Consider the following 144,179-nt stretch of genomic DNA (forward strand, 5'->3'; position numbering starts at 1 on the left):
CCTAAAAGTGCCACAGCTAATAAGAAAAACCCCGCCACCTCGACCATCACCAGGCCTGTACCGTCCCTGTCTGCATCTACAGCAGCCCTTAAGACTGCAGGACGCTCTTTACGACCCATATCACCTGCCATTCTGGTGACCCCTGTGATAGCTGGTCCCTCTACATCAGTCCTTCCCATCACCTGTGCTATCACCAGCCCTTTGCCCTGCCCTTCTGTATCAGCAGCTCCCTCTGCGATTGCAGGCCCCTCCACACAGACCACAATGGCTGCCCGTCAGGTGATCCCTAAGCCGGCCGATACGCCTGCAACAGCTCCTCCAACTGCGTCCACACCGCCTGATACACACACCACCGGCACGTTGCCCAGCACTGGCGGTCATTTAGCCTGGGCGAGAGCTACGCACTACAAGTGCAAACACCAGGGGCATCCATTAGAAGTTGGAACCAAATTGTCAAGGGTGCAAAATATTCCAGTCTGTACACTCTGTGCCCAACCAACACAGGGACACAGAAGATACAAGAGAAAGACATTCTGCCCCGTAAAGATGATGTCCTCATCAAAAGGTCTGAACAACAGAGTTTATGCTAGCTATGAAGACTTCACCTCTGCTGTAGACAAGTTGGAGGACTTAGATGTAAATATGCCTTAACAATCTGTAAATATTCTGTAATAACTCACTGTACATATAGAAATGATATGTACATAGTAATTGTAAATAGTTTTATATTTTTATAAACGTGATTTTTTCATGTTCAAAGCAACTTTACTGCTGTGTAAAATATCCTATTTGACTTACTGCTGTGTTGTCGTTCACTTCAGTTGATTGAAATTGTTTTTAAATTTTATACAAAGATTTGAATCAAGTTTTAAATTGTAGTGCTTTGATGTCAGCAGCTTAGTATAATAAAACGTTTGAACAAACTACGTGCTTTTCTAATCATTCATACACACATTCATACCCCCAATGATACACTGGGGTTCAGTGTCTTGCCCAAGGACGCTTCGACATGTAGCCCGGGGAAGCCAGAGTCGAACCACCGACCTTCCGATTGGTGGGTGACTGCTCTTCCTCCTGAGCTACAGCCTTGGCAAAGATTAGCACAAAGATTAGAACCAAACACAATTTTTTTAAAATATCTCTGTAGCAAGAACATGAGAAAACGCATGAGAAATGTTGACATCTAACCTTTAATAAAATGCAGAACAATGAAATACAAACAAGTGTAAAGCTAGACTTTACATCAAACTGAAATGATATATTGCTTCTAAAGATGTATGTTTACAAACATACCCACAGCTGGTGCACAGCTACTTTGTGAATTTTAACTTTAAACAAAACATATATGTTCAGTATAATACAATAAAACGTGTATCTACTTTCAAAAAGATTGCATTTTCAATTCAATTCAGTTTTATTCATATAGCGCCAAATTAAAACAATGTCATCTCAAGGCACTGATATTGTTCTGTATATCAACTCAGAACTGATGCCATATTTATCTTGAACGGTGGGAGATCCGTCCATAGTTCCCAACTATCCCAACAAATTATAAAGCACTTTCAATGATTCTTCAAACATGTGCTACCCACAGAACATTCAGAACAAAAGTCCTGACAAGAGAAGGTGGTAATCCAAAAAGAAGATTTTCAATCTGAACAAGGGAAATTCTTCTGATTGGTAGTTCCTGTTGCTGCTCCCAGGTGAATGTTTTCTTATCTGCCGTAAAATATATTGTTGATTTAAACCAATAATTTATCCGCAGTGTGAATACGTTGGTGAGTCTTTAGGTGAGATAATTGAGTGAAAGCTGTTCCACACTGACCACAGCTATAGGGTTTCTCTCCTGTGTGAATACGTTGATGTGTCTTAAGATGGGAAGATGTAGGGAAAGCTGCCCCACACTGACCACAGCTGTAAGGTTTCTCTCCTGTGTGAATACGTTGGTGTTTCTTAAGATTAGATGATTCAGTGAATGCTGCTCCACACTGACTACAGTTGTAAGGTTTCTCTCCTGTGTGAATACATAGGTGTCTTTTTAGACTGGATAATCGAGCAAAACCTGCTCCACACTGACCACAGCTGTAAGGTTTCTCTCCTGTGTGAATACGTTGGTGTATCTTAAGATAGGAAGATGCAGTGAATGTTGCTCCACACTGACTACAGCTGTAAGGTTTCTGTCCTGTGTGAATACGTTGGTGTATCTTAAGATAGGAAGATGTAGTGAAAGCTGCTCCACACTGACCACAGTTGTATGGTTTCTGTCCTGTGTGAATACGTTGGTGTATCTTAAGATAGGAAGATGCAGTGAATGTTGCTCCACACTGACTACAGCTGTAAGGTTTCTGTCCTGTGTGAATACGTTGGTGTATCTTAAGATAGGAAGATGTTGTGAATGCTGCTCCACACTGACTACAGCTGTATGGTTTCTCTCCCGTGTGAATACGTTGGTGTGTCTTTAGACCAGATAATTTAGTGAAAGCTGCTCCACACTGACCACAGCTGTATGGTTTCTCTCCATTGTGAATACGTTGGTGTGTCTTAAGATCGGAAGAAGTAGTGAAAGCTGCTCCACACTGACCACAGCTGTAAGGTTTCTCTCCTGTGTGAATACGTTGGTGTTTCTTAAGATTGGAAGATGTAGTGAATGCTGCGCCACACTGACCACAGTTGTAAGGTTTCTCTCCTGTGTGAATATGTTGGTGTGTCTTTAGACTGGATAATCGAGCAAAACCTGCCCCACACTGACCACAGCTATATGGTTTCTTTCCAGTGTGAAGCCTCCGATGACACCTCAGATGTGATGAGCTTTTGAAAACTTTCCCACGGTGTTTACAAGAGTGACATCTGTAGCTCTCTTGGGCTATATGTTTCTGCAATGACAGAGAGGAAGAAGGATTAGATCCTTTTGAAGTTCACACAAAAGATTTCTCTAAGCTAACCAACATATTCTAACTGGACGTGTATAGACCGAGCCACAGGTCTCAATATCTCAGATCAAACATGAATGCTGAGAGTGTGTTTATAAGTGCCCTCAGCTGTCAGCACTGTGCTCTGGTGTGTTCTACACACGTTCAGGTTTTTAAGCAGTAAACTCTTGCTTTTTGCTCTTTCACTAATTATTTTTTGTCATGATGAAATTCTGAAAAGGAACTTGTGCTACAATATTTCTAAATGATAGAATGAAGCACAGTCTTGTCCAAGTTGTTCAGTTAAACACCATGTAGAGGTTGGACTGAAAAAGGTTGATGATCACTGGTTTAAACGAATAAAAGTAACAGTGGTGGTAATACATGACATTCATTACACTATCCCTTTGTTCCAGCTTACAACCCAGAGGTCTGCAGCCATTGAGCTCAACAGCTATCAGGGAAACAGTTTTAACTCAACCTTTGTTTCTTTCTAAAACAACTCTTTACCCTGAGGTAGAGAGATCTACAAACCTGTCATCTAACCATTAAAGACCCAGAAGTATTACCACCACCAGGTTTAATTCATGTAATCCAGAGACTTTAAACACAAACAATGAATATAAGCTCCTGAACCTCTCAAATCTGAAGACTGAGAGCCAGAAAATGTCCCACCACAACAATCTGGCCACTGATTTTCTTCCAGCAGATCATTCAGCCTGCAGCATATTTTCAGTCTAAGCACATCTGTATCAGAGAGGGTAGATGAAACCAGGAAATACTTTGCTGACACTTTTTCCACATTTGAAGTAAAAGCAGAACAAGCGGACGATACACGGAGCCTCGACACTCGTCCTCGTGTCTTTAATGTCCTCCACACTGACCTGTAGCCCGGTGGAACCAGAGGATGAACCGGCTCTGTTCTTAGTGGAGGTGTTTGGATCCTGGTTCTGCTGCTCCATTCTGGTCCTGGTCCTCCGACTGATGGACTCTGTCTGAAACTGTCAGTACATACAATAAGATCCAGCTGTGGCGTGCAGCATGTTAAAGCACACCCACTTTTCTTCTTCTCTTGAAAACCTTTGTGGACAATTTTTAACCATCTAGTCACATTTAATTAAACTTATTACCGTGGTTTTAATTTAAATTCCTGTGAACTTTAAACTGGTTCTTTAAAGACCCACTGAGGTCACAGTTCAAAATATTTGGAGCTTTTTGATCAAATTCAGAAATTTTTTTATAATAAATGTATAATATAATATACTCTGTAGAATGACACCCATTGTGTGCAATAGCCCATAAATCTCATCTGAGTCAGTGTAACATGATCAACTTAAATCATTTTACCACATTAAGACAATGATACTGTTTGAGGAAAGGGTCCCAATATCATCCCAAAGCCTGAAGTTCAGATTTTCTCCGTTTCTAAATTTGTTCTCATTTCCAGAAGCTGTCATGGATCCAGAAAAGTAACAGAGTAATCTCAGATTTGTCACAGGTTAAACTCTGAAGCCTATAGTTCAGCACTCAGGGAGCTTCAGTCTGGACTGAGGCTTGAAACTGAGAAGATGTGATGTTTCAGTGGGGGAATGATCTAGTTCTGTGTGGCTAACAACACGTCAGCAGGAGCTGTCTGACTGATCTGAGACACTCTGAAGAACATGAAGTGGACCATTTTGAGGCCATCATTTAAATATAAAGGAGTGTTTTAATAACCTACAATCTCCTTTATTTTGATTCTGAAATTATCTTACCTGGTAAACTTACATGTCCAGTTGAAGAGTAAAAAGTGATCTTGTGTTGTGGTCAGATCAGAGTATCAGCTCCTAAAAGTTGCACAGATCCTCCTAATAAAGATCATTTTAGCTCCATTTTAACTCCAGATGTTGGCAGGTGGACTTTATGAGTAAAGACATGTACAACCTTTTTATCATGCGGTCAGTCCTTTTTGATATGTGGATAAAAGAAAATATTGGATATGTAAAGGAAACTGAAAACTGAAAACTGAAACTGAAAAACATGAGACACTTCTGAAGAGGACAGTCACTGTCTTTTAATGGGCTTCTGAGTGTAAATCTGAGAAATCAGACACTGATACTGAACTGTATATTTCTACTGCTCCTGTGATACTTTCCTGGATCACTGACAAATCTATATTATAATGCTATGACTCCTCTTCAAACAACATAAACTCTTAATGTAATTGAAGCATTTATATAGACCATAATTAAATCCCATTTTAAGATTTTAAACCCTAAAACACATTAAACACATCATATCACATGTTTTCACTTCACAGTTTTATCAAAAAGCCAAATGATACCCAGATAAGCCCGGAAAGAACAATTCTAAATTTTACATTGATCATCAATTTTTTAAAATTTTTTAAAACTACAGAAAAAAGTTTAGAAAACTGCAGCTTTAGTGGAAAATGTGTTTAACACACAGCTAAAAGGATAAAGCTCCATTTTATTTGTCCATCTGACCGGCTTATTGAAATCTATAGTTGAGGTTGTGTTTCTGGTTTCTGCTTTGGGTACAACGGTTAGCAGAGCATTAGCATTAGCATTAGCAGGACATGCTAACTGTGAATAGCAGCCAAGTCATTTGAACTTTTTTACTCTTTAGTACATGTTCTGACTGCCCGTGTCCAGGTGCAGGAATCAAACCAATGACACAAAGCACTTTGAAGACATTTCTGCAAATGTTTGACCGCTACATGTATTCTTTTCTGGACTCACCTGCATGCAGCTTCCTGTAGTGATGTTCTGAAATGTGCTGAGGCTTCGAAGCGTGTTTGGAGTAATGGAGGAGACGGCTTACTTCATTTAGGGGAGGAGCCGAAAATGATGACGTCCACAACCTCACCACCCGTCCCAACCACGTGACTGCTTCCGTAAATGCTTCAGATTTTGTCAGATTTATATGCCCGAGTATTAAGCAGAGAAACCCCTCAATCTCCATTTAAGATGTGTTTTTTTTATGGAGAGTTGCAGTCAGTTCACTTTTTGAGTTTTGATAGTTTGGATACTCGAGTTTGGATAGCGTTAATGTAATTTGGAGATAGTTTGGGGAGTTAAGTGAGAGAGAGATAGTTTTGAGATTAGGGAGAGTGAGGAGAGAAGGATAGGTAAGAGGATGGAGCCAGCTAGGAAGAGGAAGATTTCCCCCGTGTGAGAATATTTTGATTTGATATGTCCTGTTAAGGTAAAGCTTAATCTAACATATTTCAGATGCATTAGGTTTGCTGATCAAGAACTGTATTTTCACTGTTTCTTAATGTATTCATAGGTGAGGTGTTTACTGTGTTCCAAGGAGTTGGGGTAAAGCAGCAGGGGGTCTCTCAAACCTGGTGTAGAAGGTGTTGAGATCGTCAGCTAGTCCGGGGGAGGGGGCGACCACAGGGCTTCTACCTTTGTAGTGTCTGATGGTTCTGAGGGGACTCCACACAACTGCAGGGTCGTTGGTGCCTGAATCACTCTCCAGTCTGGCTCTATAGTCCTCTTTAGCATTTTTGATGGCCTTCTTGAGGCCCTGTCTGGCCAGTCTGAATGTGTCCATGTCACCCTCTCTGTACGCCTGCTCTTTCCGGCGCCTGAGCTCTCTGAGCTGCTTGGAGAACCAGGGCTTTTGGTTATTGTGCCTTGTGATGGTTTTGGTTGGGAGGCAGACCTGCTCACAGAAGCTGATGCAGGAACATACAGTGTCAGAAAAGCTGCCGTCGTCATCCTCAGGGCCCCTCAGTGACTCCCAGTCAGTAGACTCCATGCAGTCCTGAAGCCTGTCCCTTGCCTCTGGAGTCCACCTCCTTACTGTAGTCCTGGATGGTTTGGCCCTTCTCAGTTGCTGCCTGTATGTGGGGACCATCTGTATGATGCAGTGGTCGGAGTGTCCAAGGGCAGCGTGGGGGATGGAGCGGTATGAGGGTTTTATGGTGGAGTAGAAGTGGTCCAGTGTGTCGCTGTCCTGCATGGCGCATGTCACCAGCTGTTTGGAGCTCGTCAGTTCCTGGGAGAGGTTACATGAGTTGAAATCTCTCATCACAAGAACTATCGAGTTTGGCCGAGAGGTGGAGAAAGGAGCTGCTGAATCGTTGTTGAACGTGTTCACAGATGTACTTAGTTCACTTTTCTGATCATGTTAAGACCAGATGTGAACAGCTCCAGGGCACCGTTGGAACCACTGTGTGTCATTCATTACTGTAAAAACTGTGCATCATCCTTTCCTCTTTCTTTATTCCAAGATCTTCTTCTCCACTTCAGCTTTTGGCTAAATCTAAACACAGCTCACATGTCTTTGGACATTAATAACATAGATCACAGTGACATATGCAACACTTCAGATAAGCAGCTGCCCCAGTATAATTACAGATGGTTAAAATCATTGTTATTTTATAATATTCTTTCATGAACTGTGAGAAGCATTACACAGAGGGTTCATCTCCAAAGCAGGAGTTTTGGTCTGTCTGCAGCCTTTTTATTCTAATGTCAATGACCAGTTCAGCAGGTGTGTCCCTCAGAGGAGCTGGAGGCAGCTGTTCAGGGCTACTTTTTTAGAAGAAGGTTTACTGATTGGAAAGGGGGCTCCTCACGGTGACACTTTGTGGGTAAGAGCCTGAATAAGGGCAACTTCTTCTTCTTCTTGGTTCTTGAAGACGTTTCATCTCTCATCTGAAAGGATTATTCAGTTTTAAACTAGTTGGTGCGAGTATGGACTTCTAAGCATCAGAGTGGTCTTTTACACCAACACGTTGTGCTACATTCAGTTCTTCACTGGCGAGGTTTCAATCTGAAGTTCCCTTAGATCAAATATGTCCACAACCACACAGATGCATATTCAGCATATATGCGTATTCAGACAGAAATATTAACCACTGTAATGAGGTGTAGACTCATTTATTGACCTCCTTGCTTTGTTCACAGAAAGTTTCAAGAGTTTTTTTCTCTCTCATGATCTAACTTTTCTCCGTCTGTGATATTGGCTTTTTTAGCGTGAGGTAAAAAGGATCCACAGGAGTCTGGAGGATGGACACAAATACAGGGAAATGAGAGGTATGCCTGACTGCACTGGGATGTTGTTTCCTCACCTGTGAGTCACTTTGGATCAAAGCATCTGCTAAATGACTAAATGGAAATGACATGAATGTCCATGATGACTGTACAGAAACATTCCACAGAACTGTGTATATGAGCTATCTTTGTAGAAACTGGATGTTTCAGGCTGTTAGTCTCAGTTGTTTCCCAGATATTTGCCACATAGCTCGCTGTGAAAGCTGCCTTATACTTAACATGTAGAGATATAAAACTGTGGAGCTGATGGATGTAAAAGTGACATGAAATCACTTAAAGATGATCGTTATTTCAGTGTCAGGGGAAGGAAATCATATCACTGTAAGCACATAATGGATGTCCTTGTGTAAATGCTTTGAGAAACGTGTTGAGCATCATGCCCTCACTGTGCATGTGTTCTGTTTCTGAGCTGTAATGTGGTACAAAGACTTCACATGAATTTAGGAAGTTTTCCTGCTCCTGTCTCAGTCTCAGTGCACTCTGGATTCATCCTCTGGGAAGCAGAAACATCCACAGGAAACTGATGAATATCTGTCCAACAAAATCAGCGTCCTGATAAGCTGCTGCTAGAAGGACAAAATCCTGACCTGAGATCAGTCCAAGATCTGTCTTTTAAAATGGAATAAAGTGAAATGATGAGGTGAAATCTGCTGAAAGCTGTGAAACAACAAGTGCTGCTGGAAGTGTTGTCATGAAGAGCTCATTAAACTTTTTAAAGGAGGAATGGACTTTATTCCAGCAGCAGCTCAAAGCAGGAGATTCATATTTATCTGGACATTTGAATGAAAACATTCAGTATTAAATAAATGTCTTTAAAATGTCTTGCTTTTATTTATGGTGAATTGAAGTTTCATTTGGATCATTTTCCAGAACAAATCTTTGAAATGTTCACAGTTTTTATCTTTGAACCCTCAGAAAACTTCTCTTAATAAGAAGAAAAAGTTGAATAAAAGTTGAAATAAATAAAGACAGCAGAGAGGAAGAAACTCCCTCAGCTCAGTATGTTTGTGACTCTGTCTGAGATGGAGGTGAAATATGTGAACCTGGGCTGTGGTTTACTGCTCTCTCACAGCCGTTCTGTTTATTCACAGCTGAGAAATCATCTTTCTGAGGATGACCATAACCTTTATAAACATCACCACTATCTTTATTAATATCCAGAATCACTGTGAATGTTTCTGCTTCTTTCTTCTGGTACCAGTATATCCAGTTTTCATCACACTGGTCAGCTCCACAGCTGAAGGAGACACTTTGACCAACTCTCCTGGTCAGTGTTAACTGGTCCTGAATCAGCTGTGCTGCCATGGCAACCAGTGCTGTAGAGACACAGACAGACAGATGAAGGTCAGTGTGACAGTGTGTGTTCCAGGTGGAGTTTGCTGGCTCCTGATTGGCTGGAAACACTCACCTGAACACAGACAGCACAGAGCAGCAGCTGGGAGGAAAAGCATTTTGTGCAGTGGTGTTTCCTCTGGTGAACCTGGGGAGAAGTGGCGCTCTGATGCAGCTGAGGCCAAACAAGGACGAGCTGTGAGATCAGACCAGGGCCACGTGCTTTCTAACAGCTCCTCAGAGCTCCCATCAGCCCCTGCGGCCCACAGATAAGACCGCTGCTGCTGACTGACAGCTCAGCTGAAGCTGCTGTGTGGTTTCATGGTCTTGATTTGAATCTGACAGCAGATGAAAAAAATCGGGGTCACATGATGCAGAAAGACTAAAAAACATTCATGTTCCCACAAACACATTCAGCTCGGTGGTGAATTTAGTAACACACACTGTTATCTGTTGTTTAACAGCTGGGATGAAAATGCACAACTACAAATCCACACAGCTCCTCAACTCTGATCCAACTCTTCAATGTGTTTGACTTCATTCAATAATGGAGCTGAATTTCTGCTGACTTTCATTCTTTTCCCACTCTGTCTTCTGACATGATGGATTTAGTTTGTCATGTTGTTCTTCATCATGTTTCCATCATGCAAACAAAGTCCTGTCAGTGTTCAGCTCTCAAACAGTTCACCTTCAGTTCCACTGACACACTGATGCCTGTGAATTCATCTCAAACTGACATTTTTATCAGTGCTGCAGTCTGTCCTTCACTCACATGGGTTGTTCTGGATCACATGGCTGGAACATGAGATTTCCTCTGACCCACAAACACAACTACACTGCTGTCACTGTGCTGCTTATTGGGCTGTGAATGTTGTCAGAACAGCTTTTCAACAACAAGCTGAAGATGTGGCTGTTGTGCTGCTTTTGATTCACAGTCAGTGTAGACAATATGGAAAGTAGAGCTCAGGAGGTGCAGCTGAAGCTTTTGCTTCTTTCATCATTACTTATAGAGATGACACTGAAATGCTTTTGTATTCAGAGCTTTTATTGATTGTTTAAGGGTGACAGCTTCATGACACTTTCTCCAGTCTGACCCTCACTTGGAACACAATCAAACATACTGGGACATGTGGGAAAGGATCACAGTGTTCATACTGTACATATCTGAGAACATCCACAGGAAGACACTTTATCATTTACATGCTGATTCTGTCATTTTAACATCTTTCAAAGTCAGATTTTCACTAGAAATGATGTTATACACTGTATGTTGACACGTAGAAATAGTCCAATTCTGCTTGTAAGCAGCTCTGAATAGAAACAACCATAACTACACTGTTATTACTGTATTATGTTGATGCATGAAAACAGCTGAATGATTGTGCTGGAAACACTGAGAACAGCCTGAAGATGTGGCTGTTGTGTTACTTTTGCTTCACAGTCAGTGTAGACAACATACAAAGCAGCTTCAAAGATACTTCCAGGTGAGGCATGAAGAAAGCAGCTGTGAGCACCGTAACATACAATAAATACATTATTACTGACCTGGACACTGATACATTCAGATTCAGTTATCACATATATATAAAGGATCTGCAGGTCACTGCTTCTGTTTTCATTTACATTTCACACAGCATTCATACAATCCATGTTTCCCACCATTGCCTGGGCTCTATGAACATGTGCTGCATATTATTTACAGTTAAGATCATAAAGCTGAAAAAGAGAGCAGAACAGCACACGTGATGACTGGTGACTGAGAACAGAGCACCATCGCTGCTGACATCACAAGAAGTGATGTCAGCACTGATTATGACCTCACAGTTCTGCATGACATCACAATGGAAACATGTCATCAAAGGACATGACATCACTGTAGTTTATAAAAGCCTGAAAGACAAACCGCCTGAAAAACAACACTTACTTAAAAAGTCCTTTTTGAGTCAAACCAAAATATCCTCTCCTGCACTTCTGTGGGGTGACAGAGTAGATGAAGAGATTCTGGAGAATGAGTCTGAGGGTTTCTACATATTTCCATTTGAAAGTGGCAAAGAGGAAAGTTCTGAGGAAGCCGCCAACAGGCCAGAAGATGCAGAATCATCCCCAGGCCTCTGCAGCTCAACACAGCAAGAGGAAGTTTACAGACTCCTCTCCCTCAACTCTCTGCTGGTCGCCTCACAGCCGGTCTGCTTCTGTTGCTCTGTGACCGCCGCCTCATAGCCGGTCTGCTGCTGTTGCTCTGTGACCGCCGCCTCACAGCCGGTCTGCTTCTGTTGCTCTGTGACCGCCGCCTCACAGCCGGTCTGCTTCTGTTGCTCTGTGACCGCTGCTGTTTTTGCTGCTGCTTGGCTGGCTTGGTTCGGGATCCTTTCAGCTGTCTCTGGTCGACTCTATCGCTACTGCTGACCCTGTTGTCCACTGCTGGTGTGTGTGCTGATTCCTGGCATCACAAACAAGGAGGGAGCCAGAGCAGGTGTGTAAGGTGGAGCCGTACCAACTAGATATAGTTGGACTCCAGACTCTTATAATCTGGAAGTGTCTAGAGAGGAAGATGGGTGGCCAGGTGAGGGTATACTCACAAACCCCTGGATGAAGAGCAAGCGTGTGATTTAGTTTTCAACTGTGTCGCTGCAGGAAAGGCTCAGGCTGATCTGTGAGAGTGGTGTTTTGATTTTGGACTTCTGTGCAATTCACAGATTTGCCACATTAAACACTATGTTCAAGCATAAGGACCTTATGCTTGTGATTAAACTACCTGTAAATAGATGTAGGATTGATCGTTGAAAATATTTCGTATATATTCAATTCAATAAAACTTGAGAAATATCTATACTTTCAGATTTGAAACTTCCCCATAAGTTAAAGACAAACCCTAGGTAAAGGGTTAAAAACTAAGCTCATTAAGTGTACAAAAATACTGAGTGCATTAAAATTTGTGTTTGAAATGGTTTAAAACAAACAAAAAGAAAACAAGAAACCCCTATAAATATGCTTTTTGTTACATGTTATGGTATCAGAAAATGGGATTTCAGTGCACATTTCATTGTACTGTTGTTGTTTTTGGTAGTAGCGCGATACTCTTTCATGTCAATAGGGGGCGCCTTACGCCTGAGAAACCCAAAACCCTTACGCAGATTCTGCAGAATAAATCCTGCAGTCCTGCTTTCTAAAGGACGATATCACTCTGCCTTTTTGTACTCACATACAGGTGGGGTTAACTTATCCAAATGTACATGTCTGTGTTTTAAAACAAGTTTCAAGAGTATCGATGTTATGAGTGGAAAGTATAGAGAGTTACAACTGAGTAATTTTGAGTTTTAACTGTTTTAATGTCATGCGTTGAGGTGACGGTTGCTAACTGCTAACGTAGCTAACAGGGTACAATGTAAAATGTAAGCAAGAAAGGGGTTTGTTTTGTGTTGTTTGTTTTGTTGTGGTGACGGACAGAAGCGTCACATTTATGCATGGTTTGTAATAATTACTAATGTGCATTGTTGGGTTTATGAGAATAAATCCTGCAGTCCTGCTGTATAAAGGCCGATATCACTCTGCCTTTTTGTACTCGCATACAGCCTACAGACGTGGTGGCAAAGGCCTTCGAGACCCTCCCTGACACCCCTAGGTCAGGAGGGTAATACTGTCATTTTCAACATCTACATGAATATTAAAGTCACCCACTACAATGACTTTATCTGTACTCAGCACTAACTGTGATAAAAACTCTGACAATTCAGACAGAAACTCAGAATAAGGGCCAGGTGGACGATACACAACAACAAACACAAGAGGTTTTTGTGATTTCCACTTTGGGTGGGAAAAACTGAGAATCAGAGATTCAAAAGAGCTAAAACTAATCTTGGGTCTAGGACTGATTAGTAACCCTGATCTGAAGATAGCTGCCACTCCTCCTCCTCTGCCTGTGGTTCGAGGAACATGAACATTTAAATAGTCAGAGGGAGTTGATTCATTAATGCTAACATGATCCTCCTGCTGCAGCCAGGTTTCTGTAAGACAAAATATATCAATATGATGATCACAAATCAAATCATTCACTAACAGAGACTTCAAAAGGAGAGATCTAATATTCAGCAAACCACATTTAATAGTTTGATGGTTTTGTTCAGTTAAAGTTTTTGTTTTAAAATGCAGAGAAGTGTGTAAGACTACAACTCTGCATCCTGGTCTCAACCCTGGGATGTCATGTTTTTGGATGACTAATAAATTCGTCCATATTGCTAGAAATGAGAGCCGCTCCTTCCAAAGTGGGATGGATGCCGTCTCTCCTCATCAGACCAGGTTTTCTCCAGAAAGATTTTCTCCAGATTGAATGAGGACAGACAGATGTCATCACTGGTCAGATTTACCACTACAACCACTTCTAGTGTGGTTGTAGTGGTTTCTTTTGTTTGTAGTGTTGCATCCCAGGTTAAGGAGGGACATACGCGCCCAGTAGTATGCTTCCCACTGAGGCGCCAGCCCACTGATTTTAGTTTTCTGTTATTTGGATTTTAGCATTGTTATAGTCGACCTTTTAGCTTCTTTTTGTGAATAACAATAGGCTAGTTCAGGGACATGAGTTACCATGGTTACTCAGTGGGCATTCAAATAAGCCATAGACAGGAGTCAACTTCCAGCAGGATCATGACTTACTTTCCACTGTCAGCATTTGGTGGGACGTTCAGTTGCAGATAAACAGTGTGGACAGAGATCACAAGATGAAAATGTTTATTTTCCCTTCTTTGTTGTTTAGTGATGTGTTTTATTGCTGCATTAGTAGCAGCACAATCCTCTGACATCTCTGCAGCCTGCAACATTACAATGTCAATGTCAACCATGAGAAGGATAAACACCCCATCACCTTTTTACTGGTGTTCCCTACCACTAGGACCCTTCTGTTCTGTTTGAAGGTGGCTAAAGTAGAATCACCACGGTAACAGGACTACTTTTCACTGGCTCCTTCATTAACTGAGCTGTGGAGTGTAGTGGTAAGATTTCCACCTTTCATGTGCCTGTCTAGGGTTCAAATCCCCTGCATGAAAGGTACTACCTCTAGTAGGGGTCCTCAGTCAAGACCCCCTTACCCTGACTGCCTAGCAATGTAAATCGATTTGGATAAAAGCATATGCTAAATGCATAAGCAAACAAACATAAACCTTCCACACACTGTTTGCTCTTCTTCTCCTACCTCTTCTAAACATGCCACCTAGCGGTGGACACAGCACCTTCTCTTTGCTGACCACTCACGACTTTGCAGATAATAACCAATTGCACCTTTCGTTCTCACCAGATGACCACATGGTTTCAGCACGACTTTCAGCCAGCCTCTTAAAGATGTCCACATAGGTGAAGGAGCAACACTTTCTACTAAACCTCTCCTAGACTCATCTATTGATCATCCCAACCAAACAGTCTGTTTAAAAATCAACATAAAAATAGCTCTGTCAACTTTATCCTGGTTCCTAATTGGAAACACTGTCAATACCTAACCCTGGGACAGACCATGGTTATAATCTCTCACCTCAACTACATCAATGATCTTCAACCTCCTACAGATTCTCCATAATGTCATGACATTGGATATTCCATATACCTAAAAAGATGAGATGTGTCCCCACTACTCATTGATCCATGGCTGCCTGAATGATGTTTAAGTCACTAATGCTGCCTATAGAGAGATTTCTGGGTCTGAACAGCTGTTTAGAAACCGTCATACAAGCCTAAACTCCGTGGATCACTACATTCCTCTCAGAGAACAAAGATGAGATTAATCCCACAAATTCCAGGGCATAGAAAAACAAATGTCTACTACACTTACTTTTCACTTGTGCCCATTTACTTGCACTGTCTCATCTACATAGATATCACAGGTAAGGCGTGATATCTATATCTAAACATGAAAACTGTGGTGTGGTGTTTAGCACCGTCGCCTCACAGCAAGAGGGTTCCAGGTTCAATCCCCACCTGGGGCCTTTCTGTGTGGAGTTTGCATGTTCTCTCCGTGTTTGCGTGGGTTCTCTCCAGATTCTCTGGCTTCCTCCCACCGTCCAAAAACATGCATGTTAGGTTAATCGGTGACTCTAAATTGTCGTTAGGAGTGAGTGTGCATGGTTGTTTGTCTCTATGTGTGGTCCTGTGATGGACTGGCGACCTGTCCAGGGTGTACCCCGCTGCTGGGATAGGCTCCAGCCCACCCGCTACCGTATTGACGGTATAGAAAATGGATGGATGGATAATTTCTTCACTCTGGGTGGAGGAATTGACTAATCAGCTAAAGGGAATATTTCAGATATGTGTTTTAAACACGAGAAGAGAGCTACAATAGTAGTGGAGAGGTCAGTTTTTATGATGCTGGGAGGTAAATACTGATATTTGACTGTGAGCTGTCATCATCAGCAATCAGTAATAACTATATTACTGGGTTTTAATTTCACCTGAGTCATGTATCAAAGCCCAGTACAACATCTGACTCAGGATCTCATATCAGGACTCGAGTTTTAGAGTTTCATTCTCTTCAGAGCACGGTGATCAACCGAGTGTGACTGAGCATATTACATTCAGAGTTCCTATGTAAGAAGAGAAAACAGCATTAAATGTTAAAATTAGAATTAATCAAAGTGTCACTTACTCAGCTTCTTCCCTCTGCAGCTCTCTGCTGTCTGGACCAGGTCTATGTAGATGAAGAGGAAATCCTCTGCTTCTTCTCCGACATCAGTCCTCTGTGTCTGCAGGCTGCCGTCACTCTGAAACTCTGCAAACCATAAAAGAGTCTTAAAGTGATCAGAGGTCAGCTGCTGCAGCCTTATATGACTTCATTATAATCAATTATTAACGTGCAGCAGCTTTCTGGGTACACTCTGAGTGAACCTGAATCTGTACCTTTTATTTGAATGAAGTGTTTAGGAATCAGTTTGTCTTCTTTCTGGCCTTCTATATCAGATCTGATGTCTTGGCCAAGGCTGCTTCAACAAGTGAACCGGGGGAAGCCTGGTCGAACCATGACCTTCCGAATGGTGGACGACTGCTCTACATCCGCCCCAAGGGAGTGTTTTTTAAATTCCTTGAATACTTTAGTAAAGTTCTTACAATTGTAATAAGATCGGCTGGAAACTCTAAGAGCTTGAATTAGAGTGTCATGATCTCCGAACAATTTAAGTTTTGAAATCCGTTGTCTCGTCACTTCCTGTTTTATTTTGAAATGTTAACTTCTCCTCTCGTTTCAGATAACTTGCTCTTCCTCCCGTGTCCAGTGTCTGATTGTCTTCCCCGATTCCCAAGTGTTTCCACCTGTTCCCCTTGGTTCCTCATGTGTTTAAATAGTCTTCATCTTCCCTTGTCAGGGGCCAGTGTGTTGTACCTTCAGTCGTCATCCTAGCCGCCGAACCTCTAGCCTTTGAATCCTGTGTCCTCAGTATTTGATCCCCATTGTACTCAGTATCTTTGATCTCTGTTTGATCACTGAAGTCGAGCGTACCTCCAGAGTTTTGTTTTGGTTAAAGTTTGATTAGAATTCCAGTTTAGCTTTTGATAACTTTTGTAGCCCGATTTGGTTTCCTCCATTTAGGAGTGACTTTGATTTGTAAGTTTATTAGCACCTCCGTTATAGGAGTGGTTGCATGACCTCGTTCCTTTTTGAATTTTCTAGATCCTCCATTAGACGGAGAGCTTTTCTTTGTGAGAGAGCAGCTAAATTTAAATAATAATCTTTTATAGTTTTTTGTTTTCCTCCTGGAGTGGAGTGAATGTTTTATTTGATTAAGTTTTATACTGGCATTTATCTCTGCCTTAGTTATTGAGACCAGTGTCATAGATTTTTCATAACTCTTGTTTCTCTGTTGGGAACACCTGTTAAGAAGTTTATAAATAAACTTTCTTATTCTGAAAAGATCCTGCATGTGTGTCCTGTGTCCTGCCGGTTTCTGACATAAAGAAACTGGACATTTTTTACAGAAAGATGACAAAGTCATTGAAAAGTTGATCCTTTATTTAGATGATTGCATTTATCCTTCACTTTCACAAATTCTGTATTACAGGTTCTTAAAGCCTAAATTATCCTCCAATTCTGGAACAATCCAACTACTGTACAACTCTCCAGAGTCTCCAGTACAACATAAAAGAATAGTAAAATGGATAATATCAAAGCTAATATCAAATTTACTTCTTAATTTATTTCACTTTATTTATCATAATTTCCAACATCCTGGAAGAATGGCAGCTTCCATCTTTAAAGGACTGCAAGAGGAAGAAGTTTCCAAGGAATCATTTAGAAGAGTTACAAACAGAAACTGATTGAATCTATGAATCTGAAAAGGTGTTTCTGAGTGAAAGAGACAGACATGTACAGACTGAACTATCTGTTCAACAGTGATTCTCTGACAGGAGGAAACTCTTTATACTCAACACAGAGACACTGAGGAAACAGACTTGTACCAGACAACAAATCCAGGATGCAGAGGTTCTTCAGTGAATGTGGTGTTGAAGGTGTGGAGGTGGATCAGTGTGTCAGAGGAGACTCTGTAGAAGGACAGAGTGCCAGCAGGACGGTCCACATACACTGCTGCTCTGTGAGAGACAGAGGAGGAGGAGGAGGGGGAGGAAGAGGAGGAGGAGGAGGAGGAGGAGATGGGTGTTTCTCTCTTATTGTGACAGACAGAGTAACCTCCATCAGAGCAGCTCAGACTCCAGGACTGATCATTCCATCCAAACACACAGTCATCACTTTCTCTTCTCCTTCTGATTCCTCTGTAACTCACTGATATATAAGCTTCTCCTCTCCACTCAACCTCCCAGTAACAGCGATCAGTCAGAACATTTCTACACAGCAGCTGAGGCCACCAGTCAAATCTGTCTGGATGATCAGGATATGACTGAACCTCCTCCACATGTGTCACCTTCCTGCTGTTGTCAGACAGTTTCAGGTTTCTGTTCACTGTGTTTGTGTCGATTGTGAGTTGACAGGAATCTGATGGAGAGAACAAACACAATCCAGCTGCAGTTATTGATCTATCATCTGTTCACTTTGATCAATGAGTGATGTGACAGTGTGAAGATGGTTGGATGTCATGAATCAGATGAAGAACACACTTACACTTCCTCAGACCTGGTGTCAACCATCGTTCTCCACTAGGCTCCACCCTGAAAGGAGGAGGGGGTCAGAGCAGCACAGTCTCTTTCAGCATGCAAACATGGACATTATATGGCTCTCACACACACATTGTTCTGCACTGAGAAAGGACCAGGAAAACATCTGGATACATCCACTGGAATGGAGCACAGTTGAAAATTTTAATAAATTTTCATTTAATCTTGACTGACTGTAACAAAGTGTGTGAGATCTCATCTACTCACCACTTTTCCCTGACACATCTTATCCATTAACATTTCTTTTACATGTGCTCATGTTGTTTTAGTTTAGCACTGCCACCGTAACGTTGCTGCATTTACTATCCCAGGTTTGCTTGTGTTGGCATTTTATTACAGTCTTTATCTTAGCATTTAAGTGGGATTGAACAAACACAAAGTCATTAATTAATGATGTCTCTGATGTCTCTCAACAGATCCAAATTTTTGAATTAGTCATCAATGCACACAAATGTCACATCGCCAAGACTGAGGTGTACCTTGGTTATGTAATTGGACACATCCACCCTCAAGTAAGTAGTATAAATACTTTAAGAATCATACAACTTCTCAACAAAAGGCACCTGAGGGCAATTAACCGGGGAAATTAATGTTAACAGTGTCTTAGTAGTCAAAAAACAATTCAGTGTTTTCAATATAAATGTTCCTACTTTCAAGATATTTTCAAGTGGTAGAAAAGTTTGGTTCTGTATCTGTTCAAGACACATTACCAATATGCTGCAGCAGGCCTCTCCATACCTGAGTTTGTGTGGATCCTTCAGTGCAGCCGTCAGCAGCTTCACTCCTGAGTCTCCTGGATGGTTGTAGCTCAGGTCCAGCTCTCTCAGATGGGAGGGGTTGGAGGTCACAGCTTCAGCCAGAGAAGCACAGCCTTCCTCTGTGATCAGACAGCCTGACAGGCTGCAGACACACAAAACAACATACATGGCTGAAACTCTTACACTGTTTTCACATGAGATACCCAACATTAATAGCTTCATCAATCTGTTAAAGTGACAGTGTTAAAACATTCACACATGGGTCACTTCTATATTCATGTTCCTCATGAATCTTTCAGATAAGGCTGTTAAAGTGACAGAAAAAGCCTTGGTGCAATATATATTTGATATTTGCACAAAATGAAACAGTACACCCTCTTCGTAGAATCACCACCTTAACATGGTGGAGGGGTTTGAGTAAATCGGCCTCAGGGGAGGAATCAGACACAGGGCGATTCAAAGACCTTAATGAAACGGTAACAGTTAAAGTTACTTTGAAGGTTTGAGACATGAAATCTGAATGGTACATGTTCAGGACCTACATTGCAGATGCAGCTTCCAAAAGATATAGCCTGAAGGTTGTTAGTGCCTGTCGTGGCTGTAACTGGAGGACCTGTGGATGCGAGTGTTGAGGGAACCCATCAAGCTCAAGAAGGGGACCTTTCGGGCTTGGTTGTCCTGGGGGACACTGAGTAGCTAAAAGGGCTGCAGCATCGGTGGTTGCTGAAGCTAAAACTCGGATGTGGAAATACGGAGAAGGACTATTGAGTAGGATTTCATCACATCTTAAAGATCTAGTTGGAAATTTTCCCAACAGAATACTTTGCTCTCAGAGTTTCTAAAAGTAGAATCAGAAAATCAATTATCAGGCCCCTCTCAGTAGAACCAGCACAGGACACCAATTTATTCAGTTGTCACTAGATTCATGGAACAAGATTAATTGAAAGGGGTTTGGAGTTACTGAAGAGTTACTGTTTGTGATGGACAATCCATAGCTCGCACATAAATGAGACACAACTGGGGTTCAGATCAGGGAGGCCGTTCTTCCCAATCACATCTCTCCAGGTCATGCCATGTCATTATCAACATGGGCATTGAAGATCCTCAGAAGAACATAGGAATCCCCAGGTGACACCCTCTGTGGGATGCCACTCAGAGAGATAAACAACAGCCAGAACACAACAGCCAGTTTGGTGCATACTCACAAACAAAAGCCAAATCCTTCCCTTCTGCGACCTACAGCTGCAGTAAAGTGACCCGCCTGAGGCAAGGGCTCATCCTAAACCCGGAGAGAAAATTCCAGCACAGAAGTCCAAAAACTAGACACCACTCGAATTTAGTTCAGGAAGCCAGCCATCCCAATCACATCTATCCTGATCACTCCATAATTCCCAACAAGGGCATTGAAGTCCCACAGAAGAACAATGGAATCCAAGAAGGATGGGTAATCTGAACGGCAGATTGGTGCATATGCACAACAACAGTCAGAACCTTCCTTTCTGCGACTTGCAGCCGCAGTGCACCCTCTCGCTCACCGGGGGGAACTCCAGTGTAGAAGCGTTCAGCCAGGGGTGTGTGAGTATCCCCACACCCGCCTCCCTCCATGGGGAACTCTAGAGTATTAGAGAGTACAGCCCTTCTCCAGGGGTTTGGTTCCAGAGCCAAAGCTCTGTGTGGAGGTGAGCCCAACTATATCTAGTTGGTACCGCTCCATCTCACACACCAGCTCAGGCTCTTTTGCTACAAACGAGGTGACATTCCATATCCCTAGAGCCAAGTTGCAACACTGGGGATTGGCACACCCAGTTCCCCCTCCTCTGTCTATGTGCTAACAGACCAATAGTATGCGTTCGTTCATTCATTCAGCTTAAAGTATTGGTGAAATAAAGACACAATGCCTTATTTAGAGGCTGTATTGTCTATGCTCTGCTCTCTCCCGTTATATGGATATATGCGGATCTAAATATCTTCCGAAGGACGCCGACTTTCGCCAAACTGTTCTCGGTGAATAGATAAACGTATTTCATGTCAGAAATAAGGTCTAGGTTTAAAAATACCGGAGTTCCCCTTTAAGATGTTCAACAGAGAAGATGGGAAATTTTGCTCAATAAAAAGTTAGATGGATTACCAAGAGCCCTGTTTTCACCCTGAGGACCAGACACAAAACCCATCAAAAATCATTGAATGACTCCAGAGAAACTTAAATTATTGTTTCAAAAGTGAGAAAATAATTACAATATATATTCAAAAACATTTCCAAAGTAGAAAACAATTGCTACCGTTTTGGGGAGGGAAATTACTTGGTTCAGCTATATTAAACAGCAAGACATCTAATTATTTACTTATGTAAACCAGAATTACAATATTCATAAGCTGTACTATTGGATGATGAATCCTGACCTGAGAGATTCCAGTCTACAATGTAGACTACTTAGTCCAACAGACAGCTGCTTCAGTCCTGAATCCTGCAGGTCGTTGTTACTCAGGTCCAGTTCTGTCAAAGGACTGGAAGGACTGGAGGACTGGAAGCTGAGAACTGAGGACAGAGCTTCACAGCTTATCTCTGGAAGATTACAGCTCCTCAGTCTGCAGAAACAGTCATAATCAGAGAATGGTAAACAAATGATCCAAACATTTATTCAGCAAGTTTGATCAGTCACCTGCCCCTTCTCCAGTAGGATCAACCATACTGCAGCTCCTGTCATCTAACCCACCCCACCTCCAACTCCACAATCATCTCAACAACAGTCACCTCTACACCCCCTCTGCTACCCATTAAATCCAGCTGACACACACACAGAGTGAAGAAATGGTCAGAAGACGCTGAGGGGGATTTGAAGGATGAATGCTAGCCAAGCTATGATCACGCCTGGACAATGTTTCTCATCCCATAAATGACACCAAGACTGCACTGAAAAGCTCAATTACTGACAGGCTACTGAAAGGTAAATGTTTCTATTCTATTCTACAATATTCTATTCAGTCTGGATATTTTCATCTTTTATAACACCATCAGTTGGTATAATGTAAAATCAGACAGTATCAAAGCATTCGAACCTGAGAGATTGCAGTTCACAGTGTGGACTCTTTAATCCAACGCACAGCTGCTTCACCCCTGAATCTCTCAAGTTGTTCTTACTCAGGTCCAGCTCTTTCAGATTGGAAGACGGGGAGTTGAGCATTGCGGACAAAAGTTTAAAGCTTCTCTCTGACAGCTTACAGCCATTCAGCCTGAACAGATAATAACAAAGTGACAAGTAATACATTATTTATTTCTCCTGTTGGAAAGACAGCTGTGTTTTTGAATGATGATAGCTTACAGAGCTTTGTTGGAGGCTTTGACCACTGGCAGCAGCCTCAGAAGAGCCTCCTCTGAAGCAGAGTATTTCTTCAGGTCAAACACATCCAGATCTTTTCCTGATGACAGTAAGATGAAGACCAGAGCTGACCACTGAGCAGGAGACAGTTTATCTGTGGAGAGACTTCCTGAACTCAGGTAACGTTGGATCTCTTCCACTAGAGAACGATCATTCAGTTCATTCAGACAGTGGAACAGATTGATGCTTCTCTCTGCAGACAGATTCTCACTGAACTTCTTCTTGATATAATCAACTGTTTCCTGATTGGTCTGTGAGCTACTTCCTGTCTGTGTCAGCAGGCCTCGTAGGAGACTCTGATTGGTCTGCAGGGAAAGACCCAGGAGGAAGCGGAGGAACAGGTCCAGGTGTCCATTTGGACTCTGTAAGGCCTTGTTCACAGCACTCTGGAAGAAGAGAGTCTCTTTTAGTGTATCAGACTTCTGAGACCTTGATTGTTCTTCCATCAGGTTGACTCCAGAGTTGATGAAGGTCAGATGGACATGAAGAGCAGCCAGAAACTCCTGAACACTCAGATGGATGAAGCAGAACACCTTTTCCTGGTACAGCCCTCTCTCCTCTATAAAGATCTGTGTGAACACTCCTGAGTAGACTGAGGCTGCTGAGATATCGATGCCACATTCTGTCAGGTCTGATTCATAGAAGATCAGGTTTCCTTTCTGCAGCTGCTCAAAAGCCAGTTTTCCCAGAGACTCAATCATCTTCCTGCTCTCTGGACTCCAGTGTGGATCTGTCTCAGCTCCTCCATCATACTTGACCTTCTTCACTTTGGCCTGAACCACCAGGAAGTGGATGTACATCTTAGTCAGGGTCTTGGGCAGCTCTCCTCCCTCTCTGGTTTTCAACACATCCTCCAGAACTGTAGCAGTGATCCAGCAGAAGACTGGGATGTGGCACATGATGTGGAGGCTTCGTGATGTCTGGATGTGGGAGAGGATCCTGCGGGCCTGCTTCTTATCTCTGAATCTCTTCCTGAAGTACTCCTCCTTCTGTGGGCCAATGAACCCTCTGACCTCTGTCACCATGTCAACACAGTCAGGAGGGATCTGATTGGCTGCTGCAGGTCGTGTGGTTATCCAGAGGCGAGCAGAGGGAAGCAGTTTCCCCCTGATGAGGTTTGTCAGCAGCACATCCACTGAGGTGGACTCTGTAACATCAGTCAGGGGCTCCTTGTTGTGGAAGTCCAGAGGAAGTCGACACTCATCCAGACCGTCAAAGATGAACACAACCTGGAACTCTTCAAAGCTGCAGATTCCTGCTTCTTTGGTTTCAGTAAAGAAGTGATGAACAAGTTCCACCAAGCTGAACTTTTTCTCTTTCAGCACATTCAGCTCTCTGAAAGTGAATGGAAACATGAACTGGATGTCCTGGTTGGCTTTGCCTTCAGCCCAGTCCAGAGTGAACTTCTGTGTTAAGACTGTTTTCCCAATGCCAGCCACTCCCTTTGTCATCACTGTTCTGATTGGTTCATCTCTTCCAGGTGGGAGTTTAAAGATGTCTTCTTGTCTGATGGTTGTTTCTGCTCTGCCTGCTTTCCTGGATGCTGTTTCAATCTGTCTGATCTCATGTTCATCATTGACCTCTCCAGTCCCTCCCTCTGTGATGTAGAGCTCTGTATAGATCTGATTCAGAGGGGTTGGGTTTCCTGCTTTAGAAATCCCCTCAAACACACACTGGAACTTCTTCTTCAGAGCAGATTTAAGTTTACGTCCACAAAATTCTGAATGGACACAAAGAGTAACAATAGTAAATAAATATTTCAACCCTGTAAAGAATGAGTATTTGGACATGTGTTGTTCTGTGTGTTGAGACATCAGTAAATGTGTCATTTATCCAGCAGGTTAAATCTTTAGAGAAATCCTCTTACTGCTCTGCAGACGGTCAGCCAGCTCCTCCTGCTTCATTCTCCTCAGGAAGTGAACTGTGATCTTCACTAAAGCCTCTCTGCTGCTCCTCTGCTCTTCATCCTCATCCTCCCTCTGACCCTCTAAGCATTCTGGGTAATCTGGATTCAGAACCCTCTGGATCTTCTTCAGCTCCTCCTTCACAAAAGTGACCATGTTGTCCTCCAGCAGCTGGAACAGAATACTATATGAATGAGCCAATCAGACTGAAATCATGGAGCCAAACATCAGATCCATGTTGGACACACTGACAATCCACTGGTCTACAAAGTGCAGCATGGAGATGACTGTGAACAGAATAGATGGAAAAGTAGTTGTTGTACATGTACAGACCATAAATATGGAGTCCAGCTGTGTTTGATGCTGCTGGGCAGACTGACCACTGGGAACCTCTGAGCTCTGCTGGTCCACTCTGTGGAGGAATCATGAAGAATGAGCTCACATTCTGTCTGTCCACACAGAGACAAACACAAGGTAAAGGTCCTATTAGTTAGATTGTTGATTACAACTCTGTCAAAGATTGCTCTCACTACTATTAACAGTGAAATATAATTTCTGTCTGTATTTCAGTGGAGCTTCAGCTTTTATTGACCTTTTTAATGATGTGGACCACCAAGATATTCTCACAAGTTGTTTTCAGTCATTCAACATGTGCCTATGTGCCTGTTTTTCTTGTTTTGCTTTAAACAGAACTTGAAGATGTCACTAGCTTTAGACAATTCCACAGGACCATTGTTAATATAACCATCTATTTATGCATTAGACAACATTCTGCTGTGGTAGAAGAACACAGCCGCTGTGGGAACATCCTCTATGCTGTCATCTCTTACATGTGATGGACACAACAGGTCCATCAGTAAAACCCATTCATCCCTCTCTCCAACGACTCTCTCCAGCTCCTCCTGGGGGATCCTGGAGGTGACCCCAGGCCAAATGGGATATATGATCCCTCCAGTTTGTTCTGAGTCCCCCTTCGGGGTCTGCTAACAACAACAGTATCTTCTTTTAAATCATCAACTTGTATTTTAGACCTAATCCCAACCAGATTGTTCAAGAAGATCTCTATATTGGATTTGATCAGTCTGTCTTTGTTGCCAGGATATGTACCTCAGACTTTTAACAACATGCTGAAGGATGCACATCTTTTGTCCAGAATTAAATTTTTGTGAATCTCAACTCCTCCTTCCAGTTGAAGAACACATGAACAAAGGCCCTGGAGTGGAGCTGGTCAGTGTTTGATTGTATAAGACTAATTTTAGTGAGCACAGGTAAACATGTAAACAGCTTTTTGTGAAACATTCTCAAAATTAATCTGATGCAGCACTTTGTTATGATTTTAATGGGGCTGTCAAACGATCCATTACTTTAATCGCAATTAATCACATTTTTCCAAAGTTAACTCACGATTAAACTCTATATTACGGTGTACATTTTAGGACATCCTCAGGATCAGGCAATTCGGCGTCATTCCTCAGATGAAAAGGTGTCAGACTGGCACCAAAAGGCTTCATAAAAAAAACTTTTCACAATGAACGGCCTCAAAAAAACAAATGTCACACTCAACGGCATCAGCTCAAACGTTGTCATTTAAAACGGCTTCAGCTCAAAAGTTCTCATTTAAAAAGGCTTCGGCTCAAAAGTTCTCACATAAAACGGCTTCAGCTCAAAAGTTGTCACACTGAACGGCATCAGGAAAAAAAAACGTCAGACTGAAAGGCATCAGCTAAAAGGTTGTAAAACGGCACCGGGAAAAAATGTCACGGGTGCAAAGTCTAGGCAATGATAGTCTTTGGTCTGGGTTTGACCCATGGATGTAATATAATCCATGGTTTGATCGCGGAAATAAATGATGTCGACCAGAGACAACTTCGCCATCGACTTGCGACCGAATCTGCAATGGCAACCGCTCCAAACAGAAAGATCCTAGACATATTTGGAACAGGACACGAACGTAAGTTTTATTTTATTTTGTTTTTCTTTCTTTCACAACGCAAATCTGTCTCTAAAATTTGCTATTTGATGTGAACCAAAGGGGAACTATGAAAGTCCAGTCACTTTTGCGCAGTTTTGCTAAACCACCTCCTGGCCATGTGCATTTGTTTACAACAGAGCCGGCGAGTAATCAACTAAAAGAGCGGCAGATGACATTAGGCTATGTTGTTTTATATGTGACTTGTGGTACTATCTGTGAGCTACAACAGTAGACCTTGCATGGAAGTGCACCGTTTTAGCTGTGGGGAGTAGATAGTAACAAAGTAATTAATATCTCTAGGGTAAGTTGAGACGCCTGCCCCATACACTAAATAATTTAAATAAGCAGACGCAATTTAATTAAAATATAATATAACTGTGTGGATTTAGTGATCTTGACAATGAAAAGTCAATCTTACCCACTCTCTCCTAAATGGCATGCACCCAACTTTATTTAAAAATGTCGCACTGTGGTTGAGCAATAACATTTTGCTTGTTGTACATCTTTTTCAGATATTCTTTGAAGATGTCAGCCCCGACACAAAGAAGTATACACAATGCTGAAATGTGTAAACTTACTGTTTCTGAATAAGACTTATGTACAAATATTTGTTTTATTGATTTTCCAGTGTGTTGTCAGTCCATTATCATTGGTTTGCTTTATTTCTCATTTTGCAGTTAGGAGTCAATTATTATTATTTTTCCCCTTTTTTTTCTTTCACCTTGCCTTGCATGCAATTAGTGGCATTGCACACAGTGCACCTCCTCATATTGGCTATATGAGCATGCATGACTTGACAATGGCCTTGTTGCTGTCTGAAACGTCAAATAAAAAAATTGGAGTTGAGTGTGCGGCGTCCTCCCTTTATCCATGTTTGCTCCTTCACCAGCACCTCCATAAACTGTGGTGTGCGTTACTTTCACTAAAAAAAAAAACCAGACAGACTAACACAAGTTATCGATACCTCAATAAATTGCACAGACAGTTACAATTTCAGTACACTAAATTACTTGTCAAAACACTTAAAGGATTTTGACAACTTTTGAGCTGATGCTGTTTTAAATGACAACGTTTGAGCTGATGCCGTTGAGTGTGACATTTGTTTTTCTGAGGCCGTTCATTGTGAAAAGTTTTTTTATGAAGCCTTTTGGTGCGAGGGTGACACCTTTTCATCTGAGGAATGACGCTGAATTGCCTGATCCTGAGGATGTCCTAAAATGTACACCGTACTATATTAAGAGTTATAATCAAATAAACACAAAGAAAATGTCTTTTAATAAAAACGTGCATTGTAGACCCACTTGAAATGTCTATTTAAAAAGTACAGTACATAAAAAGGGTGGAATGCTCTCTCCGGGTCGGAAATAAGATCCTTCCACAAGTGGAGGAGTTCAAGTATCTCGGGGTCTTGTTCACGAGTGAAGGACGGATGGAACGGGAGTTTGACGGACGGATCAGTGCGGGTCCACAGTGTTGCGGGCTCTGCACCGACCCGTCGTTGTGAAGAAGCAGCTGAGCCAGATGGCGAAGATCCCCGATTTACTGGTCAATCTATGTTCCCATCCTCACCTATGGTCACGAGTTGTGGGTAGTGACCGAAAGAACGAGATCGCGAATACAAGCGGCCGAAATGGGTTTCCTCCGCAGGGTGTCTGGGCTCTCCCTTAGAGATAGGGTGAGAAGCTCAGTCATCCAGGAGGGGCTCGGAGTAGAACCGCTGCTCCTCCGCATTGAGAGGAGTCAGATGAGGTGGCTCGGGCATCTGGTTAGGATGCCTCCTGGACGCCTCCCTGGGGAGGTGTTCCGGGCACGTCCCACTGGGAGGAGACCCCGGGGGAGACCCAGGACACGTTGGAGAGACTATGGCTCTCGGGGTCTCCCCGGAAGAGCTGGAGGAGGTGGCCGGGGACAGGGATATTTGGGTTTCTTTGCTCAAGCTGCTGCCCCCGCGACCCGACCTCCAGAGAAGCGGCAGATAATGGATGGATGGACAGTACATAAAATGTCACAAAAATGTGATCTTAAACCTGACGAGGTAGTAGACAACAAACGAAAACAGAACAGGGCCTAATGACAGTTAAATGAATGAAAAACTGCAGTTATTAGACACATCAGATTCAGAACTCTGAACTCTTAGTGACTTTTATTCAATTCAAATCTTTAATTCAGCGAATAATCGTGATCAAAAAAGATTGTTTTTAATTAATCGCATCGCGATCAACGCGTCAACTATGACAGCCCAAGATTTTGATAATCTTTCTTACCTCTGTGCTACCTGTTGGTATCCATATCTGTCAGATATGGAAGTATTCTTCATGGATAACCAGCTGGGTTCAGCACTCTCCAGCTTCCTCCTGATTAAAAAACATAGATTATAATCTTCTCTGCACCCAGAACACAGTCAAAACTCAGAAGGTGATCAACTCAAAATGTCACATGTTGAATTTAATCTAAACCATTTAAAGTAAATATCTTGAAATAAAACTAAATAATAAACCTAAAATACACTGAGAACAGTAAATGATAAATAATAAGCAAAGATCATAAACCCTCCGTTTTGCTTTTGTAAAGTAACAGAATAAGAGATAATTTCTATGGAAACAAACTAAGTCTTCCATCACACACAGATGTTCACATCCATGAAACTAGAGTCAGGGTTCCAGATGTGGTGCCAAGTATTACAAGCTTTATATCTACAGACAGGTGAAGCTGTTTGATTCAAACCTCTGATGCAGAATGTCTGCTGTTCTCTTTGCTGTTGAAGTGTGTGTTGTCATAAAATAAAACAATCAGAAGAAAAGGTTGTGGATGTCCACAATTTTGTTATGAACTCATACATGTGTTTGTTTAGTTAGAGGTGTATCAGTTTATTAGCAAATGTGAATAAATGATCACAGCATCTACTGCTACAGACTGTACAACAGTTCATTTCCAGCACAAAGTGGACTCAATACTTAGATTTCCTATGTGTGACAGACAGAAATATATTGCATTATTATTATGATGAGCAAAGTTTAAATGTGGCGGTAGGTGATGGAGGCTGTGTTTGTGGAAAACATCCAACACGCACCGCTTCACATATGAACATAGAAATGGATGTGAAACAGAGCTGAGCTCACATTAAACACATGTTGGAATAAAAACTGATCAAACTGACTCTGCTACATTTTACTCTGTTACAACATTTACACTCAGCTCACCTCTTAAAGGATGGATGTTGGTCTGATTTGAAGTAAAGAGGTAGATCCATTGACTCATTGCTCTTAAAGGACACACAGCTGGGTCCAGGTTCTGGTTCAGGTTCAATGTGAAATTCAGTTGGAAAATTTGGAGAGATCCTGAAAGAAAAAGATTTGTTTTAATAAAGTCAAGATTTTCCATAAAATTCTACCAGAAACAAAGTTGTTTTGATCAATTCTGTGAGACAAAAATATAATTACAAACTTGGTGGATCCATTTATTAGCAATTGTGAATAAAAGATCACAACATGTACTGCCACAGACTGAAGAAATGTTCATTTCCAATACAATGGAGAAATGGATGTGAAACAGAGCTGAGCTCACATTAAACACATGTTGGAATAAAAACTGTTCAAACTGACTCTGCTACATTTTACTCTGTTACAACATTTACACTCAGCTCACCTCTTAAAGGATGGATGTTGGTCTGATTTGAAGTCAAGAGGACGATCCATTGACTCATTGCTCTTAAAGGACACACAGCTGGGTTCAGGTTCTGGTTCTGGTTCTGGTTCAGGTTGGTTCCTATGAATAAAGGTGCTTTGGTGATGTGAGTGCTGAGCTCTGACATGGAGCAGAGTCATGGACAGTTAGAGATGGTCATCTCACCTCTGAGCTTTGCTCTGGCTCTCATGTTCCCCACACAGAGTGGTTTTAGTGTCCTCACACTGATCCATGCTGCTGAATTCACATCAGCTCACACACACTTTCTACCTTCATCTGCAGAGGAAACACAAATCATTCATCTGCACATCAACTCAAATCCTCCTCTCCATCATTTGGGCTGTAAAATGATCAGCTGCTGTACCTCCATCAGTCCACTGGAGAGAGGCATGGAGCAGCACAGACATCATGATCCTGATGATGATGAAGCATTTCCATTTACTGACACACACTGATTATCTAAACCTGCAGCATGAACAGCTCCACTGTAGATAAGTAGCAGCAGGACTCCAGAAATCCATCCTGCAGGATCACTGCAGTCTGACAGGAACCACCAGGGAGCGGTCACTCCTCTCTGTTAAATATCATTCACCCACTGATGAGTCCACATGATCACACACAGAGGCTCCAGACACACCTGAATTATGATCCTTCATAAAACAGGTTGAGTATCAGAGTCCAACAGGATCAGAGTCCAGGATTAATCTGGATCTCATGTCAGGACTCAGAGTTTTATTGTGAGTGTGTTCAGAGAGCAGTGATGAACAGAGTGTCAGTGAACAGCACATTCCAGCCAGAGTTCCTCTGTTGGAGGAGAAAACAGCAGCAGACTGAGTGGGAAACATTTCATGTTGGTAACAAGCTGCAGCTCCTCATCAACACACACTGATTGTTGCTGTTTACTCTCAGCTCACATGACTTGTGTCTCATCAGCAGAGGAAATCTCTCTCTGCTCGGAGACTTTGTTAAATGAATGTGAAGTGTCACTTACTCAGCTTCTTCCATGAACTTCTTCCCTCTGCAGCTCTCTGCTGTCTGGACCAGGTCTGTGTGGAAGAAGAGGAAATCCTCTGCTGCTTCTCCGACATCAGTCCTCTGTGTCTGCAGGCTGCCGTCACTCTGAAACTCTGCAAAGCATAAAAGAGTCTTAAAGTGATCAGAGGTCAGCTTTATATGACACACTCAGGTGTGTTCAGGTGTGACTGATGATTTCTGACTCTCCTTCAGGGGCTGCTAAAGTACACAGAACCTCTTTTTAAGTAGAGGCACATATACTTTTGTAAAAAATTAACTAAAATACTTTGTCAAAAATAAAAGTTCTGCTTCAACTTAAAAAGTACGGGTTCTGAAATGTACCTTTTTGGTCTAAAAGTACAAAGTAACCTGTTTTAAGGGAAATTTCAACAGCTCTGTGAATGCAAAGCTAACTGAACCTCACATCATCACCTTTATTCAACCAGGAAGTCTCACTGAGATCAGAGAGCTAATGCAAGAATGTCCAGATCATCATCTGATCTGAGGAATCTTAAATCTCTGTGATTTTAAACTGGATGAAGAAGGAATTACTGAAGATAATCTACACTGTCAACACATTTGCCAAGAATCCTTCTTCCAGCCGACAGCTTCAAACAGTTAAACACAGTGATGGGTGAGGACTATCTTCCTGCTCTGAATCTGCTGTGAGCAGAGTTCACTTTTATCCATGTCATTAGTTTCTGACTCTTCTTGTCACAGACGCCACGCTCAGTCTCTTCTTCTCTGTCTCGTTATTTTGTTGTTATGTCTGTCACCGGCGGAAACACCACCCATTACTGTCCCATCCATGTAGGCTGAAAGCAGTCCTAATGTTGGGAAGACTCACAGTGATGGAACAGAATAAGTCGCTGATAATCACCAGAAAATATATCAAAACCACGGTTTAAACTGGGATTTGTTCTGTGCAGGAGCTCTGTAGTTTTAGTGCTGCGACAGATGCACCAGATGTGTGCACGGAGACTGAAAACATCTGTCATCATGTGACAAACTGTGAACACATCAAGGTGACATCTCTCAGGTCTGCACAGCAATCAGAGTCATCCTGGATCCAGCTGTCTGTGTAAAACTGATACTGATAAAATGTTAGAAGTCTCCTGTGTGTCTGTATCAGCTCCAGCAGCGGTGCTGTCATGGTGATGATGGGATGAGACATGAATACCACAGTTTTTCATATTTACAGTTAACTGGAGTTGATTTATCTATTGTCAGGAACCAAAATAAAACTAAATTGTAAAAAGCTCAGGCTGAAATTATGACTTCTGTGTTGTTCGGGTCGGTTTCGTCCCAGTTACAAAAATAAGATTATAAAGCAATAATTAGAGCCACAGATGACATCATCAGTGCACTGTCAGCCAACACACTGACAGCCAGCTCCTCTCCTCATCATGTGAGCTTTAGGGGATTCTCAGTTTGCCTTGTTATCCAGTTTACCTGCACAGAAACAGAACAAGCAAAGACGGGCATGTCCACACATGTGAGCTCAGTTCAGTGTGGAGTTGGTGACCTGCAGAGTGCACATCTCCAATGTGCAGCATGCCAAAATGAAAAGAAGATTCTCAGTGAGAGACGTTCTGCATCATATTTCTGGTGAAAATGAGGGAGAGGACACAGAGCAGCATGGAGATACGGATGAGCAGGTTTCTGAGGAGGAAGACAAAGTGGAATATCATCCAGAAGACACTCATCTGATGAGGAGGTCACCGGTGCTGAAGCTGCTCCTGCTGAAAGACTCAAGTCCAAAAATGGTAAGATGTGTTGGAGCTCAGTACCTCATGATGTACATGATGGCAGGGCAGCTGCTGCAGATGTCATCAAAATGACTCCTGGAATCACAGGGTTTGCTGTGACCAGAATCAGTGACATCAACACATGTTTTGAGCCATTTATGCCATTAAAAAGAGTCAAACCTTGAAGGAACAAAAGTCCATGGCAACATGTGGAAAGACACTGATGAGGAACACCTGGATGCTTCTTCTTTTTGCTGGAGTGCACAGATCCTGCAATGAGGCCACTAATCGTCTCTGGGACGCATCGACAGGAAGAAATATTTTCGAGCAACAATGTCACTTCAGTACTTTCAAATGATATCAAGAGAACAACAGAGACACCAGAGAAAGATCTGACCAGCCTGCTCCCATCAGGGCTGCCTGGGACAGATGGGTGCAGCTCCTTCCACTGTCTAATGTCTTATTTAATGTCCAATTGTTTTCTCCTCATACATTTTTTTGTATATGTTTATGCATTTAGCAGACGCTTTTATCCAAAGCAACTTACAGGTAGGCAGATAGGGTAAGGGGGCCTTGCCTAAGTACCCCTACTGGAGGTAGCAGTACCTCTCATGCAGGGGATTTGAACCCAGGTCACCCACATGAAATGTGGCAATCTTAACACTACACTATCCAGTCCAGTGTTTGAACAGGAAAACATCTGAAAAACCTTTTAAATCATTATGTTGAGAATCCCAAAGTTTGACTCCTGCAGCTGAGATACACATTTGTTTTAAATTGGTTAAATTGGTAGTCCCAGTAGAGGGCCTGTGTAGAAATCCCTCCGTTAGCTCTCCTATAGCCGCAAGTAGCTACATAACAGCACCTATGAACTAACAGAGCTATAGTACACGTTCGTTCATTCATTTTTCTTAAAGTATTGGTGAAATTAAGACAGATAATGTCTTATTTAGAGGCTGCATCATCCATTAACTCCATTATATGGACATACGCTGATTGCGAGTTTTCTAAATAGCTCCCGAAGGACGCCGACTTTCGCCAAACTGTTCTGTGAGTAGATGAAACGTATTTCATGCCAGAAATAAGGTCCAGGTTTTAAAATACAGGAGTTCCCCTTTAAAGCAACTCCTCTCACACCAAAGCTATTTAACTCTGAAAGTTATATTGAATGATCAATAGTGTGAAAAGCTTTCTTCAGCTCAATGAATACCCTTATGGTAAACTTCTTTCTGTCCGTTGCAGTTGGGATTTCTTCTGTCACCTTCATTATTGCTGCAGCTGTAGACCTATTTGAACCAAACCCATATTGACTCTCATTCAATAAGCTGTTGTTTTCAATAAAACTATCTAGTTTCTGAACAAACTGTGAAAGTATTGATATTGGTCTGCAGCTGTTAAAGCTATGTCTATCTGATGTCTTTAGTTGAAACATGTGATCACCTCATGACACATCAGGAAGTTGATCAGCTTCAGCTGCTGCTGATTTGTTGGCAGACGCCTCAGTTTCTCTTTGGCTCTCAGTTTGCTGGTTCCTGGATTTCCTGGATCTGTTGACATGTCCCAGGTACTTGTTGTGTTTGATCCTCATACATTTAACTTTGTCCTTAGAAAGGATGAGTTCCAAAAAGGGAAACAGGGACTGCTTTTGCAGTTGACACAGCCTATATCATGCCAATGTTCATTTGGGGCTGCAGTTTTTGCTTTAGTTTCAGACTTGTTATTAGGCTGGAATGTTGAAGAGTTTCTGTGACAGATAGGCTCCAGTCCCCCTGAAACCATGAATTAAAGAAAGTGGAAGGATGGAAAGTTTTGGGGACATTTATTCATTCATTCCACTTCAGCATTTCTGTTTCAGGGAAGATTCCAACTTTAATGACATTTTTTTTTGTTTATCAGATTTAATATGAAGTTATCCTGAAGAAAATTAATATGACCACTTACAAAACAAAACTGGACTTTTAAATCAGTTTTTCAAAGAGGTAAGTTATGGTTGAAATTTCTTATGGGTTTGATTTAGATTCAGTTTGACGGTCAGTTCACCCCCAGATGGTGCAACTTACCCCCTGACCCGGATCAGCTTAACCCTAACCTGGGGCAAACAGGAAGCCTTTAGCTTATAATTCACTTATAAAAGCTGATTATGAACTTCTTTCAATTTGATTAGATCTGTTAACAGTCTGCAGACTAATGTGAGACAATAATATTTGTGTGTTTTTGTTATCCAGAAGAATTCAGACTGATGAAGTCACTGTGAGCTGAGCAGTGCTGGAAGATGATATGACAGAGTGACCTAAATGAGGTTTGTGTGTGCGCTCATTTCCAGTCTTTGACAAAGATTGAAAAGTGAATTTATTTGACTGATTTCCTTCCTGCTGGTTCATTTTGGAGGATTTAACCTGAAGGAGAAACTATTTATAATTGTGTCTGGCTGCCTAAAGCCACTGTACAGGTCTGTGAGTGTGCTTCACAGCTATAAAAACACTAGAAGCTCTAACCATGTCCCTGTAACCATGTAAAGCAAGTGGAAGGATGGATAGTTTGTTCCATTTAATAGAAGTTATCCTGAAGAAAATAAATATGACCACAGACCATCAGCACCGGCCTCCCCCAGGGGCGTGTTCTCTCCCAGGTGCTCCTCTCCACATACACAACTGCATAAGCCTCGAGAAGCTTAAAAGCTTACAGCTCCTGGTATTCCCAGGCGGTCTCCCATCCAAGTACTAACCAGGCCCAACCTGTGGTTGTTGTGGTGGCTGTATGAGGATATGAAACTGAGGGCCATCTTCTCGTCTAACTGGCAGGGCAGCTGCACAATAACCCAACTACTGAGGCCTTTCCATCTGTTCCCTAAGGGGAACTTTAAGGCCTTGGGTGACAAACTCTCTCCAGAGAAGCTGCGACGTCTCAAGTGTTACTGTGCCTGGGGGTTCATTTGACAACAGAGTGTACCTGGATAGCATAGGGGTTCTGAGGAGTCCCAGATTTCATTAAAGCTAGAAATCAAGTTGCTTCAGGTTTTGAATCTTTTCTTCTCTGGTGGGCAACAATAAAAAAGAATGTTGATTGGATAAATTAGATCTACAAGGCATTGCTGAACAATTAGGTCCCATGCTTGAGAGGACTGTTCCAAAGACTTGTTAGACAGGTAGAGAGGGATGATAACGACGAGCTACATGAGGATGATGGATACGAGGATGCAGATGACGTTTAAAGCGCAAAGTAGTGCCTTGCGTGAACCCGAGTAAATTCTCAATGATCTGTTTAAGGGAAATCTCCCTGAAGTGTTAAAACAATGAAGTAGAAAATATAAAAGGTGATGCAAAGTTTGAAAAAAAAAGAAACTGCATGTGTATGTATGAATCTATACTGAATTTACACCCTCTTTTCCTCTAGTATAAACAGGAGGGAAATATTAGAAAAATATCATGAAGTTATACTATGAGAAAAAGAAAGTATAGAAGATCTTGCAGGGTCAAGGGACACTGCAATGGAGAAGGCCTCCTATCTATCGTATTTCAGCTTCTGTCTAAGCCTTGTTTTACTGAATGTCTCATAACCTTGTGTGGCTAGTGATCTCGTAGTAGGAAACATAAATAGCGATAGTATCATTTTTTTAACTCAGACAACTGTCAGCTGTCAGTGTCAGCTTCCTGATATGTTGTACAGACTCCTTTGAAACAGTTTCACAGCTTGAAGTTGAGTTTTGTGCCCTTTCAGTGTTGGAACAGCCTTAACTTTCAGCTTCAGTCATGACAATCGAACAGCTGTCTGGAAAGTACAGGGAACAAATCCAAGCCTTTTTCAGATTGCGTTAAAGATTTCTGGGTCTTTGGGAAAGATGATAAGGGTCAACTTTCCTTCGTAACCAAACACACATTTTCTTCAAAAGTATCTATGTAGCAAGAACATGAAAAGCATGAGAAATGTTGACATCTGACCTTTAATAAAATGCAGAAGAATGAAATACAGACAAGTGCAAAGCTATACTTCACATCAAACTAAAATTATATATTGCTTCTACAGATGTTGTATGTTTACATAAATACGCACAGTTGGTGCAAAGCTACTTTGTGAATCTTGACTAAAGAAAACATATGTTCAGTATAACAGAAGAAAACATGTTCCTACTAACAAACAGATTGCATATTGATCTGTTCATCAACTCACAAATGATGCCATGTTTGTCTTGAACGGTGGGAGATCTGTCCAGTTAAAACAATCACAATAAATTATTGTAATAATGAAGCACATTCAATCTTTCTTCAAACATCTGCTACTCAAAGAACATTCAGACCAAAAGTCCTGACAAAAGAAGGTGGTAATCCACAAAGAAGATATTTAATCTGAACAAAGGAAAGGCTTGTGATTGGTAGTTCCTGTTGCTGCTCCCAGGTGAATGTTTTCTTATATGCCGTAAAATATGTTGTTGATTTCAACCTATCATTTATCTGCAGTGCGAGTACAATGGTGTCTCTTAAGACTATATAATGCAGTGAAAGCTGCTCCACACTGACCACAGCTGTAAGGTTTCTCCCCTGTATGAATACGTTGGTGCAACTTCAGATTAGATAATTGAGTGAAAGCTGCTCCACACTGACCACAGCTGTAAGGTTTCTCTCCTGTGTGAATACGTTGGTGCCTCTTCAGATTACTTAGTGCAGTGAAAGCTGCCCCACATTGACCACAGCTGTAAGGTTTCTCTCCTGTGTGAATACGTTGGTGCAACTTTAGATTAGATAATTGAGTGAAAGCTGCTCCACACTGACCACAGCTGTAAGGTTTCTCTCCTGTGTGAATATGTTGGTGCATCTTTAGATTAGATAATTGAGTGAAAGCTGCCCCACACTGACCACAGCTGTATGGTTTCTCTCCTGTGTGAATATGTTGGTGTGTCTTTAGACTAGATAATGCAGTGAAAGCTGCTCCACACTGACCACAGCTGTAAGGTTTCTCTCCTGTGTGAATACGTTGGTGCATCTTTAGATTAGATAATGCAGTGAAAGCTGCTCCACACTGACCACAGCTGTAAGGTTTCTCTCCTGTGTGAATACGTTGGTGCCTCTTCAGATTACCTAGTGCAGTGAAAGCTGCCCCACACTGACCACAGCTGTAAGGTTTCTCTCCTGTGTGAATACGTTGATGCACCTTTAGATTAGATAATTGAGTGAAAGCTGCCCCACACTGACCACAGCTGTAAGGTTTCTCTCCTGTGTGAATACGTTGGTGCCTATTCAGATTACTTAGTGCAGTGAAAGCTGCCCCACATTGACTACAGCTGTAAGGTTTCTCTCCAGTATGAAGCATCTGATGATACTTCAGATGAGATGATCTTTTGAAAACTTCCCCACAGTCCTTACAGCAGTATAATGTGGATCCCTCTTTGGCTTGTTTCTGCAATGACAGAGAGGAAGAAGACTTAGATCCATTTGAAGTTCACACAAAATATTTCTCTAACCTCACCTACGCCAACCAACATATTCTAACTGGACCTGGACAGACCGAGCTACAGAGGTCTCAATATCTCAAATCAAACGTGAACGCTGAGAGTGCGTTTATAAGTGCCCCCGGCTATCAGCACAATGCTCTGACGGCTCTGCACACGTTCAGGTTTTTAAACACTAAACTCTTGCTTTTTTTTCTCTTTTACCAATTATTTTTTGTCATGATGAAATTCTGATAAGGAACTGCTACAATATTTCTAATTGATATAAGGAAGCACAGTCTTGCCCAAGTTGTTCAATTAAACACCATGTAGAGGCTGGCCTGAAAAAGGTTGATGACCACTGGTTTAAATGAATAAAAGTAACTGTGGTGGTAATACATGACATTCTTTACACTAACCCTTTGTTCCAGCTTACAGCCCATAGGTCTGCAGCCATTGAGCTCAACAGCTATCAGGGAAACAGTTTTAACTCAACCTTTGTTTCTCTTTAAAATGACTCTTTACACTGAGGTAGAGAGATCTACAAAACTTGTAATTTAACAATTAAAGACCCAGAAGTATTACTACCACCAGGTTTAATTCATGTAATCCAGAGACTTTAAACACAAATAATGAAGATTAGCTCCTGAACCTCTCAAATCTGAAGACTGAGAGCCAGAAAAATGTTCTTCCAGCAGATCATTCAGCTTGCAGCACATGTTCAGTCTAAGCACATCTGTATCAGAGAGAGGAGATGAAACCAGGAAACACTTTGCTGACACTTTTCACATTTGATTCAAAAGCAGAACAAGCGGACGATACACGGAGCCTCGACACTCGTCCTCGTATCTTTAATATCCTCCACACTGACCTGTAGCCCAGGTGAACCAGAGGATGAACCGGCTCTGTTCCTGGTGGAAGGGTTCAAATCCTGGTTCTGCTGCTCCATTCTGGTCCGGGTCCTCCGACTGATGAACTCTGTCTGAAACTGTCAGTACATACAATAAGATCCAGCTGTGGCGTGCAGCATGTCAAACCACACCCACTTTTCTTCTTCTCTTGATAACCTTTCTGGACAGTTTTTAACCATCTAGTCACATTTCATTAAACTTGTTGCTGTGGTTTTTATTTAAATCCCTGAGAACTTTAAAATGGTTCTTTAAAGACCCATAGTTCAAAATATTTGGAGCTTTTTGATCAAATTCAGAAAAAAATTTAATAATATACTCTGTAGAACGACACCCAATGTGTGAAATATCCCATAAATCTCATCTGAGTCAGTGTAACATGATCAACTTAAATCATTTTACTACATTAAGACAATGATACTGTTTGAGGACAGGGTCCCAATATCATCCCAAAGACTGAAGTTCAGATTTTCTCTGTTTCTAAATTTTTTCTCATTTCCAGAAGCTCTCAGGGATCCAGGAAAGTAATCTCAGATTTGTCACATTTACACTCTGAAGCCCATTTTTGAACAGTTCAGTTATCAGGGAGCTTCGGTCTGGCCTGAGGCTTGAAACTGAGAAGATGTGATGTTTCAGTGGGGGAATGATCTAGTTCTGTGTGGCTAACAGCACGTCAGCAGGAGCTGTGTTTTTCTGGCATCAGAAGTGCTCGACCAGTGATTCATTCCAGAAAGCTGCTTTAGTGAAACCTAAAGTTTGAGATGAAGGAAACTCTGACACTTAAAAATGTTTTTCAACCCAAATAATCTGCAATCTCCTTTATTTTGATTCTGAAATTATCTGAATTGGGAAACTTATGTATCCAGTTAAAGAGTAAAAAGTGATCTTGTGTTGTGGTCAGATCAGAGTATCAGCTCCTAAAAGTTGCACAGATCCTCCTAATAAAGATAATTTTAGCTCCATTTTAACTAAAGATGTGGGCGGGATGGAGTCACATGGATGATCACAAGATGGTCAAGATGGACAGAAAACTGTCCAAAAAGGTAAGAAAAGAGGAAGAAAAGGGCCCAGAAGTATGTTTCACACACAGCTAAAAAAAAAAACGGTTTTGCATTAGCATTAGCATGTCATGCTAACTGTGAATAGCAGACAGATTATTTGAACTTTTTTACTCTTTAGTGCATGTTCTGACTGCCCGTGTCCAGGTGCAGGAATCAAACCAATGACACAAAGTACTTTGAAGACATTTCTGCAAATATTTGACCGCTACATGTATTCTTTTCTGGACTCACCTGCATGCAGCTTCCTGTAGTGATGTTCCAAGATGTGCTGAGGCTTCGAAGCGTGTGTCCAGTAATGGAGGGGGCGGATTGATTAATTTCGTCGAATGATGACCTCAGAAGTCTCGCTGCTCGAAAGTACCACGTGACTGCTTCAGGAAGCGGTTCAGATTTTGCCGAGAGTATTGACAGACATATAAACCCCTCAGTCTCCATTTAAAATGTGGGTTTTTGATGGAGAGCTGCGGTCAGTTCAGGTTTTGAATTTTGATTGTTTGGATACTAGAATTTCGATAGCGTTAGTATAGTTTGGAGATAGTTTGGGGAGTTAAGTGAGACAGAGATAGTTTTTAGATTGAGGAGAGTGAGGAGAGAACGACATGTAAGAGGATGGAGCCAGCTTGGAGGAGGAGGATTTCCCCCGTGTGGGAACATTTTCATTTGATATCTCCTAATAAGATAAGCTAAATGTAACATATTTCAGATGCATTAGGTTTGCTTATAGAACTGTATTTTTCACTGTTTCTTAATGTATTCATAGGTGAGGTGTTTATTGTGTTCCAAGGAGTTGGGGTACAATAAGAACACCTCATCAATGCTGAGGCATTACCGTGCCTTGCATGAGAATAAAGAGGAAACTGGAGCTGCACCCAGCCAAGGTAAGTCATTACAATGTTACAGATGTGCTATCACAATTTTTACATGTTGACTTTTGTTCTTGATGACTTCAGCACTTTGTGTTTTCAAATGCTGGATAAGTGGTGTCAAAGAAAAGGAATCGATTAAAACCAAAAACTATTGATTACCTGGACCTGTCCAGGGTGTACCCCACCTCTCGCCCAATGACCGCTGGGATAGGCTCTCTGTACGCCTACTCTTTCCGGGGCTAAGACTCCATGCAGTCCTGAAGCATGTCCCTTGCCTCTGGAGTCCACCTCATTACTGTAGTCCTGGATGGTTTGGCCCTTCTCAGTTGCTGCCTGTATGTGGGGACCATCTGTATGATGCAGTGGTCGGAGTGTCCAAGGGCAGCGTGGGGGATGGAGCGGTATGAGGGTTTTATGGTGGAGTAGAAGTGGTCCAGTGTGTTGCTGTCCTGCATGGCGCATGTCACCAGCTGTTTGGAGCTCGTCAGTTCCTGGGAGAGGTTACACGAGTTGAAATCTCTCATCACAAGAACTATCGAGTTTGGCCGAGAGGTTTCCACAGTGGAGAAAAGAGCAGCTGAATCTTTGTTGAACGTGTTCACAGATGTACTTAGTTCACTCTTCTGATCACGTTAAGACCAGATGTGAACAGCTCCAGGGCGCCGTTAGAACCACTGTGTGTCATTCATTACTGTAAAAACTGTGCATCATCCTTTCCTCTTTCTTTATTCCAAGATCTTCTTCTCCACTTCAGCTTTTGGCTAAATCTAAACACAGCTCACATGTCTTTGGACATTAATAACATAGATCACAGTGACATATGCAACACTTCAGATAAGCAGCTGCTCCAGTATAATTACAGATGGTTAAAATCATTGTTATTTTATAATATTCTTTCATGAACTGTGAGAAGCATTACACAGAGGGTTCATCTCCAATGCAGGAGTTTTGGTCTTTCTGCAGCCTATTTATTCTAATATCAATGACCAGTTCAGCAGGTGTGTCCCTCAGAGGAGCTGGAGGCAGCTGTTCAGGGCTACTTTTTTAGAAGAAGGTTTACTGATTGGAAAGGGGGCTCCTCACGGTGACACTTTGTGGGTAAGAGCCTGAATAAGGGCAACTTCTTCTTCTTCTTGGTTCTTGAAGACGTTTCATCTCTCATCTGAAAGGATGATTCAGCTTTAAACTAGTTGGTGGGAGTATGGACTTCTAAGCATCAGAGTGGTCTTTTACACCAACACGTTGTGCTACATTCAGTTCTTCACTGGCGAGGTTTCAATCTGAAGTTCCCTTAGATCAAATATGTCCACAACCACACAGATGCAAACAAAAACGTATTCAGACAGAAATATTAACCACTGTAATGAGGTGTAGACTTATTTATTGACCTCCTTGCTTTGTTCACAGAAAGTTTCAGAAGTTTTTTTCTCTCTCATGATAACTTTTCTCCGTCTGTGATATTGGCTTTTTTAGCGTGAGGTAAAAAGGATCCACAGGAGTCTGGAGGATGGACACAAATACAGGGAAATGAGAGGTATGCCTGACTGCACTGGGATGTTGTTTCCTCACCTGTGAGTCACTTTGGATCAAAGCATCTGCTAAATGACTAAATGGAAATGACATGAATGTCCATGATGACTGTACAGAAACATTCCAACAGAACTGTGTATATGAGCTATCTTTGTAGAAACTGGATGTTTCAGGCTGTTAGTCTCAGTTGTTTCCAGATATTTGCCACATAGCTCGCTGTGAAAGCTGCCTTATACTTAACATGTAGAGATATAAAACTGTGGAGCTGATGGATGTAAAAGTGACATGAAATCACTTAAAGATGATTGTTATTTCAGTGTCAGGGGAAGGAAATCATATCACTACCAGCACATAATGAATGTCCTTGTGTAAATGCTTTGAGAAACGTGTTGAGCATCATGCCCTCACTGTGCATGTGTTCTGTTTCTGAGCTGTAATGTGGTACAAAGACTTCACGTGAATTTAGGAAGTTTTCCTGCTCCTGCCTCAGTCTCAGTGCACTCTGGATTCATCCTCTGGGAAGCAGAAACATCCACAGGAAACTGATGAATATCTGTCCAACAAAATCAGCGTCCTGATAAGCTGCTGCTAGAAGGACAAAATCCTGACCTGAGATCAGTCCAAGATCTGTCTTTTAAAATGGAATAAAGTGAAATGATGTGGTGAAATCTGCTGAAAGCTGTGAAACAACAAGTGCTGCTGGAAGTGTTTTCATGAAGAGCTCATTAAACTTTTTAAAGGAGGAATGGACTTTATTCCAGCAGCAGCTCAAAGCAGCAGATTCATATTTATCTGGACATTTGAATGAAAACATTCAGTATTAAATTAATGTCTTTAAAATGTCTTGCTTTTATTTATGGTGAATTGAAGTTTCATTTGGATCATTTTCCAGAACAAATCTTTGAAATGTTCACAGTTTTTATCTTTGAACCTTCAGAAAACTTCTCTTAATAAGAAGAAAAAGTTGAATAAAAGTTGAAATAAATAAAGACAGCAGAGAGGAAGAAACTCCCTCAGCTCAGTATGTTTGTGACTCTGTCTGAGATGGAGGGGAAATATGTGAACCTGGGCTGTGGTTTATTGCTCTCTCACAGCCGTTCTGTTTATTCACAGCTGAGAAATCATCTTTCTGAGGATGACCATAACCTTTATAATCATCACCACTATCTTTATTAATATCCAGAATCACTGTGAATGTTTCTGCTTCTTTCTTCTGGTACCAGTATATCCAGTTTTCATCACACTGGTCAGTTCCACAGCTGAAGGAGACACTTTGACCAACTCTCCTGGTCAGTGTTAACTGGTCCTGAATCAGCTGTGCTGCCATGGCAACCAGCGCTGTAGTGACTCAGACAGACAGATGAAGGTCAGTGTGACAGTGTGTGTTCCAGGTGGAGTTTGCTGGCTCCTGATTGGCTGGAAACACTCACCTGAACACAGACAGCACAGAGCAGCAGCTGGGAGGAAAAGCATTTTGTGCAGTGGTGTTTCCTCTGGTCAACCTGGGGAGAAGTGGCGCTCTGATGCAGCTGAGGCCAAACAAGGACGAGCTGTGAGATCAGACCAGGGCCACGTGCTTTCTAACAGCTCCTCAGAGCTCCCATCAGCCCCTGCGGCCCACAGATAAGACCGCTGCTGCTGACTGACAGCTCAGCTGAAGCTGCTGTGTGGTTTCATGGTCTTGATTTGAATCTGACAGCAGATGATTAAAATCGGGGTCACATGATGCAGAAAGACTAAAAAACATTCATGTTCCCACAAACACATTCAGCTTGGTGGTGAATTTAGTAACACACACTGTTATCTGTTGTTTAACAGCTGGGATGAAAATGCACAACTACAAATCCACACAGCTCCTCAACACTGATCCAACTCTTCAATGTGTTTGACTTCATTCAATAATGGAGCTGAATTTCTGCTGACTTTCATTCTTTTCCCACTCTGTCTTCTGACATGATGGATTTAGTTTGTCATGTTGTTCTTCATCATGTTTCCATCATGCAAACAAAGTCCTGTCAGTGTTCAGCTCTCAAACAGTTCACCTTCAGTTCAGCTGACACACTGATGCCTGTGAATTCATCTCAAACTGACATTTTTATCAGTGCTGCAGTCTGTCCTTCACTCACATGGGTTGTTCTGGATCACATGGCTGGAACATGAGATTTCCTCTGACCCACAAACACAACTACACTGCTGTCACTGTGCTGCTTATTGGGCTGTGAATGTTGTCAGAACAGCTTTTCAACAACAAGCTGAAGATGTGGCTGTTGTGCTGCTTTTGATTCACAGTCAGTGTAGACAATATGGAAAGTAGAGCTCAGGAGGTGCAGCTGAAGCTTTTGCTTCTTTCATCATTACTTATGGAGATGACACTGAAATGCTTTTGTATTCAGAGCTTTTATTGATTGTTTAAGGGTGACAGCTTCATGACACTTTCTCCAGTCTGACCCTCACTTGGAACACAATCAAACATACTGGGACATGTGGGAAAGGATCACAGTGTTCATACTGTACATATCTGACATATATAACATCCACAGGAAGACACTTTATCATTTACATGCTGATTCTGTCATTTTAACATCTTTCAAAGTCAGATTTGTACTAGAAATGATGTGATACACTGTATGTTGACACGTAGAAATAATCCCATTCTGCTTGTAAGCAGCTCTGAATAGAAACAACCATAACTACACTGTTATTACTGTATTATGTTGATGCATGAAAACATCTGAATGATTGTGCTGGAAACACTGAGAACAGCCTGAAGATGTGGCTGTTGTGTTACTTTTGCTTCACAGTCAGTGTAGACAACATACAAAGCAGCTTCAAAGATACTTCCAGGTGAGGCGTGAAGAAAGCAGCTGTGAGCACCGTAACATACAATAAATACATTATTACTGACCTGGACACTGATACATTCAGATTCAGTTATCACATATATATGAAGGATCTGCAGGTCACTGCTTCTGTTTTCATTTACATTTCACACAGCATTCATACAATCCATGTTTCCCACCATTGCCTGGGCTCTATGAACATGTGCTGCATATTATTTACAGTTAAGATCATAAAGCTGAAAAAGAGAGCAGAACAGCACACGTGATGACTGGTGACTGAGAACAGAGCACCATCGCTGCTGACATCACAAGAAGTGATGTCATCACTGATTATGACCTCACAGTTCTGCATGACATCACAATGGAAACATGTCATCAAAGGACATGACATCACTGTAGTTTATAAAAGCCTGAAAGACAAACCGCCTGAAAAACAACACTTACTTAAAAAGTCCTTTTTGAGTCAAACCAAAATATCCTCTCCTGCACTTCTGTGGGGTGACAGAGTAGATGAAGAGATTCTGGAGAATGAGTCTGAGGGTTTCTACATAATTCCCTTTGAAAGTGGCAAAGAGGAAAGTTCTGAGGAAGCCGCCAACAGGCCAGAAGATGCAGAATCATCCCCAGGCCTCTGCAGCTCAACACAGCAAGAGGAAGTTTACAGACTCAGGAACCTCTCCCACTCCCTCTGTGGGCTGCACTCAGAGGCAATGGACTCCCTCCAAGGCCTCTGCTGCCACCAATTATGGCTCAGAGAAGTTTAAGGGGAATTTCTGGTTCCAGAGTAAAAGGAAAGTTTCAAGTAAAGGTTTAATTCCAGCAACCTTAAAACCTTAAAACAAATCCAATGTGGAGGTGTGGATTTAGGGGAAAACCTCCTTGAACAGTTTGGTGTAATTGGGTCTAAAATATAAGTTGATGGTTCAGAAGAGTCTATTTTTGTTGTCAGCTCAGAGAGCTCGACTGGGTAATAATAATAATAATGTGGCTCAAGCAGAGCTTGGATGATAAGAATGGTTTTATGAACTTCTGAGGAATAAGTTGTATTTAAATGAGCTATAACTGTCTGATCTAAAATGCACTCAGATAAAAATCAAGTCCATGCATTCATTCATTCAAGCTGTGTTTATAACACATTAAAAAGGATCATGAACTAAATGTTTCCAATCAGCTGAGCCGTCATTTCACCTTTGTCAGTTCAAAACTGACAGAAAATACAAACTCCATGCACAAACACTGCTTTAGATTGATTTCAGAGGTGAAACTGCTGCAGCTGCTGGTCAGAAAGAAGCAACCTGAACCTGAGTCCGCTTCAAAGTAGGTTTCACTCTCCACTTTAAACTTCTAGAAAGATATAGCAGTGTAGAAGTTTGCATTTTGGGGATTTTATGTTACTTTTGCCTTGTTTTTTTAACCTGTTAGTATTAATGTATCTGTATGTGTGATACTGTTTTTTTAAAGTGAGTTAAATTTCTCTATTTGGTGCAGCTAACATGAACACATGACAGATCGGCAGTAAAACTCCTTTTACAACATTAAATAAGAGGCGTCTGTGAGGTGAATATGGAGCTCCTGGTTGCATCAGGCAGGTCTTTGTCTCCTAAACTCTGTTTAGAGTTTTTCTGTGTGAAAGCAGCTGAAACTCTAAATGATGAAGATGTTTGATGTGTCTCACCTGCAGGAATCCTGAGCAGCGTGAAGACGTTCAGCAGGACAAAGACGGTCAGAGTACGCTTCGTCATGGTTCACCTGGAGACAAACAGACAGATGTTAACATGTGGCATCAGAGCAGCAGCTAAATCAGCATGATGATCAGCTGTCATTTCACATCTTTATGGTCCCACCAGAGGACAACAAAGCGTGAACCGTCTGTACTTAAACTGTAATCTGATCTTAAAGACTCTTTGTAGTTGTTAGTTCCACATTTGACCCTAATCAGTGTAAAATTAAAACATTTTAACAGCTTTAAAACATATTTAAAGTGGCTAATTGTTAGTTCTGCCAAAGCTATGGTACCTGGTTCTGGTTGTGGGTCCTGGTCCTGGCTGTGGCTCTGTGGTTGGGTGCTTTCAGCTCTCAGTCTGGTGTGCTTGAAGGTTTCTGCCCAGTTTTCCCTCCTCATGCCTGATCTGAGCTCTCAGCTGCTGTTTTTCACAGCAGGACGACACTCGACTTCATGAGGTTGCTAAAACAGCAGCTTCATTGTTTTAGTGACGTTTCCAGTCCAGTTGGTCGACCTTCCAGCTGTTTTTCAGCTTCCAGGAAGTCTAGTCTGTGATGGATCCTGATAGAAAAGCATGACTCAGTTATTTCAGAATAAAACTCTCTGCAGAAACAAGTTTTGTTTTAACAGAGAGGTGGAAGATTTACACATTTAATGGGGTAAATAACTCCAGTCAGATATCAATATATGATCCAAATATTCAACAATCAAACCAACAACAGTGTAGTAACATCTCTGTGAAACATCAGCATCAGATTCATTGAATCATTTACGCTTTAAGGAAGCACGGCTGCATTTAGGTTGAAGTTCAGCTTTATTATTGTGAATAATTAGCAGAGAAGACAGAACAGATAATGAAAACAATATTTAGAATAGATAACACCATATTAACACAAACACTCAGTGCTGTTGCTGTCTTTATATGATCCATGTTTTTTTTAAAGCTTTTGCAACACAAACTAAAACACATTTGAATAGAAAGACACATCTGACTTTTTCTTCCCTAACAATTTGACCCAATTTTCTGAGGTCTTAGTAAGATGTATGAGACAGGCTTTGGTCAAACGCTCTGCTGGTGTCATCACAGAGTCATCACGCCTATGACATGTTAACCAGGAAGAAAGTTTTCTAAAAGAACTCGACTGTCTCTGACAGAACTGAGTAATTCTATCAGTTTAAACCAGAGTCCCTAAACATTGGAGCAGAATCAGTGAAGATCTGTCAGCAGGTTGGAAATTCATCTTGGCTGATTGCAGCTCAGTGATTCCTCTCTGATATCACAGTTTGTCACATGTGCAGCAAACTAACTGCAGCTGACATCAACTGAATGGTCTCAGTTGAAGTGAGCTGCAGAGAAACACAACATACTGATATTCAGTGTGAAGCTTTGACTGGAAACACACAGAAAAACAACATCCTGGAAGAATGGCAGCTTCCATCTTTAAAGGACTGGAAGAGGAAGAAGTTTCCAAGGAATCATTCAGAAGAGTTTCAAACAGAAACTGACTGATTCCATGAATCTGAAAAGGTGTTTCTGAGTGAAAGAGACAGACATGTACAGACTGAACTATCTGTTCAACAGTGATTCTCTGACAGGAGGAAACTCTTTATACTCAACACAGAGACAACCAGGAAACAGGTGACCAGACTGTAAATCCAGGATGCAGAGGTTCCTCAGTGAATGTGGTGTTGAAGGTGTGGAGGTGGATCAGTGTGTCAGAGGAGACTTTGTAGAAGGACAGAGTGCCAGCAGGACGGTCCACATACACTGCTGCTCTGTTAGAGACAGAGGAGGAGGAGGAGGTGTTGATGATGAGTGTTACTCTGTTATTGTGCCAGACACAGTAAACTTCATCAGAGCACCTCAGACTCCAGGACTGATCATTACTTCCAAACACAAACTCTCTGTCTCCTCTCCTTCTGATTCCTCTGTAACTCACTGATACATCAACTTTTCCTCTCCACTCGACCTCCCAGTAACAGCGACCAGTCAGAACATTTCTACACAGCAGCACAGGACATTCATCAAATCTGTCTGGATGATCAGGATATGACTGAACCTCCTCCACACATGTCACCTTCCTGTTGTTGTCAGACAGTTTCAGTTTTCTGTTCACTGTGTTTGTGTCGATTGTGAGTTGACAGGAATCTGATGGAGAGAACAAACACAATCCAGCTGCAGTTATTGATCTATCATCTGTTCACTTTGATCAATGAGTGATGTGACAGTGTGAAGATGGTTGGATGTCATGAATCAGATGAAGAACACACTTACACTTCCTCAGACCTGGTGTCAACCATCGTTCTCCAGCAGGCTCCACCCTGAAAGGAGGGGGGGGGTCAGAGCAGCACAGTCTCTTTCAGCATGCAAACATGGACATTATATGGCTCTCACACACACACTTTGTTTCTACACTGAGAAAGGAACAGTCCAACATCTGGATACATCCACTGGAATGTCCTATCTAATGGTTGTGTTTTTCATGTTCTAGCAATAGATTCTTTTCAGTTTATCTTCATGGAATCATGCAGGAGGAGAAGACCATATCACCAATGAGTTAAACTGCAGTTTAACTCTGCTGTGAACAGCCTGAACAACACTGCTGCAACTGTAGTATGTTTAGTGAGTTAAGGGCTCGTAGCTGTGATCATCAATTGATGATTTTATCTCAGAAAGGGAGTTCAGATACAGGTCAGTGGATCTACTGGTGGGGAAGACTGCCATACAGACCTGGTAAGCACAAGTGTACTGTGGGAATGTTTGTCAGAGAGGTCTGTCCATGAGATCTACAACTCACACCTCCAGGATTGCTTTTCTCACCTACAAGGTGAGTTTAAGAAGATGGAATATGAACGGACCGTGTTCAGGACCTGCACTGTGGAAGCATCTTTTGGGTGCAGAGAACGATGTCTGTGCCTGCTGTGGTGTTTCACTTGCTTGTGAACATCAGCAATGAAAGAAGCAATCAGTTAGAAGAAGAAGGCCTTTCAAGCCTTTTGGACTTTTGGTTGGCCCCAAAGATGTTCTGGCAAACCGTTCAAACCATTGGCTAAGAAAGGGAAAACAAGGTCCAGCTCAGGTTGTGCTTGGCCTGGGTGGGGAACTGCTGACTTTGTGTAAGTCCTTTATCTGACCAGCATGTCCTTCATTGAGGAGGGAGAGTCTAAGAACTTGAAAAAGGACTTGCTCATCACTTTGGTAGAGGTTGCTAACGGAGTTCATTGAAGAGCCAGAGGGGTGAGGGGAGGGGTCTTCCCACACCCCTGTTGCCTGGTTTCTTCCACGTTGCGGGAGGGGCCAGGAGGATGAGTTATTGCTGGTTCGGGGTCTGTGGTGGCTGGGGGGCTGTTGGCCCAGCGGAGTTGAGGGAGGGGGGACATGTGCAGATGTATGGGATGTGCAAGCGTGTGGTGATGATTGGGCCTGGGTCTGGGACTTGCTGTTCTCTGGCCTGCTTATGCTTCTCCCAATGGGGGGGCGGCGTTGCCTCTCCCTGCTGCTCGTGACTTCACCCACCTGTGGGCACGTCTTGACTCCCAGGGTACTTGGCCAGGGGCACTGGGGCATGCACTGGCCCACTGTGCTTGGCTGTCTGGGGCGCTTGGCCCTCCCAGGTATTGGGTGGGGACTCTGCCGGAGGGTTTGGGGGCGCTCGGGCTCCTGGGGCCCGGGTCCGGTGCACGGCCCATGTGTGGGTGGCTGGGGCCTGGCGGGGTCGGTGGGCTGTTGCCCCTGGTTCCCGGGGGGCCTCTGCCCTATGCTTATGGGGGCTCTTTCCGGGGGCTTCCTCTGCGGTCTTCTGGGTGGATGCGTGGTTGCCCCTGTGGTGGACTTCCTGGGTTCTGTGCTCCGTTGGGGCTGCTGGTGGCCTGGGTCTTGTGGCCCTCTCTGCCTGCTTCTGTGGATTGTGGCTCTGTACACTTATACACTCATAACTAAGCACGGTTATCATGTAGGTCCTGTGCCATGGGTATTGCATGTTCATGCACACACACACACACACATGCAATCATTAGCCGAGTAGCATGCTTGCTAAGCAGTTGATGTATTATCCTGTGGTTTCAGGTCATCTATATCCACAGTTGTGTTGTATGTGATTGCTGCTACTTGTGCTTGTTTTTGTTTGTTTGTTTGTTTGTTTGGTTTGTCTCTGCTTGTCTGCTTTCAGGTACTCCTGGTGGCGCTAAAGCTGGCCACAGAGGCCGTGGATTGTCGTCTGTTTTGTTTTTACAGGTGTAGCAGCTGGTTGTCTGGTTTTTCTGTCTATTTTTGTTCTGTTTCTTCTTCTTTGCGCTTCCTCTTTCCCTGTCCCCCGGTCCGGTTCGGCACTATTACATGTGAAATATTGTAACAAAAATAAATAAATGGGCAGTTGATGGGCATCAAGAGGATGTACACCCCTCTAGCTTTCAGTTCACTAATCTTTTGAGCGGTGAGTGGGGATCAAGTGGGGATCGAACCGTCAACCTTCAGGTTATTGGACGACCACTGAGCCACGGCCGCTCTATCACTGATTGCCAAACCTCAAATTCAGAGGGAGAGTATGGTTTTCACCCAGGTCGTGGAACAGTGGACCAGATCTTTATCCTCGCAGAGTTACTTATCCCTTGAGCACTCTGTGGTGACAGTATGTGGTACCAGAGTTGCTTTTGCAGGCTATTCTATCCCTGGCCCATAACATGCTGGAGAAATTCTACATTCTCACTGATTTGGGAATGCTTCGGGATCCCCCAGGAGGCACTGGAGAGTGCTGCTGGGGAGAGGGATAATCTCATAATCTCTTGTGATAAAGATTCGACAGGTAGGCATTTTAGTGGCTAATTTGCACAATGGGGCAGTGATCACGAAAATCAAGCCTACAAAGGCAGGGTATCTGTGTGATCTGTCATTAAGTCTGATATCAACTAAGTTAAGATAAATTCATCCGTCAGCTAAAACAGATTAAGTTCCGAACAGAGTTACTTAAATGTGTGTGAGCTAGAGGTTGTTATTATTATTATTAACTCAGTGGCATAGTGAACACAGCTTCTCATAAAGACTGTGTGAAAAGGAGATGAAGTGTTTCCGATTCCTCCTTACTCGATCAGACATACCTGAGAGTTTCCAGTTTGCAGTTTAGATCTTCCAGTCGAGCAGTGAGCAGCTTCACTCCTGAGTCTCCTGGATGGTTGTAGCTCAGGTCCAGCTCTCTCAGATGGGAGGGGTTGGAGGTCACAGCTTCAGCCAGAGAAGCACAGCCTTCCTCTGTGATCAGACAGCCTGACAGGCTGCAGACACACAAAACAACACAGAAACTCTGAGAGAACTGCTCTGAAACTGAAGCTGAATGTCATCAAATGTTAACAATTAAAAAAAAAAGGAATTGTCTTATTGAGTTTCTGTTTTCCTTTGTCTCAAGTTTATAAGTTACTGATTCGGTTTGCAGCTAATATCACATTTTCAGATTTCAGCAGAGACACCATAAGTACTTTACTGCGAAAAACTTCAGGTAGATCCATTGTCTCTACTTCTATTCCTGTTTTAACTATTCTCCACTGACTATGTGGACAAGTTCCTAAATCAGCTTCTTTAAATTTAAAAGCAAATTTGTGGTTTTCACTTTTGCTTGCATATCTAGACTTTGTAATGTAGTAGTAGTAGTATATCAGACTGAATATATAGAAAACAAATATGTGCAACATTGCACAGGAGGCATGATATTCTATTGGACGTGGACAAGTGGGAGGCAAGACTGGTCCCAAATGATGGACTGAGGAGGCGAGGACAGGCGAAGGAGATGAGTGATGAGTGACTATGTTCATCTATCAAGATAGAAACAATCCACTACAATTCAGCCTCATTCTGTTCATCTAATTTGATATTTGTAGTCACCAGAAAGTTTGGGAAATTTATTTGTAGTGTGGCAAAAAGTTCTTCTTCAGAAAAACAACCAGACTATACCACCATTTTTATAGGCTGCGGTGATACAGAATATTTCACATCCACATCAAGATCTGTCTTTGAATCAAGAAATTTCCACATCTTTCATGTTCAGTTAAAGACAGAAAACAATGTGTTTCAGTGTGCATTGGTTCATATAAACTTCAGACAGTTTGAGCAGAAAGTTTTAGATATCTGTCTTAAAAACAAGACAAGTTTTTCCAGGTATAGCAGAAAGAACTGATCTGACACCATCCAACACCTTCCACAGTGCTGTGACTCATTAAATAAATCAACACTGAGTTTGATGAATACTGACTTGAGAGCTTTCAGTTTACAGTGTTGAATCTTCAGTCCAGCAGACAGCTGCTTCACTCCTGAATCCTGCAGGTCGTTGTTACTCAGGTCCAGTTCTGTCAGACTGGAGGACTGGGAGCTGAGAGCTGAGGACAGAGCTGCACAACTTCTCTCCAAGATGTTACAGACACTCAGTCTGAGGAGAAAAAAAGGTGAATGTTTCATTAGAAAGGAAGAAAGTCAGACAGCAAGCGAGACTGATTCACCTGTGATCACCTGAATCAGTCTTGCTTGGTATAAATAAAACCAAGATATAAATTCATCTTAAAATAGTGTGACAGGGTGACAGAGTGAGTAGCAGCAAAAACAGTCTGAGAAGAGTCTTTACAGTTAGAAGCATTTGTTCCATTTGTTCCAAATAAAAATGCCATTGAGTCTCAGACCTCCTGTTATGCCTTTACCACTGAACAAAAATGAGCCACATAATATCACTGTTTAGAAGGGTGAACAAACTTCTCTTGTAAAATATAGCTTAATTTCCCCGTGTGCTTAATTAGAGTTTTTACACACTGAACTAATAAAGAGATTAAACAGACTTGGACTTCCCAAGCTGTAGATAGTTCCATACTTTGACAGTCTGTTTTAGCCTCTAAACTCGCCACCTTGGAGGAGTTTGTTTGGGGATGGAATGCTGACCACAATACTGGCAAAGCGTCTGGAAATGATGAACCATGCCTGCCATCCTCCCAATAAAAGATGGCAATTAAGATGCATTAGCAACACACACACACATCCAACCCTGCTGTTTAAAAAAAATGAATACAAGAAATTGTTCCTGTCTGGTCAAGGCCTCCCTATTCATCTGCCTTTGTTAAACATGTGGTCGCTGATTTGGACTAGAATTGGATCACATTTTTTCACTCTGTACATATTCACTCCAAAATACTTGAATATAACCATTGCATCATCTGTGATAAGTAATGTTATACATTACTCTTATTTATCAATTTGTTGTGTCACACTAACCTACAATAGATTTTGGATTGATGACAGACTAACCATTAGAGCTCATATATGAAGTTGAGTTGAGTTTTTGTACAAAAACAAACAGTTATCCTCCATCCTAAAAACAGATTATTGGAGGAAATGTTGCTTTTTGATAGTGGAAATTGTGATCAAAATATATCCACCTGCCTATGATACTTTGGATGCCATCTATCACCCTGTACTCTTTATCACACTGTATTATAGAAGACAACATCACGACTTCTGGTTATTTCAGTGTCTAAAGATCAAGGTCTGAATCATTTTAAATTTCTCACCTGTACTACTTATTAAACATGCTCTGTAGACTGGTTTCAGTAACAGGATTGCTCAATCAATACAGAGCTTCCCTTTTGACGTAGGCCTACGCTACACTTTCAGCCAATGGTATGCCTGAAACTGTTGTGACGTCTGCCTGGGCGTATTTTGTAAGGCGACCTGCAATGAGGGTGCCTCAAAGCAACTCGACTCCTGCATTCCTCCGTCTCATAAAGATTTGTTCAGAGGATTCTAAAAACACCATAACTTTTTAAGATATAAAGGGTAAAGATATAGCATAAACTTAGGATATAAAGACATCAAAACAACATAACATAACATGACATGATGGTTATGAGTCTCAACATTCAGATGGATATCTGTAAAGTTATTACATATGAATAATGAACCAAACAATGTTATTTTCCTGTGTTAAACACAGAATACAATAAGAAACAGCTGATGCATTGGTTAACAGTTGCATTATTTCATATAAATGTCACATGTCATATGCAAGTTGTTGACTTAGATTTGGGTTAAACTATTCAGTACTATGGACCACTCGGGGGCAATGTGGCTCCATAAGCTGATTAGCAACATCAAGAATGTTGCAGTCATTTAAAGCCTTAAGTTTGTATTAAATTCCACACTTGAGTTCACTACAGGCATAATCAACAAATCCTAAATTTAAATACTCTGGTGTCCCTAAACAACTTCACCATCACTTTTACTTTTTCAGTCAAAGCTGTCCATGAATAAAATAAAAATGTTGAGTTACAGCTTGATTCTGAATTACTGTTAGTTTAATTCTGTTAATCTCATGTTGCAGAGTAAGTTTTCTTTTGTACCCGTTGCTTTTATGATATAAAGTCACACTATACTCCAAGAATCAAAATAACCTCACCTGAGAAATTCTAGTTCACAGTTTGGATTCTCCATAACACCAGACAACAGCTTCACTCCTGAATCCTGTAGGTTGCTGTTACTCAGATCCAGCTTTATCAGACGAAAGGACTGGGAGGTGAGAAATGATGACACAGCTCCATAGCTTTTTTCCGAGAGGTTACATACACACAGGCTGAAGAGATAATATTGGGAAAAAAAACAACAATATACTGTAATGAAAATTATTATTTAGCCTTATGCTTGTTTCTCATCATGTTTAAATGACTTGTGAGACTTGGTCTTCTTTTCCCAGGCATAAGATGTTTCCAATAAAACATTTCTGTATTACATTATATATTCTGCTTTGCGTACTCCGCAAGACCGTCCAGCTAGGAGAAGTTAGCTTGCACAGTCTGATACAAATACATTTTTTCCTTCTCCTGTGTTCAGGTATAATACGACATGCACTGAAACTGGAAATCAGAGTTACATTCTGGCACAGGTGCTCTGTGTTGAAGTCTTGTTCTCTTTTGTACAAGAACTATTCAATAAACCTGCCTGAGTGCTTTTCACCTTAACAGTGCTTGGATAATATTCATTATTTTTTTCCACCACAATACTTACTTAGAATTGAATAAAATTTAATGTTACTGTCAAAGCAACGCTCATTAAAAGAATCCATCCACATTTGCTCCGTGAAGCCAAAACATCCCCATAGCTTCTTTTTAGGTGATATACAGTTTTGTTAATCTCTATTTCATGATCCAAAAACATATTTTCTAATGACACATGAGTGCATATTCCTAAAGAAAAACAAATTATAAGAGATTAACAAAATGCACAGACATGACTCAATGTCACATCAAATGAAAAAGGCTTTTCAGATGGAACTAGTTTCATGTCAAAAATACATGTAGACTGAGATTATTCAGTTTGTGCATGTGACTTACAAGTTGCCCATTTTTAATCTCTCCCTGTCTAATCGTGACATGAAATTTGTAACTTTGCTCAGACATTTGTGTAATTTTGCTGCAGCCGATCTAAAGAGAAAATCCAAAAATGTGAGGAGCAGTTAGTAAATACAGCAGCAGGTGGCTACAGCACCTTGATCCAAAGAACGGGAACATCAAAAGGAAGGACAGCTGCTCGTTTTCTACCAGAATGTGAAACGTACAGCAATGAATCTTCATTGAACAAAACATTTGTTTTGTATTTTCATGATGAAGGAAGAATTCTCTTTTGCTGAGAGTTGGCCAAACATCTCTCAAAATATTTCTATTCAGCTTTTTTTTCTGTACACCTCTGTTGTCTTTTTTTAAACTGTTTTTGAACAGCCCTCAACAACTGCATGTTCCCCTCCCTATATAAATATAAGATATATAAAAAGGGATTTTTGATTATGTGTCCTCTTTAAAAATTTAAAAATATATTTTAAAATTACAGCATCACAACATTGCATGAAAAAGAAAAACATCAAAACATAATTGAAATCTAACCTAAGAGTTTCCAGTTTCAGGTGTGGACTCTGCAGTCCATCAGACAGCTGCTTCACTCCTGAGCCGTAGATACTCAGGTCCAGTTCTGTCAGACTGGAGGACTGGGAGCTGAGAGCTGAGGACACAGCTGCACATCCTTCATCTGAGAGGTTACAGACACTTAGACTAGAGACATAGAAGTAAGAATAAATAACTCATTCTTTATTACATGCAGAAAGCAGCTTATTCATTACTGACTGAAACCAAACATGTACTTACAGAGCTTTGTTGGAGGCTTTGACCACTGGCAGCAGCCTCAGAAGAGCCTCCTCTGAAGCAGAGTATTTCTTCAGGTCAAACACATCCAGATCTTTTCCTGATGACAGTAAGATGAAGACCAGAGCTGACCACTGAGCAGGAGACAGTTTATCTGTGGAGAGACTTCCTGAACTCAGGGACTGTTGGATCTGCTCCACTAGAGAACGATCATTCAGTTCATTCAGACAGTGGAACAGATTGATGCTTCTCTCTGCAGACAGATTCTCACTGAACTTCTTCTTGATGTAATCAACTGTTTCCTGATTGGTCTGTGAGCTACTTCCTGTCTGTGTCAGCAGGCCTCGTAGGAGACTCTGATTGGTCTGCAGTGAAAGACCCAGGAGGAAGCGGAGGAACAGGTCCAGGTGTCCATTTGGACTCTGTAAGGCCTTGTTCACAGCACTCTGGTAGAAGAGTCGAAGAGAATCTGCAGAATGATCTTCTCTTGTTTCAGATGTCTGGGAGGTTGTTTGTTGTTCTTTCTGCTGATTGACACCAGAGCAAAAAACGAACATATTTTTCAAAGACTTTAAAGAAAAAGATCTTTGTGCCCTTGCGATAGGAGCTGATGATGATGGCTGTTTTCCAAGAAGGTTGACTCCAGAGCTGATGAAGGTCAGATGGACATGAAGAGCAGCCAGAAACTCCTGAACACTCAGATGGATGAAGCAGAACATCTTCTCCTGGTACAGCCCTCTCTCCTCTTTAAAGATCTGTGTGAACACTCCTGAGTACACTGAGGCTGCTGAGATATCGATGCCACACTCTGTCAGGTCTGATTCATAGAAGATCAGGTTTCCTTTCTGCAGCTGCTCAAAAGCCAGTTTTCCCAGAGACTCAATCATCTTCCTGCTCTCTGGACTCCAGTGTGGATCTGTCTCAGCTCCTCCATCATACTTGACCTTCTTCACTTTGGCCTGAACCACCAGGAAGTGGATGTACATCTCAGTCAGGGTCTTGGGCAGCTCTCCTACCTCTCTGGTTTTCAACACATCCTCCAGAACTGTAGCAGTGATCCAGCAGAAGACTGGGATGTGGCACATGATGTGGAGGCTTCGTGATGTCTGGATGTGGGAGATGATCCTGCTGGCCTGCTTCTTATCTCTGAATCTCTTCCTGAAGTACTCCTCCTTCTGTGGGTCAGTGAACCCTCTGACCTCTGTCACCATGTCAACACAGTCAGGAGGGATCTGATTGGCTGCTGCAGGTCGTGTGGTTATCCAGAGGCGAGCAGAGGGAAGCAGTTTCCCCCTGATGAGGTTTGTCAGCAGCACATCCACTGAGGTGGACTCTGTAACATCAGTCAGGGGCTCCTTGTTGTGGAAGTCCAGAGGAAGTCGACACTCATCCAGACCGTCAAAGATGAACACAACCTGGAACTCTTCAAAGCTGCAGATTCCTGCTTCTTTGGTTTCATCAAAGAATTTATGAACAAGTTCCACCAAGCTGAACTTTTTCTCTTTCTGCACATTCAGCTCTCTGAAAGTGAATGGAAACATGAACTGGATGTCCTGGTTGGCTTTGCCTTCAGCCCAGTCCAGAGTGAACTTCTGTGTTAAGACTGTTTTCCCAATGCCAGCCACTCCCTTTGTCATCACTGTTCTGATTGGTTCATCTCTTCCAGGTGGGAGTTTAAAGATGTCTTCTTGTCTGATGGTTGTTTCTGCTCTGCCTGCTTTCCTGGATGCTGTTTCAATCTGTCTGACCTCATGTTCATCATTGACCTCTCCAGTCCCTCCCTCTGTGATGTAGAGCTCTGTGTAGATCTGATTCAGAAGGGTTGGGTTTCCTGCTTTAGCAATCCCCTCAAACACACACTGGAACTTCTTCTTCAAGTTACACTTGAGTTTGGTTTGACACCTGTGAAGCACCTCTGAAAGACAAAATGGGAGACAAGAAGGTTTCCTCTTACTGAGCAGTGTATGGAGCATAGATATCGAGTAAATAAAGTCATGTGCCTTTAAATGAAAATTTACCTCAAACTCTGATGAGGCACTTATCTCAGTTACAGTTATTAATATAGGCTATAATTGCAAATGAAAGACACAAATCATTTTTCTGTCCCTTTCAATTTATTCTAACACACAACAGTGTAGATGGGGAGGATCAGATGTCTGCAAACCCTATAACAAAACAACAGTTTGGTGTAAAACCTTTGGAGTTTTAAATCACACACCCAACTCAAAGCCCTCCGCAAGGGAAGCAACTCAAGGCCTTTCCTCAGAAAAAAACAGGACACAAGTTTTCAATAAACTACCAACCATAAGTGAATAATACAAACCAAGAAAAACAAGAAGATAATCCCACTAAAAACACTCACTCCATGTGAAAATAATAAATACATTAAACAACTGCAGAAGATCCTCAACACCAAACTTTACTGCAAACCCTACATTCACGTGCTGCTGCACAGGTGGAGCTTCCATCTGAAACACACATCCAAACACACCTTAAAATCAGAGATTATTTTCTGTAAACACATTAGCAACCATAACCCTGTTCAAAGCCCTCAGAAAAAAGGCTACTCCAAACATTCCCTCAGATAAACCAAGAGATAAACCCTCAGAAAATGCAACTGAAGAGCATCTCCCAAGAACGTTTCTCCCACTTCTACCGAGGTTAAAGATGGACTCCACTGTATCTATCATGCCACACAGATGCAGCTACTACACAAACTAATGTGGAACTGAATTGGTGTTGGTTCAAGTCTGTAAAAATTACACTGCTCATCTACTAATGGCCCTCTCAGACCTCATGAGACAATCCCACCGCTTCACTATGTAACCCATTCATTTTTTACAGCTTGCGTTGTGTAATGATGGTTTGTCGCTGTGAAAAGTGCACGACAAGGCAAAAATGGACACAACAAGCTGGTTGTGTGGGTGAATTATTTGCGATGTTCCCTCCTGCACCCACAGAATCACTGTCAGTGCAGGGGTGCATTGCAATGTAGATGGGAACAGGACAGATTAATCGTCCTTATTGACTACATAAAGCCTACAACACATAACAACCAATAGCTTTCTGCCTGCCAACAACAAAATAACGTGTCTATTTTGCTCTGTACTTTGCGACCAGTGTGCTGAACCCTCCATCCATCCATCCATCCATCCCTCCATTATCTGCCGCTTGTTTGGGGGTTGGGTCGCGGGGGCAGCAGCTTGAGCAGAGAAGCCCAGATGTCCCTGTCCTCTGTCACTTCCTCCAGCTCTTCTGGGGGGACCCCGAGGCGTTCCCAAGTCAGCCGAGAGACATAGTCTTTCCAACATGTCTTGGGTCTTCCCTTGGGTCTCCTCCCAGTGGGACGTGCCCGAAACAGAGGCGTCCAGGAGGCATCCTAACCAGATGCCCGAGCCACCTCATCTGGCACCTCTAGATGTGGAGGAGCAGTGGCTCTACACAGAGCCCCTCCCAGATGATTGAGCTTCTCACTCTATCTCTAAGGGAGAGCCCAGACACCCGGCCGCTTGTATCCGTGATCTCGTTCTTTCGGTCACTACCCATAGCTCGTGACCATAAGTGAGGGTAGAACATAGAACATAGACTGTAAATCGAGAGCTTCGCCTTCTGGCTCAGCTCCTTCTTCACCACAACAGGCCGATGCAGAGGCCACATCACTGCTGACACCCCGCACCAATCTGCCTGTCAATCTCCCACTTCATTCGTCCCTCACTCGTGACCAAGACCCCGAGATACTTGAACTCCTCCACTTGGGGAAGGATCTCATTCCAAACCCGGAGAGGGCATTCCACCCTTTTCCGGCTGAGGACCACGGTCTCCGATTTTGCTGATTCTCACCCCAGCTGCTTCACACTCGGCTGCACTGCTCCAATGAGAGCTGAAGATCACGGCCCAATGACGCTAACAGAATCACATCATCCACAAAGAGCAGAGACCTGATTCTGAGGTCGCCAAACCAGACTCCCACAGGCCCCTGGCTGCACCTAGAAATTTTGTCCATAAAAATTATGAGCACAATTGGTGACAAAGGGCAGCCCTGACGTAGTCCACCCCTCAACGGAAAACACATCCGACTTACTGCCGGCAATGAGGACCAGACTCTGACACCGGTCATACAAAGACCTAACAGCCCCTATCAAGGGGTCCAGCACTTCATACTCCCTGAGGGACACGTTTGAATACCTTCTCCAAGTCTCCAAAACACATGTATACTAGTTGGGCGAACTCCCATGCACCCTCTAAGCCCTTATTACAGAAATATGTGGCTTTACCTTCTTGTGCTGATGGGCCAGATAACAAACACAGCTGAGAGGAAAGTGTACGATCTAATTTTTGAAGATGTTCCATCATCTTCCTGCAGGCTTCCTCTCCTTTTCTTCTTACATCATCGACGAGTCTTCGTGCCTTATCTGCTCTGGTCTGGTTCTCCTCGATTATTGCTTCTTTCTCCAAATCACTGAAGACACCATCTGCTAAGAGGGCATCAAGCAACTGCTTGAGGATTTCTTCCGTCACCCTCTTCACAAACTCCATTCGTATTCTGTTGAGTTCGCTCTCTGCAAGATGTCATAGACATGAACTATAAATGTTCTTGAAATGTAAAAATAATGAATCATGACTACTTCAGGGGTTCATGTACATTTTGAAAGCTGACACAGTAAAGTGCTGGATAATAGGAAGCAGGAGCCCAGGGAGACAGTCAGTGATGAATGATGTCATGAACATAGCTTTCATTGTGCTTTTGTTGATAAGGGGATATCATATACCTGTGAGGCTGAGGGAAGAGGAGCTCGGTCTGTGTAGAAGATTTCCCAAAAAGTGTTTAGTCCTAATACCACACACCCAAACTGTCACGTTTTATGTTTTGATTAATCTTGTTTTCAGGTTATTTGTTATGTTTTCAGGTTCTTGGTTTATTTTCTTGTCATGTTCTTTTCCCTGTCACTTAGTCTTCACTCAAGACACCTGTTTCTGTTCCACAGCTGCACATCATCACTAATCACCTCCCCACAGTATTCAATTTCCACGTTCAGTCAGTCATTGCGAAATCCTCACTTATCTTCATGTTCACGGCTTGTTAAGTCAGGTTTTTTGCCACCATAGTTTCCATAGTCACAGTATTATTATTCAAAGTATTGTATATTTAAATTCATAGTTAAGTCTTGTAATGTTTCGCTAACGCTAAAGCATTTTTTGCTATCCGGCTCAGCTGCGTTTTCAGTTCTTGCCCGGTGCTCTGCCTTATGCTTATTTGGAATAAATCTTTGTTTGATTTTTGGAAGTCTGCATCTGGGTCCTCCCTACCTTGCACCACTGTACTGACACAAACCAAGTGAGCAAATGGGACCAGAGTGTTAATGTAAACAATATGTTCATGATATAAAAGGCTGAACATCAAGGTATTCCAAAAATTTAAGTCAATTTGGTTGGTGCAAGAAGAGTGCTTTTGATTTTATGAACCTTCCAGACTCTCAGAGTCATTGCTGTTGTTTGTGTTTCAGAACAAAGATATCTTGATCAGAAATGGTTTGTTTTATATTTAACCAGATGGTTTTTGATGGGTGAATCTGTTTGAAGATCAATTAAAGCTAATAGTAGAAAGTAGTGATGAAAATCTGAAGCATTTTCAAAATAAACACATTTACAAATAAAACTTTTTTAGATTTTTGTTTCCAAAACCAAAATGAAAACTTGTATAATTTGTGCAAAGTTTATATCCATCTGCCATTAATATCCTGACAGCTGCACATCAAGCTCTGAACTTGATAAGCAGCGGAGTTAGCTCTGACAGTGACCCAAAATAATGTAGAGATTCAATGACCAAATCAAAGTAAATTTTAATCTGACGTATACTCTCTGATATAAAGGCTGATGTGTTGGATCAGATATCAGTGGGATAGAACAGGTTCCTTTACCTGTTACTTGTTATTCTGGAAAGACATCACCTAAAAACTCATTCTACATTCTGTTCAATGATGGTATCACACCAATGGCAGCCTGCAGAGATCTTTAAATTAAAGGAATTTAAATTACGTTAGACTGTAGTGAGGCGCTTATCACCATGGTAACTGGTGTTATTCCTTACATATCAGAGCTGTGACTGACCTGTGGGGTGTTGTACCCTGCCTCTGCCCACTGCTGCAGCTGTATTAAGGGTTTATAACATAGTTAAAGAGTCTAACAGTCACTGCTAACTGAAAGCTTAAGGACCCACACAGAAACAACCGTCGCTGTGATTGGTCAGTTTGAGCATCATGTGTCTCTGCCTCACTGATGTCTCCATGCAGAAACTGATAGACTCCTACCTGCTGAAGGTGGTGGAGCTGCCTGAGTTGGAGGGTCCTGCAGGTGCTCCACAGGTGTCTCCATGTTTGCTCTATAAGAAAAAACAAAATTGGTAAGTTCTCTATAATGCAACAAAAACTAATAAAACTGATGCAAAAGTAAATTACTAGGGATGCACTGAATTGAAAATTTGTGGCCGAAGCTGAATATAAATCAAACGCTTGGCCGTTGTAAAGTTCTTCTTTTTTTTATTTTAGTATGTAATAAGAGTAATGTATGTAATAATAAGATATTTCACCATGAAGCCAATTTGAGTAAATTTCAGCTTCAGTTTACTTCAGAGGCTGTCTTTCAAGAGCTGAATGCAGTCCAGACTCTAGTCTTGGCACAACTGGTGGTTCATATTCAGGATGAAGTCTGGATGTGATTGCTGGTGCTGGTTCAGATACAGACCCAAATAGAGCTTTGGGCTTATATCTAGCAGAAGCTTCAGGATGGGAGCCAGGTTTAGGTTCAGAGGACGCTTCAGAAAGCCAATAATTAGGTTTGATTTTAGGAACTGGTTCTTCAGATTCAGTTACAGGTGTAGTGAACAGCGAGCTGGACGAAAAGGAAGACAAGCGTGTGTGGGTTAGAAAAATATGATGATCGATGTGGAGACTCTTCCTGAAGTTGACAGATCTTGGTCCAGATGCAGGTTGAGGTTTAAGTCCAGGCCCAGCATCATGAGAAATTTGTTTTTGTTCTGGTCTTTAACGCAACACTAAACTGTGAATAAAGGTGGTTTGGTGATGTGAGTGCTGAGCTCTGACATGGAGCAGAGTCATGGACAGTTAGAGATGGTCATCTCACCTCTGAGCTTTGCTCTGGCTCTCATGTTCCCCACACAGAGTGGTTTTAGTGTCCTCACACTGATCCATGCTGCTGAATTCACATCAGCTCACACACACTTTCTACCTTCATCTGCAGAGGAAACACAAATCATTCATCTGCACATCAACTCAAATCCTCCTCTCCATCATTTGGGCTGTAAAAAGATCAGCTGCTGTTCTTCCACCAGTCCACTAGAGGGAGGCATGGAGCAGCACAGACATCATGATCCTGATGATGATGATGATGATGAAACATTTCCATTTACTGACACACACTGATTATCTGAACCTGCAGCATGAACAGCTACACTGTAGATAAGTAGCAGCAGGACTCCAGAAATCCATCCTGCAGGATCACTGCAGTCTGACAGGAACCACCAGGGAGCGGTCACTCCTCTCTGTTAAATATTATTCACTGATGAGTCCACATGATCACACACAGAGGCTCCAGACACACCTGAATTATGATCCTTCATAAAACAGGTTGAGTATCAGAGTCCAACAGGATCAGAGTCCAGGATTAATCTGGGTCTCATATCAGGACTCAGAGTTTTATTGTGAGTGTGTTCAGAGAGCAGTGATGAACAGAGTGTCAGTGAACAGCACATTCCAGTCAGAGTTCCTCTGTTGGAGGAGAAAACAGCAGCAGACTGAGTGGGAAACATTTCATGTTGGTAACAAGCTGCAGCTCCTCATCAACACACACTGATTGTTGCTGTTTACTCTCAGCTCACATGACTTGTGTCTCATCAGCAGAGGAAATCTCTCTCTGCTCAGAGACTTTGTTAAATGAATCAAAGTGTCACTTACTCAGCTTCTTCCATGAACTTCTTCCCTCTGCAGCTCTCTGCTGTCTGGACCAGGTCTGTGTGGAAGAAGAGGAAATCCTCTGCTGCTTCTCCGACATCAGTCCTCTGTGTCTGCAGGCTGCCGTCACTCTGAAACTCTGCAAAGCATAAAAGAGTCTTAAAGTGATCAGAGGTCAGCTTTATATGACACACTCAGGTGTGTTCAGGTGTGACTGATGATTTCTGACTCTCCTTCAGGGGCTGCTAAAGTACACAGAACCTCTTTTTAAGTAGAGGCACATATACTTTTGTAAAAAATTAACTAAAATACTTTGTCAAAAAATAAAAGTTCTGCTTCAACTTAGTACAGGTTCTGAAATGTACCTTTTTGGTCTAACAGTACAAAGTAACCTGTTTTAAGGGAAATTTCCACAGCTCTGTGAATGCAAAGCTAACTGAACCTCACATCATCACCTTTATTCAACCAGGAAGTCTCACTGAGATCAGAGAGCTAATGCAAGAATGTCCAGATCATCATCTGATCTGAGGAATCTTAACTCTCTGTGATTTTAAACTGGATGAAGAAGGAATTACTGAAGATAATCTACACTGTCAACACATTTGCCAAGAATCCTTCTTCCAGCCGACAGCTTCAAACAGTTAAACACAGTGATGGGTGAGGACTAACTTCCTGCTCTGAATCTACACTGTGAGCAGAGTTCACTTTCATCCATGTCATTAGTTTCTGACTCTTCTTGTCACAGACGCCACGCTCAGTCTCTTCGTCTCTGTCTCGTTATTTTGTTGTTATGTCTGTCACCGGCCGATGGAAACACCACCCATTACTGTCCCATCCATGTAGGCTGAAAGCAGTCCTAATGTTGGGAAGACTCACAGTGATGGAACAGAATAAGTCGCTGATAATCACCAGAAAATATATCAAAACCACGGTTTAAACTGGGATTTGTACTGTGCAGGAGCTCTGTAGTTTTAGTGCTGCGACAGATGCACCAGATGTGTGCACAGAGACTAAAAACATCTGTCATCATGTGACAAACTGTGAACACATCAAGGTGACATCTCTCAGGTCTGCACAGCAATCAGAGTCATCCTGGATCCAGCTGTCTGTGTAAAACTGATACTGATAAAATGTTAGAAGTCTCCTGTGTGTCTGTATCAGCTCCAGCAGCGGTGCTGTAATGGTGATGATGGGATGAGACATGAATACCACAGTTTTTCATATTTACAGTTAACTGGAGTTGATTTATCTATTGTCAGGAACCAAAATAAAACTAAATTGTAAAAAGCTCAGGCTGAAATTAAGACTTCTGTGTTGTTCGGGTCGGTTTCGTCCCAGTTACAAAAATAAGATTATAAAGCAATAATTAGAGCCACAGATGACATCATCAGGGCACTGTCAGCCAACACACTGACAGCCAGCTCCTCTCCTCATCATGTGAGCTTTAGGGGATTCTCATTTTGCCTTGTTATCCAGTTTACCTGCACAGAAACAGAACAAGCAAAGACGGGCATGTCCACACATGTGAGCTCAGTTCAGTGTGGAGTTGGTGACCTGCAGAGTGCACATCTCCAATGTGCAGCATGCCAAAATGAAAAGAAGATTCTCAGTGAGAGAAGTTCTGCATCATATTTCTGGTGAAAATGAGGGAGAGGACACAGAGCAGCATGGAGATACGGATGAGCAGGTTTCTGAGGAGGAAGACAAAGTGGAATATCATCCAGAAGACACTCATCTGATGAGGAGGTCACCGGTGCTGAAGCTGCTCCTGCTGAAAGACTCAAGTCCAAAAATGGTAAGATGTGTTGGAGCTCAGTACCTCATGATGTACATGATGGCAGGGCAGCTGCTGCAGATGTCATCAAAATGACTCCTGGAATCACAGGGTTTGCTGTGACCAGAATCAGTGACATCAACACATGTTTTGAGCTATTTATGCCATTAAAAAGAGTCAAACCTTGAAGGAACAAAAGTCCACGGCAACATGTGGAAAGACACTGATGAGGAACACCTGGATGCTTCTTCTTTTTGCTGGAGTGCACAGATCCTGCAATGAGGCCACTGATCGTCTCTGGGACGCATCGACAGGCAGAAATATTTTCGAGCAACAATGTCACTTCAGACCTTTCAAATGATATCAAGAGTCCTCAGATTTGACAACAGAGACACCAGAGAAAGCTCTGACCAGCCTGCTCCCATCAGGGCTGTCTGGGACAGATGGGTGCAGCTCCTTCCACTGTCTAATGTCTTGTTTAATGTCCAATTGTTTTCTCCTCATACATTTTTTGAACAGGGAAACATCTGAAAAACCTTTTAAATCATTATGTTGAGAATTCCAAAGTTTGACTCCTGCAGCTGAGATACACATTTGTTTTAAATTGGTTAAATTGGTTGTCCCAGTAGAGGGCCTGTGTAGAAATCCCTCCGTTAGCTCTCCTATAGCCGCAAGTAGCTACATAACAGCACCTATGAACTAACAGAGCTATAGTACACGTTCGTTCATTCATTTTTCTTAAAGTATTGGTGAAATTAAGACAGATAATGTCTTATTTAGAGGCTGCATCGTCCCATTAACTCCGTTATATGGATATACGCTGATTGCGAGTTTTCTAAATAGCTCCCGAAGGATGCCGACTTTCGCCAAACTGTTCTGTGAGTAGATGAAACGTATTTCATGCCAGAAATAAGGTCCAGGTTTTAAAATACAGGAGTTCCCCTTTAAAGCAACTCCTCTCACACCAAAGCTATTTAACTCTGAAAGTTATATTGAATGATCAATAGTGTGAAAAGCTTTCTTCAGCTCAATGAATGGTTCATATGGTAAACTTCTTTCTGTCCGTTGCAGTTGGGATTTCTTCTGTCACCTTCATTATTGCTGCAGCTGTAGACCTATTTGACCCAAACCCATATTGACTCTCATTCAATAAGCTGTTGTTTTCAATAAAACTATCTAGTTTCTGAACAAACTGTGAAAGTATTGATATTGGTCTGCAGCTGTTAAAGCTATGTCTATCTGATGTCTTTAGTTGAAACATGTGATCACCTCATGACACATCAGGAAGTTGATCAGCTTCAGCTGCTGCTGATTTGTTGGCAGACGCCTCAGTTTCTCTTTGGCTCTCAGTTTGCTGGTTCCTGGATTTCCTGGATCTGTTGACATGTCCCAGGTACTTGTTGTGTTTGATCCTCATACATTTAACTTTGTCCTTAGAAAGGATGAGTTCCAAAAAGGGAAACAGGGACTGCTTTTGCATTTGACACAGCCTATATCATGCCAATGTTCATTTGGGACTGCAGTTTTTGCTTTAGTTTCAGACTTGTTATTAGACTGGAATGTTGAGGAGTTTCTGTGACAGATAGGCTCCACTCCCCCTGAAACCATGAATTAAAGAAAGTGGAAGGATGGAAAGTTTTGGGGACATTTATTCATTCATTCCACTTCAGCATTTCTGTTTCAGGGAAGATTCCAACTTTAATGACATTTTTTTTTTTATTATCAGATTTAATGTTAAGTTATCCTGAAGAAAATTAATATGACCACTTACAAAACAATAATGGACTTTTAAATCAGTTTTTCAAAGAGGTAAGTTATGGTTGAAATTTCTTATGGCTTTGATTTAGATTCAATTTGATGGTCAGTTCACCCCCAGACGGTGCAACTTACCCCCTGACCCGGATCAGCTTAACCCTAACCTGGGGCAAACAGGAAGCCTTTAGCTTATAATTCACTTAAAAAAGCTGATTATGAACTTCTTTCAATTTGATTAGTGTTGATTTTGAGTCAGGTGGCAGTGGTGTAGATCCTTTACAAGCACTGATGCCACACTGAGAAATATTCAACTCCCAGTAAAAGTTCTGAATCTAAAACCTCACTCAGGTAAAAAGGTAAAAGAATCAAAGTGTCATCAGCAACATTTACTAACACTTCCACCAGTAAAAGTATTTATTCTGCAGAGCAGCTCTCAGTGTTTGCTGTTAGATATAAAGTTGCCTGTTTGACAGTTTAAAGTGGCTGCACGTGCACTTTTTCTATCTGGCCTCAGCAAATCTCTGTAATTTATTCATTTGTGTTTGGAAAACATTGGAAACTTTATTTCTGAGCCCACATCAGTGGGTTCTGGTTGTTAACACATAGATGAGGAGACAGTTCAGTGTGTGAGGATAAAAGCAGAGGAGAACCTGGGACATCTGAGCAGATCTGGGATCAGCACCTTGGATATCAGCAGGGATTCTTAGGAAGGAAGGAAATGGAATGAATCTGCAGACTGCAGGAAGATCTGTTAACAGTCTGCAGACTAATGTGAGACAATAATATTTGTGTGTGTTTGGTATCCAGAAGAATTGAGACAGATGAAGTCACTGTGAGCTGAGCAGTGCTGGAAGATGATATGACAGAGTGACCTAAATGAGGTTTATGTGTGCGCTCATTTCCAGTCTTTGACAAAGATTGAAAAGTGAATTTATTTGACCGATTTCCTTCCTGATGTGAAGTATGTCATGAAGCTGTCCGTGTTGAGTGAGCAGCAGCGCCTCCTGCAGGTGTAAAAAGCTTACAGCACCTGGTATTCCCAGGCGGTCTCCCATCCAAGTACTAACCAGGCCCGACCCTGCTTAGCTTCCGAGATCGGACGAGATCGGGCGTGTTCAGGGTGGTATGGCCGTAAGCGAGAGAATCAGTCACAAATCAGCTTTTTATAGATGCTGAAACAACATCTATGACTGTGTTCTGACTTCTAAAATATAATGTAACTGTTTAAAAATGAGCAATTTGTGATGATTTCATCTAACTAAGCAGCCTCGGTCTCTCTGTGTGACGCTGAACACAAAACTACACACAGGGAACAGAAGAGGTCGACAGACACTAAGTTATCTGAGAGTCTCACTTTCAGCTGCAGAGAACCAACACGAGAGAGAAGAACATGTGCAGGATCAGCATCAGCCTCTCAAGCCAATTAGGTGAAAAACTAAAAGAAACATATGGTTCAAGCAGCTATATAATAGATATTTGTTACGGTGACTTTTGCTTACGGCCACACCACCCTGAACACGCCTGATCTCGAAAGCTAAGCAGGGGGCCTGGTTAGTATTTGGATGGGAGACCGCCTGGGAATACCAGGTGCTGTAAGCTTTTTCTCTTTTCTCTACAACCTGCAGGGGGCGCTGACACACTTCACATCCACAATCAAATCAATTCACCAGAAAGCTTCTTTTTTTAAACAAATTCTCCAGAAACTGGAAGTGATCAATGCTGGATCATCACTGGAATCACACAGTCTTAAAGTGGAGCTTCTTCTTCTTATGTTTCTATGCAGCTGAACACTCACATCATGATGATGACTGACGTGTGTAGAAATCCTGCTCTTCAGCACATTTAATTTCACATCCAACAAGGTTTAAAGTTCCCATTTTTCAGCTTTGATGCTGCTTCCACATCTCTTATTGTCTTTAATGCAGCTTCAGCTGTTATTTGATGTCTTTTGTTGGAACATGTGATCACCTCATGACACATCAGGAAGTTGATCAGCTTCAGCTGCTGCTGATTTGTTGGCAGACGCCTCAGTTTCTCTTTGGCTCTCAGTTTGCTGGTTCCTGGATTTCCTGGATCTGTTGACATGTCCCAGGTACTTGTTGTGTTTGATCCTCATACATTTAACTTTGTCCTTAGAAAGGATGAGTTCCAAAAAGGGAATCAGGGACTGCTTTTGCATTTGACACAGCCTATATCATGCCAATGTTCATTTGGGGCTGCAGTTTTTGCTTTAGTTTCAGACTTGTTATTAGACTGGAATGTTGAGGAGTTTCTGTGACAGATAGGCTCCACTCCCCCTGAAACCATGATTTAAAGAAAGTGGAAGGATGGAAAGTTTTGGGGACATTTATTCATTCATTCCACTTCAGCATTTCTGTTTCAGGGAAGATTCCAACTTTAAGGACATTTTTTTTGTTTATCAGATTTAATGTGAAGTTATCCTGAAGAAAATTAATATGACCACTTACAAAACAATAATGGACTTTTAAATCAGTTTTTCAAAGAGGTAAGTTATGGTTGAAATTTCTTATGGCTTTGATTTAGATTCAGTTTGATGGTCAGTTCACCCCCAGACGGTGCAACTTGCCCCCTGACCCGGATCAGCTTAGCCCTAACCTGGGGCAAACAGGAAGCCTTTTGCTTATAATTCACTTATAAAAGCTGATTATGAACTTCTTTCAATTTGATTAGTGTTGATTTTGAGTCAGGTGACAGTGGTGTAGATCCTTTACAAGCACTGATGCCACACTGAGAAATATTCAACTCCCAGTAAAAGTTCTGCATCTAAAACCTCACTCAGGCAAAAGAATCAAAGTGTCATCAGCAACATTTACTAACACTTCCACCAGTAAAAGTATTTATTCTGCAGAGCAGCTCTCAGTGTTTGCTGTTAGATATAAAGTTGCCTGTTTGACAGTTTAAAGTGGCTGCACGTGCACTTTTTCTTTCTGGCCTCAGTAAATCTCTGTAATTTATTCATTTGTGTTTGGAAAACAATGGAAACTTTATTTCTGAGCCCACATCAGTGGGTTCTGGTTGTTAACACATAGATGAGGAGACAGTTCAGTGTGTGAGGATAAAAGCAGAGGAGAACCTGGGACATCTGAGCAGATCTGGGATCAGCACCTTGGATATCAGCAGGGATTCTTAGGAAGGAAGGAAATGGGATGAATCTGCAGACTGCAGGAAGATCTGTTAACAGTCTGCAGACTAATGTGAGACAATAATATTTGTGTGTGTTTGGTATCCAGAAGAATTGAGACAGATGAAGTCACTGTGAGCTGAGCAGTGCTGGAAGATGATATGACAGAGTGACCTAAATGAGGTTTATGTGTGCGCTCATTTCCAGTCTTTGACAAAGATTGAAAAGTGAATTTATTTGACCGATTTCCTTCCTGATGTGAAGTATGTCATGAAGCTGTCCGTGTTGAGTGAGCAGCAGCGCCTCCTGCAGGTGTAAAAAGCTTACAGCACCTGGTATTCCCAGGCGGTCTCCCATCCAAGTACTAACCAGGCCCGACCCTGCTTAGCTTCCGAGATCGGACGAGATCGGGCGTGTTCAGGGTGGTATGGCCGTAAGCGAGAGAATCAGTCACAAATCAGCTTTTTATAGATGCTGAAACAACATCTATCACTGTGTTCTGACTTCTAAGATATAATGTAACTGTTTAAAAATGAGCAATTTGTGATGATATCATCTAACTAAGCAGCCTCGCTCTCTCTGTGTGACGCTGAACACAAAACTACACACAGGGAACAGAAGAGGTCGACAGACACTAAGTTATCTGAGAGTCTCACTTTCAGCTGCAGAGAACCAACACGAGAGAGAAGAACATGTGCAGGATCAGCATCAGCCCCTCAAGCCAATTAGGTGAAAAACTAAAAGAAACATATGGTTCAAGCAGCTATATAATAGATATTTGTTACGGTGACTTTTGCTTACGGCCACACCACCCTGAACACGCCTGATCTCGAAAGCTAAGCAGGGGGCCTGGTTAGTATTTGGATGGGAGACCGGCTGGGAATACCAGGTGCTGTAAGCTTTTTCTCTTCTCTCTACAACCTGCAGGGGGCGCTGACACACTTCACATCCACAATCAAATCAATTCACCTGAAAGCTTCTTTTTTTAAACAAATTCTCCAGAAACTGGAAGTGATCAATGCTGGATCATCTCTGGAATCACACAGTCTTAAAGTGGAGCTTCTTCTTCTTATGTTTCTATGCAGTTGAACACTCACATCATGATGATGACTGACGTGTGTAGAAATCCTGCTCTTCAGCACATTTAATTTCACATCCAACAAGGTTTAAAGTTCCCATTTTTCAGCTTTGATGCTGCTTCCACATCTCTTATTGTCTGTAATGCAGCTTCAGCTGTTATTTGATGTCTTTTGTTGAAACATGTGATCACCTCATGACACATCAGGAAGTTGATCAGCTTCAGCTGCTGCTGATTTGTTGGCAGACGCCTCAGTTTCTCTTTGGCTCTCAGTTTGCTGGTTCCTGGATTTCCTGGATCTGTTGACATGTCCCAGGTACTTGTTGTGTTTGATCCTCATACATTTAACTTTGTCCTTAGAAAGGATGAGTTCCAAAAAGGGAAACAGGGACTGCTTTTGCATTTGACACAGCCTATATCATGCCAATGTTCATTTGGGGCTGCAGTTTTTGCTTTAGTTTCAGAGTTGTTATTAGACTGGAATGTTGAGGAGTCTCTGTGACAGATAGGCTCCAGTCCCCCTGAAACCATGAATTAAAGAAAGTGGAAGGATGGAAAGTTTTGGGGACATTTATTCATTCATTCCACTTCAGCATTTCTGTTTCAGGGAAGATTCCAACTTTAATGACATTTTTTTTGTTTATCAGATTTAATGTGAAGTTATCCTGAAGAAAATGAATATGACCACTTACAAAACAATAATGGACTTTTAAATCAGTTTTTCAAAGAGGTAAGTTATGGTTGAAATTTCTTATGGCTTTGATTTAGATTCAATTTGATGGTCAGTTCACCCCCAGACGGTGCAACTTAACCCCTGACCCGGATCAGCTTAGCCCTAACCTGGGGCAAACAGGAAGCCTTTAGCTTATAATTCACTTATAAAAGGTGACAGTGGTGTAGATCCTTTACAAGCACTGATGCCACACTGAGAAATATTCAACTCCCAGTAAAAGTTCTGCATCTAAAACCTCACTCAGGTAAAAGAATCAAAGTGTCATCAGCAACATTTACTAACACTTCCACCAGTAAAAGTATTTATTCTGCAGAGCAGCTCTCAGTGTGTGCTGTTAGATATAAAGTTGCCTGTTTGAGGTTTCATAGTGCCTCTGTTTCTGAGAGAGCTTCTTTTGTTTAAGTCCGCCTGGTTAGGAGAGCTGCGAGTTTCTTATCTTTAATAGCTCTTTGTTTTCCTCCTGGAGTGGAGAGGCTTTTGGTTTGATCACTTTCACAGCTGCACTCTCCTCCTCCATAGTTACTGAGGAGAGTGCTCAGGAGTTTCACAGCCCCTTTCTTTGCTCTGTGAGCAGATCATCAACCTGTTGTTTATATGAATAAACAGTCTTGACTTTGAACTCGACCCTGCATCTGTGTCCTGAGGCCTCGACTAAATCTTGAGACATATTTTTATTTTGTCTAAATTGAAGTTTTAGACTAATCGACGGGCAAATTGTTGGTCAGGAACATCCCTCGTGGGTCCAACTCTCCTCAGCTGACGAACTCAGATGGATCGTCCCGAGAAATCTACAGTACATCCGATGTGATAGAAGTACAGCCTACAACCCCTGTAGAGCTTCTGTTGCTGCTCTCTGTCACAGCTGTGGATTGTTTCTCCAGTCAGTAACTTGTTTGCTGCTCTGTCAGATAATGCAGCGACACGTGTTTCCTACAGACTGTCACAGACATTTTTGTGCTGTAGCTTTTGAATGCTGCTTTATCGACAGCTTAATTTAACTTAAAGCAGCACTTTGCTGCTTGTTTCCTCCTCTCTCCCCTGCTTTTTCTGCCTCTGCTTTTATGAAAGTGATGCTCTGTTCTGTTAATAAACCCTTTCAGTTTACAGCCTCTGAGGCTGTTTTTACTTCTCAGATCATCCTGAAAAGGATCATGAGGCCGATGCCAGATAGTGAGGATGAGCACAGCAGCCTGGAGGAGACGTGCAGCTCAGGCTTTCTGAGAGACCACACTGAAAATGCTCAGATTGTAAATGTTCTCTCAGAGAAACAGACCTGAACAATGTACATCTCCTAAAGCTGCTGCTGATTCTTCACACTGACTCCATATTTATGAAACCTGGTGGTGGAAAATCTACCCGGTAACATGATGGAAACATTGTTTTATTTTACCGCAGAAAGACCAGTTTCTTTTTACAGGTGAAGCAGAGATTCTTTGATCTTTGGGTAAACTTGAGAAAGTTCTGATGTTCAGCATCTTATTGGCAGCTTTAAATACTTCTGACTGTGTCTCTGTGGGCTCCTCTCAGGAACTGCACCAACTCCTGAAGCTGTGGACAGGTTGGAGTATACCTCCCCAGCACCTGTATGCAGGAGTTCCTCCTGAAATGACCACGCCTGTAGCCTCAGCCTGCAGGACCTGCTGAAACTGCCTCTGAAGAGCCAAAGCTAGCAGACATTCAGAGAAAAGCTCCAAGCGTCTGTTAGAAGTACAGACTTTGGCTTTGGAATGATCTGATGTGAATAATGTGAGAAACTGAGCGTCTTTAAGTTGAACATTTCAAAGTTGTAGCAGTTAGTCTGTTCCTCTGTTTCATGCTGCTCATTGAAGGCTGTGGAGCAGTGAGCCATGTTAAGGCTTTACCTCATTAACTGGAAGTGTGTGAGGTTGGTAACAGTTCAGGAGAACTGAGAACAAACATTTCAATCTGAAGTTTTAGTTACAAATGTTAAAGTTTGGTTAATAAAGACGATTGAACATGAAGTGTTTGGTGCACTTTTCCATCCAGCAGTGTGTGAACGTTGGTGAACTCGTCCAGTTCTGCTGTGGCTGCATCAGCTGCTGTGGTGCGGCTGCATAGATGTGGAGTGCATCCATGAAGGGAACATCGGGGTCAGGTGACCTGGCCATGTTCTCGCTCAGGTGTCCTTCAAGCTGCACTTGGGCTCCTTCAACTCGGTCCGTTTCACCTCCGAGGTCATCAGAGCCGTGTGGTCCATCCCAGTCAGTCCCACAGTCTGCCTCCACCTGAACACAAATAAAACACCATCACAGTTTTAAGCTTATTCAATATTTTGTAGGCTTTCTGGAGACTTAAACAAAAGCTTTGGCATCTTCAGATGTTTCACTGAAACACTTTCAGTTGCAGTTTTAAACTGAAGCTATGAAATCAGTTCTCCTCAGTATAAATATTAAGTTCTGTAATCTCGCCAAATCATTTTAGGCCTTTTAAATGTATCATTTAAATAATGGCTCCTGATATGATGCACTCAGCTGTTTTAACACACCTGATCAGGATCCTGAAGGTGTCTGAATGATGTCCAAAGCTGGTGGGGAGACTGGCTGCCTGCTGCTCTCAGGCCGTGATGCTTCCAAGCATCCATGAAGAAGGCAAGTTGCCTCTGCAGCTGAGGCAGAAAAGCCCAGTGGAGAGCAAAGAGATGACTCATCATCAGGGGTCAAAAGCCCTTCTCTCTCCAGGCTGAGAAACAGAGTATGGAATGGGTCAAGGACTGGAATGGAAACATCTGTCCATCAGCGTTCTATCCTGGAAGAACAAGAGACATGATTCAGAGAAACATTCCAAGCAGGAAGAGAAGATGTTTCTGCTCTGAATTAGAACTTCTAGCTGCTGGATGTTATGACTCTACAATGAGGAAACTGATGCTCATAAGTTCAGTGATGGCTTTAGAAATGTGTGTCCAGCCTAATCTGGTCTTGGTGGAGCACTCGCCTGAAAAACTAAGTCTGAAAGTGTTTGATGCTGCTGCAAATACAAACAGTTCCAACACAAGAAATAAGAAGAAGGAAAACATGTCTGAAGGTCTTTCCCCCTCAAATATACTTTACATTTAGGAAATGTGAAAAAACAACAGGCTCTGAAGCAGATGACAGATGTCATTCATGCTTTGTTCAGTGTTTTCTGTCAGTAATGGAGGACAAAGCAGAGTTTGTGAATGAGGCCAGTGAGAGTCCTGCAGAGGAACAGCAGGATGAACGTTGGGGAATAATAACACTCGTTATGTGCTCTCCTGCAGAGCTTTTCTCATAATACATCGCTATGGAAACCTCACCGTTGGTTATGGAAACTCCTTCCAGGAACGTGTGAGTCTGGGTTCTCTCCTCGCTGTTCCACCATGAAATGGGCGACCTCAGTATTCTCAGCAGCCTGTCAGAGCGCACAGCTGATGGCAAACCAGACGTGTTGATGGCACCAAGGAAGCTCTCCAGCACTGGAGATGCTCCATTGTTTGTTGCAGCAGACAGATGAACAGTTAAACGGCTGAAGCATCTATTCCAGCGTGAAGGACAAAGAAAAAGAAGATATAATGCATCAGATCTAAATCTGAAGAAGGTTCATTCACAGCTTCTTTGACACAAAGCAGAGAGACTGCACTGATGCAGCTTACAGAGGACTTTCACATAAGGATCCACTTCATATCAGACTCACTTTGCAGCAGCAGTCCCCTGGCATGAAGGAATGATTTCATCATTCTGTGTCCTGTGTTTGGGGGACTTAGTTGGATTTCTGCAAAGACGGCATCCAGCTCTGCGTCACTCAGTCAGAACAACATGTCCGACCTAAACCCCAGGAACTCCACCCGGGGAGTCTTAAGGTCGCTCAGGTTAGAATTCCACACTAAGACAGACGTGATTTCATGTAGATCTCATGGACAGACATCGCTGACAAACATTCCCACAATGCACTTGGGCCTAACAGGTCTGGCAGTCTTTCCCAGCAGTGGATCCACTGACCTGTATGAACTGCCTTTCTGAGCTAAAATCATCAACTGGTTCACAGCTACGAGCCCTTAACTCACTGAACAAACTACAGCTGCAGCAGTGTTGTTCAGGCTGTTCACAGCAGAGTTAAACTGCAGTTTAACTCACTGATGACAAGGTCTTCTCCTCCTGCCTGATCCCATGAAGATAAACTCCTCTGACACACTGATCCACCTCCACACCTTCAGCACCACATTCACTGAAGAACCTCTGCATCCTGCACTCTGCTCAGTTCATTCCTCTGTATCTTTATAGAAAGTGTCTTTCTGTCCGAGAAACACTCAGTGTTGAGCAGAAAGTTCACTCTGCACATAGCTGCCTCTTTCATTCAGAAACACATTTTCAGCTTCATGGATTCATGGAGGGATGCACAGATATATCGTCCTAACATCGGTATCAGCCAATACTCAGCTTGTTATCTGCAATCGAGGAATCAGCAGAAAGGATAACATGAACCGATGGCATTGACTGATGTTGAGCTGGTGTTGCAGGAGCTTTGCCCTGAAACTGACCGGCTTGGCCTACAGTTGCAGATTCAGCAAATATCCAGTAGATGGAAGCTTAATTCCACAGCAGGCAATCTATTCTTCACAAGAACATTTTGTTTGGGTTTACAAGTACTGAAGTCATTGAGTAGGTAAGAGTTTAACTTTTGAAACTGTGACTCCATTCTTCACCCTGGGCTGGGACTCCTGCCCCTGGAAATCTCCTTGACGACACCTCCTCCTGAATCTGATGAATAGCACCAGAAGTCATCTGGGACCTGGCTTGGCACCTCCTTCCACCACAGGCGCAACTGCCTCGGCCGCCGGATTAGTGGCACAATGTTCAAGGAACTTAGCTTTCAGAGCAGCCCCCAGGCCAGCGAAGAAGCTTCGAAACTTCTCCTCTCTTTGTGCCACATCTCCATAGTCGGGAAATGCCTCCACGACCAGCAAAAACGCAGACTTGCTCAAACAGGTTGGAGGAATCCTCGCGAGCTCACCGTAGTAGTCGCCGCCATCTCCCGTCCCTCCAGCCAAGGAAACTCTGGCTTCCGTCACCAGCAAAAGGAGCGGGTAGATCCACCAAACAGAGACCAACTGAACTTGACAGGGTCATGTCTCCACGCCGCGTCATGCTAACTTAGCCTCGCGCTAACTCACACAGCAAGCTAACTTCCATGGACCGGCAAAAGTCTAAACATATAAAAACATCAGCTCTGCCACCAATGTAACCGAGCTTGCTGGGTTCATTCAACTTAACACTTTAAAATAAAAACGTTAATGGAGACTGGATACTGAGTTTAACTTTCAGAACCTGCCGCCCCCGTTTTATTACTCCTCCCAGAATGCACTTTTCCAGCAGGACATTTGACATGAGAATACAATACAATACTGTCTGTTACACTTTATTATTAAGGTTAGTCATTTTAAATCAAAGAAAGGGGGATACAAGTGAAAGATATTGGTACGACTGGATTAATATAACCAAGTGTCGCTTTGAAGATATTTTGCCTCTTCACATAATGTGTCCATGGGGTGTTCATGACAGGCAGAGACACAGATGCAGCTCATACTGAGGTTAAAAAATGTGCGACATCTAGTGGTTGTTAGAATAAAAGAAAAATGCTGGCCATGACATAACTACTTATTATTTTTTTATTCTTAACCACGCTTGTATTTTTTTTGTATTACTAATCATTTAACCAAGTGAAGCTATTTTCTAAAACCAACCAGAAAGGGACAATGTTTGAAGTGAACTTGTTTGTTTACGTGTAACCATGGCAACCAACAAAATGGCGTCCGTGCGGGGGAGAGTCGCGTTATTTAAACATGCGTTTTAGGCTATACTGCATTTGTTTTGTGACTCTGACCAGGTGATGTTATTGCCTAAATCCAAGTATGAATTGATAAAAAGGTGTTAAAGGAAAGTGTTGATATGTTCTTAAAGAATTTTGAAGCAGTGTCGGTCTCACTTGACACAAAGACAGTTGGTTAACAGATGAGTTCAAAGGCATTCAAAGGGACGCTACAGATGCCCACAAAAGCACAGGTGTGTCTGCTTGTATGAACATTGGACATCACATCAGTGATGTAAGTTGCTGTACTGTAGAGATTTTTGTGGAGCCCAGGAGGAACACCTGCTCAAAGTTAATGCACCCCGAGCCTCGGGGCTGTTGTAAGATTAAAAAAATGGAGTCCCAAAGTTGTAAGCTCTGGACTCCAGGTGGTGGCTTAATGTCTTCCCCATCTGCCAGGGCATCCTACCGGCCACTTCACCCAGAGGAGAGGAGCGAGACACCGGCCAGCCGCCTCGATCCAGGACCGACGGAAGCCGCCCAGGGAGGCTTCGGCGTCGGTCCTGGACCGAAGAGCCGGCCGATGTCCCACCCAGCACGCTCCAGGCCAGGACAGTCTATCAGACTCCATACCTACCACCTGTATCACTGCAGGAGGGGCAGAGCCCACTGCAGAGACCCTGGAAGGAGTCTGATAGAGAGGCGACCCTTCACGGCTCCTCGAGGGAACGTGTAGGATTAAACTTTCAGTGGTCCTACTGGCCCTATTTATATGATTTCTACGTTCGAAATATGATCACATGACCAGTAGACACCGTCACTGTTGCCCCGGTTTTTACCATATATGGAAAAAAGAACTCACAGAACCTTCCATAAATGGAAATCTGCAAACGTCAAACGAATATCCCCAAAATAGGGGTCTATCAGTGACATGATTGGTCACGTGTGCAGGTGAGGTTGGACGTGCATGCGTCACCCCAGCACCTCCATGCTCAATGGAAACATGGTAGGGATCAACATCAGCCTTTCAAGCCAATTCTGTGGTAAAATAGAGGAAACATGTCACAGTTCATGTTCATGTCACAGTTTATGTTTTAATAGTCTTGTTTTCAGGTTATGTTCAAGTCATGCTTGTTCATGTTCATGCCTCATAGCCACAGTCTTGTTATCTTGTTATCAAAGTTATTTATTCATAGTCTTGTCACAGTCACAGTTAATCATAGTCTTGTCTTATTTTTGGGAGAAATGTGAGAAGTAAGTGAAACACTGATGCTAGATCATGTTTAACAGCTTTAGCCCATTAAATACACATCTCTTTTAAAGGTTAACTGTTCTGGCCAACTGCTTAATAATACTTTATTTGTTTTATTCCATAGGATAATGTTTTGCCCTTCTTGTGGATTCAGCCTTGAATCAGTTCATGTGGCAAGGACATCAGATTATTGAGTCCTGATAAGACAACTGAAGGCAGTGTTTAAAAGACATTTTAAATTGGACTTCACAGTATAACTACACATTCATCTGAATACATGATCTCTGAACAACAAGATTATCATTGATCCACTGACTCTCTTAATGAAATCTGATTACACTGTGAATCAGGAAGCACAGTAAGATGTGCAGTGGAGTCATTACACAACTCTGGGAGTTTAAAAGAGAAGCAGAGGCAATCACACTTCCAAAAGAATAAAACACCACTGAAAATGTTCCACTTTGGCAAAGGTGAAAGGTTGGGAAAGCCAGCAATTTGGTCCACTTCAAACTTTGTGTCATGACAGCTTTCTGATACCATTTCTACTTAGAATTGCAGAGGTCCCATTTTTAGAATGAGAATGCTTCGTCATTGGAGAGCCTGCAGGACCTGATCGTACACAGCAGCACCATGCTGCAGACTGCAGGGTGTTTTAAACGTGTTGGGTCAATGGAGGAAAAGCATTCAGTTATCAATGATTACCTTCAGTTGTATTTAACTGATAAGAACCACACAGCATTTGAAAGGTAGTTTATTTTATTACTCTTACCCAGAAAGAGTTGAGGGTAAAACATGTGACTGACTGTTAGTTAAAATCCTCTGTATTATTGCATTATGGCTTCAAAGATGGACTTGGCAGCTTGCAGTTTGTCACAGCACTGCAGCAGTATCCTACAGTCCTGACCCCTGTTCTGTCACTCAAGTGAAAAGTTATCTGCCACAGACACGGAAAACTTATTCCAACCCCAGCTTAGTCCTGCCTGAAGTAACAAGAGGAAAACAAGAAGTTTGTGGGCAGACTGCCTTCTGACTGCGAAGGTTAGTCAGTTTAATCTTTATCAACATAAAATATCATCCCAAGTCTTGTTTTAGATTGACATTTTTCAGTAAATTAGTCCAAATGCTTTCTACTTTTAGAAAGAGACTCTTCAGTGACCCTGGAGGAGATCTTCATGCTTGCCACAGGTGTAGCAGGCAAACCTCCTGCTGGCACGGATCCTGGAGCGTCCCTTCAGCTCCTCACCAGTTCAAACTACCCCATGGCAAATACATGTGCCAACACATTAAAGCCGCCTGTCTCTGATAACTACAACAGCTTTAAAGCCAACATGAACTTTGGAATGAAGAATTCCCACTTTGGATGCTTTTAAACACACTGAACTATGAACACCTGAAATGTCCCAAAAGAAAAAGGTTTTGTTCAGGTTGGAGATGTTAAACACTCAGCTTTAAACTCCTGTTTAAACCTCTGTTCTGTCTTCTCTTTTTAAAATCTACAAGGTGCCGGTGTTCCTCTGTGCCGGAGGGTAATGCATAAGAATAAAAGGTTTTGCCATCCCAGTTTATTTGTCTAAATGTGAAATGAAGATAAAGTTCAGCCTGTTGTTCAGAGTGATGTAGTTCTCTACAGCAGACTGCCACTGAAGAGATGGTGTCAGAGCACTTTGTCTCTGTGGTTCTTCAAAGGGATGCAGGTCATCGTCCCCAACAGTAAGTGGTGGTGCTGCTCAGGGTCTGTGAAGATGCTGAGAATCCACAGTTCATCCCATTGAATCTGGGAAGAAAATACAGAAAAACAACACAATTTACTTTGTTTTCTGTCAAAGTTTAAATGTTGTTGGCGTTCCCTGCCAGTGATTGGCCAGATTTAGTCAACAAGACTCGTATGCAGAGACACCACAAGACGACATGATAAAAGCTCAAATACACCATCAAATAAATATTAGAACTAAAGTGATGCTGACTGAAGCATGAGTGGAAATTCTCAGACATAATGATTGATTTTAAAGTGACAGCTTCAAGGAAGAAACTATTTTCTTTTCTTTTTTTTATAATAAAAAAAGCTCTCTGGTCCATATACTGTTTTCTGAGCTTTTACAGCCTCAGTCCAACCTCAGGTTAAACTCATGTAACCATGATTTTCCTGTGAATGCTTCATGTAGATGTAATAAAAGGTCGTCCTGTTGTTTTTGCTTTAACATGGTTTGCAGTGTTCACCTGTGAGACAAATGATACATCACCTCTGCTCATCCAGATGTTCAGTTAGACTGCCGAACAGCACGGATAACGTGAGCGTTCCAGTGTTGCTTGTATTCGTCCAGTTCTTTCTGTCGCGCTCCCAGACGGCTGTACCGCAGCAGCCTTGTGTGTTCGTAGCTGCTTTTGAACAGATGCTTCTCCCTCAAGTCACCAAACAGATCCATCCAAAACTGTGTGTGAGTATGCAAACACACATTTTATTCTGAGGAAATATATCACCTTCCTCCTGTAAAATACAGCTGAATTGTGGCCTGTTGTTTTTTAGGTAGTTTATTATGTAGAAGACATTTAAAATCTTAAGCAGGAACTGAATTGATTCAACATAAAAAAAAACACCAAGTAAAAGCGAGCACTGCCTTCATCAGCACAGTCATCTACAGTAAATCCAAAAGTGTGATGTGAAGTAGATAATCAGTGAAGAATGAATACGAGATAAAAACCTTTGTTTGCCAAAGCAGGACCGCCAGCTTTCAGTTCACTGCTCAGATGCTGAAGTGCCATACATGTGACTTCTGGCTCCTGCAAATGCATCTCTGTGCTCTGATCTTAAGGAACGATGAAGTGCTGCCATCAGTCCATTTTCTGCCACAGTCTGTGCGGCGGCGCATTGGAAAAACTCAAAGCTCAGCGACACACTCGATGTCATTTTGAGCACCGACACCAGGATCATTGTTGGACTTTCCACATGTGAGCCACATCATTTTTGTTGAGAAGCCATCGATACGGCCACTTCAGGCAATCCCAAAAGGTTTCAGTTTGTCGTAGCCACCAACATGCCACACTGAACTATACTCTATTCCAGATGTGTCAGGTTCTCTTATTGTATTCATCACATCACATCTTCTGACTGTAAAAGAGTACTTTTGTTTCAGAGGCTGCCACATCGCTCTGTGACCTAAAAGCTGCCTGATCCCTGAGGTTCCTCAGAAAAAGCTGCCTGCACAGCAGCAACTGGAGCGTAGTTCGTCCTCTCGGTCAGGTCTGCATTTTGTAGTCTTCTTTTGAAAGTGCTGACACTCACTGAAATGTTGTGCTTGGCTGCCAGTAAGTACAGCATGATTTCAGAGGCAGGGTCCTCTGTGAAATACTTGTGGATAAGTTCATCCACCACGGCTGCTTCAGGACCTGATGGATGAATATATGAAAACACCACATGAGAAAAAGTAGATCCACTGCATTTACACTCTTTCGTGTCAGGTTTTAAATGATTATTGATTAACAAAGTAAGAAACTGAATATTGTTAATGATTCACTTAGATTCTCATACATTTAGTGTTCATCCCAGTGACTAAAATGCAGCAGAGTTGGAAACCTTGCAAAATGCCTCCCTAAGTAGTGGAATTTGACATTTTATTTTGAGGGTGCCTCTCTGTTTTTCTGAATGTAATATTCTTCATCTGTTGCATTTAACATAGTTTGCATGTTTTGAGTTTCAGCCATACCTGGGTGGTAATCTCAGTGATAATTCACAGTACAATGAAGAAATCCATAATCTTTAAGAAGATGATCAAAATATACCTTCCTCTTGAAGATTTCTGCAGCATGAGCCACAGTGTGACAGGACAGGCTGAAGATTTATTCCACAAAATGGACAAAACATCATCTGGTAAAATACAAAGGGGAAAGGACTTTTAGCTTACACATGATGGTAATTTGCTGTGTAAAGTTAAGAAACTAACACTCATCTCACTGATAAAACAGTGATAACAGCACAGTTAATAAACATTATCCAGCATCAGTGTCTCACTTCCTTCTCAAACTTTTCCTAATTTCCCTCTCTTTATCCGTTAAAACCTGAAAACTGCCCAATTGAGTTGTGGCTTGTTGTGTTGCTTTTGTATTCTTTGACACTTCAGGGCCACCGTAGAGACCGCCTGGGAATACCAGCTGCTGTATTCGTGGCACCTCATTTAAGTCAGTCTGTTCTAACAGCTTCCAGCACTGCTCAGCTCACAGACTTCATCTGTCTGAATTCTTCTGGAAAACAAACACAAATGTTATTCTCTCACCTTCTCAATTCTCTGTATTGTTGAGGATGGTGAGAAGGGAAGAGTGAGGGGTTTCCTCCGAAAGTCCACTGTCATCTCCACAGTGTTGAGCGGATTCAGCTCCGGGTGGTTCTGACTGCCCAGAGGACCAGGCTGGACCCTGCTTGGCTTCCAAGATCAGGTGTGTTCAGGGAGGTGTGGCTGTAAGCAACAGTCACTGTGACAAATATGGATTATATAGGTGCTGGAACCATGTTAAAGAGGAAGCTGCTGTCCCATGGAACTTCATATGAAGTTGGAAATTATTTTAACAACTTTCCCATTTTTCTCCAAAGACTGTGAATGAGAGCACACACAAATCATGACATCTCATCTAAGTCGGTCTGTTCTAACAGTTTCCAGCAGTGCTCAGCTCACAATGACTTCATCTGTCTGAATTCTGAGAAGTTAAAACATTTATAAAAAGTATTCTATCGAAATAATACCAAGAAAACTGATCTTTTCCTGATAAGTTCAGGAAACTTTAGTGATATTAAGTAACTTCCCTCAAACAGATCGGTCAACATGTCTGTACTGGAGTTACTGCATAAAGTCTCATATTATATTTAAAGTCTACTTTCATCAACTAAAAAGAGGTTGAGAAACAGTCAATTCAAAGACATATAGATTCACTTGCTGTGTCTTTAAAGTTTGCTGCTCATACACAGAAGGTGGCTTGAAGAAATATTTTAATAGATTAAATGATGGACCCCATATAGTTTAGTCCCCAGAATGACCGAGATCATACATTTACAAGCACAAGTTGTTCCTTAATATTAGTTTACTTCTTTTATAAATACTACTTGGATATAGTATATAGCAGAGTGTTAAAGCTGTTTCTCCTGGTTTCTGTGGTGTGTGACTTCCTCTCAGGAACACAGACAGCACGCAGACACATGTGACATCATGAACAGAGAAGGAATATTTCTGTGAAACGCTAAAGCTGTAACGGATCAAATACAGGTGCAGATGAACAGGTTTTCATTGTAATCACACATGATGTTCAATACACACATACAGCAATCTGTTGTATGTTTGTACTCTGTTGTGGACTGAGCTGTATCTTTTAAAATGGCTTCATGTTTAATATTCTATATCAGCGAGCAGTTAATAATGCACAGACATGAGAAATTCAAAGGAGAGTCTTTGGAGTCTTCACTCCTGGACCTGTTGCCTAGGCGACCCGACCTCAGGCAATTATCGATTGTTGAAACATGTTCAGTCTTTAATGTCAATAAAATCTCCTTTAACTGTGAAGGAAGTGGAGTCTTTATTGATGGGAATATGTCGCCCTCTGGCGGTGAAAAGATAAATAGCATCATGTCAGATTGGGAGTGTTTTTCAACGATTGAATACTTTAGTAGAGTTCTTATAACTGTAATAATGAGCAACTGGACTTTATGGATATTTCACTTCTCATCTGAAAGATGTCTTCAGTTTTAACTAGTTGGTGACTGTCGGCTGATCAGCAGCTTAAAGACTATTCACACTTGGCAGGTCTGTACGGTCACACTGACACACCTCAGTCCAAACCATCTGTTTTCTTTGTCTAGAATGTGGACGTTACTGTCCTGAAAAGAGTGTCCCTTCACCTTAAGATGGAGGTGAACTGCTGAGCCTCCAAACTGGACATCTGTATGTGTCAGATAAAAATATGATGACTCTACAGAAACGGACATTCAGGACCAGAGGGTGAAGAACTTAGAAGATGGGGACCTCACCCAACCAGAAAAGGATGTCGTACCTGATCCTGAACTTTGAATCCAGATGTTGTCAGTAAGAAATGTGGATTAGAACACGTAGAAAAACTGAACAAATGTTGTTGAAGCTGCTTCACAATGTGATGGAAATATTAATATATTCACAATATCACAATATCAGGTGTGAGTGTTGAGATTAAAACAATATGTGATTTGTTCTGCAGGAACTGCCTCATTAACAAGCTTCTGCTCTCAAACTGCACAGATCTGAGCGCAGAATGGGATTTGTTGAATTTCATTTTCTGACCCATCAAACTGAAAATAATAATTGCACAACACACTAAAACACACATTTCTTGTGTAAACTTGTCCTGAGAGAAGTGGGTGCAGAATATTGAAAATACAGCCCCTAAAAAGACATAAAAAGATCACACCAGCTTCTCAATGAGGAACATACATGTAAATGTACCAGTTAAAGGCAGTTTTTGACACTTTTATTTTGCTTTTGATACATAATTCTTGTTCTGACGATCAACATATTTCATTCACAGCAAGTTGTGTCCCTCCACACATGTGCAACACTTTTACCAAAACCAGTTCAACGTGGCATCAGAAAATAAACCCCGAGTGACACGACCAACAGGAAATGACATCATCAAGCCATGTGCTAACTAACACAATGAATAGAGCAAAACTAAGTCAGTAATGATGTGTAAAATGCAATTAATCCCACAGCACTTTACACTATGAAAGTATACGTAGATGTGCACAGAAAAGTGAACATCTGCACAAAGATGTCCCGGTTATCAGATTTCTATGGAACATTTTACTGATCTGATCTGCATGCAGTTCTGTCTTCACCCAGCTGTCTGTTTGACTGATTAAAGGAGAAAAGTGCTGATATGTTGGCAGCCCGTTAGCCATGGTTTGGTGAGGCAGAGTAAAGCTGTTCTCTGTGCAGCATCTACAGTGGAAGTACAGCAGATGTAGGGGTGCACGGTGTAAAACAGTTGTGTTCACAGCTGGTTTACTCCCCTGTTACTCGTGTCCTCTGCAGTGTGTTTGGGATGATGTGGGATGGGAATGTGTGAGCGAGCTGCTTCTGGGTTTTAGCTGTTCAGGAAACGGCTTTAAGGTTGATGGTGTGGTTTTGTAAATTTAACTCTTTATAATCAAGTGTTTGTAAGAATGAATGCGTACAGGAAATACTCAGAATATTTTGTATTGAAACTATTTTGTAAAACAGAGACACCTCCTCTGTCAGGATGTGGTTCGGCACCGTCAGTGGTCAGTTAGTCCGTTAAGGCCTGCTGATGGTGGAGGATGATCATGTCCCACGATGCCTCCATGCTGTTCTTGGCTCTGTGCACCTTTTCTAGATAAATAAAACAAATAGTTTTGCACCATATTCTGCTTCTGCATTGCTTTAATCAGCTGCTCAGAAGCTGCCTGGTTACAGTCCTCTGATATATTTAGTTTCTTTGATCTTTTCCAAAACGTGTGAGACCCTCCACCCATTGCGCCATCATCTTTCAAAACTTTCAGTCCATGATTTAGATGATTCTCCAGTACAACATAAAAGAATAATAACATCAATAATATCAAAAGAGAAAAAAAAAGCATAAAATTCTGAAAGTTTTCACCTCAAATATCAACATGTTTGACTTCATTTTACATCAATTATTATTGTGGTGATAAAATGTTACAATTTTTTATTCAATTTATTTTATCTTAAATATTTTCAGCTGCTAAAGTCCAAATATTGTCACAGTTTATGTCATGTCACAGTTTATGTTTAATCATGTTATGTTCTAGTCCTGTTTTTCCCCTGTTCGGTTCACTCATGTCACCTGGTTAATTGTTCACAGCTGCACCTCATTCACTGATCACTCCCTCCACAGTATTTAGTCCCCTGGTTTACATTCAGTCATTGCAGAATCCTTACTACCAACCCTTCATTCCACAGTTAAGTCAAGTCGCCGGTCTCAGTCTTGCTCTGTTTCTCAAAGTCTTGCTTTGTTATTTCATAGTTTAGTATTTTTGATCCAGCTCTGCCGCGCTTCGTTTTTTTTTTGCATTGTCTTGTTTTTGTTCTTGCTCCATGTTTTTGAAAATAAATCAAGTTTTACTTTGAAGAACTGCGTCTGGGTCCTACCTCTCCAACGAACCGTGACAAATATTGTGTATAAAGGATAATTTCAGTCCTCTTTGTGAGCGTTCAACAACAGCTTTTAGCAACTTTCTGCTATAAGAAACTAGTTCCAGTCCAGTTGACCTTTCATCATCTCACAGGAAGTGAATGTGGAGAAACATCAGGATGAACCCTGGCTGCTCACCAAACTTCTGCTTTGTCAGCAGGTTGGAAATTCATCTTGGCTGATTGCAGCTCAGTGATTCCTCTCTGATATCACAGTTTGTCACATGTGCAGCAAACTAACTGCAGCTGACATGAACTGAATGGTCTCAGTTGCAGTGAGCTGCAGAGAAACACAACATACTGATATTCAGTGTGAAGCTTTGACTGGAAACACACAGAAAAACAACATCCTGGAAGAATGGCAGCTTCCATCTTTAAAGGACTGGAAGAGGAAGAAGTTTCCAAGGAGTCATTTAGAAGAGTTTCAAACAGAAACTGACTGAATCCATGAATCTGAAAAGGTGTTTCTGAGTGAAAGAGACAGACATGTACAGACTGAACTATCTGTTCAACAGTGATTCTCTGACAGGAGGAAACTCTTTATACTCAACACAGAGAGACTGAGGAACCAGGTAACAACAACCTAAATCCAGGATGCAGAGGTTCTTCAGTGAATGTGGTGTTGAAGGTGTGGAGGTGGATCAGTGTGTCAGAGGAGACTCTGTAGAAGGACAGAGTGCCAGCAGGACGGTCCACATACACTGCTGCTCTGTTAGAGACAGAGGAGGAGGAGGGGGGGGAGGAAGAGGAGGAGGAGGTGAGTGTTTCTCTCTTATTGTGACAGACAGAGTAACCTCCAACAGAGCACCTCAGTCTCCAGGATTGATCATTCCTTCCAAACACACAGTTATCTCTGTCTTCTCTCCTGCTGATTCCTCTGTAACTCACTGATACATCAACTCCTCCTCTCCACTCGACCTCCCAGTAACAGCGACCAGTCAGAACATTTCTACACAGCAGCTGAGGACACTTGTAATCAAATCTGTCTGGATGATCAGGATATGACTGAACCTCCTCCGCACGTGTCACCTTCCTGCTGTTGTCAGACAGTTTCAGTCTCCTGTTCATTGTGTTTGTGTCGATTGTGAGTTGACAGGAATCTGATGGAGAGAACAAACACAATCCAGCTGCAGTTATTGATCTATCATCTGTTCACTTTGATCAATGAGTGATGTGACAGTGTGAAGATGGTTGGATGTCATGAATCAGATGAAGAACACACTTACACTTCCTCAGACCTGGTGTCAACCATCGTTCTCCAGCAGGCTCCACCCTGAAAGGAGGAGGGGGGTCAGAGCAGCACAGTCTCTTTCAGTATGCAAACATGGACATTACATGGCTCTCACACACATTGTTCTACACTGAGAAAGGAACACGAAAACATCTGGATACATCCACTGGAATGGAGCATCTGAAAACTAGAATGAAAGCTGTTTGATAAAAACTGAAACTTACAAAACTCCTTTAAAGCATCTCTGCAGAGCAGATTATGGACTCATGCAGAGATGCTTTCATTATTTGATTTATTTCAGAAAAAGGAGGAAACAAAAGAAAGTGAAGAAAGAGAAGAACGACGGATGAAAGGAAATCTGTCTGAGCTCATTCTGAAGTTTAAAAGCAGAAAAGAAAACATTTGTTTTCTGCAGTCAGATTATGGAGATGAAGTTTCTGTCTCTGAATTCAACTCTTCAAGTTTGGAAGAATTTTCACTTTGATTTTTCACTCATTTCTGAATCCAAATATGAGCTTTAAAAATTCTAATGAAATCACTTCAGTTTCTGACATCATGGTCTCTCCTGATGGTCACATTGTTTCTGCTGACTCCTCCTCTCAGTATGTTTCAGGGCAGCCAAACATCCAGATCCTTTCCCAGACCCATTGGTCCATCTGAATGCTGCACAGCCAGCCAGGGGAAGACATTCATCTAGAAAAGTTAGACGAGAAACACTCCCCTCATTCCACCCTCCACACTGAACATTAACGGCTCAGAATAAGATCAGAGGAGAATCTATAGTCATTGGAAGTATATTAGCTGCCAGGTGTTGTGGTTTTATTGATCAGAATCACTCATTTATTTCAGCCTCCAGCCTCTTCCTCTCCTCCCCCCAGTGTCCCTCTCTTCCTGTTTCTCTGGAATTCCTTGGATAGTGTTTATTGGATTGTCCCCCACCTTTTTTCTTGGGATGAAGAACAACCAAACACAGCTCCAGTTCAACTTTGTTCTATTTGGTTCTCATCTGGAAGGACGGTCAGAACCACAGAAGGGCAGAACTCTTTGGACCTGGTACTGTGTGGCTCTCAGTAAGTCTGATATCAAGTCATGTGGAGCTCAGAGGAATGTTGAAGTTTGCTCTGGTGGCTTTATCTCTGAGCTGAAACACATCCAGTTCCACACACTGTTCTTTGAATGTGTTGGAGCTGTCAGAGAGCCGGTCCAGCTGAAGATCCTCCATGTGGGCATATGGAGGGAGGGACACAAGTCTAATCCACATGTTCATATTTCCAGATATACGATGAACATGGTTTTATAAATCTTTGTGCTAAGCTAGGCTAACATGTCCTGGACCCATCTCTGTATCCGATCCAGGGTCAGAGGACCAACAGACACTTCTCACTGTTGTTCCTGCAGATGTTCTCCTTGTAGACCTCCTCCACAAATATCTGCTGTTTCTGTTCAACCAGTGTTTCTGCTGTGAGCAAAGGAAAAAGGCTCCTACATGTGGGATTGTTCATGTAACACTCAGCAGGAAGCAAAAACACAGGGCTGAGTGCAGGACAGAGAACATGTTTCCAGCTCTTCCTCCTCTATCAGACATTGTGTGTGGCTGCAGCAGGCCTCTCCATACCTGAGTTTGTGTGGATCCTTCAGTGCAGCCGTCAGCAGCTTCACTCCTGAGTCTCCTGGATGGTTGTAGCTCAGGTCCAGCTCTCTCAGATGGGAGGGGTTGGAGGTCACAGCTTCAGCCAGAGAAGCACAGCCTTCCTCTGTGATCAGACAGCCTGACAGGCTGCAGACACACAAAACAACACAGAAACTCTGAGAGAACTGCTCTGAAACTGAATGTCATCAAATGTTCAGAGAAACTGGAACTCTCTCACATTACTGACTTTGTGTCTTCATAAATCTGAGTCAGAATCAAACTACACACACGTGGATGAACCTGATTTCCGCTCTCATTTTAGCCACAAATACATGCAGACACTCCCCTACTTAGTCCTTTTCAGATAAAATATGGTCAACATCTGGACTTTGTCTCAGAGCAAAGATCATCATGGACGATATAGACGACATATTTTCCTTGGACAAGAGGACGGCATCCACAGTGGTGTCACAGAGGCACTATTTTGGATTTGTGAGTGTTAAACAAATGAGTGTTAAACAAATACAGAGGAACGTACAAGTTCAAAATGTCGACACTGAGGCAGCTGCTGAATGCAGATGGCCTGGAGATTGGTTTGCAATAATCGATCTCACAGCTGCCTACTTTTACATAGTAATTCATCCAGACCACAGACAGTTTCTGAGGTTTGCGTTTGAGGGCATTGTCCTACGAATAGCTGGTGCTGCCCTTCGGTTTGTCGCTCGCTCCCTGCACCTTTAGTGTGTCGAAGCAGTGCTTGCTCCCATAACAGAGAGGGGTATCGGCATCCTAACTTATCTGGACAGTTGGGCTCTGGTAGAGACTTCCAGAGAGCAGGTTGCTGCACACCTGTCACTTGTTTTGTTTCACATTCAGACGATGGGGTTTTCCATGAATTTTCAGAAAAACTCACTGATCCCGAGTCAGAAGTTTTGATTTCTCAGGCTGGAAATATACTCCATGTCGAGTGCTCGTCTATCGGAGCACCAAGTGGTCGCGTTTTATCGCTGCCTCGCTCAGTTTCAGTTGGTACATATCTGACTACATTTCCATGGTGATGGAGCTCTAATCCCCTCCTTTTGAAACTGAGGAGCACAGGTGGTTAAATTCCCTGTGCCCAGTGCATTTGTTGCATGCTTACATTGATCGCACACAGAATGTGTGTTTATCTGACCAGCTGTTAGTATGTTTTGTCAATCCAGCCGGGGGCAAAGCTCTGTCTGGGCAGAGCCTGTCTCATTGGATTATAGAAGCCATTTCTCCCTCCACCTCATAGTGTCAGAGCTCATTCAACCATGCGTGGCAGCATCATGGCCCTGTTTAGAGGAGTTTCTGTGGGTGATGTCTGTGCGGTTGCCAGTTGGTCATCACCACACACTTTTGTTCAGTTCTACAGCTTGGATGTGACAGGCCCTTCGGTGGCTCACTCTGTTCTTTCTGCTGGGTCTGAGCTGCACCAGGGTGCTGGTTCTGACCCAGGTTTGACGGCTGCTTTGCGGGGCGTGTATTTATGTCCCAGACTATAAGTGTTGTACCGAGGGAATCGACTGACAGGGAACGTAATGTCATACATATAAGTTAAGTTAGAAGGAACGAGGTACAACACTTGTTTGCCCCGCCCATCAGTTGGGCTCAGGAGGACAATTCACTCAAATAACTTTGTATGAATCTTCATTCTACATTTTTGGATGAAGCCCAAAGAAAACTGACCAAATGACCCAAAAAAGACTTTCCAGGTTCAGGTTCCAGGTTCATGTAAGTTCCTGCGGTGTCAGAGGCCTAAAGCTGCTGTAACAATCATACAAAGACCATCCACAGGTGTTCTGTTAGCTGTTCATAAAAACAGTTTGATAAATCCTGACCTGAGTGTTTCCAGTCTGCAGTTTGGATTCTTCAGTCCAGCAGACAACTGCTTCACCCCTGAATCCTGTAGGTCGTTGTTACTCAGGTCCAGTTCTGCCAGACTGTAGGACTGGGAGCTGAGAGCTGAGGACAGAGCTGCACATCCTTCATCTGAGAGGTTACAGCTACTCAGTCTGAGGAGGGAATAATGAGATAAGTAGTAATCTGTGACTTTCTCTCCTATAAAAACAACAGCAGTATATTATTATTATTATTATAGCAGTATATACACATCCCTCTATATCTGAAAACCAAACATGTACTTACATAGCTTTGTTGGAGGCTTTGACCACTGGCAGCAGCCTCAAAAGAGCCTCATCTGAAGCAGAGTATTTCTTCAGGTCAAACACATCCAGATCTTTTCCTGATGACAGTAAGATGAAGACCAGAGCTGACCACTGAGCAGGAGACAGTTTATCTGTGGAGAGACTTCCTGAACTCAGGTAACGTTGGATCTCTTCCACTAGAGAACGATCATTCAGTTCATTCAGACAGTGGAACAGATTGATACTTCTCTCTGCAGACAGACTCTCACTGATCTTCTCCTTGATGTAATCGACTGTTTCCTGATTGGTCTGTGAGCTACTTCCTGTCTGTGTCAGCAGGCCTCGTAGGAGACTCTGATTGGTCTGCAGTGAAAGACCCAGGAGGAAGCGGAGGAACAGGTCCAGGTGTCCATTTGGACTCTGTAAGGCCTTGTTCACAGCACTCTGGTAGAAGAGAGTCTCTTTTAGTGTTTTAGACTTCTGAGTCTTTGATTGTTCTTCCATCAGGTTGACTCCAGAGTTGATGAAGGTCAGATGGACATGAAGAGCAGCCAGAAACTCCTGAACACTCAGATGGATGAAGCAGAACACCTTCTCCTGGTACAGCCCTCTCTCCCCTTTAAAGATCTGTGTGAACACTCCTGAGTACACTGAGGCTGCTGAGATATCGATGCCACACTCTGTCAGGTCTGATTCATGGAAGATCAGGTTTCCTTTCTGCAGCTGCTCAAAAGCCAGTTTTCCCAGAGACTCAATCATCTTCCTGCTCTCTGGACTCCAGTGTGGATCTCTCTCAGCTCCTCCATCATACTTGACCTTCTTCACCTTAGTCTGAACCACCAGGAAGTGGATGTACATCTCAGTCAGGGTCTTGGGCAGCTCTCCTCCCTCTCTGGTTTTCAACGCATCCTCCAGAACTGTAGCAGTGATCCAGCAGAAGAGTGGGATGTGGCACATGATGTGGAGGCTTCGTGATTTCTGGATGTGGGAGATGATCCTGCTGGCCTGCTCCTCATCTCTGAATTTCTTCCTGAAGTACTCCTCCTTCTGTGGGTCAGTGAACCCTCTGACCTCTGTCACCATGCCAACACAGTCAGGAGGGATCTGATTGGCTGCTGCAGGTCGTGTGGTTATCCAGAGGCGAGCAGAGGGAAGCAGTTTCCCCCTGATGAGGTTTGTCAGCAGCACATCCACTGAGGTGGACTCTGTAACATCAGTCAGGGGCTCCTTGTTGTGGAAGTCCAGAGGAAGTCGACACTCATCCAGACCGTCAAAGATGAACACAACCTGGAACTCTTCAAAGCTGCAGATTCCTGCTTCTTTGGTTTCAGTAAAGAAGTGATGAACAAGTTCCACCAAGCTGAACTTTTTCTCTTTCAGCACATTCAGCTCTCTGAAAGTGAATGGAAACATGAACTGGATGTCCTGGTTGGCTTTGCCTTCAGCCCAGTCCAGAGTGAACTTCTGTGTTAAGACTGTTTTCCCAATGCCAGCCACTCCCTTTGTCATCACTGTTCTGATTGGTTCATCTCTTCCAGGTGGGAGTTTAAAGATGTCTTCTTGTCTGATGGTTGTTTCTGCTCTGTCTGCTTTCCTGGATGCTGTTTCAATCTGTCTGACCTCATGTTCATCATTGACCTCTCCAGTCCCTCCCTCTGTGATGTAGAGCTCTGTGTAGATCTGATTCAGAAGGGTTGGGTTTCCTGCTTTAGAAATCCCCTCAAACACACACTGGAACTTCTTCTTCAGAGCAGATTTATGTCGAAAAACTGGGTCAAAAAGTTCTAAATAAACACAACAAATAGATCAGTCAATACAATACACAGAAGATCTTCAAACTTTTAATTTCTTTGAGAATGAGTATTTGAACATGTGTTGTTCTGTGTGTTGAGACATCAGTAAATGTGTCATTTATCCAGCAGGTTAAATCTTTAGAGAAATCCTCTTACTGCTCTGCAGACGGTCAGCCAGCTCCTCCTGCTTCATTCTCCTCAGGAAGTGAACTGTGATCTTCACTAATGCCTCTCTGCTGCTCCTCTGCTCTTCATCCTCATCCTCCCTCTGACTCTCTAAGCATTCTGGGTAATCTGGACTCAGAACCTTCTGGATTTTCTTCAGCTCCTCCTTCACAAAAGTGACCATGTTGTCCTCCAGCAGCTGGAACAGAATACTATATGAATGAGCCAATCAGACGGAAATCATGGAGCCAAACATCAGATCCATGTTGGACACACTGACAATCCACTGGTCTACAAAGTGCAGCATGGAGATGACTGTGAACAGAATAGATGGAAAAGTAGCTGTTGTACATGTACTGACCATAAACATGGAGTCCAGCTGTGTTTGATGCTGCTGGGCAGACTGACCACTGGGAACCTCTGAGCTCTGCTGGTCCACTCTGTGGAGGAATCATGAAGAATGAGCTCACATTCTGTCTGTCCACACAGAGACAAACACAAGGTAAAGCTCCATGAAGTGATGTGTGGATGTGAACAGTGAATCAGAGGACTCCCTGCAGTGGGAAAGCTTTACTAGTCCTGCTGATCCCGCTGAGAATCAACAGCTCAGTCTGCAGCTGCTTGGAGCTTTCAGCTCACTTTGGTTGGATCCAACAGCTCTCAGCAACCCCTTCAGAAAGCTTTCCCTCCCTGCTGAAGTACCCTGGAGCAAGGCAGCCAGAGCCAGTGTGTGCTTGGATCAGACAGGTTGTACTGGGCAGCTCCCAGTGTGAAGGCCTCAGACGATGACTGTACAACATCATCTGATGATTATTTCCCAAAGACAGGAGACAAACTTTTATTGTAGCTTCCAAAAGCTCTGTTTAGTTAACTGGAAGAAGCAGAGTTACTGTCTGTTTACCCAGTTTCATTTCAGTCTTTCAGGACAAACTTCTGTTCTGTTGCTCACTAATTTGAACTCCTCAAAGCTTTAAGCAGCTAACCAGCACCCTGCTGACTGTTCCTCTTCTGATCCTGGAACACATCACACCTCCATCAGCTTGATGTGGTTCAGACGCACAGGTTTTTAATTCTAAATAAATCTATCTGTCCTCCATCCAGCAACACCTGCCACCTGAGTGGAAGTTCCTACCTACACTGTGTTAGAGCCAAAGCACAAAGGTGACACCTGCTGGACCAGCTGGTGTCCTACAGACACTCAGAAACACCTCCTGCAACATCCATTCTTTCCTCTTTGACTGCTGTGTTTGTGGAAAACATCCAACACACACCACTTCACATATGAACATAGAAATAGATGTGAAACAGAGCTGAGCTCACATTAAACACATGTTGGAGTAAAAACTGTTCAAACTGACTCTGCTACATTTTACTCTGTTACAACATTTACACTCAGCTCACCTCTGACAGGATGGATGTTGGTCTGACTTGAAATCAATAAAACGACCCATTGACTCGTTGCTCTTCATGGACACACAGCTGGCTCCAGGTTCAGGTCTGAGTCTCTGCTGGATCCTGACAGAAAAACACTTGTTTTCTTCAAACTAAAGTATTCAGTGATAGTGTTTGAGTCTGCAGTGAGACGGCCTGTCAGAGAGTCAGTGTGGCTGCTGTGGAACAATGTTACAGCTCCCCCTTGTGGCAGCTCTGTCACTCTGCAGGTAGACGTCAGCAGGTGTGTGGAAACTGGAAGCTGGATGTAATTTTACCTGAGAGAAAACAGGAAGACTGAAGCTCTGAGCTTTCAGTATTGTTCTCTGACTTAGTCTTTACTGTTTGTGTGATCAGATTCATTCTGCTCTTTCAGAGACAAACTACAGCTGCACCACACTGGAAAACACTGACTTTGGAATATTTGATTTTTCTGGAATATAAAGTGTCAGATTAAAAAAATTAGATATTTTCACCAGATAACATGAGCAGGTTTATTAGGAGAGAGTTAATAACAGATCAGTTACTGGGTTGATTTGGTCATTTTGTTCTTGTTTCTTCAGAAGGTCGTTTTAAACTGACGTCATTAAACACAACATGTGAGAACGTAATATTTCTACATCAGCCGCCCTGTTCACTACATAATCAGCATCCTGTGAAAAAGCCACATCAGTGGACAGATATTCAGCAATATTCTCCCTTTGTTTTAATAAAGAGCTGCAGGACTGAACTAAAATATCACATTACACACATGATGCAGCTAATTAGTCTCATCAGAGACATCAAGAACTGATCCAAGTCTCAAGTAATTCAGCTGAAAACTGCTTATCATCTGAAACATGATGCAGCCTCCACTGAATACTGACAGATACTCACTGTTGGGCTGATGGAACATCATGTTGAAAATGAATGAAGAACTCCTTTGACTTGTTGCTCTTAAAGGACACACAGCTGGGTTCTGGTTCCGGTTCTGGTTCATGTTCAGGTTGGTTCCTGTGAATAAAGGTGTTTGGTGATGTGAGTGCTGAGCTCTGACATGGAGAAGAGTCATGGACAGTTAGAGATGGTCATCTCACCTCTGAGCTTTGCTCTGGCTCTCATGTTCCCCACACAGAGTGGTTTTAGTGTCCTCACACTGATCCATGCTGCTGAATTCACATCAGCTCACACACACTTTCTACCTTCATCTGCAGAGGAAACACAAATCATTCATCTGCACATCAACTCAAATCCTCCTCTCCATCATTTGGGCTGTAAAAAGATCAGCTGCTCCTCTGATTGGTTTTGATTCTCTGTTTCATATCAGTGTCAGTTGAATCATTATTGTTATTAATTGTGTTTTTGGAGTCTCAGCAAAGTGATGCTATGAAATAAAACAGATATTTTAATTTAATACATGCAATAAAAGGTAAAAATTAAACAACAAACTTTTCAGAAGTCCAGTTCCAGCAATATCACTGTTCATACAGAGAAACTTATATTAGAGACGCCACTAAAACCTGTTTTATCAGGTGATATTTTTAATGTGTTTTTTTTTTGACAGTTTGAAATATTTAGTTGCAAAAGTGTGGAAAAAAAACAAGAAAACAACAGAGACTAGAAAAAAGTCTCTTTTTTTCATTTGAAAAATTGACAAACAAAAACAATAATGGAGTCATTTTCAGCTAATCTCCAGATAAATGACGCGTTGTTGCAGGTGATGGTATTTTTTAACAACTTGTTCAACATGCGAACCAGCTGAGAACCAGTTTGATTTTCTATAGCTCAGGGTGCTAAGGGGAGTCATGTCATTATGTGACTGTATACGTCAGTTACAACGCTGCGTTTTCATACACCTTGACGCAAACATCGAAGCAACAACAATTGTTACACTGCAACAAAACCACACCTTCATCCAGGTTGTTACTTTTTGTCTTTAAAGGAATCAAAGATAAACAGCCGTGAGTTTCTGTGTCTGACTTTAATGGAAGAAACTACAGTTATTCCCACAAATTAAAACACAATGTGATTTATTTTGTGAATAAAACAAATAAATCACATTATGTTTCTAATCAATAACAATGTAAATGATGATCATGCAGATTTTTCTTCAAACACAACAGTGATCAAACTGGACCTGAAATAAGAAGTGAACATGTTCCCCAAACATTACAGAGCAGAAACAAACAGGAAAGTTACTGAAGACAAAGTTCAGACTCACAGTTTGTTCAAACCAAGTGTTGAAGAAGACGAGGCTCCACAGACTGAGACACAGGTGAGCTGCTGCTGGAATCAGTCAGAGCTCCACCCCTGATGGGGGCAGGACAGGTAGGAGGGAGGAGCAGCAACAGGATCTGATTTCATCTTTATCTCTGAGTTTAACAGCAGCTTGTAACCTTGTTGTAACATTTCTGATTTGTTTTGAAATGAATGAACAGTTTCATCAGTCTTACTCTCACTCCTGACTCCTATCAGCCATAATCTGCTTATTTCCTCCATCATGTCTCACTGAGCAGTTTTCTCACATTAGGTAGGGATCATGATGGAGGTCAGAATGGTAACTGACCATCTCACAGCCAGTCTGGGACTTGGAGGCATCCTGCTTTGGTATCAGGCAGACTGGTCATGTTGACTCTGAAGCAACGATCAGATGGAGGAGGGAACATGCTCATTAACATCACTGATGGTGGATAGAAAGAGAGCATTTTCTGTCCATCTGAGCATGAATAGGACTGAAACAGATGACCTGGCTGAACACTCCCTCTACAACATGTTCCTGCTTAAGTTTCAAGCTTTAAAAGTATTCTGACACCTCTGAAACTTTTTGTGTTTCACACAGCATGCCTTATTTATTACATGATGACTGTGTTTGAGGAGATTAACAGAACCCATAAACATCTTACTGTTTGATTGTGCTGAAAATGTCGAAGAATGACCCGAATTCATGCTCAGAAAAGTGTTGAATGTCTGCAGCTGGTTCAATAAAGCAGCTGAAGTCTCATCAATCAGGTCTGATGCATCCTGGGAGTGGAAATGAGTCGTCAGGTGCTCTGAAAGTTCTTTTTGTCTGGATTGTCGGGGCAGACTTTATGTCTCTGCAATGTATTCAAAGTGGTTAATATCAGCAGGGCTGGGCCACATCTGGTGGACTTATAGCCGAATTTAGGTCAAAGGAAGCTGCAGATGAGCAATTATTTGCTCGTTCTGTAAATGACTTCCAGATGCAGCACAACATTTATTTCATTATGTATCGTACTGCAGGAAGACTGTACCTGCCTTTTTAGTCTGAGACAAAACTAAATGTTGTTTAGAGTAAAGATTTATGGGAATAAAGCAGAGGCTGGAAGCAGGAACTGGAATCTGACTGATATCTGATGGTTTACAAGTCAAAGTCCAGAGAAGAACAGAGGTTGTTCAGACCTGAAACTTTGCTTGGCCAAAGTTACAGGAGTGAATGGCACCAACAATTGGGTCCAGAGTTTCTCACAAAGACAGAAAATAAGTGTTCTGGCTCGACCAAGAGAGATCAGGGAGATCTAAAAGCTGATGTTGGAGGCTGATCTCCAGCAGAAGGTAAGTGGAGATGGAGGCCAACCACTGCACACCAGGAACCAGTTCTGTGATTAAACATGATTAAACCCTAACAAGGGGAGACCAAAGTATGGTTCACACGACCTCATCAACACTCATCACAGATGATTTTATCTTTAATTATGAATGAATTTGTCCCCCTTCAGAGGAATAAAGGCTGGAGTGGACATTTACACATCTGTCATGTTTGGATCATTAGCTCCAAACAATGCTCAGGTTATGCAGCTCCTTTTTAAAAGCTGCCTTTGGTCTTCATCAATGTTGACTTTTTATGTACCAGAATGTTTGATATGCATCTGTTTTAATTAGATTTTTAACAGATCCTCAGAAACATGAATGTCTACATGTTTCAGGATCCTTCAAAGTTTCCCTCAAGCTGTTATCTGACAGCAGCCTCTGAGAGTTTATCACCTGTATGGCACACACAGGCCAGGAAGATGTTACAGGAATGTTCATTTCAGTCAGAGGACAGGGACACGTGAGAATCAGCGCTCACAGGAGATGCGTGTTAATCATTAAAAGCTGTGATTGTGACAGTAAAACAAATCTGAGGTCGGTCTCCAGCAAAGTTAGTGAAAAATATTGTTTCAAAGCTCAGCCCCGTGTTTATGTGCAGGAATTAACTCTGATTTACTCACTGTTAACACTTCACTGCTTTATTTTATACATTGAGCACTTAAATGACTTTTCTGTCTTCTTGTTAGTTTTTACTCACTTTAGTGTGTTATGTGGTGTGAGAAGAATGTGTTCAGATGAAAGTGCTTTTATGAGTCATTCTTTTCAGTTATCACAGACAACACCAGTGTTTATTTTCACAACAACCAGTCAGACTGCGTGAAGACGGCGTGACAGTAGAGGTGAGAAACAACAGCAGCATTACGACAGATTTATTCCAAATAAAGCCAATACAGAAAATTGTTAATATTTATATTTTTTTTTCCATTTTATTCAGGGGCGTCACTCGGTCTTAAGGACGGGGGGGGGCTTAGCCCCCAGAGAGGAACAGGATGTGAGTGAACGTAGCGCACAAGCACAAAACATCACAAACAGCTAAAAAAGGCAGAGAAAATATTTATTATTATTATTATTTCAGTCTGTTTCTTTAATACAGTACAAAAACTATCACAGGTTTGCACAGTAACAGCATATTTACAGCATTAACAAGAAAAAAATGGCTCCAATTGCGAGTTACTTGGTGGATGGAAGCATCAAAGAAATCCGTCTGTTTTTAAGGGTGACAAATGGCTCTATCACTCTGTTGTGACTCAGATGCTGAAGCTCGTCTTTTTCAATTGACATGACTCCAAGACTGTGAAGTCTTTTCTGAGCCATTGTTTGAGGCAGGCAGGAATGCAGCCGACGCAGTGCACTACAGGATGTTCCACATGAGCAGCTGCTCACAGGCACTGTTAGGGTAACCTGGATGGTTGCCTTCAGAGAGGGAAACATGTCTGTAATCTGAGACAATAAGAAGGAGGGTTTGAAAGAGGAGATGAAGCATCTGAAGCTGTCAGACTCCTCCTCCTCTGACTCAGTCTGAGAACAATGTGGAGTTAAAGAAAACACAGGCATCTGTTTTAAAGGACTCCCTGATGTTATGACTGGAAATCCAAAAATGATATGAAATTTGAGTATTTTATCCATGAAATATCATTGTGATAATTTGTGTTCACCTTCTGATCAAACTGTTTCATCGTTCTTTGGGGACCTGGGATGTATCTATATTGGCCACTAAGTTACCTTCAGTTATGACACAAGAACATTTACATGAAATCTGCCTGAAGGGCAACAGCTCACAGAGAGGCTGCAGTATCAGTAGCTCCTGCACCAGGAAATCATTTTCCTTTAGAAAATGTATTCCTAAATAAAGCAAGGGTTGTCTGTGAAAACACTAAAATAATTTCCTCTCTATTTGTGCCTTTTCAGTAACTGTTATAATAAACATCAATACTCACATTATAAGGACAGCAGGAGGTTGAATCTGTGAAATCACTGTAAAAGTAAAACTTACAATGAAAAGACAAACCCTCAGAGTCACCTGATGGAAAAAAACATACAGAGTGATAAAAGATGCTTCTACAGGTCTGCAATGAACCTGTTTGTCTGGATTCAGCCTGTATTTTCCATCCTGTTTGTTTGTGATGGATGAAAGATTAACATTTAAATCAGCTAATGGTAAGAGAATCAAGGAGGTTGTTTACAGACAATATATCTGTGGGTGAACATCCAGCCTCTGTTTCCCGGGCAAGAAAGTTTCTGACCACCAGAAACTTTGTTTTCAGGTCAATGCTGTTGTGTTTTGCAAGTTCATTCAAGTGTGTGATTCACATTCAGGACTACATGCCTGGATGCCTTTCAGTAGCTCTGCCAACCATCCTATCCACACAAGGGAAAAGTAACTCTCTTTTCAATGCGTGAGTTGTTTTTATTTCAGTGTGTGAAACCTGCAGTTTCCTCCAGCACAAAATCTGATACCCACAGATACTGTGGGTGTGACACAGGGCTTTGGTTCTCTCATGCAGCTCTGTGGCAAATGCATCTGTGCATTTGCCCTTAAGTGTGTCACACACTGCTTGTTTGCAGATCAAAGCTTCTGCCAGGTCTACAGTCTCTTTCTGAAGGAGGTTGCGGAGTCCTTCGGTTACAGACAGAAGTGACTGAAACATCAGAAGTGCATTGACTGCTGAGAACTTATAGAGCTTTGCTCTGAGACCAACAGCTCCAATGGCAGAAAGGCACTCTCCAAAAGATAATGTCTCAGGAACTGTAGATTGTGGCTGTTTCTGCTTGAACTAAGCTGCCAACAGCAGATATTATAGTCAAACATTAAAAATAGCTTCTATTAACTTCAGACGGAGAAAATAACCTGCGTCACAAAAAGATGGAAGTTTAGTTTCACTTTCAGCTTGAGTAAAACTAAACTCTGAAATATACATCCAACAAAGAGTTTAAGAGCAATTAAAAACCAGTGTTTACTTAAAGCTTTATATAAATTTATAAAAATAATTATCAAAATAATACCAAGAAAACTGAGCTTTTCTTGATAAGTTCAGGAAACTTTAGTGATATTAAGTAACTTCCCTCAAACACATCGATCAACATGTCTTCTACTGAAGTTACTAAGTTAAAGTCTAATATTATATTTAAAGTAACCTTTATTCAACCAGGAAGTCTCACTGAGATCAGAGAGCTAATGCAGGAGTCCAGATCATCATCTGATCTGAGGAATCATAAATCTTTGTGATTTTAAACTGGATGAAGAAGGAATTACTGAAGATAATCTACACTGTCAACACATTTGCCAAGAATCCTTCTTCCAGCCGACAGCTTCAAACAGTTAAACACAGTGATGGGTGAGGACTAACTTCCTGCTCTGAATCTGCTGTGAGCAGAGTTCACTTTCATCCATGTCATTAGTTTCTGACTCTTCTTGTCACAGACGCCACGCTCAGTCTCTTCGTCTCTGTCTCGTTATTTTGTTGTTATGTCTGTCACCGGCCGATGGAAACACCACCCATTACTGTCCCATCCATGTAGGCTGAAAGCAGTCCTAATGTTGGGAAGACTCACAGTGATGGAACAGAATAAGTCGCTGATAATCACCAGAAAATATATCAAAACCACGGTTTAAACTGGGATTTGTACTATGCAGGAGCTCTGTAGTTTTAGTGCTGCGACAGATGCACCAGATGTGTGCAGGGAGACAACATCTGTCATCATGTGACAAACTGTGAACACATCAAGGTGACATCTCTCAGGTCTGCACAGCAATCAGAGTCATCCTGGATCCAGCTGTCTGTGTAAAACTGATACTGATAAAATGTTAGAAGTCTCCTGTGTGTCTGTATCAGCTCCAGCAGCGGTGCTGTAATGGTGATGATGGGATGAGACATGAATACCACAGTTTTTCATATTTACAGTTAACTGGAGTTGATTTATCTATTGTCAGGAACCAAAATAAAACTAAATTGTAAAAAGCTCAGGCTGAAATTATGGCTTCTGTGTTGTTAGGTTCGGTTTCGTCCCAGTTACAAAAATAAGATTATAAAGCAATAATTAGAGCCACAGCTGACATCATCAGGGCACTGTCAGCCAACACACTGACAGCCAGCTCCTCTCCTCATCATGTGAGCTTTAGGGGATTCTCAGTTTGCCTTGTTATCCAGTTTACCTGCACAGAAACAGAACAAGCAAAGACGGGCATGTCCACACATGTGAGCTCAGTTCAGTGTGGAGTTGGTGACGTGCAGAGTGCACATCTCCAATGTGCAGCATGCCAAAATGAAAAGAAGATTCTCAGTGAGAGAAGTTCTGCATCATATTTCTGGTGAAAATGAGGGAGAGGACACAGAGCAGCATGGAGATACGGATGAGCAGGTTTCTGAGGAGGAAGACAAAGTGGAATATCATCCAGAAGACACTCATCTGATGAGTCAGATGAGGAGGTCACCGGTGCTGAAGCTGCTCCTGCTGAAAGACTCAAGTCCAAAAATGGTAAGATGTGTTGGAGCTCAGTACCTCATGATGTACATGATGGCAGGGCAGCTGCTGCAGATGTCATCAAAATGACTCCTGGAATCACAGGGTTTGCTGTGACCAGAATCAGTGACATCAACACATGTTTTGAGCCATTTATGCCATTAAAAAGAGTCAAACCTTGAAGGAACAAAAGTCCATGGCAATATGTGGAAAGACACTGATGAGGAACACCTGGATGCTTCTTCTTTTTGCTGGAGTGCACAGATCCTGCAATGAGGCCACTGATCGTCTCTGGGACGCATCGACAGGAAGAAATATTTTCGAGCAACAATGTCACTTCAGACCTTTCAAATGATATCAAGAGTCCTCAGATTTGACAACAGAGACACCAGAGAAAGCTCTGACCAGCCTGCTCCCATCAGGGCTGTCTGGGACAGATGGGTGCAGCTCCTTCCACTGTCTAATGTCTTGTTTAATGTCCAATTGTTTTCTCCTCATACATTTTTTTGAACAGGGAAACATCTGAAAAACCTTTTAAATCATTATGTTGAGAATCCCAAAGTTTGACTCCTGCAGCTGAGATACACATTTGTTTTAAATTGGTTAAATTGGTTGTCCCAGTAGAGGGCCTGTGTAGAAATCCCTCCGTTAGCTCTCCTATAGCCGTAAGTAGCCACATAACAGCACCTCTGAGCTAACAGAGCTATAGTACACGTTTGTTCATTCATTTTTCTTAAAGTATTGGTGAAATTAAGACAGATAATGTCTTATTTAGAGGCTGCATCATCCATTAACTCCATTATATGGATATACGCTGATTGCGAGTTTTCTAAATAGCTCCCGAAGGACGCCGACTTTCGCCAAACTGTTCTGTGAGTAGATGAAACGTATTTCATGCCAGAAATAAGGTCCAGGTTTTAAAATACAGGAGTTCCCCTTTAAAGCAACTCCTCTCACACCAAAGCTATTTAACTCTGAAAGTTATATTGAATGATAAATAGTGTGAAAAGCTTTCTTCAGCTCAATGAATACCCTTCTGGTAAACTTCTTTCTGTCCGTTGCAGTTGGGATTTCTTCTGTCACCTTCATTATTGCTGCAGCTGTAGACCTATTTGACCCAAACCCATATTGACTCTCATTCAATAAGCTGTTGTTTTCAATAAAACTATCTAGTTTCTGAACAAACTGTGAAAGTATTGATATTGGTCTGCAGCTGTTAAAGCTATGTCTATCTGATGTCTTTAGTTGAAACATGTGATCACCTCATGACACATCAGGAAGTTGATCAGCTTCAGCTGCTGATGATTTGTTGGCAGACGCCTCAGTTTCTCTTTGGCTCTCAGTTTGCTGTTTCCTGGATTTCCTGGATCTGTTGACATGTCCCAGGTACTTGTTGTGTTTGATCCTCATACATTTAACTTTGTCCTGAGAAAGGATGAGTTCCAAAAAGGGAAACAGGGACTGCTTTTGCAGTTGACACAGCCTATATCATGCCAATGTTCATTTGGGGCTGCAGTTTTTGCTTTAGTTTCAGACTTGTTATTAGGCTGGAATGTTGAAGATTTTCTGTGACAGATAGGCTCCACTCCCCCTGAAACCATGAATTAAAGAAAGTGGAAGGATGGAAAGTTTTGGGGACATTTATTCATTCATTCCACTTCAGCATTTCTGTTTCAGGGAAGATTCCAACTTTAATGACATTTTTTTTTGTTTATCAGATTTAATATGAAGTTATCCTGAAGAAAATTAATATGACCACTTACAAAACAAAACTGGACTTTTAAATCAGTTTTTCAAAGAGGTAAGTTATGATTGAAATTTCTTATGGGTTTGATTTAGATTCAGTTTGACGGTCAGTTCACCCCCAGACGGTGCAACTTACCCCCTGACCCGGATCAGCTTAACCCTAACCTGGGGCAAACAGGAAGCCTTTAGCTTATAATTCACTTATAAAAGCTGATTATGAACTTCTTTCAATTTGATTAGATCTGTTAACAGTCTGCAGACTAATGTGAGACAATAATATTTGTGTGTTTTTGTTATCCAGAAGAATTCAGACAGATGAAGTCACTGTGAGCTGAGCAGTGCTGGAAGATGATATGACAGAGTGACCTAAATGAGTTTTATGTGTGCGCTCATTTCCAGTCTTTGACAAAGATTGAAAAGTGAATTTATTTGACTGATTTCCTTCCTGCTGGTTCATTTTGGAGGATTTAACCTGAAGGAGAAACTATTTATAATTGTGTCTGGCTGCCTAAAGCCACTGTACAGGTCTGTGAGTGTGCTTCACAGCTATAAAAACACTAGAAGCTCTAACCATGTCCCTGTAACCATGTAAAGCAAGTGGAAGGATGGATAGTTTGTTCCATTTAATAGAAGTTATCCTGAAGAAAATAAATATGACCACAGACCATCAGCACCGGCCTCCCCCAGGGGCGTGTTCTCTCCCAGGTGCTCCTCTCCACATACACAACTGCATAAGCCTCGAGAAGCTTAAAAGCTTACAGCTCCTGGTATTCCCAGGCGGTCTCCCATCCAAGTACTAACCAGGCCCAACCTGTGGTTGTTGTGGTGGCTGTATGAGGATATGAAACTGAGGGCCATCTTCTCGTCTAACTGGCAGGGCAGCTGCACAATAACCCAACTACTGATGCCTTTCCATCTGTTCCCTAAGGGGAACTTTAAGGCCTTGGGTGACAAACTCTCTCCAGAGAAGCTGCGACGTCTCAAGTGTTACTGTGCCTGGGGGTTCATTTGACAACAGAGTGTACCTGGATAGCATAGGGGTTCTGAGGAGTCCCAGATTTCATTAAAGCTAGAAATCAAGTTGCTTCAGGTTTTGAATCTTTTCTTCTCTGGTGGGCAACAATAAAAAAGAATGTTGATTGGATAAATTAGATCTACAAGGCATTGCTGAACAATTAGGTCCCATGCTTGAGAGGACTGTTCCAAAGACTTGTTAGACAGGTAGAGAGGGATGATAACGACGAGCTACATGAGGATGATGGATACGAGGATGCAGATGACGTTTAAAGCGCAAAGTAGTGCCTTGCGTGAACCCGAGTAAATTCTCAATGATCTGTTTAAGGGAAATCTCCCTGAAGTGTTAAAACAATGAAGTAGAAAATATAAAAGGTGATGCAAAGTTTGAAAAAAAAAAAAACTGCATGTGTATGTATGAATCTATACTGAATTGTTAGAAATGTTAGAAAAATATCATGAAGTTATACTATGAGAAAAAGAAAGTATAGAAGATCTTGCAGGGTCAAGGGACACTGCAATGGAGAAGGCCTCCTATCTATCGTATTTCAGCTTCTGTCTAAGCCTTGTTTTACTGAATGTCTCATAACCTTGTGTGGCTAGTGATCTCGTAGTAGGAAACATAAATAGCGATAGTATCATTTTTTTAACTCAGACAACTGTCAGCTGTCAGTGTCAGCTTCCTGATATGTTGTACAGACTCCTTTGAAACAGTTTCACAGCTTGAAGTTGAGTTTTGTGCCCTTTCAGTGTTGGAACAGCCTTAACTTTCAGCTTCAGTCATGACAATCGAACAGCTGTCTGGAAAGTACAGGGAACAAATCCAAGCCTTTTTCAGATTGCGTTAAAGATTTCTGGGTCTTTGGGAAAGATGATAAGGGTCAACTTTCCTTCGTAACCAAACACACATTTTCTTCAAAAGTATCTATGTAGCAAGAACATGAAAAGCATGAGAAATGTTGACATCTGACCTTTAATAAAATGCAGAAGAATGAAATACAGACAAGTGCAAAGCTATACTTCACATCAAACTAAAATTATATATTGCTTCTACAGATGTTGTATGTTTACATAAATACGCACAGTTGGTGCAAAGCTACTTTGTGAATCTTGACTAAAGAAAACATATGTTCAGTATAACAGAAGAAAACATGTTCCTACTAACAAACAGATTGCATATTGATCTGTTCATCAACTCACAAATGATGCCATGTTTGTCTTGAACGGTGGGAGATCTGTCCAGTTAAAACAATCACAATAAATTATTGTAATAATGAAGCACATTCAATCTTTCTTCAAACATCTGCTACTCAAAGAACATTCAGACCAAAAGTCCTGACAAAAGAAGGTGGTAATCCACAAAGAAGATATTTAATCTGAACAAAGGAAAGGCTTGTGATTGGTAGTTCCTGTTGCTGCTCCCAGGTGAATGTTTTCTTATATGCCGTAAAATATGTTGTTGATTTCAACCTATCATTTATCTGCAGTGCGAGTACAATGGTGTCTCTTAAGACTATATAATGCAGTGAAAGCTGCTCCACACTGACCACAGCTGTAAGGTTTCTCCCCTGTATGAATACGTTGGTGCAACTTCAGATTAGATAATTGAGTGAAAGCTGCTCCACACTGACCACAGCTGTAAGGTTTCTCTCCTGTGTGAATACGTTGGTGCCTCTTCAGATTACTTAGTGCAGTGAAAGCTGCCCCACATTGACCACAGCTGTAAGGTTTCTCTCCTGTGTGAATACGTTGGTGCAACTTTAGATTAGATAATTGAGTGAAAGCTGCTCCACACTGACCACAGCTGTAAGGTTTCTCTCCTGTGTGAATATGTTGGTGCATCTTTAGATTAGATAATTGAGTGAAAGCTGCCCCACACTGACCACAGCTGTATGGTTTATCTCCTGTGTGAATATGTTGGTGTGTCTTTAGACTAGATAATGCAGTGAAAGCTGCTCCACACTGACCACAGCTGTAAGGTTTCTCTCCTGTGTGAATACGTTGGTGCATCTTTAGATTAGATAATGCAGTGAAAGCTGCTCCACACTGACCACAGCTGTAAGGTTTCTCTCCTGTGTGAATACGTTGGTGCCTCTTCAGATTACCTAGTGCAGTGAAAGCTGCCCCACACTGACCACAGCTGTAAGGTTTCTCTCCTGTGTGAATACGTTGATGCACCTTTAGATTAGATAATTGAGTGAAAGCTGCCCCACACTGACCACAGCTGTAAGGTTTCTCTCCTGTGTGAATACGTTGGTGCCTATTCAGATTACTTAGTGCAGTGAAAGCTGCCCCACATTGACTACAGCTGTAAGGTTTCTCTCCAGTATGAAGCATCTGATGATACTTCAGATGAGATGATCTTTTGAAAACTTCCCCACAGTCCTTACAGCAGTATAATGTGGATCCCTCTTTGGCTTGTTTCTGCAATGACAGAGAGGAAGAAGACTTAGATCCATTTGAAGTTCACACAAAATATTTCTCTAACCTCACCTACGCCAACCAACATATTCTAACTGACTGGACCTGGACAGACCGAGCTACAGAGGTCTCAATATCTCAAATCAACGCTGAGAGTGCGTGAACGCTGAACGCTGAGAGTGTGTTTATAAGTGCCCCCGGCTATCAGCACAATGCTCTGACGGCTCTGCACACGTTCAGGTTTTTAAACACTAAACTCTTGCTTTTTTTTCTCTTTTACCAATTATTTTTTGTCATGAGGAAATTCTGATAAGGAACTGCTACAATATTTCTAATTGATATAAGGAAGCACAGTCTTGCCCAAGTTGTTCAATTAAACACCATGTAGAGGCTGGCCTGAAAAAGGTTGATGACCACTGGTTTAAATGAATAAAAGTAACTGTGGTGGTAATACATGACATTCTTTACACTAACCCTTTGTTCCAGCTTACAGCCCATAGGTCTGCAGCCATTGAGCTCAACGGCTATCAGGGAAACAGTTTTAACTCAACCTTTGTTTCTCTTTAAAATGACTCTTTACACTGAGGTAGAGAGATCTACAAAACTTGTAATTTAACAATTAAAGACCCAGAAGTATTACTACCACCAGGTTTAATTCATGTAATCCAGAGACTTTAAACACAAATAATGAAGATTAGCTCCTGAACCTCTCAAATCTGAAGACTGAGAGCCAGAAAAATGTTCTTCCAGCAGATCATTCAGCTTGCAGCACATGTTCAGTCTAAGCACATCTGTATCAGAGAGAGGAGATGAAACCAGGAAACACTTTGCTGACACTTTTCACATTTGATTCAAAAGCAGAATGAGCAGAGGATGCACGGAGCCTCGACACTCGTCCTCGTATCTTTAATATCCTCCACACTGACCTGTAGCCCAGGTGAACCAGAGGATGAGCCGGCTCTGTTCCTGGTGGAAGGGTTCAAATCCTGGTTCTGCTGCTCCATTCTGGTCCGGGTCCTCCGACTGATGAACTCTGTCTGAAACTGTCAGTACATACAATAAGATCCAGCTGTGGCGTGCAGCATGTCAAACCACACCCACTTTTTTTCTTCTCTTGATAACCTTTCTGGACAGTTTTTAACCATCTAGTCACATTTCATTAAACTTGTTGCTGTGGTTTTTATTTAAATCCCTGAGAACTTTAAAATGGTTCTTTAAAGACCCATAGTTCAAAATATTTGGAGCTTTTTGATCAAATTCAGAAAAAAATTTAATAATATACTCTGTAGAACGACACCCAATGTGTGAAATATCCCATAAATCTCATCTGAGTCAGTGTAACATGATCAACTTAAATCATTTTACTACATTAAGACAATGATACTGTTTGAGGACAGGGTCCCAATATCATCCCAAAGACTGAAGTTCAGATTTTCTCTGTTTCTAAATTTGTTCTCATTTCCAGAAGCTCTCAGGGATCCAGGAAAGTAATCTCAGATTTGTCACATTTACACTCTGAAGCCCATTTTTGAACAGTTCAGTTATCAGGGAGCTTCAGTCTGGCCTGAGGCTTGAAACTGAGAAGATGTGATGTTTCAGTGGGGGAATGATCTAGTTCTGTGTGGCTAACAGCACGTCAGCAGGAGCTGTCTGACTGATCTGAGACACTCTGAAGAACAACATGAAGTGGACCATTCTGAGGCCGTCATTTAAATATAAAGGAGTGTTTTTCTGGCATCAGAAGTGCTTGACCAGTGATTCATTCCAGAAAGCTGCTTTAGTGAAACCTAAAGTTTGAGATGAAGGAAACTCTGACACTTAAAAATGTTTTTCAACCCAAATAATCTGCAATCTCCTTTATTTTGATTCTGAAATTATCTGAATTGGGAAACTTATGTATCCAGTTAAAGAGTAAAAAGTGATCTTGTGTTGTGGTCAGATCAGAGTATCAGCTCCTAAAAGTTGCACAGATCCTCCTAATAAAGATAATTTTAGCTCCATTTTAACTAAAGATGTGGGCGGGATGGAGTCACATGGATGATCACAAGATGGTCAAGATGGACAGAAAACTGTCCAAAAAGGTAAGAAAAGAGGAAGAAAAGGGCCCAGAAGTATGTTTCACACACAGCTAAAAAAAAAAAACGGTTTTGCATTAGCATTAGCATGACATGCTAACTGTGAATAGCAGACAGATTATTTGAACTTTTTTACTCTTTAGTGCATGTTCTGACTGCCCGTGTCCAGGTGCAGGAATCAAACCAATGACACAAAGTACTTTGAAGACATTTCTGCAAATATTTGACCGCTACATGTATTCTTTTCTGGACTCACCTGCATGCAGCTTCCTGTAGTGATGTTCTGAAATGTGCTGAGGCTTCGAAGCGTGTGTCCAGTAATGGAGGGGGCGGATTGATTAATTTCGTCGAATGATGACCTCAGAAGTCTCGCTGCTCGAAAGTACCACGTGACTGCTTCAGGAAGCGGTTCAGATTTTGCCGAGAGTATTGACAGACATATAAACCCCTCAGTCTCCATTTAAAATGTGGGTTTTTGATGGAGAGCTGCGGTCAGTTCAGGTTTTGAATTTTGATTGTTTGGATACTAGAATTTCGATAGCGATAGTATAGTTTGGAGATAGTTTGGGGAGTTAAGTGAGAGAGAGATAGTTTTTAGATTGAGGAGAGTGAGGAGAGAACGACATGTAAGAGGATGGAGCCAGCTTGGAGGAGGAGGATTTCCCCCGTGTGGGAACATTTTCATTTGATATCTCCTAATAAGATAAGCTAAATGTAACATATATCAGATGCATTAGGTTTGCTTATAGAACTGTATTTTTCACTGTTTCTTAATGTATTCATAGGTGAGGCGTTTATTGTGTTCCAAGGAGTTGGGGTACAATAAGAATACCTCATCAATGCTGAGGCATTACCGTGCCTTGCATGAGAATAAAGAGGAAACTGGAGCTGCACCCAGCCAAGGTAAGTCATTACAATGTTACAGATGTGCTATCACAATTTTTACATGTTGACTTTTGTTCTTGATGACTTCAGCACTTTGTGTTTTCAAATGCTGGATAAGTGGTGTCAAAGAAAAGGAATCGATTAAAACCAAAAACTATTGATTACCTGGACCTGTCCAGGGTGTACCCCACCTCTCGCCCAATGACCGCTGGGATAGGCTCTCTGTACGCCTACTCTTTCCGGGGCTAAGACTCCATGCAGTCCTGAAGCATGTCCCTTGCCTCTGGAGTCCACCTCCTTACTGTAGTCCTGGATGGTTTGGCCCTTCTCAGTTGCTGCCTGTATGTGGGGACCATCTGTATGATGCAGTGGTCGGAGTGTCCAAGGGCAGCGTGGGGGATGGAGCGGTATGAGGGTTTTATGGTGGAGTAGAAGTGGTCCAGTGTGTTGCTGTCCTGCATGGCGCATGTCACCAGCTGTTTGGAGCTCGTCAGTTCCTGGGAGAGGTTACACGAGTTCAAATCTCTCATCACAAGAACTATCGAGTTTGGCCGAGAGGTTTCCACAGTGGAGAAAAGAGCAGCTGAATCTTTGTTGAACGTGTTCACAGATGTACTTAGTTCACTTTTCTGATCATGTTAAGACCAGATGTGAACAGCTCCAGGGCGCCGTTGGAACCACTGTGTGTCATTCATTACTGTAAAAACTGTGCATCATCCTTTCCTCTTTCTTTATTCGAAGATCTTCTTCTCCACTTCAGCTTTTGGCTAAATCTAAACACAGCTCACATGTCTTTGGACATTAATAACATAGATCACAGTGACATATGCAACACTTCAGATAAGCAGCTGCCCCAGTATAATTACAGATGGTTAAAATCATTGTTATTTTATAATATTCTTTCATGAACTGTGAGAAGCATTACACAGAGGGTTCATCTCCAATGCAGGAGTTTTGGTCTTTCTGCAGCCTTTTTATTCTAATATCAATGACCAGTTCAGCAGGTGTGTCCCTCAGAGGAGCTGGAGGCAGCTGTTCAGGGCTACTTTTTTAGAAGAAGGTTTACTGATTGGAAAGGGGGTTCCTCACGGTGACACTTTGTGGGTAAGAGCCTGAATAAGGGCAACTTCTTCTTCTTCTTGGTTCTTGAAGACGTTTCATCTCTCATCTGAAAGGATGATTCAGCTTTAAACTAGTTGGTGGGAGTATGGACTTCTAAGCATCAGAGTGGTCTTTTACACCAACACGTTGTGCTACATTCAGTTCTTCACTGGCGAGGTTTCAATCTGAAGTTCCCTTAGATCAAATATGTCCACAAACACACAGATGCAAACAAAAACGTATTCAGACAGAAATATTAACCACTGTAATGAGGTGTAGGCTTATTTATTGACCTCCTTGCTTTGTTCACAGAAGGTTTCAAGAGTTTTTTTCTCTCTCATGATCTAACTTTTCTCCGTCTGTGATATTGGCTTTTTTAGCGTGAGGTAAAAAGGATCCACAGGAGTCTGGAGGATGGACACAAATACAGGGAAATGAGAGGTATGCCTGACTGCACTGGGATGTTGTTTCCTCACCTGTGAGTCACTTTGGATCAAAGCATCTGCTAAATGACTAAATGGAAATGACATGAATGTCCATGATGACTGTACAGAAACATTCCAACAGAACTGTGTATATGAGCTATCTTTGTAGAAACTGGATGTTTCAGGCTGTTAGTCTCAGTTGTTTCCAGATATTTGCCACATAGCTCGCTGTGAAAGCTGCCTTATACTTAACATGTAGAGATATAAAACTGTGGAGCTGATGGATCTAAAAGTGACATGAAATCCCTTAAAGATGATTGTTATTTCAGTGTCAGGGGAAGGAAATCATATCACTGTCAGCACATAATGAATGTCCTTGTGTAAATGCTTTGAGAAACGCGTTGAGCATCATGCCCTCACTGTGCATGTGTTCTGTTTCTGAGCTGTAATGTGGTACAAAGACTTCACATTAATTGCTCCTGTCTCAGTCTCAGTGCACTCTGGATTCATCCTCTGGGAAGCAGAAACATCCACAGGAAACTGATGAACATCTGTCCAACAAAATCAGCGTCCTGATAAGCTGCTGCTAGAAGGACAAAATCCTGACCTGAGATCAGTCCCAGATCTGTCTTTTAAAATGGAATAAAGTGAAATGATGTGGTGAAATCTGCTGAAAGCTGTTAAACAACAAGTGCTGCTGGAAGTGTTTTCATGAAGAGCTCATTAAACTTTTTAAAGGAGGAATGGACTTTATTCCAGCAGCAGCTCAAAGCAGCAGATTCATATTTATCTGGACATTTGAATGAAAACATTCAATATTCAATAAATGTCTTTAAAATGTCTTGCTTTTATTTATGGTGAATTGAAGTTTCATTTGGATCATTTTCCAGAACAAATCTTTGAAATGTTCACAGTTTTTATCTTTGAACCTTCAGAAAACTTCTCTTAATAATAAGAAAAAGTTGAATAAAAGTTTAAATAAATGAAGACAGCAGAGAGGAAGAAACTCCCTCATCTCAGTATGTTTGTGACTCTGTCTGAGATGGAGGTGAAATATGTGAACCTGGGCTGTGGTTTACTGCTCTCTCACATCCGTTCTGTTTATTCACAGCTGAGAAATCATCTTTCTGAGGATGACCATAACCTTTATAAACATCACCACTATCTTTATTAATATCCAGAATCACTGTGAATGTTTCTGCTTCTTTCTTCTGGTACCAGTATATCCAGTTTTCATCACACTGGTCAGTTCCACAGCTGAAGGAGACACTTTGACCAACTCTCCTGGTCAGTGTTAACTGGTCCTGAATCAGCTGTGCTGCCATGGCAACCAGCGCTGGAGAGACACAGACAGACAGTGTTTGTTCCAGGTGGAGTTTGCTGGCTCCTGATTGGCTGGAACATGAGATTTCCTCTGACCCACAAACACAACTACACTGCTGTCACTGTGCTGCTTATTGGGCTGTGAATGTTGTCAGAACAGCTTTTCAACAACAAGCTGAAGATGTGGCTGTTGTGCTGCTTTTGATTCACAGTCAGTGTAGACAATATGGAAAGTAGAGCTCAGGAGGTGCTGCTGAAGCTTTTGCTTCTTTCATCATTACTTATAGAGATGACACTGAAATGCTTTTGTATTCAGAGCTTTTATCGATTGGTTAAGGGTGACAGCTTCATGACACTTTCTCCAGTCTGACCCTCACTTGGAACACAATCAAACATACTGGGACATGTGGGAAAGGATCACAGTGTTCATACTGTACATATCTGAGAACATCCACAGGAAGACACTTTATCATCTACATGCTGATTCTGTCATTTGAACATCTTTCAATGTCAGATTTGTACTAGAAATGATGTTATACACTGTATGTTGACACGTAGAAATAATCCCATTCTGCTTGTAAGCAGCTCTGAATAGAAACAACCATAACTACACTGTTATTACTGTATTATGTTGATGCATGAAAACAGCTGAATGATTGTGCTGGAAACACTGAGAACAGCCTGAATATGTGGCTGTTGTGTTACTTTTGCTTCACAGTCAGTGTAGACAACATACAAAGCAGCTTCAAAGATACTTCCAGGTGAGGCATGAAGAAAGCAGCTGTGAGCACCGTAACATACAATAAATACATTATTACTGACCTGGACACTGATACATTCAGATTCAGTTATCACATATATATAAAGGATCTGCAGGTCACTGCTTCTGTTTTCATTCACATTTCACACAGCATTCATACAATCCATGTTTCCCACCATTGCCTGGGCTCTATGAACATGTGCTGCATATTATTTACAGTTAAGATCATAAAGCTGAAAAAGAGAGCAGAACAGCACACGTGATGACTGGTGACTGAGAACAGAGCACCATCGCTGCTGACATCACAAGAAGTGATGTCATCACTCATTATGACCTCACAGTTCTGCATGACATCACAATGGAAACATGTCATCAAAGGACATGACATCACTGTAGTTTATAAAAGCCTGAAAGACAAACCGCCTGAAAAACAACACTTACTTAAAAAGTCCTTTTTGAGTCCAACCAAAATATCCTCTCCTGCACTTCTGTGGGGTGACAGAGTAGATGAAGAGATTCTGGAGAATGAGTCTGAGGGTTTCTACATATTTCCCTTTGAAAGTGGCAAAGAGGAAAGTTCTGAGGAAGCCGCCAACAGGCCAGAAGATGCAGAATCATCCCCAGGCCTCTGCAGCTCAACACAGCAAGAGGAAGTTTACAGACTCAGGAACCTCTCCCACTCCCTCTGTGGGCTGCACTCAGAGGGAATGGACTCCCTCCAAGGCCTCTGCTGCCACCAATTATGGCTCAGAGAAGTTTAAGGGGAATTTCTGCTTCCAGAGTAAAAGGAAAGTTTCAAGTAAAGGTTTAATTCCAGAAACCTTAAAACTCTGTGGTGGACTGATCAAATCCAATGTGGAGGTGTGGATTTAGGGGAAAACCTCCTTGAACAGTCTGGTGTAATTGGGTCTAAAATACAAGTTGATGGTTCAGAAGAGTTTATTTTTGTTGTCAGCTCAGAGAGCTCGACTGGACAGAAACAGTCTAAATACAAATCAGGTTTCTACACATAGTTCTAAAGCTGTCACTGAGCACTGATGCTGAAGATGATCGTCCTGTTGGGACCAGTTGTAGGTTAGACTAAATACTGAGCAGCTTGAACAGATACATATCATCCCTTTCTTCAGTAAAGCAGAAAGTTTGTGCTTTTAGAACAGGAAAAGTTCTCAACTTTTTGGAATATGCAGATTATATAAAGTACTGTGGTCAAAAGTCTTAAAACACACTTCATTCCTTTATGTTTTGCCAGGATTGTGTCATTTCTTTAAGTAGTCTTCAGGAATAGTTCTCCAGGCTTCTTGAAGGACATCCCAATGCTCTTCTTTGGATGTCAGCTGCCTTTTGTTCCGTTCTCTGTCAGATGATCCCATACTGCTTCAATAATGTTGAGGTCCGGGCTCTGGGGAGGATTCATGCCTCCATAAGACCTGTTGCCACTGATTTTCAGTCCACTTCTCGTGTCATTTGGCATAGCTCAGCCTTTTCTCCCTGTTTCCCTTCCTTAAGAACGGCTTCTTGACAGCCACCCTTCCATGGAGACCATTTCTGATGAGGCTTCATTGAACAGTAGATGGATCAGCTGAAGGTTCAGATGCATCTCTCAGGTCCTGTCAGGTCTTTGCTGGATTTTTTCCTCTTTCTTAAGGACATCACTTTCAGATACTGTTCATCTGCTGTAGATAGTTTTTTAGGCCTGACACTTCTTCTTCTGTCCTCCACTTGTCCAGTTTCCTCAAATGTTTGAAGGACACACTGCACACCATGCTGAGATATGCCAGGTTTTCAGCTCATAGCTCTTTGGGAATCACCATGTTGCTGTAAAAATACCATTTTCTGTCTGTCAAACTGTGTTATCTTTGGTGTTTTTCATAGATGCAACTAAAGAAATGGGAACAAATGATGTGTCTTTGTGACAGGCCGCTAGCAACAAAGTGCCTAAAGATCCAATTTAAAATGGCTTCTTTGCTAAGTTGTCTGTTATGTGTCGATACAACTGTTATAATTGGCTTTGATCTTAGACATTATAAATTCATATTCTGTATTTTACTAAATAACCTATGTTCCTAGCTGGTACTTTTCCACTCTGCTCATACTGCACAACAGATGACCTTAAATAGTCCAAGACCTTAGAAGGACATAAACAACTGGGTCAGACAAAACATCTCTAGTAGAGTAGATAGGTCTGGTACATTAGATCCACGCCTAAAACAGCACTCACACATACACACACATTGTTCATCACATCCAAAGAACACAACAAGGACAGCAGCTGGCCTGAGCATGCCACTAAAAACTGGCCAATTATACTCTGACAAGTGTGAATACAACTTCTGTGAGATAAAGCTGAATATAAATATGACATGTTTCCGGATAACGGGGCTCGGCCTGACGGATTTCCTGCGGGAGCTCTGGCACTCCGAGTCCAGCTGCAATATACTTTACTTGTGACCAATAAATAATAAACGATTTCTCCAGCTAGCCCACCCGCTACCCGATTAACGGACTGTCGGTATAGAAAATGGATGGATGGATTTCTCCAGCTTATTCTTGGGCTTCCAATGAAAAAATTGGGCTAACACAACACTGGTTCATCCCTTGAGTTAGGAGCCTTTTTTCTGCTTGAATGATTCATAGGTCAGAGTTAAGTGGCTTAACAAAGAAAAACACATTCCTCTGAAAATGCTCAGGTACAAGGACTGGACTGAAAAAGAGAGAAAAAGCAGAAAATGTCCAAGGAAAGACTCTGAGAGACCTTCAGAAAGCTGGAGAACTATTGATCAGGATCACTTTAAAGATGACAGGACAGTCAGAAAGAAATGAGGCTGGATCAGGAGTTTGTAATGAAACTAATTCCCACTGTTTTGCCTTTTAATGCGATGCGATACAACCCTTATTAAACAAGTTTAATGACGTGTAGCTAAATGCTGATTTTTTCTCTAAAATACTCCTGAATACTAAATATTCGGAGAAGTGATGTGCAAGTTCAAACTTAAACTTGTTCAAGGCTGAGTTCAGTCTTCTTTCCCTCTTTTATAGCTGGCATCTGTTTTAGGACGCCACTTTCCGTCAGTTTCTGTCGTGCTGGCTGATGTGGGAGTGTTGCTGTGTGCTTCCAAACATATCCATAACTACACATGTCTGGAACTATCCAAATGCATTTGTATATATGGTGTTTCTGCCCGTGTCTGGTGCAGAAATCATCGCACAGTCTGAAGCTTTCACCTGAGTGAGCATTAGTCTTATGGGGAAAAATAAGAAAAATAACGTCACAAAACTATGAACCAAAACAGATAATCAGACACAATAAACTGATAACGAGTAGGACCAAAACAAACACATCAAAACAGCCAGAGACAAAGTCATGAATGAGAACAGAGACAAACAGAGACACAGCATATAGCAGTGTAGAAGTTTGCCTTTTGGGTATTTTATGTTACTTTTGCCTTGTTTTTTTAACCTGTTAGTATTAATGTATCTGTATGTGTGATACTGTTTTTTTAAAGTGAGTTAAATTTCTCTATTTGGTGCAGCTAACATGAACACATGACATATCGGCAGTAAAACTCCTTTTACAACATTAAATAAGAGGCGTCTGTGAGGTGAATATGGAGCTCCTGGCTGCATATTATTTGTCTGTTCCTATGAGCTGTCCCCAGGCACCACTCTGGAGCTCTGTGAGAATGCATTTCCAGCAGATAATCTATGTCGTCAAGTCATTTTTTGCAGGTTTTCAAGAGATTCTCCAATGCTGAGGTGTGAAACGGACTTTGGTGAACCACCAGCTGCTCAGCGAAAATGGCACCATGGCGAACACTTTCCTAACGACATCAAAGAGTTCCTAACGAGGTCCGAACACAGGTCCGAACAAGCATATACGTCACTAAAAATGGGGCAAAAGGGACACGTGACGTGACGTTGGAGGGGGCGCGGTTAACGCTTGAGTGTCGGCCATATTTTCCTTCACATACACTTGTGACAAGCCCGAGAACAAGCTTTGTAAACTTGATTAATACTCATAAAAGTAACGCCATGTATAAGCCGAATGTTAAACCGTTGGACAACCAAAATTAAATTTAATCTTCCGTCCTTTCGGCACTTTATCCAAGTTGTATTTCAACTTCCTTGTAACGTAGCCATTTTGCCAATGGAAGTTCTGCCTGTAATAGCGTCGCTGTTCATACCGGCATTGTGTGGTGACGGTGGGGATGTTAGTGATATGACAGAATCAGAAGGCAAATAGTAACTTATGTTTTTGTTTATTTGCCATATAAACTCTGCCGATTCTTCGGGGAAAGCCTTAAGATGTGAACTATCTTTTTTGCATTTATTGTCTGTCAGTGCAATAGTAATTCGTCGGCTATCTGTGGCGTTTTCTCCACTCTGGTAACTGAGCCTGGTTATATGTTTGAGCAGAGCAGACAGATGTGTCCAGATGTATTAACCCTTGTGTTCTGGTCATATTTATATATGTTACTCAGGCAATGTTTGTTGGTCTGGTGGACCCGCTGCATTTTTGGGGTTTTTATTCAACACAATCAAACAATTTTATGTTAAATTACTCTACAGATGTTTACTTCATCCCAATTACAAGCAATATAAACAACATACATGATTAACATGTAATATAATCACATTTATGTATTAAAGTGCAATTCGTTTTTTTCAGTAAAATGTGATTTAAAAAATAAAAAGGATGGAAAACATTCAAGAAATGTGCAAATGAAGCACGGTTTTTTTGTATAACTATCATGTATTATTCATTTGAACTTTTTTAGAACTTTGAACATTTACAAAACATAAGTAAGATCTCAATCTCAGCTCGGCTGCTGACCACTTGGTCCTGGGGCCTGCTGCTGTCTAGCTGTGGTTCATTCTCATTTAGGAGATAGCTGATGATTAATGTCATCCTCTTCTAAAAGTCACTGTCAGACTCTGAATTTGATCTTCATATTCTGAAACCTCTGTCTTGACCAAAATCAATTTCAAGGCCTTGTGTGTGATGAATCTTTTGGTTGTTGCGGAGAATCGGTTGTATTAGTAGTTATCACTGGGAAAGCTATATTTATATATTGGCCAGGTTCTGAACTCTGTTCTGACAACGGGTGAAGGTGCAGGGTTGGAAGAGTTGTGCCATGGCATCGTCACTCGATACAAGAATGCGGGCCAAGCTGAACCTGAGGTCATCTATGTTGACCGGGACTGCTGCAGCCAGTCAGGTGGGTAAAAATGATAAAATTCTTTATCAAATATACGTTTGAAAAACTGTGTGCCACACACACTGTTACCACTCCACTTGTGGGAGGAGTGGTACTGGCAATTGGGCAGCGGCTGACTTTGTTTTTCACAGGTGTGTCTTCAGTGGTCAAACTCTTCCACCCATGGAGGTCTGCAGTGCGCTTGGACAGCTTCCATTTCATGCGGCGTTTTAACTGCGGCGTTAAGTTTACGTTAAGTGTCTGTCTGTCTGTTCGCAGATGATTGCTCGTCTGTTACTGTGTGATTATTGTTACAATGTTAATAAAGTTTGATAATTTTACTTGAACCAAGAACAGCCTTCACGTTTTTATTTAATTTCCATTTGCAAAACAGGACGACAGTGAGTGTGAGTGACATCCATTTAATGCAATTGTCAAAAGTGAAGCCAGAATTACTTGGAGAATTATTTTACATTTATTAATAAAACCCAACACTCTTTGTCTCAACCAAAGATTTTTTAAAAATACTTTCTTTGCTCAATTTGGAATTTGTTTCATTCACTTGTGTTGCACAAATAGTGATACAGATAGATAGCTAGTCTCTCAAATAATTGAGTGTACCAAAAAAAGAGGGGAAAAATGATGGGAGACTTATTTACATTTACAGTTATACACATTTTGTGTGCTGCCCCCTACAGTAGGCTTTAGTAACGTCCAAAGCACTGTGGTATGTTGGGGTGTTGCCACAATACAGGTTCGAATCCCACAAGAAACATGAAAATTAAACGGATGATAAACCTTGCAATAAGTGCAGAGGTGTGTGTAAACAATGTTGAGAAGATAAGAGAATAGAGAAAAGTGGATATAGTGTACTTTTTTCTCCTTTTCTTTTTCTCTCTCCCTTGAATCTATTTGGTTTCTTCTTGCATATTCATTTGTAATGCATATATTTTTCCATGCTCTCCATTTGGAATTTGGACACAGAAGGAGAAGGAAAATAGGAAAAACAATCCCATGGTAACAATAAGCGACAAGGAGAACTACTCAAAAGCCTGCACAATTAACCCGGTGCCCACCCATGGGCCAACCAATCATCCAATCAAGGAGCAGCAATTTCTGCCGGTCGGGATCTGAGCGCCAACTCCATGCGGTGCGCACAAGTTGGTACTGATTTAGGAAAAAGAGGATTGTACAATTTTACTCCTTGGTATGGATACTCTTTCAAAAAAAGTCCAAAAAATAATATATGTGGTTGACAAAACTGTGTGACTCAGTCATTCAACACAAAAGGCAGGCAAAGGAAAATCAGCTGTCCTCTCTATCTAATCATAGGAGCGAGGCCGTAACGACCATAGAGGACACCGAGGTCGTGTCCTCGGTATTTTTTTAAAAAAAAATTTTGCTTAAATTGTGGTGATTTTATATTTGAAGAAACAAGAGTAGCGCTGTTTAATAAAACAGTGGCTCAGTTTGGGCAGACGTGCTGCGCGTCATCTACAACGTGCACTGTCGCTATGGTAACTACCACACACAAGTCTGACTTTGATGTTGTTACCGTTAGTGAGTCAGTCAGTCAGTCACACCAGTCACTGAAAGAGGAGCACATCAAGCTAAACATGTAGGTGGAGAGCAGTTTAAGTGGTAGATGACTGTGAGAAAAAATGCATTTTAATGTGGAGATATTTTTATTGCAGCCCAGCGTCCTACTCGGATAGCAAGGAAACATGAATCAAAGTTTAATTTTGGTTAACTCCGTCAGTACCGGTCGTCAATCAATTTCCACCGGTTGAGTCAACATTAATTTTGCGATCGAAATGTCAGCGACGTCTTCGATTGAAAATGAAACGTTTATTCAGTGTTGATTTCTCAACGTTGGATGCTGAACCTGTTCTATATTTCTGCCGAATGCCGGAGCACAACGCAGCAACACTGCACAGAGCAGCTCGCGCGGGACAGGAAGTCGTGCGCAGAAACAAAATAAAACACCCGTTAATTAATTTTGAAAATAATAATAAATAATTTTCTGTGGTAACTTGCCCTTACTTCAGGAGTCACCATAATGGTCCTTCAAAAAGCCTCAGAATGCCCCATTTTTACCTCAAATTTCAAAAGCTCCGCAGCGCCCTCAAGTTTTTTTTTTTTTTTAAGATTTCTGACACATCTGAAAACATGATGTTGAAATGGAGTATTGTTTTCATTTCTATCAGTTTAGTATTTGACTGTGTTTATAGATTCAAGAGTTTTATTTGTCACATACATACTCATACATAGTACAATGTGCAGTGAAATTTTCTTTTTACCTGCTACCAAGAATTAAAGATAAGAATTTAAATATAAATATGTCGAATAAAAAAAATAACTTGGCACAATAATTCCACACAAAATAAGAAAATAAGAAAAATGCTTCAGTAAAAAAGTGTCGAGTGTAGGGTATTAAGATATAAATGTAAAAATGTACAATATTATTGACGTTAGCATTAAGGTTTTTTATATTCTTCACTAAAGGGAAAACAGGATAGGGAGGAAAAGGCTGAGCCAAACCAAGCTCATCTTTGGGCCAAGCAGCAAGAAGAGGAGCAGTGATAGAGGGAGAGCAGGTGCTATAAAAGGAAGAGACTATGCCAGACCTGTATATGTTTTAAAAGTCAGATGTATAATGCAGGATAATTGAAATATGGTGTAAGATTATAATAGAAATGTGTTCAAAAGCTGGTTTTCCTTAACAAGAGTGAACAGATTAGACACTATCATCAACATGATAGTGTAATAGGGCTTGGGTATCTATTTTAAATACTGAAGGAAATATGAAGCATTTGTATATATTATCCCTCTGTCCCAGGACAGTTCATTCCTTTTTATTCCTAATCCATGACTTGATGAAATTCATTCTCCAGTTTTACATTGTAACTCATTTGCAAATAATTTAGGATGAGGCTGATGTTCTCTGATAACAAACAAAACAAATAAACCTAAGAGTCATTATGTTGTTTTTGTTCTTTTAAGACTCTAGAAATGTCCAGATTTAAATAACGGAATTAAAAAAATTTCCAGGGGAGCCCCTGAACCCGACTAGAAGTTCTGACTCATGACCTCAGTATTTTTTGGGCCCTGCGTACGGCCCTGGCCTTGTGTTATTTCACCTTTAATCAGTGTTCCAGCAGTGGTGGAACTGCAGAAAGGATCAATGGAGATGAAAGTGTGCATCACAGAACTCGAGCCCAGCTGCATATTCAAGCTCTTAGAAATGACAGTAAAAGCAATAATAACAGAGCAAGATGCTTTGAAGATTCTTTTAGCATCAATGTGCAAATGAATCTGAAACCAAACCCAGTCCAAGTGCTCAGAGACCAGCGCTCATCCAGTTCCTGCAGCCAATCCAGTGTCAGGATACAGCAAAAGGTTGAAAAAGAATCTGTTCCCCAGTATGAGAGATGACCTGCAGAGCAGAGAAAGGCACATTTGTACCAGCAGCAGCAGAAAAGTATGACCTGCTGATAAATGTGTGGGCGAAATGGCCAGATGAGTTTATTCTTTTTGTGTTCACATCATAGCTGCTAAATTGTGTTAAGTTTAGTGTTATTTAAGTGGGAAATGTTCTTTTTCAGCGCTATTTTTCCATATTTTGCAAGCTATTAAGTTAAATGTTTCAGTTTTCCTGTTGATCTTGTTCTCTGGAGTTCTGTTCTTTTTCATCTTGAAATTAGTTCACTTTTGCACATCAGTCAGTTTGCTTCCTGTTTCATTTTGTTTGCTCAGTGCCTTGTGCATTTTATTTAGTTCTGCTTCTGCTTCACTCCTGGTTGCTGTTACTGATTGTATTAGTCATCGCCTCCCTCAGCACATGTATGACCAGGGCTGCTCATTGAGTTCTGAATGAAGTTCTCATTCCTCTGACTCCTGCATGTGAATCTGGGTCCTCCTTCATCTACGAGCCGGTTAAGTTTAGATCACTAGAATTACCAGAAGAACCATCCTGGATTACTCTTTCACTGATGTTCCTGTTTTGCACATGAAGGACCACAATAACTGCACAATCAAGTCCACATGCAGCAACAAACTGTGGGGTAGATAATCATCAGCAGAGAGCCACACAGGCACCTTCTGATAGCTTTTACATTTTCATACCCCACTAAAGCCACTTCACTGCAGAAAGAGACAATTCTTTACATTTCACCACCACTCAAACACAACTCAGCTCACTGAGGCAGAATATTGATCCTAAACTGATTAAAATCCTCTCTGTGGTCACTCTGGAAGAACACAACTGGCTCCAGTTCCAGCACTGAGAGAAGTTTGCTGCTGATGGTTTGATGTGAGAGCTGATAGAAGAGTCATGGACAGTTAGAGATGGAGCTTTGCTCTGGCTCTCATGTTCCCCACACAGTGGTTTTAGTGTCCTCACACTGATCCATGCTGCTGAATTCACATCAGCTCACACACTTTCTACCTTCATCTGCACCTCAGCTGCAGCACGGTGATGCCCCTCAGTATATTTAAGATTAGTTAAAGCTGTACTCTTCATCTTGGACCCTTAGGTGCTGTAACCAGAGATTATTGGTGGTTACACACATGATTTAAAACCCTTCCCTTTGTATTATAAATATATTAATTATGTTGATCCCTGTTGATCTCCAAATAAAGTTAAAGTGTGGAGTCTGAGGCAGAGGAAGCTGCTGGATTTCTACCGTCAGTCCAGTAGATGGAGGCATGGAGCTGCAGCCCAGCACGCACAGCATGATTCTGATGATGATGAAGCAACATCTCCCAGTTCACTTTGACTGGAAGCTTTAGTCACCTCAACATTTTGAAGACTTACGCTTTAGTTTTAGAGGATTTTTTAACAGGAAATGCAAACAATGACAAAACTCTAAATCTTTGTTCTTAAACTACTTGAACTAAACCAAAAAGGAAAAAGGAAACAAGACTAAATGTTTTCCACTTGGATTAAACACAACAATAAAGTAAAACAGGAAAGTTACTGAAGACAAAGCTCAGACTCACAGTTTGTTCAAACAGAGCGTTAAAGAAGAGGACTCTCCTCTCCACAGACTGAGGCACAGCCGAGCTGCTGCCTGCAATGAGTCACAGCTCCACCCCTGATGGGGGCAGGGCAGGTAATAGGTGGGGATTTTCTCACCAACAGCAGGATTTGTTAATATTATTCACAACAATGGAAATAATTCAACATCACTTCTAAAATTATTCATGTTAACCACATGCTGTTGTTATCAGTTTCTACTGAAAATGATCAATAAATCACAAACTTTCACACGATTCACATCCAGCCCATAAAAGTTTATCATTAATCTTATTTTTATTATCTTGTTTTGAACACTTTTGATTGGATGTTTGCTGTCAGAAACATTTAAAGTGTTTAGCTGCAGTCCAGCAGCTTCTATAAGTCACAATAACTTCACCTGATTCTCTGACATCAAGTGTTTCCACCTCACCTGTAACTCGTGTACCAGCAGTGACCACTGAAAGAGATGAATTATCACCAAACATGAGTCAGCTTTGGTCCTGAATGCAGTACATTGAAAGCTTTTTCCCTCACACACAAACTGGGGAAAAAAACACTTTTCAGTTTGCCTTGAAGTCTTCACCAGAGCTTTGGTTCCAACGACATGAACAAATTAATCATTTTCTTCAGTTTTTTATGTCCAGGCGCTGATCAGTGATCGGACTGAGGGCTTCAGCTCTGTTTAAGCTGTTTGCTCTGCAGGTTAATTATTTATGAATTAAAGTCATATAAAGCTGACCTCTGATCACTTTAAGACTCTTTTATGCTTTGCAGAGTTTCAGAGTGACGGCAGCCTGCAGACACAGAGGACTGATGTCGGAGAAGCAGCAGAGGATTTCCTCTTCTTCCACACAGACCTGGTCCAGACAGCAGAGAGCTGCAGAGGGAAGAAGTTCATGGAAGAAGCTGAGTAAGTGACACTTTGATTCATTTAACAAAGTCTCTGAGCAGAGAGAGATTTCCTCTGCTGATGAGACACAAGTCATGTGAGCTGAGAGTAAACAGCAACAATCAGTGTGTGTTGATGAGGAGCTGCAGCTTGTTACCAACATGAAATGTTTCCCACTCAGTCTGCTGCTGTTTTCTCCTCCAACAGAGGAACTCTGACTGGAATGTGCTGTTCACTGACACTCTGTTCATCACTGCTCTCTGAACACACTCACAATAAAACTCTGAGTCCTGATATGAGACCCAGATTAATCCTGGACTCTGATCCTGTTGGACTCTGATACTCAACCTGTTTTATGAAGGATCATAATTCAGGTGTGTCTGGAGCCTCTGTGTGTGATCATGTGGACTCATCAGTGGGTGAATAATATTTAACAGAGAGGAGTGAGCGCTCCCTGGTGGTTCCTGTCAGACTGCAGTGATCCTGCAGGATGGATTTCTGGAGTCCTGCTGCTACTTATCTACAGTATAGCTGTTCATGTCAGTTCAGTCCTGCATTCAGCCCATCAGTGTTTCAGATATCAGATTTATCATAATGCTGCAGGTTCAGATAATTAGTGTGTGTCACTGAATGGAAATGCTTCATCATCATCATCATGATCATGATGTCTGTGCTGCTCCATGCCTCCATCTAGTGGACTGATGGAAGTACAGCAGCTGATCTTTTTACAGCCCAAATGATGGAGAGGAGGATTTGAGTTGATGTGCAGATGAATGATTTGTGTTTCCTCTGCAGATGAAGGTAGAAAGTGTGTGTGAGTTGATGTGAATTCAGCAGCATGGAGCAGTGTGAGGACACTAAAACCACTCTGTGTGGGGAACATGAGAGCCAGAGCAAAGCTCAGAGGTGAGATGACCATCTCTAACTGTCCATGACTCTTCTCCATGTCAGAGCTCAGCACTCACATCACCAAACCACCTTTATTCACAGGAACCAACCTGAACCTGAATCAGAACCTGAACATGAACCTGAACCCAGCTGTGTGTCCTTTAAGAGCGACAAGTCACATGATTGGTTTATTAATTTCCAACATGATGTTCCATCAGCCCAACAGTGAGTATCTGTCAGTATTCAGTGGAGGCTGCATCAGGTTTCAGATGATAACCAGTTTTCAGCTGAATTACTTGAGACTTGGATCAGTTCTTGATGTCTCTGATGAGACTAATTAGCTGCATCATGTGTGTAATGTGATATTTTAGTTCAGTCCTGCAGCTCTTTATTAAAACAAAGGGAGAATATTGCTGAATATCTGTCCACTGATGTGGCTTTTTCACAGGATGCTGATTATGTAGTGAACAGGGCGGCTGATGTAGAAATATTACGTTCTCACACGTTGTGTTTAATGACGTCAGTTTAAAACGACCTTCTGAAGAAACAAGAACAAAATGACCAAATCAACCTGTAGCTCCCAATTAGCATGTGCTATACTAATTTAATGCAAAACATTTCGGAAGTACACAGAAATATACTTTGTTCCTCCTTTTCAAATGGTGCTAAACCTTACCTTTAGCCTTTTTATTTGTCCTGATTTTAACTTTGAACCAAAGTTTGTTCTTTCCTTTTGTTGTTGTCCAATGTTCTATTAAACTACATTAATTACATAGTTTCAAGTCCTTCAAAATAAAGTACTTCCGGTTCTACAGAAAATTAAAAAATGATAGCGCCAAAAAAAGGAAAATTTCTCAATTCATTGAGAACAATAGGTGCATTCGGACAGAGAGTTCTAAGAACTGTCCACCTCGAATTTAGTTATAAGAACTGCCCTTCCCCAGGGGAACTGTTTCATTTTGCATTCGCACATAAGTCGGGGACCTTGGTCGGGACTGATCTGCAACCGTGACGTGTTACTGTAGCGCCACTCAACAGCAAAACAAAACCCACAAAAAGTAAGGAGAGAAGAAAACAAAACAACACCACCAAGAAGCTAACATGGAGAGCGAGGAGGCCACCGTGTTTATGGTCTGCATGACGGTGATATTAATCATGGACGATCACATCAGGCATCTAAGATGGAGGCTGGAAGAGCGCACAGCGAGAGTCAGGAGATGAAGAATCGAGCAGCAGGCGATACTTCTTCGTTTCATGAAGGAGAGAAGGAGAGCAGAGCGCCGCAGACAAAGGAGACGACGTTAATAAGTTTAACTTATTAAACAGGCGCCGGTTGTGTCCGTGTCGTATGAGTAAACATTTCAGACAAGGGGCGGAGCTACCAACCACCAAACACCTACATCATGTGTTCCTATGGAACCCAGAAAAGACCCCGCCTCGGAGGAGGAGCTAAAATGGTTCTAGGAACCGAGGGTCGTGGTCCCTAGTTCCTGTATGTCCAAATGCGCGAAAAAACGGCCTAGTTCCTTAAAAGGTTAGAGGAACTGCAAAAGGTTCCTACAGTGGGAGTGTGCCTAATTATACCCCTTTTCCACTGGTTCACACAAATCCCAGGCACCTTAATGACATGTCTGAAATTATTTGGTCAAATTCCTCACAGATGAAAAACAGCAGCCCTGTCTGTAGCACTCTGCTCTGAGGCGGTCAGATTTTCATGCTGCGGCTGGCTGTTAATGCTCACTCCGCCTTCCAGTTTCACACACCTGCTGACGTCTGCCTGCAGAGTGGCAGAGCTGCCACAAGGGGGAGCTGTAACATTGTTCCACAGCAGCCACACTGACTCTCTGACAGGCCGTCTCACTGCAGACTCAAACACTATCACTGAATACTTTAGTTTGAAGAAAACTAGTGTTTTTCTGTCAGGATCCAGCAGAGACTCAGACCTGGACCTGAACCCAGCTGTGTGTCCATGAAGAGTGACCGGTCAATGGATCCTCCTCTTAACTTCAAATCAGACCAACATCCATCCACAAAGAGGTGAGCTGAGTGTAAATGTTGTAACGGAGTAAAATGTAGCAGAGTCAGTTTGAACAGTTTTTATTCCAACATGTGTTTAATGTGAGCTCAGCTCTGTTTCACATCCATTTCTATGTTCATATAACCGTGACCAAGTTATATTAACTGCACAGACCCAGAGTAAACTGGAACCAGAGACTGCTATACAAAAAATATCAATTTTATTAATATATTTTTTGATAAAATACTTATAGAGTAGGTAAATTATGAAAGACAAAAAATACAATCAGACCAAACATGAGATGGTTAAAAAGAAAACAACCCTGGGACTAGACTGCACGACCGGGGGGAGGGGGGAGCCTTCTTAAGTTATGCACAGCAAGATAAAACATCACAAACACATGGCAATTTATGACTGAAATACCACTACACACTCAATTTACCTATTCACAGCAATCTTAAAGTGACAAACCACACAATAAAGCGCACATGCAAATGGCCGCACTGCTACGCAGTCTCCCCCCTTAAAGATGGCAGAAAACGCCGCAAAAAAAAAAACCTGCCCAAATGATAAATTAAAAACAAACTCAAATAAACCTGGGAAAAACAGTGGTTGGCTTTTTTAGACCCATCTCCATTGAAAACCTTTCACACTGGAACATAATCCTTCATTCCAGTTGGGCATGCAGGTGACTGGGGGCAACATTCAGAGATAATCATGTTAGTTTTGTTGTAGAAAGAATAAAATCTATTTTAAAATATCTCAGCACTGCTTAAGCGTACCTCCTTCTTGGCTGACGTCTTTAAACAATCATTCAATAGATCAGTCCCCTCCCAACACAGAATGCCTACAAACAATTCATACCACAAATAAACAGCCAAATGGTTATTCTCTAGTGATCAAGTAATATTAAAATCATGCTTTCAAACATCTAAAAAGTAGAGCCTACCAACTCAGCTTCAAACAAAGGCCTCAGCTCAGCTGCTCCCAGGTGTGTCAGTGCAGGAAGAAAGGCCCAAATGAGCCTTCCAGCCCCTTTTATTAACTCCACCCCATTTGCCTGCTCTAAGTTCTGGACTTCCTGTTCCTCCCTTCCACATATGTGAAGCGGTGTGTGTTGGATGTTTTCCACAAACACAGCAGGAACAAGAGGAAAGAATGGATGTTGGAGGGGGTGTTTCTGAGTGTCTGTAGGCTGGTCCAGCAGGTGTCACCTTTGTGCTTTGGCTCTAACACAGTGTAGGAAGTGTGAAGCCTCTGACTTCCAAAGTAAAAGTGCAGTTCATTCACAAATTAATGACTTTGTTTGAAGGACACAGTCAGGTTGATTACGATGCATCTGTTTTTTTTTGGGGTATTTTTTAGGTGGTTGAAATATTGCCCATCAGTCTGGTCTTGACTTGGAGACAAAATATGGTTTTGAATATTTTGAGATTTTCAGAAATATCCTTTCAGATGTATTGTCATTAAATGCCTTTTTGTCTTTTGTCAATTATTTTGTGTTCTTTAGGAGGAAGCTGGAAAAGTCAGGCTCACCTGAACCTAAATCCAGCTCCAAGTGCCAGAAGACTGACCGATCTATAAAACGTACTCCAAGGAAAAGGCTCCACCCAGATGTTCAAAGGTACTGTAATAGTTTACAGATGACAGGAAGAAACTAAAGCATTTAATCTCTTTTTACATCTTCAGTACAACTTGACTGACAGATCAAGTTATCTCAGTGACGACTCTGTTTTAAACATCTATCTGTCTGACACTGGGAGCATACCAGTACAACCAGTCTGATCCAAGCACACACTGGCTCTGGCTGCCTTGCTCCAGGGAACTTCAGCAGGGAGGGAAAGCTTTCTGAAGGGGTTGCTGAAAGCTGTTGGATCCAACCAAAGTGAGCTGAAAGCTCCAAGCAGCTGCAGACTGAGCTGTTGATTCTCAGTGGGATCAGCAGGACCAGTAAAGCTTTCCCACTGCAGGGAGTCCTCTGATTCACTGTTCACATCCACACATCACTTCATGGAGCTTTACCTTGTGTTTGTCTCTGTGTGGACAGACAGAATGTGAGCTCATTCTTCATGATTCCTCCACAGAGTGGACCAGCAGAGCTCAGAGGTTCCCAGTGGTCAGTCTGCCCAGCAGCATCAAACACAGCTGGACTCCATATTTATGGTCTGTACATGTACAACAACTACTTTTCCATCTATTCTGTTCACAGTCATCTCCATGCTGCACTTTGTAGACCAGTGGATTGTCAGTGTGTCCAACATGGATCTGATGTTTGGCTCCATGATTTCAGTCTGATTGGCTCATTCATAAAGTATTCTGTTCCAGCTGCTGGAGGACAACATGGTCACTTTTGTGAAGGAGGAGCTGAAGAAGATCCAGAAGGTTCTGAGTGCAGATTACCCAGAATGCTTAGAGAGTCAGAGGGAGGATGAGGATGAAGAGCAGAGGAGCAGCAGAGAGGCTTTAGTGAAGATCACAGTTCACTTCCTGAGGAGAATGAAGCAGGAGGAGCTGGCTGACCGTCTGCAGAGCAGTAAGAGGATTTCTCTAAAGATTTAACCTGCTGGATAAATGACACATTTACTGATGTCTCAACACACAGAACAACACATGTTCAAATACTTAATGAAGCTTAGATGATTTTTTTAAATGTTTTATGAAGCACTGACAAAAGTCTTATCCGTGTTCACTCAGAAACCCTCGCTGCAGTGTGTCAACGTAAACTGAAATATAGGCTAAAGAAGAAGTTCCAGTGTGTGTTTGAGGGGATTTCTAAAGCAGGAAACCCAACCCTTCTGAATCAGATCTACACAGAGCTCTACATCACAGAGGGAGGGACTGGAGAGGTCAATGATGAACATGAGGTTAGACAGATTGAAACAGCATCCAGGAAACCAAATAGACCAGAAACAACCATCAGGCAAGAAGACATCTTTCAAGCTTTACTTAAAAGAGAAGAACCAATCAGAACAGTGATGACAAAGGGAGTGGCTGGCATTGGGAAAACAGTCTTAACACAGAAGTTCACTCTGGACTGGGCTGAAGGCAAAGCCAACCAGGACATCCAGTTCATGTTTCCATTCACTTTCAGAGAGCTGAATGTGCTGAAAGAGAAAAAGTTCAGCTTGGTGGAACTTGTTCATCACTTCTTTACTGAAACCAAAGAAGCAGGAATCTGCAGCTTTGAAGAGTTCCAGGTTGTGTTCATCTTTGACGGTCTGGATGAGTGTCGACTTCCTCTGGACTTCCACAACAAGGAGCCCCTGACTGATGTTGCAGAGTCCACCTCAGTGGATGTGCTGCTGACAAACCTCATCAGGGGGAAACTGCTTCCCTCTGCTCGCCTCTGGATAACCACACGACCTGCAGCAGCCAATCAGATCCCTCCTGACTGTGTTGACATGGTGACAGAGGTCAGAGGGTTCACTGACCCACAGAAGGAGGAGTACTTCAGGAAGAGATTCAGAGATGAGGAGCAGGCCTGTAGGATCATCTCCCACATCCAGACATCACGAAGCCTCCACATCATGTGCCACATCCCAGTCTTCTGCTGGATCACTGCTACAGTTCTGGAGGATGTGTTGAAAACCAAAGAGGGAGGAGAGCTGCCCAAGACCCTGACTGGGATGTACATCCACTTCCTGGTGGTCCAGGCCAAAGTGAAGAAGGTCAAGTATGATGGAGGAGCTGAGACAGATCCACACTGGAGTCCAGAGAGCAGGAAGATGATTGAGTCTCTGGGAAAACTGGCTTTTGAGCAGCTGCAGAAAGGAAACCTGATCTTCTATGAATCAGACCTGACAGAGTGTGGCATCGATATCTCAGCAGCCTCGGTGTACTCAGGAGTGTTCACTCAGATCTTTATAGAGGAGAGAGGGCTGTACCAGGAGAAGGTGTTCTGCTTCATCCATCTGAGTGTTCAGGAGTTTCTGGCTGCTCTTCATGTCCATCTGACCTTCATCAACTCTGGAGTCAACCTGATGGAAGAACAATCAAAATCTCAGGAGTCTGAAACACTAAAAGAGACTCTCTTCTACCAGAGTGCTGTGAACAAGGCCTTACAGAGTCCAAATGGACACCTGGACCTGTTCCTCCGCTTCCTCCTGGGTCTTTCACTACAGACCAATCAGAGTCTCCTACGAGGCCTGCTGACACAGACAGGAAGTAGCTCACAGACCAATCAGAAAACAGTTGATTACATCAAGGAGAAGATCAGTGAGAATCTGTCTACAGAGAGAAGCATCAATCTGTTCCACTGTCTGAATGAACTGAATGATCGTTCTCTAGTGGAGGAGATCCAACAGTCCCTGAGTTCAGGAAGTCTCTCCACAGATAAACTGTCTCCTGCTCAGTGGTCAGCTCTGGTCTTCATCTTACTGTCATCAGGAAAAGATCTGGATGTGTTTGACCTGAAGAAATACTCTGCTTCAGAGGAGGCTCTTCTGAGGCTGCTGCCAGTGGTCAAAGCCTCCAACAAAGCTCTGTTAGTATCCTGATTGTTAGATTTGATCATCAGTACTGTGCTATCTTTGACGTGTATAAAGACTTTCTTGTTTTGTTATCATCTCTTTAGGCTGAGTGGCTGTAACCTCTCAGAGAGAAGCTGTGAAGCTCTGTCCTCAGCTCTCAGCTCCCAGTCCTGTAGTCTGACAGAACTGGACCTGAGTAACAACAACCTGCAGGATTCAGGAGTGAAGCAGCTTTCTGCTGGACTGAAGAGTCCAAACTGTAAACTGGAATCTCTCAGGTTAGGTTAAAGCAACTTGTATAACTGATGATGGTGCAAATCTTAATGTGATGCATGGAGTGTCCTGAGATCCCGACCCATAAGAAATGGGAGAATCTTGCTTCCACATTCTGTCTTACATTAAAGAGGATGACACTGTAAACCTTAGCATGACAAACATTACTGTTAAACTTTGTCCTCATGTCTGAACTTCTGAGAATGAGAGAAAGAATAATAAACATATAAAAGGTAAAAGCAGCGATGATGGCTATTGTCACCAAGGTGTTGAGCCTGAGCTCGTACCTCGAAGGATGTATAGATGGAGAACAAACAATTTTAGTAATCAGCATCGTGAAAGGGTTGCCCATTTTCTGTCAAAATCCATAAATATATGGAGTTAATCTCTTCATATATTCACTTATATATTATTCATACATATAGGCCTATCACTTCCTGTTGTCAGTGGGCGGGGCCAGGGCGTTGGAAGGTTATGGGCATTTGTTTAGGGTGAAAGAGATGAAACCCCATCAATCTGAGGACTTTCGGATGATTATAGCAGTGATTTTTAATATCACATATTGAAACTCGCCACACCATCCAGCGAAAAGTCAGTTTTCTAAATGAAGTATTTGTTATCTGATGTCTGACCCCATTTGAAGTTGGTGTGGTGAATGAGGTCCGAGTCATTAGTCAAAGATCAAACCAACAATATCCTATGAGATGGTGAAACATCAAAATTCAATCCTTTGGTGACATGAGTTTTATTTAAATACTGACCGAGTTTCAGGGTGTTGTGATAAAACCTGTAGGAGTTTGTTAAGATACAAGTCCTGATAAGGAACAAAATTGCAGCTAAAATCAGATTTAAATTCAAAATGGCTGACTTCCTGTTTGATTTTTGGATGGTTCCAAGAGCTGTCTTGTAGGGTTGACATGCATGTATCAAATTTCATCCACGTCAGTGAAGTTAGTGGGCAGGGCTGAGTTCTACCCACTTCTGAGACAGTTCAAATATGAACCTTTTCACCATTCCTGAATCATGAGCTAAATTTCCAAGGCCCCCAAAATCAATTTGTTTGCCAGGAAAATAAATGCTACAGATACAAATTGTCAGGTTTTAAGTTTTCTTTTGTCATGTTTTGAGGTTTTTGTCATGTTTCCAGGTTAATTTCTTTTCATTTTTTTCCCCTTGTCACTTAGCTTCACTCAAGCCACCTGTTTTCTGTTTCACAGCTGCACCTTGTCACCAATCACCTTCCCCAGTATTTAGTTTCCAGGTTCACTCACAGTCATCACGAAATCCTCACCTTACCTTTCATGTTTCATGCCACATTTGTTAGCCACGTCTTGGCAGTTCAGGTTTTTGCCACTTGTTTTGCCATAGTCTTATCTTCCGGCTCTGCCGCGCCCTTGGTTCTTGCCTTGTGCTTTTTGTTTTGTAAATCTGTTTTTTTTTTAAGTCACATTTGGGTCCTCCCTTCTGGCACTACGCATCGTGACACAAAGGGCCTTCGCACCGCCTTTGGTGCTTGGGCCAAAACAGAAAAGAGAATTATTTAGGAAATTTAAGGAGGACATTTGAGTAAATAATTACATTTACATTTTGTGTGTCTGCAGCCTGTCAGGCTGTCTGATCACAGAGGAAGGCTGTGCTTCTCTGGCTGAAGCTGTGACCTCCAACCCCTCCCATCTGAGAGAGCTGGACCTGAGCTTCAACCATCCAGGAGACTCAGGAGTGAAGCTGCTGACGGCTGCACTGAAGGATCCACACAAACTCAGGTATGGAGAGGCCTGCTGCAGCCACACACAATGTCTGATAGAGGAGGAAGAGCTGGAAACATGTTCTCTGTCCTGCACTCAGCCCTGTGTTTTTGCTTCCTGCTGAGTGTTACATGAACAATCCCACATGTAGGAGCCTTTTTCCTTTGCTCACAGCAGAAACTCTGGTTGAACAGAAACAGCAGATATTTGTGGAGGAGGTCTCTAAGGAGAACATCTGCAGGAACAACAGTGAGAAGTGTCTGTTGGTCCTCTGACCCTGGATCAGATACAGAGATGGGTCCAGAACATGTTAGCCTAGCTTAGCACCGCCAGCTTAGAGAGATTAGGGTGATGTGCGTGGCAAAGATAGGACCCGGATGCAGATCTTTGAACTGAAAACTTGATTTCTTTAAACAGTCTAACAAAAAGCGTGGCTGAGCCAGTATACAAAAACTTCGAAAACAAAAGCCTGACTAGAACTGTGAAAAACCTGACATGGATAACAAGGACAAACCTGATACCATGAGTGACAATGACATGAATGACGGTGAGGATCTGAGGAAAGAGGGACCTGAAGCTGAAGACACTCTGGCAGATGGCCAGATGAGGGACCTGGATCCACAAAACCAACAAACATAACAAGCACAAAGATTTGTAAAACCATTTTCAGCTAAAGTTCCCTTTTATGAATTACCGTCAACCTGGAAATATGTATGGTAATAATTTTCACAAAACCGAATATTATAAATTGAAAAATGTTTTTTTTTTTTTTTTTAAAGTTCAAAATCAGACTTTCAGTTTAAAATATTTGTTTCAAATGAACAGACTCTGAAATGGTTGAAAGAAGCAGTTTTGTATCTGTCAATGTTAGTCCAACAGCTTTCATTCTAGTTTCCAGATGCTAAATTCCAGTGGATGTATCCAGATGTTTTCGTGTTCCTTTCTCAGTGTAGAACAATGTGTATGTGAGAGCCATATAATGTCCATGTTTGCATGCTGAAAGAGACTGTGCTGCTCTGACCCCCCTCCTCCTTTCAGGGTGGAGCCTGCTGGAGAACGATGGTTGACACCAGGTCTGAGGAAGTGTAAGTGTGTTCTTCATCTGATTCATGACATCCAACCATCTTCACACTGTCACATCACTCATTGATCAAAGTGAACAGATGATAGATCAATAACTGCAGCTGGATTGTGTTTGTTCTCTCCATCAGATTCCTGTCAACTCACAATCGACACAAACACAGTGAACAAAGAACTGAAACTGTCTGACAACAACAGGAAGGTGACATGTGTGGAGGAGGTTCAGTCATATCCTGATCATCCAGACAGGTTTGATGACTGGTGTCCTCAGCTTCTGTGTAGAAATGTTCTGACTGGTCGCTGTTACTGGGAGGTCGAGTGGAGAGGAGAAGCTTATATATCAGTGAGTTACAGAGGAATCAGCAGGAGAGGAGGCAGAGACTGTATGTTTGGATGGAATGACCAGTCCTGGAGTCTGACCTGCTCTGATAGAGGTTACTCTGTTTATCACAATAAGAGAGAAACACACATCATATCATCCTCCTCCTCCTCCTCCTCCTCCTCCTCCTCTGTCTCTAACAGAGCAGCAGTGTATGTGGACCGTCCTGCTGGCACTCTGTCCTTCTACAGAGTCTCCTCTGACACACTGATCCACCTCCACACCTTCAACACCACATTCACTGAAGAACCTCTGCTGCCTGGATTTGGGTTCTGGTCACCTGCTTCCTCAGTCTCTCTGTGTTGAGTATAAAGAGTTTCCTCCTGTCAGAGAACCACTGTTGAACAGATAGTTCAGTCTGTACATGTCAGTCTCTTTCACTCAGAAACACCTTTTCAGATTCATGGATTCAGTCAGTTTCTGTTTGAAACTCTTCTAAATGATTCCTTGGAAACTTCTTCCTCTTCCAGTCCTTTAAAATGGAAGCTGCCATTCTTCCAGGATGTTGTTTTTCTGTGTTTCCAGTCAAAGCATTCACACTAAAAGTACATATATAGTACATACATTCAGCAGCATCTTACAGTTTGCTGTTCTTTGTTAATATTCCACCATAGAACCAACTACCAGCTTGTGATTGTAGACAGGTTTATTTCAATACTTGTCATTCATTTAGTGCCTGTGTAAGACTGAATTATATTGTTTAAAGCTCATTATTTCAGGTGAATGTGCCTTCATTTAGATTCAGATTCACTTTGTCATTATGTGTACATAAAAACTAAATGCTATTTCTCAAGTTAAAACACTTTAAAGAAGTCAGAGCAAACTTAGAAATTGTCAGGTAAAATTTATAAGAAAATACAGTATTTTAAAAAAAAAAAAAAAACTAAATACAAATGATAATAATAGAATAAATGCTGAATACTAAAAATTTCAAAGTTAAAGTGCATAGTGGGGACCGACAGCCAGTGATTACTTTGTGTTTAGCAGTCCAACAGCAGTCGGCAAGAAACTGTTGCTCCTGAATCTCCTTCCTGACAGCAGGAGGGAAAAGAGACAGTTGAGAGGTCCTGAATGATGCACTCACCTCTGCAGCTTTTGTTGTAAATGTCCCCAGTGGTAACAGCAGGACTCCCAACAATCCTCTCCGCTGTTTTTACCACTCTGCTCAGTCTCTGTCCCTCTTCTGCTCTGCTGTTCCCGTACCAGGAAGTCATACAGTAGGTTAGGGTGCTCTCGATGGTCTTTTGGTAAAACGCAGTCTGGGCTGATTTGGAGAGGCCTGTTCTCTTCCTTTTGGAGGATCTATCCTCACAAAGGTCCTCCAAACACTCTCAGCAGACAGCTGCAGAACCTGGTCAGTGGTGTCAGTCTTTGTGCACCCCTGGTGTTAGTGACCTCAAACCGGGAATAAAACCTGTTTAGGTCATCTGGGAGCGATGGATTGTTGCACTGAGCTGTTTTGGCTGGATGTTTGTAGCCTGTTTCTGTCTGAAATCCCTGCCACAGGCACCTCGTGTCCCTGATGTCTTAAAAGTGCTTCTCCAAGTTCCTCCCATGCTGTTTCTTAGCCTCTTGCCTCCCTGTATGCTACCGCGTCGCCAGCTTTAAAGGCAGAGTCACGGGTCTTCAGGAGTGAACGGACCTCGCCTGTCAGCCATGACTTGTTTGTGGACCGTGTTTTAACAGTTTTCACCACAGTCACATCATCAACACATTTACAGATGAATCCCATTACAATAGGAGAGGTTTCAGCACCAACCCAAATGAAGCTTTTTACTCATCTTTTCTATTCTGACTTTGTTTTATGTGACATGATAATTTACTAACTGTGTGTACTTTTTTATGAATAAATCCTATAATTCCTCACAAAGTGTCCTCCGGTGTATTCATTTATAGCAACTCGTTGTGATGTTGATAACATCCAGTTATGTTGATGAAACCTGAACGTAGAGGCCTGGATGACTTTGACTCCTGAGATGACACCTCTAAGGACACCTCTGGGTTGTTTCGGTCTGGATATGTCCTGTAACTCACACATAAAACACATTTCTTGGATGTCCTTCTTTCACACACATACAGGAACATCCTTCCTTAGAGTGATGCAGGAAAACTGCTCCATGCATGTGTTACATACAGGCTGCACTGTTGTGATCCCTTATCAGGACGTCAGCGAGTTGAGGAACTAGCAGAGATCATAAAGATCTGAAATACAAGCATCCTGACTGCAGCTGCTCTGCCCGGTGGAGAATCTTACCTGCTCTTTGGGGGTCAAGCCTACGATCCCAGGCACATCTGTCTCATCTCCAACAACAAACCTCTGCAAAGCAACCAAGAAACAGATGGAGCTGAATCTAACTGTGTTGTAGGTCGACTGCTTGGCATGTGACTGGAAAACTAAAAGCTGCTCTCTGACGACCCCACACTGACCTGATGCAATAACTCAGGCTGATAGAGGAGAAACTGAGTGAAATAGAGTGGAATAATTCAACAGCACATTATTTAGAATATATATATATATACATAATATATTCATTTCATGAACAGTACAACAAATAAAAAGAAAAGAAATTGTGAAACATAATTTAAATCGACACTTTTCAAGATTGGGAAGGAGCAGTTAGAAGAATCTAATTCTTATTTATAAACTGATTTACTTTAACAGAAAAAAGTCTAAGATGGTTTATTATTTCGATTTACATTCACCATCAAACACTCTTATTAGCTGCAACATGGAGAAAACTCTAAATAAATGAGTAAATATAAACATCCAGTTAGAATTCCAGTCTATAATGTCTAATTGTTTTCTCCTTATACATTTTTTTGAACAGGGAAACAGTGGCACAGCCAAGGCTGCAACTCCAGGTTCCGCTTAGTGTTTTTTCTTATCCTGGTTTTTCCTTCCACCAACAAGAGGAAGGGATGATATGCAGCCCTGACACATCCGTTTTCTATCTGTTCCTAATTACCTTCCATGTAGAAATACCTTGTCGTCTTTCCCATTCTTTGCCAGATAGTCTGCATTATCAGTGATCATTCTGGTTTTCAATGTTAAACCATAGTCTTGTTTTGGATGACTCTTACCGTTTTGGATTTATTATTACGTTTTTGGATTTACTCTTCCTTGGATTATCTGTGTCATGTGCCTGAGCTCACCTGTGAGTCAGCTGCCTATCTGCTTCAGCCCTTTCCGCAGGTGGTATTTGTGTGTTCAGGTCCTCAATAAAGTGAGTTATTTTTTAAATCACCTCCACCTTGCCCGTTTCTGTTTATCCGCTCTGGGGTCCACACTTAAACAATCGTGACAAACATCTGAACAACCTTTTAAATCATTATGTTGAGAATTCCAAAGTTTGACTCCAGCAGCTGAGATACACATTTGTTTTAAATTGGTACGAGCCGTTTGATTTTTGAGATCAGATTTCCTTCTGTGATTTTCATCTTTTGCAGTAAATACAAGCAACCTTTGCATAATTTAGTTTTTTTGCTTTAAACACGACAAATAACGTCTGCAGTTCTATTATATCTGTAAGTTTCAATAAAGCTGACTTAATAAATAATGCATCGGTGTGTTTTCTAATTTCAGCTTTAGGTCAGATTCTGACATAGATTCAATGAGTTTCTGTTACTTACATACGTTTTCCCCCAAACTTCCACACAATAACTAAAATAAGGCAATATCAGTGAACAGCAGAACATTCTCATTGTCTTACAATGAAAAACGTACATAACCTTATTCAGAATGAAAATGCTTTTTCAGACCTTATTTTTATATGTGCTGTATGATATTTCCATGTCAATGCTTCATAAATAACTCCCAGAAACCTGATCTCTGACACCTTCTCAATATTAACACCTGCAAATGATAATCGAATGTTATCCATTTTTTATAGAAAACCATGAATTTAGTTTTTTTTTACAAATTTAACAATAACTTATTTCTTTCAAACCAAGATTGAAGTTTAACCGTTTCATTTCCAACTTTACTGGATAATGTTATTAAATTATCACCTGAACAAAAGAAATTTGCATCATCTGCAAACAAGACAAAGTGTAAGAGTTCTGTAACCTCACAAATGAGTTTCGGCACCAAAACTGAACCTTGTGGAACCCCACATTCCATTGTCATATATTCTGATCCACAGCCTGCAAAGTGCACATGTTGTTCAATTCAATTCAATTCAATTTTATTTATATAGCGCCAGATTACAACAATTGTCATCTCAAGGCACTTAAGTAATATAGTCCAATTCAAGCCAATTGGAATTCAATTAATTGTAATCATAATCCAATTAATTCTTATAGAGCCAATTAAAAAAATAATATCCTAGCTAAGGAAACCAACAGATTGCACCGAAACTTGTCTTTAGTCCAATCTCCCGTCCTGAGCGTGCCTGTGGCGACTGTGGAAAGGAACGACTCCCTTTTAACAGGAAGAAACCTCTGGCAGAACCAGACTCAGGAAGGGTGGCCATCCGCCTCGACCAGCTGGGGTTTGAGAAGACAGAAAAGAGGGAAAAGAGGGGGGAAAAACACCATAACGCCATTCAAAGGATATCTGTTGGAACAGGGAAACACAAGTTAATAACAGCAATAATGTCACATGTACATAAAATCAATTGAGAAATTAAACGGGGAAAAAGAGAGGAAAGTGAGGAAAGGTGTGACAGATGAGGTCCCCCAGCAGTCTAAGCCTATAGCAGCTTAACTATGGGATGTTTCAGGATTACCTGAGCCATCCCTAACTATAAGCTTTATCAAATAGGAAAGTTTTAAGCCTAATCTTAAAAGTGGAAAGGGTGTCTGCTTCCCGGACATTTACTGGCAGCTTATTCCAGCTTAAATCTTTAAGATATGATGGAGCTCGGTCATTAAGAGCTTTATATGTGAGGAGAAGAATCTTAAATTCTATTCTGAATTTAACAGGGAGCCAAT

The 144,179-nt window shown here is 41.9% G+C and overlaps 6 protein-coding genes, 2 non-coding genes and 1 pseudogene across 8 annotated transcripts; 2 read left to right on the forward strand and 7 right to left on the reverse strand.

The window, feature by feature from the left end:
* Positions 1 to 1,742: 1,742 nt before the first annotated feature.
* LOC140294738 (uncharacterized) lies at positions 1,743 to 11,757 on the reverse strand. The gene is made up of 4 exons (XM_072379610.1): positions 11,718 to 11,757; positions 11,453 to 11,636; positions 11,133 to 11,136; positions 1,743 to 2,873 (listed from the first exon to the last, which is right to left on the reverse strand). Exons 1-4 carry the CDS (start codon positions 11,755 to 11,757, stop codon positions 1,743 to 1,745), a joined length of 1,359 nt encoding a protein of 452 aa, XP_072235711.1.
* A 5,535-nt stretch (positions 11,758 to 17,292) lies between these two features.
* LOC140300470 (NLR family CARD domain-containing protein 3-like) lies at positions 17,293 to 99,719 on the reverse strand. Its single transcript, XM_072379766.1, has 11 exons — positions 99,694 to 99,719; positions 65,381 to 65,516; positions 64,551 to 64,661; positions 63,719 to 63,789; positions 61,685 to 61,969; positions 22,527 to 24,303; positions 22,264 to 22,437; positions 21,607 to 21,792; positions 19,187 to 19,348; positions 18,396 to 18,442; positions 17,293 to 18,269 (listed from the first exon to the last, which is right to left on the reverse strand). Exons 3-11 carry the CDS (start codon positions 64,616 to 64,618, stop codon positions 17,704 to 17,706), a joined length of 3,336 nt encoding a protein of 1,111 aa, XP_072235867.1. The 5' UTR covers positions 64,619 to 64,661; positions 65,381 to 65,516; positions 99,694 to 99,719; the 3' UTR covers positions 17,293 to 17,703.
* On the reverse strand, positions 69,925 to 70,043 carry LOC140316656 (5S ribosomal RNA). Its single transcript, XR_011917340.1, has one exon. It is a non-coding gene; the product is annotated as a 5S ribosomal RNA (ribosomal RNA).
* On the forward strand, positions 70,400 to 70,505 carry LOC140296944 (5S ribosomal RNA; annotated as a pseudogene).
* LOC140269193 (5S ribosomal RNA) lies at positions 72,369 to 72,487 on the reverse strand. The gene has a single exon (XR_011907590.1). It is a non-coding gene; the product is annotated as a 5S ribosomal RNA (ribosomal RNA).
* Positions 89,245 to 92,136, reverse strand: LOC140294754 (neoverrucotoxin subunit alpha-like; the record flags this gene model as incomplete). The annotated part of the gene is made up of 3 exons (XM_072379611.1): positions 89,245 to 90,175; positions 90,302 to 90,348; positions 91,922 to 92,136. Coding segments are annotated over 3 exons (816 nt in total), but the record flags the coding sequence as incomplete, so codon positions are not given.
* LOC140294770 (NLR family CARD domain-containing protein 3-like) lies at positions 93,757 to 96,973 on the reverse strand. Its single transcript, XM_072379612.1, has 3 exons — positions 96,964 to 96,973; positions 94,106 to 95,888; positions 93,757 to 93,972 (listed from the first exon to the last, which is right to left on the reverse strand). Exons 1-3 carry the CDS (start codon positions 96,971 to 96,973, stop codon positions 93,771 to 93,773), a joined length of 1,995 nt encoding a protein of 664 aa, XP_072235713.1. The 3' UTR covers positions 93,757 to 93,770.
* Positions 99,720 to 109,775: 10,056 nt separating the features above from the next.
* On the reverse strand, positions 109,776 to 110,654 carry LOC140296365 (uncharacterized). Its single transcript, XM_072379716.1, has one exon. It carries the CDS (start codon positions 110,637 to 110,639, stop codon positions 109,776 to 109,778), a length of 864 nt encoding a protein of 287 aa, XP_072235817.1. The 5' UTR covers positions 110,640 to 110,654.
* Positions 110,655 to 128,280: 17,626 nt separating this feature from the next.
* LOC140291656 (NLR family CARD domain-containing protein 3-like) lies at positions 128,281 to 140,122 on the forward strand. Its single transcript, XM_072379431.1, has 11 exons — positions 128,281 to 128,417; positions 129,192 to 129,302; positions 129,387 to 129,509; positions 131,208 to 131,321; positions 133,386 to 133,464; positions 133,627 to 133,834; positions 133,996 to 135,784; positions 135,875 to 136,048; positions 137,645 to 137,806; positions 138,827 to 138,873; positions 139,000 to 140,122. Exons 2-11 carry the CDS (start codon positions 129,235 to 129,237, stop codon positions 139,551 to 139,553), a joined length of 3,318 nt encoding a protein of 1,105 aa, XP_072235532.1. The 5' UTR covers positions 128,281 to 128,417; positions 129,192 to 129,234; the 3' UTR covers positions 139,554 to 140,122.
* The last annotated feature ends 4,057 nt before the right edge of the window (positions 140,123 to 144,179 follow it).

This window comes from Leuresthes tenuis, unplaced genomic scaffold (assembly GCF_036924035.1).
Source record: "Leuresthes tenuis unplaced genomic scaffold, fLeuTen1.0.hap1 SCAF_1, whole genome shotgun sequence".
Taxonomy (NCBI): Eukaryota; Metazoa; Chordata; class Actinopteri; order Atheriniformes; family Atherinopsidae; genus Leuresthes; species Leuresthes tenuis.

Coding starts and splice junctions, on each gene's coding strand:
- LOC140294738 (XM_072379610.1), bottom strand. CDS start 11,757: ATGCCAGGAATCAGCACACACACCAGCAGTGGACAACAGG. Junction 11,637..11,717: donor CACCAGCAGTGGACAACAGG/GTCAGCAGTAGC, acceptor CAAAAACAGCAG/CGGTCACAGAGCAACAGAAG.
- LOC140300470 (XM_072379766.1), bottom strand. CDS start 64,618: ATGGATCAGTGTGAGGACACTAAAACCACTCTGTGTGGGGAACATGAG. Junction 22,438..22,526: donor AAAGCCTCCAACAAAGCTCT/GTAAGCTATCAT, acceptor TTATCTGTTCAG/GCTGAATGGCTGTAAGCTGT. Junction 21,793..22,263: donor TGTGAACTGCAATCTCTCAG/GTTCGAATGCTT, acceptor CTGTTTCTGCAG/ACTGAGGAGCTGTAATCTTC.
- LOC140294770 (XM_072379612.1), bottom strand. Junction 93,973..94,105: donor AAAGCCTCCAACAAAGCTAT/GTAAGTACATGT, acceptor TTCCCTCCTCAG/ACTGAGTAGCTGTAACCTCT.
- LOC140296365 (XM_072379716.1), bottom strand. CDS start 110,639: ATGCTTCATACTGGAGAGAAACCTTACAGCTGTAGTCAATGTGGGGCA.
- LOC140291656 (XM_072379431.1), top strand. CDS start 129,235: ATGGAGCAGTGTGAGGACACTAAAACCACTCTGTGTGGGGAACATGAG. Junction 131,322..133,385: donor CAACATCCATCCACAAAGAG/GTGAGCTGAGTG, acceptor ATTCCTCCACAG/AGTGGACCAGCAGAGCTCAG. Junction 133,835..133,995: donor GGCTGACCGTCTGCAGAGCA/GTAAGAGGATTT, acceptor GTGTTCACTCAG/AAACCCTCGCTGCAGTGTGT.